Here is a 142,943-nt window from a genome sequence, read left to right as displayed (position 1 = left end):
TCAGCGGCTCCGCCACAGTGGACATGAACACGAGAGGCAGAGAATCATTATCGTCTGTAATCTATATGCACTCCTATACGTTGATATGGAAACCGGATCAGGCAGGAATCATGGCTGCATTGATAGCAACTGAATTGTCGCCTGTGGGTCCATCCGTGCTCTCTAATGAGGGACAACATCGGGTCGGCGTTCTGTGTGTGTGTGTGTGTAACATATACACACAGCTGCCTACCCTGGAGGCTCTGGCTTCTGGAGGAAGTGCCACCACCGGCCTTTGTTGCTTTTGGGGTTGATCAGTCCCACTGAGGAACCTCCAGGGTCAACAGCCCTGGTCTGCAAAGGCGCCTCTCTCACGGAGCATCCCCAGTGGCCTTCCTGAAAGACAAGACCTCTGACACACAAGCCCTCTGGGCTATCCTGGCCTCACATGTACCGACTCCCCTCACAGTCCCTCCTTCTGCCACCTCCTGCAGCAACCCAGGAATCTCATCTCTGCTCTTTCCAGCCTTTTATGCAAGAAGTGTGTCCCATCCCCTGGGGCCCTTGCCCAGGGTTAAATCCCTCACCCTGAAGGAGGCCCCAGCACCCTTAAACTCCCTTATCCAGACTGACTCTGGGTCCCTTGATCAGACACCTTAAATCCCAGTTCCATGACTGTTTTCTCAGCTCCTGCCACTCACGCTGACCCTTGCTCATCTGGAGTCTGGTTCCTATCCTGTTCCCTGGCCCAGCACATTCATGGCTAAGCTACACTATAACCCTAGTTATCTGCTTGGCAGACGGGAGAGGAAGTGGCACCTATTGGGTCCCATGTTTCTTGCAGAGAAGTGTTTCATATCTTCTGATGTGTGAGCTGTAGGGCACTGAAGGGAGTGTCAGCTGATACGGGAACTCCTCCTTAGGCTCTGAGGGCTCAGGAGGGTCGAGGGAGCCAACATCAAGGGCGGCATCTACCAGATATCCTCGTGCTACATTTGACAAAGACCTGCCTCTGTTGAGCACTCACAGGGCTCCACAGCTTATCAGATCTTGCTACCAAGATCGGTCGGTCTTCAGCTTTCTTTCTCCTCTCCCACTGTAGGAAATAAGGTCCTCTTTGTGAAGCACTAAAGAGACACTGGCCTTCACACGTGGTTTAACTGCCCTCAGCCCTTCCGTTCCTAGTAGAACACCCAGTGGAGTCTGCGATCTTCATGTGCTGGCCCCTCCCACACCCCCACTGTACTTCCCAAGTCCCTGCACCAGCCAGGAGGTCCCTTCCACAGGGACCTCCTCCCAAGTCACAACCAATGAAGGTTTTAGGAACAGAGCACTGCCTTATGCCCTGGACTGCCCATGTCTCCTTCCAACTTGGAATAATTTCCTGTTCCCTGACGGGCACCGAGTGATCTGGTCCCCAGACCCCTTCCTTCCTGCTACTTTCTTAGACACAGTTGATACCAAGATGGTCTGTTAGGTCTTCCAGAAAGCAGATGTCGTGATGGAGTTAGGTATGGAAGAGGCTTGTTGGCTTAACACCTATAAGCGAGAGAAAAAAAAGGCAGGAGTGGACAGGGAGGGCTTCAGAGGCAACGCAGGTATGACAAAGTCTCAGATGATCCAGGTTGGAGCTCAAGAACAAGGATTGCCCCATACAGAAGTCTTCTGTGTGGCAGAAGAGGTCAGGCCTTAGCACCCCATCATGTGTGGTCATTGGGAATAACATGGCCTCAGCTCAAAAGCTACAGCATATCCTAAAGGCCCTATATTCATAACTGAGTGCCAAGTTCATTCTTGACTCGCCCTTGAAGGGCGGTCTAAGCATCACACCTCCGTCTGCAGGCAAGTTGTGGTTCATGTCAATTCTGGTACAAGAATGTTGCTGGTTAGAGACCTGTGACCTTCATGTGCCCAAGGTTGCAGGGCATGCGGTAAGACACTGCATGGGCTGGGGAGGTGGTCGAAGTCTGTCATAGGCTCTTATGTACCCAACACTTGGAGGAATCTGTGCTCTCCACATTAAGAGCTGGTTTCTCTACATGCTGCAACAAGTGGAATCTTGTTCCTTATAGTTTCGAACTATGGTTAGGGGTCCCTAACCATGTGTGGTCCACCTTAATTCACTCATGGTTGCGTTTTATGGTATGTGTTTGAGGATGTTGGGGTATCATTGGTGTCCTAACCGCTAGGGTGTAGCCCACCACACTTACCTGCAGCTCAAGTCCTCTTCTGCCACCAGATTCTGTTAGAAGTGGACCAATGCCTCCCTCTGCTGTCATCTTGGAGGCTATAGGCACCTCAGAGAGGACACAGCCAAGCCCCCAGGGAAGCCCACATCTTAGAAAAAATTGTTCACAAGTTAGCAACTTGTCCTCTGGAAGATGATCCATTCCCAACTCGGGCCTCAGACACTGGGCATGTTGTGACATGAATCAGAGGTGACTGGCTGTGCAGAAAATGGTTCTAAAAGTCCAGTCCACCGAGGAAGCTGCTGGGCTGAAGCATCTCCAAATGCTGCAAGAAAGGAGCAAAGATCTTTTCTCTGTCACTGGCCGTCCTGTGGTCCCATAGTCCTGCTCACGTCCTGTTCTCTGGGGACCCTGGACCCATGTTACCATGTTGTCACCAGAACTCGTTTGGCCTCTGATGTCAAACATGAAACCAAGTTTTTGCCACACACTTCCCACCCCCACCCACCACATTTGTATTTGATGGCGGCTTTTGAGCAAGAGGTGCTTCCCCCCCACCCTATGTCATAACAACCACCAAGCTGGATTCCTTCTCAGCTGGAACCTTCTCCCAAAATAAATCAAACGGGGTCTGTGACCTCCACTACTTTAGGTCTCCTTCAAGGATAAAAGGTCACCCTGACAGAAGCTTGATTTGCTGCTCCAAAGCAAAAAGTGGAAATTCTACCTCCGATGCCAACCGATGTCCGGAGATGAAAAGGCTTCTGGAGTTTCTGATTAAAGGTCTTTGTCCTGCAGGCCTGTGGAGGAACCTGTTTTAGGTCCTAAACAGCACTAAGTGTGCCCAGGAGTTTGTGCGGTGTCCTTGGTGGATGCCGACACAGGGCATTCAGATTCAGTTATGCTGGGCCTCTGATTCAGGCATGGTAGGAAAGAGGCCTGGCGGTGTTTCTGGCCACAAATCATTTTCTCGCAGTCACACACTGCAAGGTGGTCTGGTGAAACCAGGAGCAGCCCCCCAGCTCTAATTGTGCCATGGCCAAGGTTCCTTTCTGGGGTACAGCAACCACCGGCCTGGACGGTGGGAAGGAGGCCACAAGGAAAACCCTGCCAGGTGAGGCGGTGGCTCAGGCTGACGTGTGCAGAGGCGAGCTTGTGTGCGTGGTGGGAAAAGGCCAGGAGTACTGATGCAGGGGCAGAAATCCATGCCTACGTGAGGTATGCCTCTGCCAGCTTCCAGAATGGGAGGCCTTCTCTACCAGTGTGCCCTGGGCACGGCCTTGGCTGCTCCTAGAACAACCTTCCCGCCTAGCCCAGCTTCTCCAACTAAAATGCTGTAAAAGCGCCTGTGTCAGGCAAAGTAGCTCATCAGATGGGGCAAGCAGCTCTGAGGAGAGAAGGCTGGTGTCCACGAATCACAACAGAGTTCCTGAAAAACTGCCCCCACCCCAAGGGGCGCTGCTTTACCCGATCCTCCACTAGATCACACCACTCTGGGGCTATATCTGGCCACTGCCCTGGAGGTGGAGTGGACAGGGCAGTCTGGTCTGGAGGGAAGAATCACCCTTGGGCACTTGGGAAGTCACAGACTCCTTGAGTTCAGGCTAACCTGACCTCTAGGCTTTGTTTCTTCTTTCATCTCCCATGTATGTGGATACCAAGTAGGGAGGGGACCCCAGGATGCTTCTGAGCTTTGAAAGGCTGGTTGTCTCTTCCTATAAGGCCCTGAATTTGGCACTAACCTTCTTTCCTGATGGAAGCTGCCGGGGAAAAATGATAGTCACAAAGAGACCAAGTGGAAGACAAACTCACGCTTTCTCTTTTAATCACATCCCACCTGCTTTCAGTTTCTGATGGGTTCCTTTGTGCTGATGTGGGTGTAGGAGAGGAATGTGTCCTTTGTAATATAAAAGAGCAAGTGATATCCCATTTATTTAAAATTGCTGTTTTATTTAACAGTATTTGAAGTTATAATTCCAGATACAGCTATTATATCATCGGCTATAAGAACTCCTATTTCAAATACATAAAATGCTTAATAAAAACAGAACATAAAGCTATTAAGATGTTCCCAGCGTTCTCACTAACCATCTTATCAACTCCCAGTAGAACATGAGCTGCAATCTGGAAGCCTGGATTCGCCAGCCATAGCGGGCATTCCTGCTTCCTACTGCATCATTGGTACTCCACTGCCCTTCTTGTGTCCCCAAGCTCCAGGAAAGCTTGAGGATGACCCCTGCCTCAAACCCATGCCAGTTTAAGTCCCTCTCATCCAAGGAGGCAGAGACCCAGGGGGACGTGGGAAAAGTGTTTCTCAGACTTGATTAGACCCTGGAGAGACAGCATCATGTCTGAGGTCTTCAGGATGCTGGGAGATCTTTTTATCTGGAGTGAGTCCTGCCCAATCTTTAAAAGAAGGCTCTGCCTCAAGGCGTGTGGGATCTCCACAGCACCTCACTCTCCATGACCCAGCTCCCAGGATCCCACCAGGATAGCTGGCCAGATCCATAGAGCACTGAGTCCAGCTCTGGTGAAGTCTGGTTGGGGCCCAGTCTAGTGGCGCTTCAGAAAGCTTGAGAACCTAGAAGGGCTCCAGACCTGTTCTCTTGGGGATCTGCTGGGCAGTGTTCCAGGAAGCAATTGATTTCTTGAATGCTTGCTGGGGAATCCAGCTCAAGACCAGGGGAGGACTCTGAGGTTGTGACTAGGAAAGGGAGGAGTCCTGCGACTTGATTCCTGGCTGGGCACTGCAGACAAAGCCTACATTGTGTCCCTTGGCTGGATCTGGTCAGGTGCACAGACTGAACTCTCATGGGTACACGTTAAGTGCCCAGGTGTAAGTAGTAATCATGCTACACTTCTGATGTCAGTGGGGATAAACGTGTTATAGGAAGACTATTACCTTTTGGGTTCTGTTAGCTTGATAGCTTGCTGCTTTAGAAATGTTCAAAATACATTACAAAATCTGGGGAAAAAAATCTGTCTCCAAGAAAATACAGAAAGACCTGTACTGATCTTTCTGCAGAGTTTCACATTGTGATTTTACTCCCTGCTCTCTACCTCTGCCAGCTTTAAGCAAAGGACCCTTCTTGGTCCCTCTCTGATAATTAGCTTTCAATGTTATTCCTTCCATCCGAGAAATTGTGCAGGGCCAGAGAGTGGGTTGGAGTCATCTAAAAATCCCTGCTTACCCGTGTTAGTCACTACGCTCTGGGCACATCTGCTCCCTCTCTTACCCATTGGGTACATTTCTTCCTTTCAAGTGTTCAAGAACTTCTTGTGACTCATGGTCAACCTTTTAAGTCACAGGGGTCTGGTTCCTTCGGCTTCATCCCTCCTTTGGCCTTAATGCCTACATTTATCCTTTCCTGTAGTCTCCCACCCCAGTAAGCTAGGTCATGGAGCTGAAGGTGAAACCATGGAAACAGCAGTTTGTTACTCAGCACCCCTACTGTGACAGATACCTCCTGTCACAACCCTCAGCCCAACTCAAGTTTCAGCACAATCTGTGTTGGACAGCTCCTCCCACACAAGCCAACCCCTCATCAAGTGCACTTACACTCTTCTGCCTCGGTACCTTCTTGCCTGGAGACCAGTAGACCTTCCAGTTCAGACAAACAGGGGTATTAGCCTCTCTGGGGGTAACCTTCACACAAGGGGCAACTGGAGCCAGTAGATAAAATCTCCTGACTCCTTGCTCGATCACTGATTCCGAAAGGCATCCTATAGGCTCTGAGAGGTCCCTGTTTCCAACAGCAGTGAACTAACTCCTTAGTGCTGCCCTATTTTGGCCTTTCCTATTGGTTCCTCACCTCAGCTTTCTGGAACTAGTTCTCAGATGAACTACGGCTTCAAAGTGCTCATCTCAGACCTTTCTTTTGAAGGAAGACAGAGTCAATCACTGCAACATCACTGAGGGACCAGACTTCAAGTGCCTGAACCACACATCCATCCCTTTCTTTGATTTGTGCTTGGTCTCCCCTCCCCTCTGGGGTCTGTCTGGCTATCAGTGGGCTGGATCCTGGGATTGGCAACCGGGTGAAATAGCACAGAGACTGGATCTGGAGAGCCAGTAGAAGATGCCTTGTGTGTGTTCTTTTTTTAATCCAGGCAGTAGCTTCCTTTTAACTGGAGCATTTATTTCATTTAAACTTAATGATTGTCAATTACTGATAATTCTAACATACTTTGTGCTGTTTGTCCCACACGTTCTAAGTTCCAATTCCTTCTCACTTTCTTTAGGTTTTTTTTTTTACTTTTTCCTTGTTTCTCCTTCGAGCTCTAAAAATGTTAGATCTTTTAGGAGTTACCTTGGGGATTTCAGCAATGCTGAAAATATCAGAATCTAATAAATCATGACTCTTATCTCTTTTCCCAGAAAACATGAGGCAGCTAGATTACTAGCGCAACAATAACCCAGTCCTGATTTTAATGCCGTATTTTGTCATTTCAATGCATATTTAAACCTCTCATTATTAGTCAATATTTATTCTTGTCATTCTTCATTCATTTGTTCACACTTCATCTGCAACCATTTGCTTCTGAATGACCTTTGTTAGCTTTGGAGGTAGAATTGGCATTGTGAGTTCCAAGGGGACAACGTGCTGAGGTGATAACTCATATATTGTGCAATGACTACCACTGCAGTGCTAGCTAGTATCTTCATTTTACATAATGTTTCTTTATTTATAGTCAGAAAATTTAAGATCTACTTCTAACGACTTTCACGTATACAATACTAACTAGAATCACAGCACTGTGCCCTAGATCCCCACCACGTAGTCCTCTTTCAACTGGACGTTGGTCCCCTTTGACCTTCATCTCCCCGTGTCCCCCAGCCTTTAGCAACCACCCTTCCACTGTTGATACGAGTCTGGCTTTAGATTCCACTTACAAGTGATATCATACAGTATTTATTTTCTTCTGACTTATTTCTCTTAGGATAATAACCCTCAAGGTCCATCCATGTTGCCACAAATGACAGGACTTTCCCACGGCTGAATGATACTCCGTTGTGTACACACACACCAATCTTCTCCCATTAGCCCATAGCAGACACAAAGGTTGTTTCCATGTCTTGGCTATTGTGAATTATGCTACAATAAACTTGAGGGTGCAGATATTTAAGAGTTTTTCATTTCCTTTGGTTGTATACCCAGAAGGGGGATAGCTGGATCATACGGGGATTTTATTTTTTAGGAAGCTCCCTACTGTTTTCCATAGTGGGTGCACCAGTTTACATTCTCAGCTATAATGCACAAGGGTTCCTTTTTCTCCACATCCTTACCAATGCTTATTTCTTTTTTGAAAGCCATTCTGACAAGTGTAAGGTGGTGATATCTCCTTGTGGTCTTGATTTGCATTTCCTTGATGAGTGATGTTGAGCATCTTTTCATGTATCTGTTGGCCATCTGTTTGTCTGCTTGGGGGAAAAAAATGTCTATTCAGTTCTTCTGCCCATATCCTAGGTTGTTTTTTCAGGCACATCAAAAACAACCAGCAAAATGAAAAGACAACCTACAGAATAGGAGAAAATATCTGTAAATCATATCTGATAAGAGGTTAACATCCAAAACATGTAAAGAATCTATACAACTCAATAACAAAAACAAAAAACCCAGTTGTTTATTTCCCATAGTGCAGGTCTGCTGGTGACAATTCTATTTTCACTAAAAATCTTTATTTCAAAAATACATTCAGAAAAATGCACATACAAGTGAATTTTCAAAATTAACTGCAGCACTAAACATACCTATGTACTCAACTTTTTATCCTTTTTTCTGCTACTTTTGAGTATGGAAATGAAACTGATTTTTTAAAAGTATTAACCTCACATTCAGTGATTTGTTAAAAGAGTATTTAACAGATTATAGCTCTATTTTATACATATAAAATCAGATCATCTACGCATAAGTTTGTTTTCTTTAGAATCCTTAGGTTTTCAACATCTTTCTGTTGCATTATACTCCCAGTATAATCAGGGAAAGCAGTGATATCAGGCGTTTTCCCAAGCTCCAAAGAAACGTTTCCAATGTTTCACCATTAAAGTACAATATTTACCGAAGGGTTTTCTTATTCCTTGTTTGCTGAAGCTGTTTTATTTACAAGGTATTGTGACTTGTGTCCTGTGGTTTCTGCTTCTATCCTAATATCCTATGACTTTTTCCCCTTTTGTTAATGTGATGAATTTTACTGAGTTTTTTTGTACTTTTGTGTTTAAAATAGCTCTTTTATTCCTAGGGGAAAACCTCTTTGATCATACTGAATTATTTTTATATATCATTGGATCTGATTTACTAAAATAACTCAGGATTTTTGAAACTAGTGAGAGGGTTTGGTGCCTAGCTTCCCTTTTCTTGCTAACTCCTTGTCACATATCTTATGCTCATAAGAGGGGAACAGGGCAGGGTCCTGGAGGGGCCGTGACATACTCCAGAGAGTAATATCTGGATAGCCAAGTCTGCTTAGGTAATTTTCTTCTTGATTCCTGGCTCTATTCTCAGCTTTGCATATCTAACAACGGGCGTTGTGAATAAGAAAACTCTAGCCCTCCTGCCAGAAAGGATGACCTCCCCGTTGGGGGTGTGGATGGAGGAGGCTGTCCTCTAATGCCACACCCAAGACGGACCTGATGCAGGCTGAGGGGCACTTTGAGCAGGACTCTGGGTCGTCCTTATTTCTGGGCTTTGGTTGGGAGCGTGGGAGGTCTTTCTTTCGCCGTGAAGGAACTTGGAGATCTTACTCTGCCCATCAGAGAACCGCAGCCTCAACACCTGCAAAAAGTCTTGAGAGCAGATGGAGCTGTAGGCTTGGGCTGTGCCCCTTCCCCGGATCACCCGCGTCCTAAGCCTGGCAAGACGGCTAATGGTTTGACTCTGCTGTTGATCAGCTCTCCGCCCATGTCCCAGCCTTCTGTGCAGCCCTGAGATCTAGGAGATGTCTCCTGGGAAAACTGGCCACACACTCAAAGCCCTTCAAGTTTCCAACTTGTCACGACAGCCCTGTATAATCAATACAACTGTCTTTTTCCCAGCAGAGCCCTCCACCAGGGCCAATCAGATCCTTGGCCCATGCCCAACACTGACAAATGCCAGCAGCGAAATGCGGCTGGCTGTAAACAACTCACCCCCACAGTTCCCCCCTCTCTGGAATCTAGTTTATCTAGTCCTCGCTGCTTCTGTGGTTCTGAGACCTGCACCAGAGATTTGGGGGGAAGCTTTTCTGGTCTCCACAAGAGTTATGACCTATGTTCTATCTAGAAGTAGGCACAGATCAAGGTAATTCCTAAAGCTCAATATTTAGCAAAAGATCAAGATACTTTCATGTGGAAAATGACCTTATGGCGACATGTCTCTGTGCCACTGCCATGGTTCAGGCCCAGTTCAAATGTCCACCCCCACACTAAGTCTCTTAATCAGGTCCAGTTTCATGGGTATGGGGCCTGGAAAGTCACCCAGGCGCTGTGCTCAGAAGAGCCCTGCACTTGGTTTAATGCTTTTCTCTCACCTCCTTAAAACTCTTGATAGTGAGAGAGCCTGCCCCTTTCATTTGCACGGGGCCCCACAGTGTAAGTAGCCACTTGCACACTTACTTTCAGCTGACACTATTCCTCCTTTCTCTGAAACCCTAGCTCTACCCCCAGCAAGTTTCCAAAGGTGACACCTCTTATTTACCTAGATCCCAAATGTGCCATGAAAACTAATACTGGGGAGTTTTCTCATTTGAAATAAGACAGGAGTTCCCATTGTGGTTGTCAGTTAAGAACCTGACATAGTGTCTGAGGATGCAGGTTTGATCCCTGGCCTCACTCAGGGGGTTAAGGATCTGGCGTTGCCATGAGCTCTGGTGTAGGTCACAGACATGGCTTGGATCTGGCATGGCTGTGGCATAGGCCAGCAGCTGCAGCTCTGAGTCTACCCCTAGTCCAGGAGCTTCCATGTGCCACAGGTGTGGCCCTAAGAAAATGAAATAAGACGGAGGAAACAGAAGTATCTCGGGTGCCTCCCTTCCACCTGACCAGAGGAATTGCTGTACCCACCCTCCGGAAATCCTCAAAAGCCCAGGACCCAGGATTCCTTATCCCCAGTTACCCATGAACTTGCAACCGGCAAGAAAGGGGCCCTAGGCCCAGATGCTCGTCATTCCAGATAATTGGAGGAGGAAGGAAAAGGCAGAGGAAGCAGGCAAAGGGCACCCCTCGGCAGAGAGGGCTCCTGGCCAGGGGCTCAGTCCCTAGGGGATGGGGGCTTGACAGGCTTTGTTGTCGGGTGAGACCCAGAAGGAGACCATGGGGAGGTCCTACCCAAACCAGGCCCCTTCAAAGAGCCCTTCTTTCCTTTGACCTCCCTTTGTCCTTCAGAAAAGGATCTTGGAAACTCACTCTCCCCCAGCTCAAGAAGCCAGGGTGAGGCTTAGGTCGTGGACACAAAAGTACAGGGCAGGGAAGAGATGGCTGAGCCCTAACAGCAGCCCAGGGACTCTACGTCACCATGGAAACCGGTGTCAGGTGGGAGGGAGCGCGGAGGGTTGCTCAGCACTGGAGGGTGGAGCCCTGTGCACGTGCGGGAGAGCCACGCACTGAAGCCCCTCCTGATGCTCTGTGGAACTCCTCCCATTACTTTCCGTTTCACCTGGCGGTGGTCAGAGTCAGCCAAGTCTCGTGTGGCCCTTTGCCCAATATAAGCCATCATATCAATCCACATGGGGAGATAAAGAATGGCCTTTAATTAAAGGCTCCGTAATGAGGAAAACAGCTGCCACTGCATGCCCACAGAGAGCCGTCCCCGTCCTAGGGATGTCATTATTGAATTCGCGAGCTCTTGTGGCCTCTGAGGATTAAAATGGTGATGGGTGCAGATGCTGCTTTATTGACTGGTCACAAACTCAGAGTAGCACTTGCTTGATCCAGATAAACCTCTGTCGTGGCAAATGTCCTGTGGGGTTGTGAGAGGCAGGATGCTGGCTGTCAAATGTGGTGGAAATTCTTGGTGCCCGCTCTTCTCCAAAGCAGTAAATAAACAAAAGGGAAGCCATTGTCTCTAGTCCCCGCTTCAGCAATAAAACGGCATAACTGTGCCTGGGATTCAAGACACCGATGGGGCCTCAGCAGAAACACAGGAGGCTGTTATAGTCTTTGACTCCAGGAAGCATGCAGGTAAACTTCCTGAATGTGTTTCATGAAGTACTGACTGGGTACTAGACGGACGACACTGTTGTGAAAATTAAACAGCAACTTCAGAATCCGTGTTTGCCAATGGAATTAAATAGAAGTTACTGGTCCATTAAGACATGATTTGACAAGATAAATTGTGGTTAGTCCATCTTTCTCTTAGCCAGGAACGATGTTTCGGTGTGACTCAAGACGACTGGAGTACCGTGGTCCCAACTGGGAAAGGGGCTCTGTGGGACCGTCAAAGCGGGTCACTCTCCCCATCCCACTTTGGAAGGCGGCACGTGGCCTTGGAGCTTCACTTGCTCAAAGTAACACAACCAACTACCAGCAGGGAAGGAATCGAGTCTAGGGCCTTCTGATTAGGCTGAAAGGCTTCTGTTACCTGATACTGGTAATCTGGCACCACATCTCCTAAATGACGTGGGATCTGATAAAACCCCAAGACGTCATCCTTGTGGCCAGAATGCTGTGAGGTTCTGTATACTTTGAAAACCTGAAATAATGGGCCATTTTCTGGTGCATCTCTTTAAGTCCAAATCTTAGAATGTGGTGTGGCGGTGTTCTTACGTAACGGATGATACTGCTCTTCACTAAAGCACGCTCCCGGAGCAGAAAATACCGCAGTCTAAACCCTTGCTTGTTGCTTAATTGGAAGACCTTTCTAAAAATTCTATCATAGTCCCAAGCCGGCTCCTGTTCTGGTTTCACTGTCTCTGCAGCTATCATACCAGAGTTGTCAGTGTCCACAGAAGTGACGTGGGAAGATCAAACCAGTCAAAACTGCGGTTCTCGAGCCACAGGATGTGGAATCCTCTGCCAAGCTGTGGCAGTCTTTCCCTCATAACTCTACAAACAAAAAACAGCGCTAATTCTGTGACTCTTGACAGAAACAAAACAATGTTCTGACATTCTGAAGTGTTCAATAGGTGATATTTTTGGTCTTATATCAATAAGTCGATAATCCAGTCTCACCCCAAATTAAAAACATTTTGACTTTGAACCCTTAAGATCTAAGGCCACTTATCAACAGAGCATGTGTGTCTCTGGTATGTTCCTGGCAAATTTTAATTCCATGTCTTTCTGAGGTCTGTGTTGTATAGTTAGGATGCTATCTTGGAGGGTCAGTGGGGATAACTGACCTCTAAGGTTGACATAAGTCATTTGTCTCCAGGGTGGATGGCTGAGTGTACACACCTACCATTTCAGGGAGTGACAACGCTTGGCTCTGAGGGTGGACTCTGCCACTATGACGGATGTGTTCACTGACGAAATGAGGCATTGGGGAAAATGAATGAAAACAGGACCCTGGGGTCAATGCCAGGAACACCTAAATTGTAAGGTGGTCTCATATCTGTGTTCTTTTTTTTTTAAATTATTTCCCCAATTTTTTCCTCTACTGTACAGCAAAGTGACCCAGTCACATATACATATAAACATTCTATTTTTGCACGTTATCATCCTCCATCATAAGTGACTAAAGACAGTTCCCAGTGCTACACAGCAGGCTCTCATTGCTCATCCTTTATGTACTCATTCTTGAAGCCCATGTGTCAGCGGGCACGAGAATCATGAACAAGGCAGTGGTAATTGGCTTTCTGGCCACCGAGGTATCGAATAAAGAATGGCCCATTTGGCTTCAGGCGTGAATATAATTCAGTGTTCTGGAACTATTCCCTCTAAGGACTACCTTGCACCAGGACTGCTCAGTCTTGAGGGTTTAGGGACTACAAGGCTATTCATATTTAAAGGACACTATCAAACATGAGATGGGTGGTTGTTATTGGTTACTAGGTCAAGACTAGGATCTGTGGACATTTACAGCAATGCAGGCTTCCACCCAAAATAAGGAAGGTGTCTCAGCTACCAACAGGTAGAATGAATGGGCTAGGGTCGCTAAGCAGACGCGAATTGTCACCCGGTTGACGCCTTGCATAGGTGATACGTACGATAAAGGATGCTGGAAGTGCTGTCCCTGGATGCTCTTGCCCAGAGCCTTCATTAACTTCCGTAGTCACTGGGTAAGCCACATGGCTGTTGCCAAATGCTGTGTCACTAGGGACCCACTAGGTGCTCTTCTTCTTCCAAGGTGGGGCCTTTGAAAGCAGTGTGTTTGTCATGGGCTGAAGGGACACGTTCTCTGCTGGTGCCCAGGCTTCCTCCCGGAAGTGAGTTAATTCCATTTTCCCAGAGGTGGGAACACAGCAGCACTACATCCCTCTTCACCTTGATGCTGATTCTAGAACGCTTCTTCGCCCGAGGGGCTCCATTTTCATCTTGCGGTTGTCTGCCCAACTGACCTCTAGATTCTCCTCTTTGTTGACCAAAGGAGGATGCCTCGATGTATCGGGCTCTGTTCCAGACATCAGGGATGCACCAGTGAACAAGACAGACACGGCTCCAGCCCTCACGGATGGTCTAGTGGGAAGAGACTCATCAGAGCTGTCAGGACAAAAGGAGTTAACCAAGTCGAGTGGGGTGGCTTTGATTTGCCTGAACACCTTCCCTTCATAAACTGTAGCTTCCCTTTGCCTCCTCTATTCAGATTTTGGGTAAACTTGGCTCTTAGCTGAGTCCGGGTCCCTTCCTTACTGCTCCAAGTTTGCTTCCTCCACAGCTAGTGATCAACCCAGTTCTAATTTACCGGCAACCAAGCCTGAGTTGTGATGATACTCCTGAGCGGAAGCAATTTTTCCATAGCTCTCCCTGTCTCGTTGTCCCTTCACAATGTGTGACATTTGAAAAAAATAACCTTTAAGGCAAAAGTCATCAATGGCCAGGACCAAATACTTAGCAATGTTTCAATGGAGTTGTGTTTTTCCCTGGTCTTGGCTGGGTTCCCCCTAAATTGGCTTGAGGAAAGCAGATTCTCAGTTAGGGGTTCCAGTGTGTGGAATTGCTGACAAGGGAGTAAGGAAGTGCATAAATTTGTGGTATTTAGTAACTATTACGGAACTCCTAAAACATAAGGAACTGGACTGGCTAACTCCTTCCGTTTCTACTGAGATTATTGCCTCAAAAAAATTTAAAGTCTTAACATTCTTCCTTGGGGTTTTTTGGTCTGTTTCTTAAAAATTATATTTGATTTATAATGGTCTGTCAGTTTCTGCTGTATAGGAAAGTGACCCAGTTTTTTATACAGAATTTTCACATTATCCTCCATCATGTTCCATCACAAGTGACTGGATATAGTTCCCTGTGCTGTAAAGCAGGATCTCATTGCTTATCCACTCCAAATGCAATGGTTTGCATCTACTAACCCCAAACTCCCAGTCCCTCCTACTCCCCCTCAGCAACCACAAGCCTGTTCTCCATGTCTATGAGTTTGTCTTTTCCGTAGATAGGTTCATTTGTGCCATATATTCCAGATATGTGATATCATATGGTGTTTGTCTTTCTCTTTCTGACTTCCTTCACTTAGTATGAGAGTCTCTAGTTGCATCCATGTTGCTGCAAATGGCATTATTTTCTTTTTGTGGCTGAGTAGTATTCCATTATGTATAGGTACCACATCTTCTTAAGCCATTCATCTGTCATTGGACATTTAGGTTGTTTCCACGTCTTGCCTATTGTGAGTAGTGCTGCAATAACATAGGGGTTCATGTATGTTTGTTTGGTTTTATGCTGAGCCCAAAGCTTTATCTTTTGATGAACTCCCACACAAGTCATTCTAGCTTGGTGGTTTTATTTAAAAATTTCTTTCCCTAAAAGGGAAGTTAACGTTTAATGAAAAGTTAAATACTTTACATCGAATACCTAATATTCAATAATTCAGTTTATTTTGCTCTAGGACACTTGAAAACCATTAATCAATGATTTTTTTTCTGAGTAAATAGTTAAACTCTTAAGATTTACCAAACATTCAACTTGGCCAAGATATAAACACTATAAATAGGAGACTCTAAAATATAGCAGCTGACAAATTTAGCAATAGAAATTTTATGTCTTCAATTAAGTATAATAATTGATTGTTGAGAAGGCAGCTTTCCAAACAATTACTTTCAAAACTTTGCAAATGCTGAACACCGATTTCAACTCAATTATCTCTACATGTATTTGGACAAATCAATGTCCCAAATCATTTCTTTAGTAAAAACTATTTTTTATCCTATCCCCTCACCATAATCGGGATTTTTCTTCCCCTCTCACCATTTCAGAACCTCTACATTTTGAAAGCCGACAACTCCAGTAACATTTGCTTTTTTGTAATGATGGCTGTTTTGGGGAAAGAATAAGCTCTGGAACAAAACTCTGGTTTATATACAAGCCAGAGTTTTATTCTGTTCTCCCCTGTGCCCTGGGGGTTGGAAGTCTAGGTCCCTCTATTTCTCATACCCTTACCTCCAGGGTCCTACATGTAGTTTGTATTCTGCTAGTGAGAAATTCTCACGTAAGCCCAGAAAAGCGAAGCTGAAACAGAATCCATTTCTTCACTTTGAATGCATGCGCCTGCCAAATGCAAGCTTGAGCCACATCCTCCATCCCCTGTTGCCCTGCCTCAGGTCTGTGAGGTTGGTGATGATTGCTGGAAGGATCCAAATTCTGGGTAGCAATCGCTCTCTGACCCTGCAGCAGAGAACCCAAACATTAGACCTGGTCCCGCCCATTTTTGCTCATCAGTTCCAGTAAAATCTGAATTAGATTATTTCTGCCTTGAAATACTTATGGTGGTTTTTTGTTTTCCTATACCATGAATTATATGGTATTTGACACCAAAAGATGAAGTGGCCTGATTACTTCTGACTGTACGAGAAGGACCACAGCAAAAACGGCAAGTCCAAGCCTCTGCGTTTTCAGTATACGGCAGCGTCAGAATGGAAGAGCTTGTTCTGTGGAGGTCAATGTTTGATATTCTAATAAACCCAAACTTTGGTTCTTCAGGAGGTAAAAGAAAACTGAGCTTTCTACCCCCACCAGGGCTCTTGATCTCCGAAAGTCCGACTCGTTCAAGCACCCCATTCCACCTTTCAGGATGTCGTGACCTCCGGATCCCACTGACTTTCATGTCTGTCAAAGGAGAGAGGAGCTTCTCCTCCCTGGTCTCAGGAATTCATACCTCCCCTGGCCCATTGCTCCCATACCCACTTCACCTGCGGAGGTTACCTTGCGGAGGGCTCTGCATCCCTCCAAAGCCTACCTCCACCAGCCCTCGTTCTCTCCACATCAGTAACCACAGTTAGAGCCAAACATATCCAGGAGACAGGTTGAAAATGGGAAGCAAGAACTTACACACTGTCAGGATTGCAATTTAATTGGCGGTTCTATCAGCCCAAATCTAGGTATGTGTGTGGAAATAGATCCTAAGGGTTCAGACCAGAGAAGAAGTGTAAAATTGCATTGGTCCAAAATTACCAGCAAAGAGAGTACTTATAAAGATTCAGATCTAATGGGTTATTTTAAGTGGTTAGGCGTAAAATTGTTTAAACACAAGTTCAAGGTCAGCCTATGTTAAGTGAAGTCAAGATGCCAGAACGTCCTTTAAAAATGTAGAAGATGGGATCTAAAGACCTGGAAAGAAGTAGATGTTGGTGTGTGTAATGAGCGCTCTTTGATGCCCACCTTTATGCTGCAGCGTGGCTGCCGTAATTACCCGTGTCGTGTGACGTTTCCTCGTCACGGCACTGCATCTGTCTTGCTTTCTGCCCCCAGGACTTCTGCTGCTGCCACACAAATACTGTGGGAGCCCATGTCTCTTCTGATGCAGCCACAGACCCAGAATGGCAAGGAAGTCACCATTTGGCCAAAGAGTAATAGACTATTGTAGGATTACACTCCCCTATTCCATGCCTCATACAGTATGCTCTACATGGAGCCCTCGTCTCCAGTGGTGAAGACCCTGATAATTCCCTGTGGCAGATGCTTTCGGTGCCCCTACGGGCCTTCCTGTTGTAGTGCACGTGTGAGGGCCAACATCTCCCCCTCTTCATCCTATAACTTTTTCTGGCCACTGGAGCCTGCTCTGCGTGCACACATGCAGAACTGCATGCCTAAGAGTCTGCACCCCCTGGAAGCCACCCCAGCCGGGGGCTGACAAAGTTGTGCAAAGCCTCCTCCTTCTCATCTCAGGTGGGATAATCCTAAGTGACATGCCCTGGCTGGTCCCCAGAGTCCTCCAGTGGCATCCAGCTCTGGTTCCCACAGTGTTAACTGACTTGATACTCTATGCTGGTTTGGAAGAGGATCCAGAAGGTGCTGGTGAGGGAATGGGGACATGAGAGACATAGCAAGGCAAGGAACTTGCACTTGAATCCTTGCCTCAGGATCTGCTTCTAGGAGGACCTTAATGAAGACAGTTGTTACTGGAAGTAGCCTTAAGAGGCAGATGCTCAGACTGGAAACCTAGTGTTAAAAGGTAAACTGAGACAAGTTTTAAAGGTTTAGGTGAACAAAAATAGACTTGAATCGGGCAGCACCAAACCAGAAGTGGTTGAGGCACTTGGCCAAGAGGAGCTGGGGAAAGGCACACGTACAGAGAAGGTGCAGAAGCAAAGAAAGGAAACTGATGGGCTATAGCTTGAAGCCTATTGTCAGTCTGATTGGTTGTCCTCAGTTTTCGATTTTGTGACCTTGTGGCATTTACAGGCTTAGACTTTGCTTTGGTTAAGTAAGCCACCAGAGCAATAAAGTTTAATTAACTGAATGCTAGAATTGGGTCTCTCACTGGCCAGTTTACAAGAGGGACCCCGTTATTGACGGTGAGTGGGTGGTGACAACCCCTGGCATGCTGGAGATGATGCTACTGGTCCCCTCCCTGTGGTCAGCTGGGATGGGACACAATCGGAAAAGGATGGATGAATTACGTGGGGTTGTGGGAGCTCTAATGTTCAACACCTAGCAATGTCTAGGGACCATCTTGGTTGTCAAACAGGGTCAGGGAGAGGACCGTCACTGCCAACTCGTGGGTAGAGGCCAGATGATGCTCAGCCACCCATGATGCCCAGGAATCCCCACCCCCAGGCCCAATGTAGAGGGTTATCTAGTCCAACATCACCCGGTGGGGGTTAAAACCCCAGGTTCCTTTCAAGTCTTTAATTATGCTAAGCTCTAAGGGTGTTAAGACAATTTTTAGTTAAAATTTAATCTCCCCCCAAAATTTTAAAACTCATGCGCCAAGCAAAAATGCCTAACTTTAAAAAGCACTTACAAATCAGTAAGAAAAGGAGTCCCCATCATGGCTCAGTGATTAATGAATCTGACTAGGAACCATGAGGTTGCAGGTTCGATCCCTGGCCTTGCTCAAGTGGGTTAATGATCTGGTGTTGCCGGGAGCTGTGGTGTAGGTCGCAGACATGGCTCAGATCCCGCATTGCTATGGCGTAGGCTGGCAGCTACAGCTCTGATTAGACCCCTAGCCTGGGAACCTCCATATGCCGTGGGAGCAGCCCTAGAAAAGGCAAAAAAAAAAAAAAAGATGAAAATTTAAAATCCCTAAATAAGAGCAAATTACACCTGCAAGCCTTAATAAAAACAATGCAAATAAGCCTGTGAAAAGATAACCTCATCCCTAACCCAAGAAAGGCAAAGGGATCTCCCAGGATTCAGCCAGGAAACCAGAAACTACTCTTGGCATTTCAAGAAGGTGGGGATTTAAAATGGGACGTTAGGTGTTGACAAAACATCTGGGAAAGCTTGGAGGAAGGAGATTTAGGGAGGGCCAGTGCTAGCTCTCAGGTTTTCCTCCAGAGAATCTGGAAGTTGCTCCTGCCTCCAGGGCAGGACTAGCAAGGACCCTTGAAGGCTTAGACTGTCAGCAGTGAGGAGCCCCCACCGCCAGAGGCCGCTGCAAAACTCAAGGTCAGCCAAGGCTGTGCCTTTGCTGACTCTTTCCCGGAGGAAAATGATGCCTTTTGCTTTAGGGACACTTTGCAGCTCTTGGCGGAGGAGCCCTCCATGACAGAGGCTAAACCAGTACCCTGTGGAAAGAGCCCCCAAAAATGTAGATTCCAGGCACCAGACCTGGAAAATAAGGAGAATCAAAGTTGGAGGAAAAGAATGCTGCTTGAGCGGAAGAAACAAAAATGACCAGGCGAGGCTGATCACCTCCAGAAAAATGGGGTAAATTGACACTTCTGCCAGCGTGGTTTCCAGTCTGTTAAAATGTGACCACTTAAAATATGATCTGACCCACCAACCCAATTCAAGGAATTCATCTTGGGTCTTAAATTCACTCAGGTGCTCAACATGCTATTGTTTAAGATGGCCAAAAGGGACCAGCTTAAATCTCCGTTAATAGGATTTTGATCACTCTATCATACAATAAGTACCACGCAGCCACCACACATAATGAGGCACGTTTGTATTTACGGATACATTCTTCTGTGACCTCCACAGCCCTTAGGATAAAACCCCAGATCCTTCCCTACAGAGCTCTGGGGACTCTGGGCCCCACTTTCTTCCCCGACGTCATCTCCTGTTACTTCTCCCCATACCAGCTAAGCCTCAGCCACGTGGTTACCTCCCGAAGCCCCCTGTTGCACTGTTGCTCTGCCCAGAACACGCTCTATGATGTGTGTCATCCGATTTAGGCACTTATGTAAAAGCACATGTGAATCTATGCATAGAGGAACCAGATTTAAAGAGGAAGATATTCTTGTATTTCTGCATCTTTGGTTATATTTGCAACTCTAGGGGAGCTTATTAAATTACTTTGCAACTTGAAGACAGCTAGTTTGAAAAGCTAACGGAAATTATACTTGCAACTTTGGGACAAATTTGAAAAGCTAGTGGAAGCAGATGCTTTTCTAGCAAAAGTTTTTAAAAAAAATGATTCACCAAGAGGTAGAAAACATGAGCCACCCACCCATAGAAAACCTTTGTCATTTTTACAAGTTTCTCTTGTGATGTTAACGCAGGTAGATTTTGTTTTGTAGACGAGTTTAAGAATGAAGAATCCATGGAGAAGGGTGTTTACGACCTATAAGGGTATTTGCCTTATTTTTTTGTTGAATATATATATCTACTGTCCAGGTTAAAACATTATGAATGCCCTGGAAACCCTCTGTGTGCCTCCTTCACAGAATCCTCTTTTCCTTCCAGCACCCAAAAATTAACGCAAAAGTTAGCACACCGATCTTTTTGATAAATGTCTCATATAGGAATACCAAAATGCTATTAACTTCTTTAAATAACAGGTGTAAACCTAGCTAAGAAAAGGGCACCTGCTACCTCTCATAGGAAAAGGCTCCTTGGGTCTTAGCTGTGGTCAGCTCCTCTAGCCATTCACAAGAGCCCATTCTGGTCCAGCTAGTAGACAAGTTCCTGGACACAAGAGAACACTGCAGTTGGGCAGGCATTTAGACGGTGCAGGAAAAAAGAGGCTGCTCTGCATTTCCTGCTTTTAAGATCGCCCTAGCCCACCTCCAGTTCCGAGGGATCGGTCACAACGGTTCTGTGCAGAAATTCGTGTCCTCTGGTGTCTCCAGAATTGGGACCATGAAAGCAGAGCAAGAATGTCATTGACATAAACTCAAGGCAAACCAAATATGGAAAAGATAGCTCTGATATTAATCCTTTGATGAAAGAAGCATGTCTCTTGGATCACTCACCCTTGAGACACTCCTTTTGAGAACCCAGCCAAACTCCATGAAGAGGTCATGTGCCCATTCCAGTGGAGAGCTGAGAACCCACTAAGCCAGCATCAACTGCCAACCATGTGGGTGAGGCCCCTTAGAGCTCAGTGGAGTGGAGCCTTTAGACCCTGTGTGATGATAAACCTTACGTGGCTAAGCTGCGGTGCCCAGTTAGTTATTTGGTCAGTCTCTCCAGCCTAGATCTTGCCATAGGGCATTTTTAGATGTGACAAATTAAATCAGAAGACTCAGAATATAAAGCAGAGTACTCTTCATAACAGGGCTGGGCCTCATCCAATCAGTTGAAGGTCTTCAGAGCAAAGTCGAGGTCTCCCAAAAAGAAGGAATTCTGATTCCAGACTGAAGCATACAAGTTCTGCCTGCATTTTCAGCCTTTGGACTCAAGGCTGCAACATCAGCTCTTGCCTGATTTTCCAAGATGCTGGTCTACCCTGAGGATTGATTTTTACACGTTAACTTGGCTGAGCCTCTGTCCCTAGATATTTGGCCCACCATTATTTGGATGTCTCTGTAGTTTTTTTTTTTTTTTTTTTTTTTGGATGAGATTAGCATTTAACTTGGACTTTTGAGTAAATCAGATTGCCCTCCACCGTGGGGTGGGCCTCACCTAACCAGCTGAAGGCCTGAATAGAACAAAAGACTGACCTCCCCTGAACAAGAGGGAATTCAGCCAGAAGACATGCTTTGGACTTGAACTAAAATATCAGTTCTTAACTGGGCCTCCAGTGGGCAGATCTACTCCCCAGCCTCCATAGTTACATAAGCCAATTCCTTGAAGTAAATCCCTCTCTAATACACACACACACACACCACAACTACACAAATACAAGTACAATCACACTAGCATGCCCAAGCAAGGAATAGCCATAGAACCATGAAAGATAATAATGAATTGTTTTGAGTCACTAAGAATTTGGATGGTTTGTTGCACAGCATTAGATAACTGAACCACAAAGCTAAAGTATGGTTTTTTTTTCACTCACAGCCAAAAGAATCTTCATAAATACATTGCCTATCCTTTTTTATAATTTTCCCTGGGCAGTCTTGACATCTGAGGCTTGTTTCTTATTCTCTCCAGTTTCCCTTAGTAACTCCCTTCACTGGAGAATATTTGCTTTTTGTTCAGACTAATTATTTTGATCTTAAGTCTTTCAAATATCTGTAAAGGATCTCGGTCCATGTAGATGCGAAGACAGACAAAAAGCTAGTCCTTCTCAGCACTTGTTCTTCAGGGAGTCCTGCTGTTTCCATTGGACTCTTCCCAGGAATATGCTAGCACTAAATAACTTTCACTGCTTTATTAGACTGGTCATTTGAGCAGGATTTAGGAAAAAGCAATCACATCTGAACATAATTAGATATCCTTAGAACTTTGAATCTATTACTGGGGGCCTATGTACTGAACATATTAGCAAACTATTTTCTCTCCATTCTGAACTGGACCATTTATCAATATAAAATAGCCCTTCATTCCATTTTCACTGTCTGAAATCAATATCTCCATGCCACCTGTTTGTATCATCCTGAAATGAAAACAAATTTAAAGATGGAAGGATAAACAAGCTTATGTGAGTTTTCGTTATGCCCCATGTAGCTGAATTTCTTTGCAGCCCAATCTGAGAGATGGGCATTTGTTTTTTAATGAGTTTAAATCACTATATTTCCTAATGCGGGATTCTCCTGAAATACTGTGTAGTGTTTTTAATTCTGGCTGTTACACATGAAGGCAAGAAGAATTCACTTACGTGTGGCCTTAGAAGTTTACGTCCCTTCGAGCTCCCCACCCCCCAAAAAAGGGAAGTGGTGGCATAAAAGAACTGACAGTGTTTAAGCCAGTTAAATGTTGCTATCGTTTGAGTAATCATAGCATCTAACTCAGTACCGTTGCAAAGACCACATGTGATCATGTTTGTATAGAAACATTAACTCCACGTGTATACAAGCTAAGTCTAGATAGTCCTGATATGAGAATGGAGTTTAACTCTATCCATAGTTCAGAGAATGGAATGTTAGACTAGCTTAGTAACAGGAACTTGGAATCTAAGACGTGATCGGGATCCCATTATGACAAAAGCTTGAAGTTTGCGTTTCATCATAAGAGCAGGAAAAGCAAACTAAACTTCTCAAAGGCACACTTGATAAATGCCCGGCCTCCCACTCCCCGCTGGTTTCAGAACACACGTAGAGAACCTATAAAGGAGTGGCAGATGGAGCGCCAATGTATTAGCTTGTTGATAAATATATTTTATATATCACATAATTGGCAAAAGCAAAGCTGGAAGTTGTAACCTCTCAGAAGAGCCAAAAGGCTGGCTAAGTGAGCGCCGAGATAAGCAATCACATCCACCCCATCACCAACATGCAGGGCCCAGGCCTGGCCAGAAGGAGCTAGGGGAGTGCTGTTCTCACTGGTAGGCTGGAACCCAGAAGAGGGAAGGGAGAGACTGAGCAGGGCAAGCCCATTTACCAGCCGGTCAAATGACGCTCACTCTCGGACGCAAAAGGAGAGGTGGGACAAAGCCAGGAGGTAACATTAATTGAACTCTCCCACCTAGAAGGAAACACCTGCAGTGGAAAGGGCTCCCCCGCCCCCCCGCCAATACTCATCCATCTTAAGTGGGAAAAGTCAAATGACAGCCATGGTGGAGCATCTGGAACTCAGCACCACTCTCATGGTTTCCTCCCACCCCACCTGCCTCTTCTCCGTCTCCTTCACTGCATCCCCATCCTTGACCTGGCCTTTAAGTGTCCGGCCCAGGGTCTGCTCCTTGGGCCTCTCTGGTCACACCCAGTCTCCCAGTTGAGCCCGTTTAGGACTCTCAATACCAGAGTCAGATGAAAAGGCTCACCATTTAATTTTCTATCACTGATGTAAACTTTATCCAGACCTAATTAAAATAGAACCAAAAATATAGCTTATGACTATAAATGCAAATGATGGAACCTACCGGCATATCAATATATCAGCTGTAGTTGATGGAATTTTGTTGGTGGAATTACTCCCAGTGGGTGGAGGTGTCAGTGGCTGTTAGCTCTCAGCTGAGCCCCTCCCTGGACATTGACCTTACTGGGCAGAGTATCTCCCCAGGGTCTGAGGTTATCTCCACTGGCGGATGCAGTAGGTACAAGGGCTTAGCCACCTTGCCTCAATCCAACTCTAATGATGCATCAATCGGTTCTGGGGTTAGAAGTTCAGCTCTCCCTTCTGTTCCCCTCTGCTTTCTTCTCTCCCTCAGAGCTGTTGCATATAACTCTCCATCAGTGTACCTGTTTCCATGGAACCCAACCTGCAACATCAATAGACAGTGACCAAGTTGGTTTTAGCCTGAGAATACAAACCTTGGGAAATCTAACCTGTGAAAGTAGTGAATTACATGATAAATGAGATTAAAACATTATATTAATTGCTACCAAATTGGCCTTTCCTACAACTCAGCAGTAATTCCTAATAGTTATGGGTGAGTTAGGATTAAGTAGAAACCTCTACTTGTTCTATATTTTAATGACAATTCCCTTAATATTTTCTCATGTATGTGTTTAATAGACATTGTAAAGACGACCCACCCAAAATTAGTATTTTCACAGCTCTTAGCAAGCATAAGATATACAAAGTCAATGCTCAGAACAAGCATTTGAAAAGGAGACATATCTTTATTTACAGAGGCTATAACCACAGAACTATAAACCCAAATGTTCACAGCAGCCTGATTTACAATAGCCCCAAAGTGAAGCCCACCCAGATGCTCATCTCCTGAGGAATACATACAAAATATGGTCTATCCAGACAGCAGTAAGATGGAAGGAAGTAGTGAGCCATGCCACAACACAGATGAGCCTAGAAACCGCTGTGCTGGATAAGGGAAGTCAGACACGAAAGACGTGCTCTGCGTTCCCAGGTGTATGGACAGTCCCTCAGGGGCAAATCAATGGAGACCAAGTAGATGAATGGTTGACTAGGCTGCTGGGAGTGAGGACTTTCAGGGGTGATGGAAACATATTCTAAAATGAGATTGCAGGGACCGTTTTGTACAACGTATAAAAATACCCCTTGAATTTGAACTTTACACTTAAAACTGAATTTTATAGCATCCATGTTATATCTGCATGGTTATTTTTGAGACGTCAACTCAAGTATTTTAAGAGTTCAAGCTCATAAATCTTAGCCTACATCTTTGGCGAGTAAGATCAATGTTTTCAGTTCTACGCAAACCAGAGCTGTATCTTCTGATTTGTCAGTGCCCTCGTCTCTCATTCCTCAGTGTTAAGTAGGATGCAAGCATATGCTTTTATTTTACTTGGGTATGTTCTTCCTAAACGGATTCAGGTTTACTGATCCAAGGAACTAAATTAAGTCATTTCTTACGATAAACTTGAATCTCAACACGGTTTCGTAGTGTGTCAGCTTGAAACTAATTTCCACGATCTTTAGGTAACTTAAAACCTTGGACTGATATTGAGTTAATTCATGATACTTATTGGATGAATTCTAAGTGAAATAGAGTTGTGAAACGTTGATTACAAAGCAGCATTTTGGCTTCTCTGGTTCTGCTCCTTATTTTTATGCACTTCAGGATGACTAGACTTTGGGGTCTCTTAAAAATAGATTCATTTTGCAGCTAAGTTGTATGTGGAAGGTGAGGGGTTGTCAAAACTCTGTTTTGTGTTTCCATGCACTCTGATAGTCGGCTGAAGTTCTGGTGTGCAGCACACCATTCTCAAGTACTCTCTCTAGTTTTTTCTGGAAAATAGAAGCAACTACTCTGTTTTTAAATCCTATAATTAATGTAATTATTATACTCTTGAGTCTCTACTCAGGACCAATGGTTTCAGTGAGATAACAGCTAGGCAGGTGCTTCTGCTTTATAAGGAAGAGCAGTTTTGTCCCAAGGCAGCAGGGGTGAGGGTACTTTTGCTCCTTAGACCTCTTTACATTCTTTAAAGTTCATGCCAGCTCCTTAGATAAAAGTCCAATATGAAGTTCCTCATGAAAACTTCTAGAAAAACAGACTTGGGCCTATGTGGTCAATGACATGTATATAATATACAGAAACAAGCCAAAACTTAGACCAACCTTACTCTGCAATCGAGAATTTAAGTTTAACTTTGACTAACATTGGGGAGACAGGGGAAAAAAATTATGCTTCAATGGAGAATGATGGGATACCTGTAGCACTTTCTTCCCAGTGTGGTTCTGACTTTATGGAAGCTCTCTGACAACTCTGTAAATGGGAGATAACTAATAAAAATGTAAAGCAATTCTGACTGTGAAGTGCAAGTGAATCCTCCACACCTCCCCCTTAAAAAAAATCCGTTTCTGCTGCACTTGTCCATCTTCCTCAATATTTCTGATCTACAAATGTGTTCTCGCATTTTCCTTGGCACTGGTCATAACACCTCATCAGTCTCCTCAGTTGGTTAAACAAAATACTCAATGTTTCATCTTTACATCTGTATGAGAATCATGATCTAACTGTTCTTTTGAAAATTCTGTTGTACTGATTTGTGTGCCTTGGAGAACTCACTCTATGGTAAAGGCTGCATTTCAATTCAATGGAAAAATAACTATCTACTTTGTAAATTGTTGCTGATATAATTGGCTTCCCATTTGGAAGAAAGCAAAGCCAGACCCCCTACGTCATGCCATATATAAGAATGAATACCAGGTGGATTAAAATTGAAATGTACAAATGTAAAGCAATAAATGTAAAGATTTAAGTAATAACAAATGTACATAATAAAACTCCTAAAAGAACATTTAGGAAAAATTGTAATAAGCCTGTGTGATGGAGGCCTTCCTGAGCAGGACAGAAAAATGTGCTGCATGAAAATTAAAAATGTGAACTCTTATCTTCCAAATGGGTTATAAAGACTCCTACCCATTAAACTGGTAATAGAAAGACAAACACTTCCTCAGGCTATTTTGTCTTTTGACTGTATAGTACTTATTGTTCAAAATTTTAAATATTTTATCAAATGTCTTTTACTCTTCAACTTCTGGGTTTCCTGTCTTGCTTTTGGAAAGTTATTTAACTTTATATTTTTATACAGTTGTTTCATATTTTTATACCAAAGTTATTTTTCTATCCATATGTACAGAGTTCATATATTTTTGAATAGGAAACACATTTGGACAGTTATATACCCAGTGTGCATAGTGAATTTTTTCTAAGGTAGGATTATGGATAATTTTATTCTCTTGGGTTCTGTTTGCTTATCCTCATTAAATAAGCAATATATTTTCACTGTGGAAAAAAAATTAATTTTCTAAGAAAAATTTAAATGCCTTATCTCCAGAAGGATGTGTAAGAAACTGGCTAAATTGGCTGGCTGTGTGGCTGGGGACTTGGATAAATGGAGAACAGGAGTAGGAGAGAAAATTTTCACTGAATCCTCTTTTGTACTTTTTGAATTTTGAACTGTGTGAATGAACTGTCTATTCAAGAAATTAAATTAAAATTGGGATTCTGCCAATCCCAAGGGAAGTTCCCTCCCTGCCATCCATGAGTTATTTCAGGCACAGCAGACCCCCATAAACCACATGATAGATGCTTCGGCGTGGTCACAGAGGACTCGGCATGGGACCTTGCCCATCTGCTGCCATCCCCACTAGTTCTGGTTGCTTCTCAGGGATACTGACGACTCTGTGCTAACCTGTGCCTTCACATGGCTCTGAGCATCCTTCTCTGGCTTCAGAAAAAGCAGGGGGTCATCTTACCTGAAGCTGGCAGGGAACCTGCATGGAGCTGTCCAGCATGGCAGTGCTGAAATGTGCCCTGTGCAATCACCAGTGCCGCCTACAGATGTCATTGAGTCCAAGGGCGCCCCCCCCCGCCCCCAATCTACAGCGACCTGCTGGCTCCCCAGACCTTTCGCTCTCCAGCAACCTGCAACTTCCTGATGGCTCCTCCAGGCGCCTTGCTAGTCTATCTTCTGTATCTACCCAGACAGCCCCACCCAGCCCCTTCTCTTCAGGTGCCTCTGGCTCATCCTGCAAGCATCATCTCAGCATGTATTGACTCATCTATATGACCCTTAGTTTCCTTGTCTGTGAAATGGTAGGAGTGAGTGGGTATCATTTTTATTGTGAGAATCACAGAGATGACACATAAAGTGGAGATGACAAATAGAGATACAGATTGATATAGCGTGATAGACATGTGGATACAAGGTGCCTGGCACACAGTTCATTTGGCCATTGGAAATTAGCACAATGACCATCGACTGCCTGAGGCCCTTCCCATTCCAGGCCATGCCTCGTTTCCTTGGCAGAACCCCAAGAAATCTCTTCCAGGCTGTTATTTCCAGGGCCTCCAGGAAAGCTGTCTTGAACATGGTCCTGAGGAGAAAGACTAGCACTGTGATACAGGATCAGCAGACAGAGAAGAATATTCTCCTCACCCTCATGGAACGGTCCTTGAGTCTTTGCACTGTGCTGTCCCAGCCCTGAAAATGTGAACATGCAGGACTTTGGGGAGTCTTGCTCTCCTGCTCAGATGAGCAAGCAGGGAAGAGAGGATTGTGCAGCTCGCTCCTGGTGACTCCTCTCTCCCAGCCCCATGAGCCCCAGCTCTCCCTTCAAGAAAGAACTTGCCATTCAGCTGTAAAGAGTGCTGTTCCCTGGCAGCCTCCAGCTGTTAGTGTTTTTAGGATCCATTTCAACTTTTGATCTGTCTGCACTCTCCCTAGGCAGCTGCTGGGACTGCACAATGGGGGGGGGGGTTCAGGGCCTGGCCATGTCTGTCTAACACAGACTCCTCTAAGGAGCCGCTTTTGCCCTGGAGCTCCTGCTCGAGCTGACTGAGATCTTGACAGATCCTCTTGTGATCAGGTGGTTTCCTCTGCCCAATCCTGCCTCCTCCCTGCTTTATCTGTCACAGACATTGTCCTCCAATAACCTCTTGCAAACCTCTCTTTGTCTGTGGTCAACTTCCAGGAGGTCTCCGTTTACACAGCCCCTTAGCCCGTGCTGTCTCAGTGTGGGAGGAAGATGCCACCCCTGCCGACCTCCATTGCCCCACAAGGACAAGGGAGAGCCTTGCAGAGCTCTGGGTTTTTCAGCTTGGCGATCCCTGAGCTTAGCCTCATTAGGAGGCCTTATTTAGAAAGCTTTACTCATCATGTGCTGACATCATACCACGAGCTTTAGCACACCAGGACAACTTCAACCCTCAGGCGCAAACAGCTCCTGCTGCTTTCTCCCCTTAACATGTGTGTTTTCTAAAGCCCCTCAGTTGTCCCTTCTCTTCCTCCACAAGCCCCCATGGTCCTGGTTCCTGTCCAGGGACAGCAGCCTATACTACACAGCCTATGGATTGTGAGAGATTCAGAGTGCTCCAATGTTCATCTCCCCATCCAGACAAAGAGGCCAGAGGCTGGCCCAGAGAGAGGAAAGGCCCCAGACAAGTCACCCAGCTGGCTGTGGGCAGAGACGGGCAAGAGAAATGCGTTCTGAGGATCTTTTTCCAGAAACATTCTTCCTCTCCTAAAGAGGGCATATTGTGCAAACATATCTGGTTTTCTTCTCTCTTCAATCTCCACTAAGCCTGCAGGAAAAGGAATTTTTAATCTCTAAATCCCAAAGAATAGGAAGAAAAGAGCAGTGGCCAGCCATAAACTTCAGTAACAGGAGAGCAAGCGGGATCTGTGTCCTCCTCACGGCCTCCCTCAGAAATTCGAGTACCAGCTGGGTAGCAGGGACAGCCAAGAGCCAACGGGGTGTTCTGCGCAGAGTCCTCGAAGGGCTCAGGAATTGATAGTGTCAGGTACTTCTAGAGGTGGAGGGTGAAAAGGGAAGCTAAAAGGAGGAGGATTCAATGACAGCTATTTAAAAGCATTTGCCTTAGAACTCCTTCGCGCTCATCCCCGTCACAGCTTTCCTTCCTCTGTCTGCAAGATGACTGTCGGTTTATTCATTGGAGTCCGTGAAACAGCATCTCTAATCTAGAGGATACCTGGGCAGTTGGGGGAAAAAGTACTCCTAGAAAACCAGGCCATTACTGGTCACGTGCATGATGAACAGTGAGACATTCCACTTCTTTTCCTTTCTTGGCTCTAAACCACTAGCAGCTCGACCTCAAGACTTCAGACAGAAGCTGGGAAGAGTTCTCTGGGAAGGCTGACCAAAATTAGGGATTCCTCCCCACAAAAATGTCCTGCTAGATCACCTTACGTTGAAGTTCCACCAAGTTCCACCCTGTGCTCAGAGACCCCATCAGTTCCATTGTTTCTCATTCCTGGACATAAGCAGACAACCAAAGGTTATCAGAAATCTGAGAAAAAATGCTTTTTCCTGCTTATTTTGGCCTCTGCTTTTTATGTTAGACAAAGTTGAAATAATTGAGACAAAGCAGGAAGAAAGGTGGGGGGGGGCGCTTAGAGTCCTCAGACACACTGTATCTATGACATGAGAAAGGATGCAATTTTTTAGGGGAAAACGTTAGAGAACCAAAAGAACTTTTGGAATTTGAAAATAAAAGCAGACATGAAAAGCTAAATAGGAAGGCTGCAGAACAATTTTTGAGGAACTCTCCAGGAAGCAAGCAAAGAACAAAGAGATGAATGATAGAAGGTAAAATAGGAGAATATTAAAAGACCATCCTAAGAGATATGTAAGATGTGAAAAATAAGAATTCCAAAAAGGGAAACCAGACAAGAGGGAATAAAGCATAAGTTTTTGAAAATGTTTTTTTCAGACATGAAGGGCATGACTTTCAAGGCTTAAAGGGCTTTCAAAGTTCTCTGCATACCAACCCCTACACATTATCATGAAATTAAAGAACCATACTTTACTTCCAGAAGGGAAAAATCCTCACATTGAACAATCAGATATCAGAATGTCTTTAGCCTTACCAATATCAATACCAGGAGACACAATTCTAGAGCAAGTCCTTTAAGGATTTGAAAGAGAAAATTTTCCTAACCACAATTCTATTCCTGCTCAAACTATTAATCAAAAAATGAGAGATGATTTTTTTTACAGAATTTTTTTTTCAAGAGTTTACACCCCCATGCAAGCACTTTGCAGAAAGCTCCTGGAGGGTATGCTCCAACGAAACAAGGGCATCTGTAGGAGATGTGGGGTAGAGGAAACGAGATGAAACACATTAGAAAGAGAGGGAAGATCCAGGGTGGCTGCTGCGTACCAAGTAGTTGGTATGAACTAGAGGGGGGTGATCAAGGGCAGCATTTAGTAACTGCCATCACCAAGAGACCTACTGTCATCATTAGGAATATCCAGGACCCACTTTCTCAGAAAGCATCTTTATATGCTATCATCACATATGATAGTTTTACTTGGCATAGAATTCTAGATTGTAACTCTTTTTTTCTTCAGAATTTTGACAAATATAGAGCAAGTTAAGCTTAAATTTAAATATTTATAAACACTATTATTTCAATAATTGCTGACTCTTCTCTTTCTTTGCAAACTAAAGCTGATGGCTGGCTAACCACCAGTGTTGTGTATTCTTCACAGCACTTGTGTGAACAGCTTCAATATAAGTTATTTTTAAAAGGCATTGTCATTAACTGGTGGGTGAATTTTGTAGTCTATGATTTCAACCAAATTTTAAGTAAGATAAAGTCGAAGAAACTTGAGGCTTATGATGATATATTTCTACAAAATATAAACATACAAGACCTGCCATCCAGTGCTTTCTCCCCACCCCCAAAAAAGATTGATGCCTAAGAAGACACCTGAACTTCTGCAGAAGTCAGGTACCCAAAAGTTTGGGGTTTGACTTTGCCTACACGCAAGAGCCTTCTCTCCATTTTTACCATCACTGACTTGAAGACTAAAGAAAGTACTTACCGTCTGTTCCCACTGGGATTGTGTCTGGAGTCTTAGTTGCTTAAGCTTTCTGTGCCCCAGTCTCCTCCTATGTCAGTTGGGAAGAACAGTATTCACCTCATAGAGTGGTGAACATTAAGCAATAACATATGTAAAGCACTTAGAAGAGTGTCTGACACATAGAAAGTGCTATGCAAGTGTTTACAGGGAAAGAGGTTTCAGGGTGGATGAAGCAAGAGAGAGGAAAACCCACTCTGCATAGAAGATGATTCCCCAAACGCCTGTATTTCTCTTCCAAGAGGAAGTCCTATTTTATTCATTTACAACCATCAACGCTGATTGAGAACTTGCCGTGTGATGCGTGCCCTGATGTTAGACCAGAAGACATAGCTGGGACAGTGTTGTAGGTTCTGCTGCTCTGAGTTGGGGAGCGGGGAGCATGTTTAGTCCAATTGTTTGGTTACTATCTTCTTACAAGTTTTAACAAGTGTGATGACAGGAACGTCCAGGGCATTACGAGAGCCTACAAGAGAAAGAGTTTACATTGAGGGAGTGGAGGGGGTAGGGCCCAGGAAGCACCTCTGAGACCCCAAGGATGAGCACTGACCAGACCCCAGGAGGGGGCCTTGCATGCAGACCAAAGAGCAGGGCTCAGTGCTGAATCAGAGGGATGCACAGGTGCTCTGAGGACACCAGGATTAGGCGACTGGGGCTGGAGCACCAAGCCAGGAGGCGTGATTTCGAGGCTGTGCAGGACTTGCAGGGTTTTGCCGTCCCTGGCAAATAATTCAGACACTGGCCTTCCTCTGCCCAGAACGTCCTCATGGCTCCTCAGTGGCTTAGGACCACAGTGTCCTGGTGGTGGGGAGTTGTGATCAACCAGGCAAGGTGGGCACTGCTAGCCTTGAGAGGCTCTGATTTGATTCAGAGCAGACTGATCACTGCCTCCCTCCTGAGATTTGCCACATTGGTTGTGGATGGGATCAGAGTTTGAGAAAGTCCTCAAAGTCATCCCCAGGCCACAGGGCAGGAGCGCTGAGGAGGGGTTTCTCCATGTGACATCGTTCTGATGGCTCTGGTCCACCTGGAGACAATGGGAGGGTGACAGGGCAAACTCGAGCTACTGCTTGGCTCCACTGGCCCGGCTCAGTGCTGCCTTCCCAGCTCCTGAGGCTGCCTGGAATGGAGTAGGCACTGGCTGGGTTGTTTGCTGAGCCAGAGAGGGTAGGCACGAGGCTTATCATGAGTGAGGCGGGGAGGTCCAGGCAAAGGAAAAATGTGCAAGTGGGGCCAATGAAGCCCCACCCCCTGCCTGGCCTCACTGATCAAACTTCTCATCCCTCCCAGTCAAGACTTTAAGAGGAGGTGGCTTGTAGGTTGACATTGTTGTTATAGCAATGAAGCATGCCCAGGGGATTACAGACCCTACAGTGAGAGGTACAGAGGTGAAGCACTTATCTCATTGTCTGCTAATTATTATTAAATATTCAGTAGTTATGCGGGGCCCTGGGGGTTCAATCTGCCAAGCAGTTAGAGTCAGCCAGGCCTCAGAGACTGCCGAAGAAAGTGGCACGTGCAGGCTCCCCGGTTACGTGGGGCTGACTCGAGGACCTGCCTAGCCACCCCTTCCCCCGGGCCACACCCTGCAGGTTGAGCTGCACTTCTTCCTCCATGGAGCCCAGACCAGGGCTCCTGGGGCTGAGTTTGGGCATCTCCCTGAGCATCCTGCACGGCAACAGCACTGTGACCTAGCTCAAGGGTGACCACCTGTCCCCACCTGCCTGGACTGTGGAGTCTGAGAAAGAGGGACATCTAATATTAAAACCAGGAGTGGCCCAGGCAAATTGGGATGACTTTGGCACTGGACCGACTGCCTCACACACCCCGAGGTGTGACCCAGCTGATCCCATCAAAGGCCCATAAGCATGTTGCCCTTTTGCAGAGGTTGGAGTGGCCCGGCAGTCCCCTACCTCACTTCCTGCAGACACCGGCTACCATCTTCCAAGGTCAGCTGTCCTCTAGCAGTTTCCAGACCTACTGGTCAGTTAAGGCTCCAGCAGGAGGATGAACGGAGCTCCCAGAGGGTTTCCTTGGAGGAGGGTATTGAAGGGTAATGTTGACGGAGATGAGGGCAGAGGTGGGTGAACCAGCAAGGGATGGTGAGGCCCGTCTAGGCACTGGGGGAAGCCTTTTCATTCTGGGGCCTGGAAGGGTCTGGGGAAAAGGGGAGGGGTCTTGCCAGAGTCCAGAGAGAGACAGGCCACTCCTCTTCCGTGGCAAGGCAGCGCGAGGTCAAGGTTAGTGTAGGTTGATCCTAACATCTTCTCTCCTTACCATGTCCTGCCAGTGTAGGACCAACTCCCGAAGCCAGAGGCAACCTGGATGCTGAAGTTCACAGGGTCAGCCTCCTGGGCCACAGAGCAGGGCAGGCAGAGAATAGATCTGCACAGCACACACACCCAGAAGGAAGGCATCCCAGAGCTTGAGTTCAAGAGCCCTAGGCCCAAACCAGGTGCTTCCTCCATCCACACCGAGCAGCCAGGAGCCACGGCCTCAGAGTCACACAGACCTCAGTTTGACTCCACTCCTCACCTTACCTGCAGTCTCTGTGCAGCAATGACCACAGAAGGATAATGACACCAGCTCTCTGGGGGCAGGGAGGGCAAGATGAAAGGACAGATAAAGTGTGCAGGGAGGGCTTGCCACCTGTTTGAGGAATGAGGCGAGAATGAGCAAACACACAAAGTATTCCTTCATGCTTATCACACTGAGTGCAATCCCCTCAGGGGCCAGCATAGCACCTGGTTTAAAATGTGCCTTTCTGGGAGTTCCTGTTGTGGCTCAGCAGGTTAAGAATCTGACTAGCATCCATGAGGATGTGGGTTCCATCCCTGCCCTCGCTCAGAGGGTTAAGGATCCAGTGTTTCCACAAGCTGCGGGGTAGGTCACAAATGCAGCTCAGATCCTGCATTGCTGTGGCACTACGACTCCAATTCGGCCCCTAGCCCGGGAACTTCCATATGCTGCAGGTGCAGCTGTAAAAAGACTTAAAAAAAAAAAGTGTCTTCAGTTTTTGGATCCTATAGATCTTAGACTTGGGTTTCAGTAACTTCTTTGGTCCATGAGAATCAAGATGGTACCTGCCAGGTAGGCTCATTGTGAGATTAAATAGGAACCGCCCGTGCCTGGCACATAGTGACGTTCCACCAAGGCTGGCTGCTGTCATTGCTTTGGTCACTAGCTGGTATTGGGCCTGAATGAGATACCGCATGTAAATCATGTAGTAAGCTCCCCCCAAAGCCCACCAGCCTCATTTTATTAGGGAGCCCCCCACCCCCATCATGGTCTCATTTTGTGTCAACCTGGCTACAGTCCCCAGTTACTCCACTGACCTAAGTGTTGCTGGGAAGGTATTTTGTAGATGTGATTAAAGGCCATAATAAGTTGACCTCAAGTAAGAAAAAGCATTCTAGATCATCTGGATGGGCCTTCTTCACTCCAACAAAAAGCCTTAAAGCCGAGCTGAGGCCTCTCTGGTTGACAAAAAATTCCCCATCTTCAGGTGGGCAGCAGCTTCAGCCCGTGCTGGAGAAGTCCAGTCTGCCCTTCCCCAGGGTCTGCCCTGTGGACTCCAGACTCACCGAGCCAGGCATCGGAGTCATGCAGACCAACTCCTTGCAATAAATCTCTTCATGCATATCTCCTCCTGGTTCTGCTTCTCTGGCTGACATCTGGCTCTGAGAGCATGGAGCCTTTGAGAGGTTAAGGGACTTGCCTGGGCCTCGCTCAGCAGGAAGTGGAGACCCAGGCACATCTGACCCCAGGCTCTGGGCTCCGTCTTTAACTGTGGAGGCTGTGTGGCCAGGCATGGGCTCTGCCTCCAGGACTCGGGATCAGTGGGTCTTGGGCCCTGTGCTTTATGTTTCACTCCTACATCGAATCCAGCACTGCCACCTGCCCTCCATGTCTCAAGAATGAAAAGAAGAGCTGCTTGCTGGCAGGACGGGGTGAAAGCAGGCAGAGAGAGGGGCAGCCCAGGCCCCTATGCCCACTCAGAGAAGCCCTTGAGGGAAAACCCTGTCCCCCTCGGCTGCTAATACTTTTTACAAGACCCCTGCCCCCTTAAAAACCATCTATTCCTGGTGCTGCACTGGGGCGTTGCCATAGCAACAGGGCAACACGGGAGGCCCAGCAAGCCGACTTGCTTCCCTGATGGTTCTGTGGGGACCTCGTGGTTTGCAGAGTGGTTGTGCGAGCCAGCACCATCTGCTCTGAGCAGTGAATACACACCTTCCTTTCCCCTCCCGCCTCACTGAGCTTGCCTCATATCAAACCCAGGCCGCAGGGGCCGAGGACCCTGGCAGAGGAGCCATAAAAGAAGGGCTGGCCAAGAAGTAGAGAAAAGCAGAGTTCTGATCCTAGGGCTGAAGCTAAGAGTGGGGTGGGCTGTATGGGCAGAGAGTGAGCGGGGTGTTTTCCCAGGGAAAACTGGCCCTGTTACCCCCTGAAGGGTTTGCTGTACTTCTCAGGGGACCAGGGAGAGGAAAGAGCCCACGTGAGCTGCGTCCTGGCCCTTCAGCCCAGAGCTGTGTTGGCTGGCCATCCTGAACACTGGGAGGTTAGGGCGCAGCTAGAGCACTGGGGGCGGGGGCTCTCATACCCTCACGAATCGCACGTGTCGCTGGTGAGCACCCCACCTTTGGGACACTTCTCCAGGCCGTCATCAGAGGGAACGGGCACCCCCATCAGGCATAGGATGGCAGACCGTGGACATCTGGGAGCATGGGGCAGAGGGAAGGGGGGTGGCTGTGGGCTGCGCACGTGCCATCCCCACCGCACCTATGACCCCACGAAGCAGGCAGGCCAGCTCCATCCCAAGGCCCCCAGTGTGAAGTGGTCACTCCATTTTCGGCCATCGCCCTGCAAGGGAGGAATCCAGTGACACATCCTTAGGTGCAGGTCACATCCCCCACTGTCGGCAACCCAGGTCCACGGAAGAGGGGAGAACCAGCAGACAATGCTCTTTGGATGTATGATTCTAGGAATGTCTACCCTCGAGATGCCACCTGCTGAAGTCCTCAGCTGAGCCCAAGAGAAAGACAGGGGCGTGCCTGAGCCTGCTTGGCCCTGGGGGACTGGCAGCGAGGCAGGCAGAAGCAGCACATCTAAAGAGATGAATGAAAGCAGCCCATGGCCTAGAACACGCCAGCCACGTGGCCTCCGCTCTAGCTGGTCCCTTTGCTAGAGCACAGCCTCCACCCATCTGTGGGTCCCTAGAGCCTTTGCTCAAAGTTCACCTTCCCAACAAGATCAGCCCTGACTGCCAAGGTGAAAAACCAGGTAACTGCGAGTCTAAGTCACCGCTTGGCTGTAGCCCTAATTTAACACAAGGGACCCCAGAGCTGTGAAAGGAATTTGCACTGTGGCTCAGCCACCCCGTGAACAGCTGATCCCCTATTAAATGCTGAGCGACAGAATCATCAGTGACTCAAAATCCAGTTAGATGGGAGCATCAGCACTGGCCCCATCCCTATGATTCTGTTCCTCGGAACTACCCCGACTCCCAGGAGCTCTGTCCCTCTGGCGTAAGGGAGGTAGAGGTGGCCTGAGTGCTAGGGAAACCAGAGGCTCATGCTGGGCTTCAGGCGTTCGGCAAATGTGGGTGGGACTCTGGAAAACTGTGAGCGATACTTAGGATTCTCCTTTTTTGTCTTTTTTTTCGGAGCCGCACCTGTGGCATAGTTCCCAGGCTAGGGGTCGAATTGGAGCTACAGCTGCTGGCCTACACCACAGTCACAGCAACGCCAGATCCGAGCCACGTCTGCAACCTACACAACAGCTCACAGCAATGCTGAATCCTTAACCCACTGAGCGAGGCCAGGGATTGAACCCGCAACCCCGTGGTTCCGCTGAGCCAAGATGGGAACTCCTTAGGATTCTACTTCTTTAAAATGCTAAAAAAATCAGAAGTGGGGAGAGTGGTGTCCCTGGGAGGAGTGAGGGCAGCTTCTGTGTCTGGACTTGGGGCTTAGGTGGCAGGGACGGGTCTGTCTATAGTGGCGCAGCAAAGCTGTATACGTGGGATGGTGCACCTTCCTAGGGTGCTGGCCAGATCCAACAAATTTAAACCGAAGAAAGGAAAAGAAACACGCATCCTGATTTGCTTCCTGTGGAGGATGAGTTCCTGTTGGGTGGGCCACACGTGTCCGTTCAGGCTGTCGCAGATGCCCCAGGCACGGGGCCTCACAGACTGTGCAAGTTTACATCTCGCAATTCTGGAGGCCGGATGCCCAGGACCAAGGCTCCAGCAGATTTGGTGTCTGGTACCTGACCCCTGGTTTGGAGACAGCTGTGTTTTCACTGTGTCCTCACGTGGCAAAGGGGAGAGGGAGCTCCCTGGGGCCTCTATTTAATAAGGGCGCTAATCCCATTCAGAGGGGCTCTCCTCCTGACCTAATCACTCCTATGTTAAGCAGTTGGGCTCTTTTCCTGGATGGCCTAAGTGAGCCTCCCTAAGACCGTCGCCTGGGCTGAGCCACGGACTCAGCTCTCAGGCTGAGATGTTCCTACCATGATACTCCGTCTGCTTAGGCTGGCGGTCTGGGGGTAGCACTCACAGTGTGGGTGGCTGGCAGGTCTGCCAGAAGTTAGATGACACCCCCACATTGGGTGACTTGCATAGTTTAATGATGGAAACATTTTTTTAAAAAAACACAGAGTATCAGGAAGCCATAAAGGAGAGTGCAAACACAGGGCACCATGTCCCCCTGGGCCAGGGGGAGAGGCCAGCTCAGCCAGGGGGCCAAAGCTGTGCGGAGAGGACCACCAGCAAAAGCTGGGACCCCAGTGTAGGGAACACCCAGAGCCCTGAATCTCCACGAGGCGAACAGAGGGAATAAACGTTCCCACTTCCCTGCCCTCCAACCTCCTGACTCCCCATTGGCCAAGTCTAAATGGAAGCCACACAGGTCCGTTTGCATGGTCACAGAGCCAGGTGGGAAAGGTGGAGAGAGACCTGGAGGGAAAAATAGAAGATGCCTGGCATAGAATTTGCCTCTGGTCACTTGCACCAGCTCATTGAAATTGATCAGCTTCTGTCAGCAGCCAGGAGAAAGGGCAGGAGGTTGATGATGGGGAAATTCTGGGGCTCAGGGGCTGGGTTGGGGCGGGTGGCATGTGGGGACTCTGTGCCTTCCTCTTCATTTTGCTGGGAACCTAAAATTGCTCTTAAAAATAGTATTTGTGGAGTTCCCGTCGTGGCGCAGTGGTTAACGAATCCGACTAGGAACCATGAGGTTGCGGGTTCGGTCCCTGCCCTTGCTCAGTGGGTTAACGATCTGGCGTTGCCGTGAGCTGTGGTGTAGGTTGCAGACGCGGCTCAGATCCCGCGTTGCTGTGGCTCTGGCATAGGCCGGTGGCTACAGCTCCGATTCAACCCCTAGCCTGGGAACCTCCATATGCCGCGGGAGCGGCCCAAGAAATAGCAACAGCAAAAAGACAAAAAAAAAAAAAATAGTATTTGTTGCCACCTTTTTAAAATAGACTAAGAGGGATACACATAAAGATGGTTCTGAACCCCCCCGAAAAGTGCTCAGCACTTGATGCCCAGCACAAGCTTATCAGAGTAACTGCTCAGTTAAGAGGAGCTACCGTGCTCTTATTAATGTTGTCGTCAAACCCAAGTTCATGTGCCTGACACACCATGAGGCCAAACAAAGTGAAACATCAAAGTTTGGAAAGTTACGTTGCAGGGCCAAACAAGAACAAAGGCTTGTGCTCGAGACCCAAGCTCCCCAGCGAGTTCCAGGGAAGGGACTTTATAGGCAGCAATTGAGAGGGGTCTGCAGGGCGGGCGGCCCTCCTCTGATTGGTTGGCAGGGAGGTAACAGGGTGGTGGTCCGGGAATCCTGGTCATTGGCCTCCTGGTTCCAACAGGTGTGGGGTCCACGTGCTTGTGCTCAGCCTGAAGTTCCCATCCTCCCCCTGGGTGGAGCCTTAGCTCCTGTAGAAGTCGGATATGTATCAAACTGTTCTCCACATCCCCCAGGAAGGAAGCAGGACCAGGCGGGAATAGGACCAGCCTTGCCCTACTGTTTCTTTCTGGCTTCCCTCACTCCCCTAAATAGTGACAGTTGAATTTGCCCTTTGGAACAGGCGCCTGAAACCTTCTCCCTACCAACAAGAAACGGGGGACACAGAAGGGCTGCCATACCTGGAGGACCCCACCCCATCCTGCTCAGTTTCAGGATCCCCTTCCTTTGGCTCTCTTCCTTCTCGAAGCTAATAAGACCCCAAAAAAGGAAGAACATTTTAGATGGGGAGGTTAATCATAGACTTGGTGGAGGAGCTCAGTTTTGGGGGGCGGTTTCAACCTCCCCCGGCCCACATGCCGACAAGGGAGGTACTCATGAACACGGGGAGAGGGAAGGGCAGGGCTGACTTATCCAGATGGTTTAGAAGACGTGCTCATCATCGTAAAACGAAGTTCCAGCTACTACTCACCCTGGAGCAGGGCACAGAGCTGGCTACACTGGGAAGCAGCTCCACTGAAAACCAGCCCTCAAGTCTGGAACTTCTGCCCTTATGGCTTTTGATGAGAGGATTTTTCATTTGTGGCAAAAGGCAGGAAAAAATCTTCAGAACCGCATGTTCTTCATACTGTGGCCCCAATCAGGAGTCACAGGGCCCCTTTGTCCCCTTGGTTTCAGCTGTTTGGGAGTGAAACTGCTTTCTGTCCTTGAGGTCCTCTTCCGGGACCTCCAAGTGACTGTGGTGTATGCCTGGAATGTCAGGCTATCTCACACAGAGCCAGCAAACCTGGGGAGAGTCTAACCACACACTACAGTAAGAGAAAAGCATATTGAAACCTAATTTAAATAGCTACTAAAATTGTTTAGGTACCTAGTGATGATAACGGTGATGCCAGCTTGCTAAAGCAGGTCCTCTGAACAAGCTCCAAGGTTGACATCCTGCCCCTGTGACAGGCAGGGAGCTGCACGACAACCCCTGTGTCCTGACTAATGGCGAGTGCGGGGACCCCGAGGAGGAAACACTGAAGTGGGTGTTAGAACCTGAGGGGTCGGGTTGCATCAGAGCTCCAGGCGGGGCACGAGAAAATAGGAATCTCCACTTCCTTGCCAGGACTCCAGAGAGCCTCCCTGAGCTGCCACTGTCCTAGGCGTCCCCTGAGCCAGGTGGGGCATGGCTGAAATAATAGAAAAGACGAGAGAGGAGCCCGTATCATCCCTCCAGAAGACTCCAGAAAGCCCAGAGGAGTCTTAGGAGGCACTATCCTCAGTCACCGAGGATAGAAACTGCCTTCCAGAGAGTCCTGCCCCGGGTCCCCCATCCATGTTCTTGGAGCCCCTTGGATCCCATTCAAAGTCCCAGGACAGTCCCTTCCCAAGGCTGCCTGCTGGGCACCCAGGTGCCCTATGCTGTGGCCTATGTGAACTACCGCAGCTCCCATTCATCTTCTCATACGGGCTCCAGGGCCAAGCCTCTGGCTGGATGTCCCTCTAATCCCCCCAATCCCTCTCTGGGCTGTGAACCTGTCCTGGGCCCGACCCATGCCTGGAGGCCAATGACAGGGTGGGGGAATACAGGAAGAATGGGAGGGTCACCAGGAGCCCCGCCCAGCTCTGCAGGGCATGGGTGGGCTCTGGTTCTGACTTTATTCAATCTTGGAGGCATTCAGCAAACACTTAAGTACTAGTGGATGTGAGGTGCTGTCCTAGGTGCTGATGTGCAGCAGGGACTAAGGTGAAAATCCCTGCACACTCGTGGAGGCCAGGAGGACACACAGCAAATAGATGTGCAAAACGTGTAACAGGAGAGAGAGGGGATCAGAGCCAAGGGGGTGGGAGAGCAGGAAGAGCCCACACCAACTGTTTTCCCATCTAGGACCACCTGTGTCCTGAGAGCCCACGCTGAAGCTCACGGAGGGCAGAGACTTTCATCTCTAAAATGTCAACACGTCTGTCTTGTAAAATCCTTGGCCAGGCACTGCCTTGCCATCTTCTTGGGAGCCTCCTGGAGGCAGGGCAACGAGACCCCATGTGACAGGCTCTCTGAGAAGTGGCAGCATCTGGGACAGTGGCCCTGGTCTCCTGGAGGGTGGGGACACGCATCTGGCCCTTAATGGGTTTCTGGCAGCGTCTTCACTGGCATTTGATGTCCAGGGGGAGGTGGGGGAGGTGCTGAGGGAGGAAGGGACACAGACACAGGGCCAGGGAAGGCTGGCCGGACCAATAAGCTTCAAACCCTCCCAAGGACGGGTGTCCTTAAATGGTGGGAAAAATAAAGGCTCCCCTGACCCGCGCACTGATTTTTAGCCCTTGCCGCTATTGTGAGAAACCCTGGCTCAGATGAAAACACTGGTCATAACAGCAAGGAGTTCAAAGGCCAGGGGAGGAAGAAATGGGTCCCCACCTGGAGGAGCGCTTAGGACAGGGGTCTGCAAGCTGCGGTCTTCAGGCCACGCCTGGCCCACAGTCTTTGCGGCTCATCAGCTAAGAATGACTTTTACATTAATAAATGGGGCGGGGGGGAGCCAAAGAGGAAAACATTATTTTGTGACCCATGAAAATGCTGGAAAATCCAATTTCAGTCTCCAGAAATATAGGTATATTGGACACAGCGGTGCCCATTCATGTACGTACGTATTATCTCTGGCTGCTTTGCTGCCGCTGCAGCAGAGTTGGGGGTTCCAGGGGACTACCTGGCTTTTTATGGTGAAAGGTGTCCATCCCCTGGCTTAGAAGACTCAGCACCTGAAACAAGGTGTTCTATCAGGGGACAAACTGCAGTGACGTGGGGCCAGGCATTAAGAGTCAAGGTTCTTAGCAGGTCACACCTGTTCCCTGTGTGAGCCTGGCCAGGGGGAGGGGGGATCAGAGCCAAGAGGCACCCCATGAATGAGAGCATTTCCTACGAGACAGGTAGAAAGGAGTCTGGCTTTGAGGGGTTCCTCTTGCACACAAGATGTGCTTTGGTCCAGAATCTCCCCTTAATCTCAGAGTGGGGAAAGTATGGAGAAGTCAGTCCCCAAAGTGTGGTCCCACCCCAGCAGCATCTGGGCCCCCGAGGCCTTGTTAGAAACACACAGTCTTGGCCCCATCCTGGACCCACACTGAGGGTCAGCCCGGCAACCTGTGTTTTCAGGAGCCTCTGGGTGACTGTGAAGTTGGAGAACTACCCCCACTCCAAGCTCTGAGCCGGGCACCCCCAGACACAGTTCCCTGGCGCCCAGCCCTCTGGAACACAAGTGAAGTCAGAAGCCCCGAACATTTCAGCAGCTGGTGTGGCTATCTCTACCTCCTGGTAGCTAGCGGCCAGGAGCAGATTTTACCTTTGATGTAGCAGTAGTTCCGAGCATTTCTATCTGCCTTTTGTCTCTTCTCTTCTCGTCACACTCACAGACAGGTGGCAAAGGGTAAAAATTGTTGGCTCATGTTTTGAACTCAAATTCCTCAGCCAAAAACACAAAAATTGAGAAATCAGGTCTCAGGTGATTTGAGGTCCTTGCCAGGGTTTTGGGGGTGCAAGACTTCTTAGGGGGTCTGCCTGCCATGAGGGAGACCAGTGACAAAACTGATGCCCAATTTTGACTCTGTCCACTTTGCTTTGGAAAGATTTCTGAATTCAGCATAGTGGTGGGGAGAGCTTGGACCAAAGTGGCTGCCCGCCACCCCCTGCGTAGTGGAGGAAGACCAAGACACATTTGCAAACGTGCCATAGAGATTTTAATGAAAAAATTAGAAAAGTGCATTATTTTACAACACTACAGTAAATGATTCTTTCTTTTTCTGTAAAGACATTGTAAAATATATACAGGGTTGCTTAGTGCATTCGTTACAAAAAAAAGATGCAATCCCTTTGCATAAATTACATATTTTACACGGGCTGGATGTCTACTTGGACTTGTAAACATTGGTGATAGTTTGTTTTTTTTTTCATTCTTCAGATAAGCTGCGATAATAAATACCTCTGATATTCATTTGATAGTTGTCTCATTCTGTTAAACTTCAGAACGGCATTCTAAGGCCATTTGTGAAGGCACCCTCTCCACAGGTGGAGAAGGCCAGAGAAGAGAAACAAAAGGAAAACGAACAGGAACAGGAACAGTAGGCTTCTCCGAATTTGGTTCACTGTGGGCCAGTTGGAATCACTGGTTTTCCAAAGCTGGTGCAGCTTCCCCCCCACAAGGTCCATGCCTTGACCACAGCCGGGCCTGTCGTCCAAACCCCAAACACCCCACAACGTGGGGAGGGAGGTCCCTGTCAGGTGTTGGGGACAAACCACTCCATCTTCCTGGAGTGTGGCCAGGCTGACCCAGCTCCGGGTAGAAACTTCCTGATTTCCCTCACTCCCGGGGAATGTTCTGGAGGCCTTCAGGCAGCAGCATCGCCGTCAGGGCAAACCCAGGTCCTCTTCCCCCACAGTCATGAGACTGTCCAGCCATGCCAAAAAAAGAGAAAAAAATCCAGAGACCCAAAGATACCCAGTCAGTGCCCCAAACGAGAGCAAGATCACATCTCTCTGCCCCGCCCCCAGAATGAACCCCGGGCGTGCGCGCCAATCACTTTAATGGGTGTGAGTTTGAAACAAGTTCAAGCTTAACTTCTTCTATGCCTAGGGTCACAAATGACACTTCTTCAATTTTTAATGTTTGGTGGTACAAGGATACACAATTGGCTGAAGCTAAACAGTGTGCCTCTTTGAGGGAGCATCAGCAATTTCTTGGCCTGCTGGGAATAGACTAGAAATTCTTCCTCCTTGTTAATCAGTTCAGTGGTTTAAAATCTGCCCATCTTCTCGGAGAGTGCTGCCTCTGACTCCTCTTGTCTGTTTAATTGCAAGCCTTCTGGTCAACGATTATGGATATACGAGAGCCACAGACCTTCCAGCTGGGGTTAGTCTGCTTTCCTACTTAAATTTTGCTCAATAATGCCAAAGGTTTCACCTCATCTAACACATCATCTATTCCGTGGAGACTTCTGATAAAGCAAAGGGCCGGCTGCCATGGCCTCTGGAGGTCCCTTCAGCCCCAAAGGGCTGTCAAAATGCTATTTGGGGGCCAAATCAATTAATATGTAATTAGCCTTTTTCGGGATTGCGTTCTTCTCTGAGGAGCCATCAAATTAGAGAAATCTTGTTAATTGTGGGTTCTGCTTCGTTGGGTTCCCACAAAACGTGCTTTTTCCTTTCAGTGAATTTTTATTTTTCTACCCAACTCCGAAAATTCAGCTCGAGAAAATGCAGTGATTGTTGAACCATGTTCTGGTTCCAAGACCTGCTCATCTGATGGTTTCTAGACCTCATGCATCTTAGAGGCATGTGGTCCATTGGAAGTTTAGCCCTAAAAGGCCGGGAAACTTGACCGTCCAGTTCACCACGGTGGCCTCTCACTGAGGCTGGCTTAATGGCAGATGCCCAAATGCTCTGTAAACAATCACTGGATGAATGAATCAGCAGACAATCGTGCACAGAGGGGGCCCCTCAGAGCCACCAGGCAGCGCACAAGAGTGGCTGATTTGTCCTCTCAGGTCAAGAAAAGGTAGGCTTTGGTTCATTGGGAAATGTCCTACCCACACCATCGCCAAGCATTTGGTCCACTGGGGACTGGGAGCAGGGCCAGAGGAGCTGGGTAAAGACATGATTCTTTGGTGTAAGGAGGGCTATGGAACAAGGCCTCCTGAAAAATGTGATTTCCCCAGGAGAGAGGAGCCCCATGCTGGGAGAAGTTGGCCATCCTGCCTCCAAACCCACCCCCTGGGGAATGTCAGACAAGAGCCTGGTGAGGAATGACACACATCTCCTTTCATCTTGCCAGCAGCACTTGTCCAGCAGACATCTTCCTGTCCCCTGGTCAGTTCATCCTCTGTAGAAGAAGAGAGGAAGTGACTTGCCCAAGGCCACTTGGTCAGATTACAAAGAAGGAGGATGGGAAGCCCTTGCAGGGGGCACTTACAAAGGCCCCTGAGGTCCCCACCTCCCCATGTTGAGGGGCTGGAAGAGGCAAAGCTGAGGTTTTTTTGGTGGCCAAGGCTTCTGGCTAAACTTCACAAGACCCCCCACCCCCTGCTTCAGGATGGAGCAGTACTGGTGCTCGCTCTATGGTAAAGGTCTCCAGGAAACTGGACTGGAGTCTCTGCAGAGGCTGGAGTTAGGACCCAAGAGTGAACGCGGGAAGATGGATGGGAAGAGTAACAGCTTCCCCAAAAAAAAGGTACCTCGCCCTCAAATGCATCCCCTTCCCTCCCTCCAATCCTGATTCCTGGTCACAAAATCTATTGTCCAGAGAGTCCATCAGGAAACGGCAAATGCTCCATGACGACAAAGGCCAGGAATTAGACAACGCTTTCCTTGTATTAGTTTCATGGTGCTCTTTGGTCAAGCTGTTAGAAGATGTCATCAGAACAAGCCCCCAGGATGCTAAAGTGAAAGACCTAGGAGATCTCATCCAGAAATATTTCCACACGCAAATTAGAGCTAACGTCCTAAAGAAGAGGGAAGAAAAAAACTACCTGAATGACAGGACACCACAGGATTCAAGTCGGGTGAGACTCTGGGATCTATTTTGACTTCTGTTGGAGGAGGAGGACTAGGATGGGTAGTCCAAGACTCAGGCTGTGGTTGTTAAAGAACCTCGAAATAAACCACGTGGCCACTAGGGAGCCATGGAGGTTCCTGAGCACAAGCATGGCCTGGATGACTAGGATGTGACCCGCTCGTGAAGGGCACTGACAGTTCACTGCCTCTTCTGTCAGGTGTGCCTCGGCAGCAGGGGACTACGGACCACTGGATAAAAACCTCTGCTCCCTGCACATCCACACACCTGTGCCTCTGCCTAAAACAGCATCCACTCCCCGCTTCAAGGCTCTTCCCAAAGATGACCAGAAGCCAACTCCTCCGTGAAGCCCTGCCCGAGTTCCTCCACTGACAATCACTGCCTCTCCAGAACTGGGCTTTATGTCAAATGCCCAGAAGTCTCCTTGCAGTAGGCTCGGGCTGGCCTTTACAAGAAATGCAAACACTGGTGTTCCCATCCATGGCTCAGCAGGTTAAGAACCCAACTAGCTCCCATGAGGATGCGGGTTGGATCTGTGGCCCCACTCAGTGGGTTAAGGATCCAGCATTGCTGTGACCTGTGGCATAGGCTGGCAGCTACAGCTCCAATTTGACCCCTAGCCTGGGAACTTCCATGTGCTGTGGGTATGGACCTAAAAAGACAAGGAAGGAAGGAAGAAAAGTGAAGCAAACACTGTAAGAACTCTAGGTCAGCACTTGGCTCAGGGTAGATGCCTGGAAAATGCCATCACATGCTGCTCTTGTAGCCACTCTGTGCAGCAGGGTATATCTTGTAATCCCCAACTTAAAGATGGGAAAACTGAGGCTCAAAGAGGCTACCACCTGCCTGTGAATGGCAGAAGCCACTCCACTGGGGCAAAAGGACTGTGCCATGGCCTGTCTCAGAGCCCAGAGTGAGCGGGGCAGGTGCAGAGCTGAGGTTGGGGGTCCTGTCACTCGCTGTGCCCGTTCCCACTCCACTTGGCCTCTCCGAGGAGTACTTCCACGAGAAAAGTGCTGACCTGGATCCTAGTGACACTGGCAGCACAGGGCTTACCCACTGCGAGGTGAAATGTCACAAGAGTGACCCTGGTGTGTGGTGACATGCCAACCACTTGCCTCCTGGGCAAATTGGTGGGGTGATGGTTTTCATCTGAAGAATGTGCACCAGTTTGCTGGGATGGAACAAATGCCTGCCCTAAAGTTAAGACATGCCTTGAAGACAGGGACAAATGGCCATTTAGGCAAGGTGCCGGAAGCCAAATTGTCTTTATTCCCCTCTGTGGGTGCTGCCGGGCACCCACAGCTCCCACTGCCAGGGCCGTCGGAGGTTTGCTCCCCAGCATGCTCATAGATGATAGAAGGACTGGGGGCCCCAGAGGAGGGCATCACCGAGTCCTGCATGGGGCAAATAGTCAGGAGGAGCTTTTAAAGGACCCGTGAGATGCTCCCACCTCCACCTCCACCCTCGAGATGAGCGGGGAGCCTTCTGGACAGCAGGAACAGCATGGGCAAAGGCTGAGAGGCGCGAATCCACATGGACATATTTTCTTGATCAAAATAAAAGGTTTTGAGCCATGGCAGGTGCATTGCTCTATGTGACCGGAACGGAGAAGGCCATGCCATGGAACGTGCCAGTGCAAACCAACATCTCAAAATGAGGTCACAGATTCAGCCCTTCATGGCTGACAGTAGTGCCGCAGCAGCCAAGTCCGTGTTTCAGGATCAATGATGGGGAGGGCTTGGCAATCATTACTTCTCATCGAGACCCAACTGGGTGCCCGCATACCCCACCAGGTTACAGGCATCCTTCCAACCACCCTACTGGGTTCCACCTGCCAGCCCTTTACAATTGATGAAGGAACATCTCTGTGCTTTCTGTCTATTTATAGCCAGATCATCCCCACAGGTGTTTGGGGAAAGACGGCAGATACTCGGCACAGAAAGGAGATCCCTGTGAGAAGTCAGAGAAGCAGAGCCTTGTTCAGCTCTAGCAATGCGATCTGGTGTCCAGAGGCTCCTGGACCCATTCCTGAAGCTTCAGCTAGTGCTTCTAATTGAGGAGAACAGCACTGAAGATGCCTTGTTTATCTGCCTTGAAAGAGGGAGGCACAGAGGTCTCCAGAAAGCCGGCTCGCTCAAGTACATTCATCGCAACATCGCCTCCGTTTCTTGTCTAAATCCCTTGACCCCAGGGAAACAGGCGGACTGCAGCTCAGCCTACAAGGCAACTGGCCCAGACTCCAAAATGGCAACGTCATGAAACACACAAAAAAAAGGAAGAAAAATGTCTCCAACCCGGGGAATTGGGCCAGTGATGTGAGATACAATCTTGGATTGTCTCTTAGATTCACAGAGGAAAAAAAAGCCCTGGGGGACAGTTTGGGACAAGCGGGGATAGGTGAGTGTGGGTTGGATCTTAGATACTTGTATTCTTAAGGGAGATAATGGCACTGCCACCAAAGAGAGAGCTCCTGTTCCTGGGAGATGCACAGTGCCCCCCCGGTCTCCTTCTTTGTCTGAACCACCTCCAAGTGGCCGAAGTCACTGCCTCCAAACCTCTCGGACTGTGACTGGGGGGTGGGGAGGGTGAACGGGGATTAAGCCGAAGCAGCAACGTACCGAAGGTTGGTGAGTCTGGAGAAAAGGCACACGAAGCTCATCATGCTATGCTTTTAACTTTTCGGTAAATCTGGAATGTTCACATCAGAAAGGTTTTTTGGGGGGAGGGTGACGAGGATGAGACTCCTCAGCCTCTGAAAGAGCAGCCTGTACTAAGTTGTGCTCCAGAAATAGCCACATAAGGTGGGCTTGTGCGCGGGCTTTGGGGAGCTCAGCCTGCATGGTGGCTTGGTTTGCACCGTAACCACTGCCTCCGCCTGTCCCCGCTCATCTTGCCAGCTCCCAGGCCTGGGCCAAACAACGTGATTTTTGGGTTTTCATTTTTGTGGCTCAAGCCTTAACTGTGACCAGAATATCAGGCCAAACGTCTTCATTCATCAAGTGATTTCATGCTAAATGCTCCCAAATTGTCCCACTGTGTGGAGGGGGAAGCCACAGGGGCCCAGGGAGGGGAGAGGACTTCCAGGAGAGCAGGAGGTGAGGGCCTGTCCCTGTCTTGCCACTCCTTCCTCGCCTGGGAGGCCTTCCCACCCCTTTCAGAGTGAAGACGCCATCCGCCAGGGGATTTGATGGAAGATGGCACCCATCCCACCGAGAGAATGGATAGAGGCCTCAGACCTCGTGCCTCTGTGGACACCCTTAACAGGTACCCTGATTACTCAGTCTTTTTTATAATAGGATCTAATGGCATAGGGCCAAAACCCTGTGATGGATGGTCTTCCTCCTCTAATCATTTTTGCCTCTCTTCCCTTTCTAATTCAATGAGCACAGACAACCTATGCCTCTAAACCGTTCTTCTCTCCAGCGTCCAGTGCTAGACTCACTAGGAATCACAACCCACAAAGCTTTCAGGTTTGGCGACAGCGAGAAAGGGCCTGCCTGGCCTTTTCTGTGAGTTTCCGAGTCGCTGTCCAGATCGTCTCCTAATCGAGGCCCTGGGGGCCAAGCCTCAATGGTGAGCCGAGACTATGCAGTCAACTCTGCCTTTTTTATGAGGGAGTTTAACAAGCACCTGCAAAGCCAGATGTCCTGGGCGGCAGTCTACGTCCACTTGCTGCTTTTCCTGGAAGGATTCGAGACCCAGTGGGGATTCCTCGGCTGCAACCCATCTGCTGCGATCACTCTGAAGGGCAGGCACCCTGTTCCCAACCGATGAGGCACAAGAGAAGCACAGCAAGTGCTTCAGAGACTGTGTTTAAATTTAGAGCGCCAGGCAGCCCTCTGTGTTTAAGAGGCTGCTGCTGCCTGAGTTTCAGGACAGAGTGGATTTTGAAATACTCAGTCCCAGATCTGGGATCAGAGCTCTTCCATCCACACCAAACAGGTTGGTTCACACCTATGTAAAGAGTCTAGCAAGCCAATGGTGTGATCATACCTTCTGCCCAGGATGGATGTCAGAAAGACTAAAATGAGATGGTTTCTAGAAAGCATGGCCCCCAGAGCTGTTGACATAATTGATACCATTGACCACCTTCTTTCTGTCTTTGATGGGGGGGATGGATTGTGATCGCCTGGCTGGCAAGCATCCGAGTGAGAATCTAAATCTCAATAAGGATGTGCAGGGGCTCTGGCTTTCTCAACCCCACCAGGGACTGGGTGGCAGGCCACCCTCTGTGATTCGGGTGCAATGTGACTCTTGCTCAGCTTCTAACAGAAGGTGAAGCCCAAATCCAAACAGGCTGCTGTGACTTCCTCCCCTCCCTGAGCAGCGTGGCCAGCCGAGGAAGACGCGGGAACCTGGGCTGAAAGGAGGAAGTCACTGGGTACTGGGGTGGAGGGTGGGGGCGAGAGCCCTGTGGCTGAGATGCTAAGAAGTCTGGCAGCGAGGGCTGTTTGGAGGTGTGTGAGTGACAGCAGTGACAAAGCAGCCAGGAACGGGGCAGAAGGGGAAACAAGTGGGAAGAACGAGGTTCTGGCGATGGGACCTCAGGTCCATGGTCCATCTCGCTAATCCTCCACTTCCTCCTCTGAAGATGAAGCACCTCAGAGAGGTGACCCGGACTCCACCGCCCCCTGGCTTCTGAGGATCCCAGGGGAGGGGGCCGGGCTTGAAGAGGTGGCGCCCCAGGGCTGCTTACTCAAGAGGAGAACCCTGGAGCACCCCTGACTCGGCGCCCCCATCAGAGCATCTCCCTGGATGCACCTAGTGGACTCGGCCAGCGAGCGTGGGAGGGGAGAGACGGGCCGTCGGAAGAAAAGATGGACATCGCGCGGCAGCGGGCCAGGTGAGGGTCACCTGTTACGGACCCTCAGAGCACAAACACGGACGGTTGACCTTCAGAAGAGAAGACGGTAAGTGCCCTTAACGGGCTGAGCTGGGAGCATGGGGCAGAAGGAAGGGGAGGGATACGGAACCGAGACAGATTCCAAGTTTCTTCTGACGCTTAAGTTGGTGGTGAGCCCACCCACAGGAAAGGCGTCACCCCATAATTTCTATTTCCACAGAGCTGACTCTGTTGGATCAAGGATGGTAGGATGGATGTTTTCTAACTTGCCCTGTGAAGGGAGGAGCTCCCTGTCCCGGGAAGCATTCAAGCAGAAGCAGGCCACTTTAGAACCCGTGCACACTGGGGGACCCATGGTGAATGAGAGGTGTTTCTCTAGCTGACTCCACGGCCCAGGTGCACGCAGCTGTGGAGAGAGAAGCGGGTTCCCTCATGTGGGGGCTGACTGAGGAGGCTGTGGCGGTGGCGAGTCAGCTTCCTGGGCCCCTCGGGGTCTCGGATCTGTCATGGACCAGGTCACCCCCTCACCTTGGTACCTCCATTTCTTTTATAGATAAAGATGATCACACACTCCCTCACGGGAGGGCAAGTCCTACATAGATTTTCACAAGAAACCCCACCCTCACCCCAAGCCGCCACCTCCAGAGCAGGAGGCGCTCTGCAAACAGGTGTTAGGACTGTGGCACTCCGACCCCCAGAGCCAACAAGCTATTCCAAGAGAGAAAACAATTAAAAAGCAACTACTTTTATTCTCCAGATAGATTTCAGAACCCTAAAAAAAATTTTTTTTTTAATCTTAAAAGAGTTAATGCAAATTTGAGGATTGATAACTGTCCACTTTGGCCCAGAGACTCTGAGGTTCCCAGACCCCTTCCACAGGTCCTTGTCCAGGACAAAGGGGCCTCTTTCACTGCGGGGTGTGACATTAGCGTGCCCGCCTTTCCAGAGGACCCTTGAGGGCTCTGCTCTGTCCAGGGGCCCAAATGCTTGGGACAGGTGCACTTGGGCCGGCTCTTAGGAAATCTGTAGGTCTGCTCTTCCCAGGGAGCAGCTCTCCCATTCCAGGAGATCCCACTGGGGCTTCCACTGCTCCTTCTGAGCAGCATTTCCATCCAAGAGCCTTGAACTTCCAGTTTACGAGAAAGCAGCGCGAGGCCGGCTGGCTCTTAGAAATGGCAGCAAGACCAATGATGGGAAATGAAAGTCCACCCCACCCCCGCCTCCCCCGTGAACTTGGAGGTCAGACTTTTCTTTGGAGACCCCTTGGAGGACAGGAGTGATGAGCCTTATCCTACAGCCTATCTGGGCCCCGGGAGATTAGCAGGCCTTCCTCTTGGGGGTCATCTCCTAGTCTTAGTGGGGAAGAATTTCTCCAGTAGTCAGAAAAAAATCACCCCCTGAGATTGGCAAGTTCCCAGCAGGCCAAGACCCAGCGCCCTGCCTCTAAACCGTCCTGAGACCAACGTCAGCATTCCCTTTTTTAAAAAATCAAAGGCAGTTAGAGACACGCTTTCTTAAAAGAATTAGATCTCCTCTTTAAGATGAGGCCTGCCCTGTCCTTTGCTTTAATAAGGAAAAGAAACCCCATCCACTTGGTAAGAGCCATCCTCCTCCGAGCATCCCAAACGGCAACTCTTATCCATGTACACAGAGGCTGCCCAAGCATCATCACATAAATAAGAGGGAAATAATAAAATAGAAACCCTGGGGTTGCAACAATTTTCCAGTTTCCCCTGACACGTCCAGTTACATGGAAAATTGCTGGAACTGGAGATGGTAAAATTAAAAATGTCTCTAAGAAATGAATATCGTTATTGGCTTTGGGTTCTTCCCTTGTTAGTTTTGTTCGCTTGTGTTGGTAAACGCATACCAGGTTAACACGGCGCATGCTCGTTAAACGGTTCGTGAACCGGCGAAGCGAAAAGGATCCATGTGTTTTGCCCACCCACCCCCTAAAAAGAAGTTAATATAATTTAGAACCAACCTAGCATTTAAAAAATGTGGTCGTGATACATTTGGGGTAAAGACTGCTTATGGCACATGCTTGATTCGGCAAGATGATGAATCAAAAACCTCGTGGGTTTTCTTTTCAAGCAGCCAAGGGCAGGCCATTACCAAAACTGTGTGATGGAAAAGAAAGATGAATACCTGATACTTTCCATTTTGTCACATGGTGCAAACGCGCACGCACACACACACACAGTGCACTCATTCACACACACTCAGGACCACGCACAGCCAGCCACCCGCTGCTTGGGGAGGAAGGAGGAAGGAGTTGGGTCGGAGGCAGCCCTGCGGGTGGGCGCTCCAGGCTCGCCGCCGGGTGTGCCACTCTGGATCGGGTATCCTCTCGGCTCTGTCTCCTTGTCTGGGTCTCACACCTGTCCTGGGAAAGCCGCCCCAGAGATGGGGCAGGTGGGGGAGAAATGTAAGGCATACTTTGCTGGGGAGAAGGAAGAAATCCATGCTTCATGCTCGGATGCGAGTTTCAGAGGAAGGCGGGCGTTCTTTTCCCTTTGGCCTCTGCTCCGTCTCGCTGGAAGGTGGGGAAGAAATGACACCAGAAACGAAGGAAGGAGAGAAAGAAAACATGACGACATCATCATCCTGATAAAGGATCCTCGTCATAAATAAATACGGGAGGAGGAAAGACACGTGGGGCTAATGAGACCTCGGGTCAAACACGACAAAGGACTTCTGTTCGCACCCCCCCGCCCCCAGACCCCTAGATGGACTTCCGCCTCCGCATCAGCCTGTGGTTGTCGGTAAAGCTGTGTAACCCGGGAGAGATGGAGCTGATGGGGGATGGGAAGAGGCTGTTTTTTAATGTGCTCGGAGAGATCTCCTCGATCTTGTACGAGACGGAGTGGAAGTAGTGCGGCGCGAGCTTGGCGCTGAAGGAGTTCCGGTGCGCGGCCGAGCGGCCGCCGCAGTCCTGCGGGCGGTAGCAGGTGCAGGAGCACACGGACTGCAGGTCCGCCACGTCCGCCTTGTACCGGGGCCGGCCCTGCCGCGCCTCCTCGGCCAGGTGGATGACCATGCTGCTGCGGTTGCCGGCCAGCGACGCCCTCTCCTCGGCGTCCCGCCGCTCGTCCTCGCTGTTCATGGTCAGGAACCTGAGGACCACCAGGTTGAGGAAGGCCCCGATGACCGTCAGGCCCACCAGGATGTACATAAAGCTGAAGGCCACGTAGAGCGGCTTCTTCTGGAGCGCGCCCTTGGTCTGCAGCGCCACGTAGTCCCCGAAGCCGATGGTAGTCAACGTGATGAAGCAGTAGTAGTAGGCGTGGAAGAAGCTCCACTCTTCGCACTGGGAGAAGGCGGCCGCGCCGATGCACAGCGTCCCCATGCAGGAGAAGAAGCCCACGGTCACCATGTTCTCCATGGACACGTCCGTGTTGCGCACGCCGCAGCACCGCTTGATGCGCTTCAGCAGGTAGCGCACGAACGTGTTCATGCGCTCGCCCAGGCTCTGGAACATCACCAGCGTCAGCGGGATGCCCAGCACCGCGTAGAACATGCAGAAGGCCTTGCCCGCGTCCGTCCCGGGGGCGGCGTGCCCGTACCCTGCGGGAGGAGGTGAGAAAACCGGGAGAGGCAGTGAGGCGGGGTGGAGACGGGCGCTGCGGTGGGGCTGGGGGCCCGCCCACACCCCTCCCCCGAGGGGCACTTGGGTGAAGCACAGGGGAGAATCGGTGAAGACATGGCCGAGTTTGGGGTGGGAGAGGTGCTGTGGGCATTTAAGTGGGGGCAGGCAGAGGAGGCGTTTGGGGTCATTTCCCTGTTCTTAGGGCGACACCAAAGTTTTTCGCTTTTTTTTTAAAGCAGCATCTTCACTAATAATACAACGGCAAAAGTAGCCAGGCCCAGGGAGGAAGTTAAATATGCCCACCCTGGATCAACGCTGAGCGTGACCCGTCAAAGAATGTTCACTGCTGCTGCTGCTGCTGCTTTTGACCATCACGATTTTACATCTCGGTCTAAGGCCAGGTTAGGCGGCCAGGTAGGCGGCCAGCTGCGGAAGCACAGGTCCCTGGCCCCTCCTCCAGGGTCAGGCCTCTGCAGAAGGCAAACCTGGACCACTGGGGGCAGGGGATGACCCAACTGCTAGAAGCCGTCCTGTGTGCAGGGAAGGACAGAAAGAACCCCACTTTCCACATGCTCGAGGGTGCTGCCGGAAAGCTCAGTGTGGTCCCGGGACCCCATGCCTCCTGCCCCAGGATCGGTGAGCCCCAACTCGTCTGTGCAGACTCCTTGTCATCTGCCACCTCTTTCTAGCCTCACGATGACCCTATAAAATAGGCAAACTGCATCGGACACCACTGGCGAGAACACTGAGGGAGTTACTCGACTGCAAGGTAGCTTCATGTCTTCAGAGTTGGGATTTGAACCCAGAGTTTTCAGGCCCCAAGAATGAGGTGGAAAAGCAGAGGTCAGGACTTGGGAGAGGTCGCTGCCGAGTGGGGCATGACCTGCACGAGGGCAGAGACTTTTCCCTGTCTGCCCCCTGCTGTATCTACCCCACACCTGGAGCACGCCCAGCACATCGGCAGCTCTTTAACATGTGTGCCCCGGCGTCAACGTGGCCTCATCAGAATCAAGGGGACAGATAACCCCTGAAGACCTCGTGTGCGGAAGGCTTTCGGGACGTCTTTGCATGACTTCACGGGGCATCGCTGGTCCCCAGGCTAGCTGTGCAAAGCTGAGCCTGCACGTCTTCGCGTCCAAGACGAGGACCAGTGGTGCTAGAAAAAGGTCAAGTTACCTGCCCAGGGTCACCCAGCCGGTCAGTGATCAGGTTAGAGCCAGAACAGGGTCTGTGCCATCCCGCACAGGGAACCTAGTTCGGGTTCAAGTTCCAAGACTAACCCCACCCAGAAACCTGGCTTGTGGGCAGTACGGGGGCTGAGAACTTGGAGGCCAACACGGCGTCCAACCTCTCAAATCCTGCCCCATCCAGTAAGGCTTCCCGGGGTTCCCTTGAGCACTGAAGCAGCTTGCATTATTACCTTGGGTCCCGGACAACCTCTCTCAGCCTGGGTTTCCTCGCCTGCTATGTGGGGTGACAGGAATTCTGAGATGGGGTTGTGGCACCCATCCGCGGGGATCAGAGAGCACCAAGCCCAGGGTCTAGTACGCAGGAGGAACCTGCACCCCTCCCGCTGCCCCCCACCCCCACAGGAAGCTTATTTTTTAAAGAAATAGTTTTGTCTTTATTTTTAGGCTTACAAGGGCTTTTTTTTTTTTTTTTTTTTTTCTTGGCCACACCCACAGCGTGCCGAAGTTCCTGGGCCAGGGATTGAACCCACACCACAACCATGACCCAAGCTGCTGCCGGGACAATGCTGGATCCTTAACCTGCTGAGCCATCAGGGAACCCCACAGGGAGCTTCCTCTGCTCCAGCCCATGCCTCTCTGCCAGGAGGCGTCTCTATATTCTGCCTGCCTCCCTCTGGCATGAACCTGTGCCGCCTGCCCCTGGGGCCATACTGTCACTGGAGAGACGACAACGTCACACATTTGCCTCGAGGAGTGCTTCTCTTCCTCGGGCCCTCAGTGCCACTGAGCCAGCACAGAGCTCGGACCCTTCAGAAAGGTCCCACCCTTATGAAAGAGGAGAAGTGGCAGGACCACATCGGAGTCGGGGCCAGAAAGGACCAAACAGGGACATCGCAAGAAGGGGAGGACAGCAGGGTAGTGATGGAAATTATCCAACCTGAAGGGCAGAGAATAAAGATCAAACTTAAATTGTAAATGCCTCAGAGACCTGGAAGACCATGTCCCTGGGTGTTCCAGAAAGAAAACAGAATGAGACCAAAAAAAAAAAAAAATATATATATATATATATATATATAGGCAACAGTAACCAAATTTGGTGAAAGACACAAATTTACAGATGCAAGAAGCTCAGCAAACCTCAAGCAAATACAAAGATAAACCACACATCAGAATCAGGCTACTGAAAACTACAAGGAGAAAATCTTGAAAGCACCCACAATCCATCATTTCTAGAGACCCACCCCTCTGAGCACCACCAACTCTAATCACAGACAGTGGAGGCCAGAGACGCTGGAAAGAGAGTGGGAAGGAGGTTTTTAAAAAGAGCCGAACCCCGAACTGTCTATCCAGGGAAAACACCCTTGAAGCATGAAGGCAAAATCCACTTTCAGATTCAAGAAAACTTGTTTCCAGCTGCCCTGCAGGGCCTGCTCACCAAAGGACGTTCTTCTGCCTGCAGGGAAATGCACCAGATGGAGCCTCAGGTCTTCCGGAAAGAACGAAACACGTCCTGGTAAACAAGTGGGTTTATATTTATACAAAATGCAGGGGTGGGAATCCCATGACATCTCCAGACGGCTCACCTGTGCGGCTGAGCGAACACCCAGATGGAGCCTGGAGAACCGCACACTGCCGGCAACTTAATAAGGCGGCAAATTAGCTCCCAGGTCCGACGGACAGGGGAGATACACTGCAGGAACACCACTGGCTGGGTTACAACCCAGTGCCCAGGCCCCGACCCCCTTCCTGTCAGTAACGATGAGCCGGAGCAGTTTCCCTCCGCAGGGCCTGTACATCCTGTCGCAGGCCGGGTCCCTCCTGCTTGTCTTGCACAGAAGGAGAGAGCGTGATCATGTCAACGCCCCTCGCTCGCTCTCACGGGTCCGTCACAGCTTTGACCTCCTTTCGCAGGACACGTGCCTGAGAGAGGGCGGGCCGGAGGCACCACTGAAGTTCAGGGCCTGCCATGTAAACAGATCCCCCAGGGGCCCGGGATCATTCCCACCGCAGCAAGCCTTCCAGGAAACAGGAGGCTGTGCCGGTTATCATCAATTTCCCCATCTGGACGCACCACCTCCAGCCTCCTCTCTCCTGGCTGGCATCTGTAGGAGCCACATCGTAGGGCTTTTGGGGTCAGTTTGAGTTCATCCAAGGGACAGCCCCAGCAGGAGGTCAGAGGGCCAGAGGGAGACGGGGCCTGGGGTAAGGGTAACTGCTGCCGGCCGGTCCTCCCTCCTGTGCCAGCGACTGCATCCCAGACACACTGACAGACAGCTCTGCACTGATGCTCGGCCCGGCTCCCTCCTTTCCCGGCCTTGTCCTCCCTTTACCCCACGCACCCTTCCCACCCTGCAGAGAGCCCAGAGTTCACTGCAGCGGCAGCACGCTCAGTCTGAACAAAGTCCCTGGCCTGTACTCTGAAAACTCTAAGATGCCGATAAAAGAAACTGAAGATGACACGGATGGAAAGATCTACCATGTTCTTGCAGTGGAAGAATCAACACTGTTAAAATGACTGCCACTCAAGGCAGGCTACAGATTCAGTGCATCTCTCTCTCATTACCAATGGTGTTTTTCACAGAACATTTTTCATAGACTAGAACAGTTTTTTAATTTGCATGGAAACATGAAAGACACTGAATAGCCAATACGATCCTGAGAAAGAAAAACAGCGGGAAGAATTAGGCGCCCAGATTTCAGGCTATACTACAAAGCCACAGTCTTCAAAACAGTATGGTAGTGGCCCCGAAAGAGAAATACAGATCGGTGGAACAGGACAGAAGGCCCAAGAGGGGAGAGGGGTACCAAGCTTGGATGTTCTCAGGCTCTGTGACAATGTGGGTCCTGAAAGACTGGTTTTCTCTGGGAGCGAAGGGACGCAGCCTGGCCTCCCTGGGGGCTGTGCTGTACTCACACATCTGTTCTGATGTTATCCATTCAGACAGGTCCAGAGCACTGACTGCACCCCAGGATACAGCACAGGGGTCCCTGGGCCGGTGCCCTCACTTGCACTTGGGCTCTGCAACCTTTCAGCCAAGGCTCCAGAAGCTGCGCCCCCCTCCCCCAGGACAACATTCAGACACAAGGTGCAGCCTTCCAGTGCTCAGTGGTGCCCATGTAGGTCCTCAGCCAACAGGCCCCAGGAGTGACAGACCCATGCAGAAACCCGCCCGCACCCAGACCCTCTCGGCTGGCTTGCTCTGCGCTCGCTCCCGGCCGCCAGGGCAGCACTCCCACTGCCTGCACTTCTCCCCCAGTTCAGATGCTGTCCCGCCCTGAGGAAGAGTCAGAGCTGTGGCCTCCAGGGGCCTGGCCATGGGTGAGAGCGGGGGAGGAGCAGTCATTTCCTCCCTCCCTCCCTCCCTCCCTCTGCTGCCTCTGGCCAGACTGTGAGCTCCCGGGAGGTGAGACCCCAGAACCCCCCCGGAGCAGGCACTGGGAATGCGGAGGCTGCACAGCCGTGCGTGTGATCTCCATCCTCCAGGCTGGCCTCTGAGCCCAGCCCGGCTGGGGACAGCTTTGCCCAAGACATGGCATCAACCAGCCCAATTTTCATGGCCCCTTTAATAGACTTAGTGGGGCTCTTTGATCTGTCCTGGGAGAAGCTCTGCAGAGGAGAGCTCTGCACCTCTCGGCTGCAGCTGGCTTGCACGATAAAGCAAAACGAATAGGCTCCATCTTCCCACAGGGAGCACGGCAGAGAAGGAGGGCAATAAAACGAATCATTTCTATTGGGTCAGGGGCTCCCCAAAGAACCCTGCAAGATGCCCTGTGTGCCCCCAGCTCCTACAGGATTTCTCAGAAACCCGACAGCCGCCGAGTCCGAGCAGTTTCCATGCCCGGCTCCTGCTCTGGGCAGCATCTCATCAGGACCCCGTGAGCACCCCTCATGCTCCCTTCATCGTGGAAAGTGAACGAGGCAAGTGGGCAACGTGGGTCGCAGACCAGCCTTGCTCCCAGTGCTCCAGAACCATCTGTGGCTGGGAATCTAGGCTCCTTAACTGCTGGCCATAAACGACCTTTGCAGACTGACAGCCCTTCACAGTTTGCAAAGCCTCCCCCACAGCAGAGTGCCTCTCCCTGAAACCCATCCTGAGCCCTCTGCCAGAAACGACCAAGCCCGCTCTGAATTCCCCTCCAAGACACTGCCCCAGATGGGGCGAGCCTGGCCCTTGGCATCAGGACAGCCTGGGTTGAGCCCCGACTTGGACCCTCAAGGACCAGAGATGGTCACCCCCGCCCCCGAGGCCTGCCTCATTCTCTTCTGTCAAGTTCGCAGCCCTCCCGCCATCCCAAGGTTGCTCTGCTGCTCCCTCTGCAGATGCGGCCACCGAGGCCACGTGCCAGGTGAGAGCAGCCAGACCACCGCCTCCAGCCCATGGCCAGAGAAGGCCACCCAGGCCTCTGGGCCTCAGGAAATGCGCTGCTGGGAGCGGATGAAATATTTATCAAGGACACACAAGGATTTTGTGCCTGTAGGAATTCAAATAGGCACAAATCCCATTAAAGAGTGACTCAGGGTGGCTTTGCGGAGGGAGGGGCGGAGAAGGGAGCTGCCCTCAGCTCCCCCACGCTTTCCGGCCGGCTCCCCACTCAGCCGTCCTCCCACAGCGCTGGCCTGGCTCCAGCCCCGGATGAGCTCCCCCTGCTGGTAAAACCCAGGTGTCTGCAGACACCGAGAAGCAAAATCCCGTGGGGATGGGCAGGAGGGGTCCTCGGGAGGTTCCTGGGCAGAGGTCCAGAACTCCCAAGGACTACATCAGGTTCCATCACCCACTACCAGCCGTGACCTTGGGAAAGGCACCCACCTAGACACTAAACCTGGACTTTCTCTCCTGTCAGGGATGGACGAGCAGACCCGCCTTCTAATCAGTTCCCTGCACTTGACCGTCCACCAAGCTTTTCTGCATTCCCTCTTCCAGCTAAAAGCGCTACTCCCTGTAGCCACCCTTCTCGCAACCTGCCAGAACCTGGTCCCACCAGGTCCCACCTCGGGGTCCTGGGCTAGTGTGCAGGACTCCTATTCAGGCCTGGAGACAGAGGGTGCTTCTTGTGAGCACTGACCAAGTCACCAGCCAAGCCCTGAACCAACGAGACTTTTGCTCTTTCCTGTCAGACCTAAAGGGGCCAGGGTGTGATGGCCGGAGCCACTGCAGTCATTTTAGCACCATGATGATGAGCCCAACCAGGGAGGAGGCTCTCCTGAGAAACAAGAGCCTTCGTGCCACCACCTGCTTAGGTCTGAGCCCAGCCTCCAATCGGCCCTTCTCAGGCGCTCCTGTCTGTCCCCTGGTAACCTCCCAGCTTCAGCCAGTGCATCAATTGCAACAGATTAACACTCAACACGTCCTCCTCCTTAGCATGACTACAAACAATGAAGAGTGTTCTGGGACAGAGAGCAAAGTTCTCTGCGATTCACATGCCCTGCCTGCCCCTCACAGATTTTCTTACAGGCCACCCGGAGGGGGGCAGGTGAAGTCCCCTGGGCTGGCAGGCGGATGGTGGCCAGCTAGAGGGCCATCCCCAGAAAGAGCAGCCGCTCCCCGGCCCCACCACCGTGGCTGCAGGCCAGAGCGACCCAATTTCCCGATGTTTAAAGAGAAGCTGGAAATACGGATTTTGAAAACGTGGGATCTAATTGGCATCTAATGAAACATTTTAAAGCATGGCACAGGCCAAACAAAATAAGGCAAAACCGACCATCTGTTTGTCTACCAGAGGTCCCGATGCTCCAGGCCCGGAGGAAAAGGAAGGAACTTGAGGGAAGGGAGGGTGGGGGCAGGAGGGGGCAGTGAGAGACCCGCCAGGCCTCGCCTCCCCCCCAGCCTCAGCTCACGCCCCCCTCCCCCCTATTCCCTCGTCACAGTGAGGTCCTTGCAGCAAGAATCATCTGCTGGCTCCATCTCACAGATGCACAGATAAAGGCCCCCATGGAAAGAGGCCAGCCCTGCCCTGCTCCGAGCTCCAGGCCCAGCCACTGCAGACAGAGACCCCTCCCCACAATCCCTGGGGGACTCAGCCCACAGGGCCCTGACCCCATCTCACAGATGAGAACACTGAGGCTCTGAGAGGGCCCAGGGTTTGGGTCTTGGGATCCCAGACCCTGGACAGAGCCGCCTGGAGGCCTGGTGGCATGCACGGTCACCTGTTTGGCACTGTGCCCTCTGGAGGAAAAGCTGGCAGTTTAAAGCAAGCAGTTCCCTCGCAGGCATTGTTGTCATGATTATCACTGGTGGCGTTATCATGATCAATGTCACTGTTAGTATCATTATTAGTACCATTCATTTCCCCAAACGGTCCCTTCCGGCTTCCCTTCCCCGTGTGTCTTCAGGGGGAAAGGAGACCTGACAATACATTTTTTAAACCCCGGAAGCTCAGGAGGCACAGTCACTAACAGCAGCTCGCGATGGGTCTTTCTCCTCCTGACTCGGGGGAGGTCTCATGCGAGGACCCCTCGGCAGAGCCCGGCAAGCCCAAGGCCGGCACAAGGGGTGCCAGGGCAGGGCAGGGCCCGTGGCCTTGAGACCCCCACCCACACTCATTATCAAGCAGGTGCCCACCCCCCGAGCTGCGCTGAACAGACATTCCCTCTCAGCGGTTCTGTGTCATCACTCGGGAGCGCCTGGCAGGTGCCATGTGGGGGCTCCTGAAACCTTGGTCCGGGCTCCAGCCGGGCCTCTTCCCAGCTCTGGGCTGCCCCTTCCAGGCCCCATTTCCTTCCCGTTATGAGGATCCAGTGGGATATGCAATCACGTGTTATTATTCTCATCTTAGAGGTGAGGAAGCTGAGCCTGGGCAGCCCCGTGTGTTTCTCCTTTGGTCCTGCAAGGACCTTGGGAGGCTGGCATCAGAAGACCCTCGGCTGGGGGCACGGATCCATCGGGGGGCCCTGAGGGGGCAGACGGTGGTGACCCTCGGAAGGTGGCAGGAAAGTAAAAGTGGGACTTTACGGTTCGCACAGGCATGGTCTCTCCTCTTAGTGCAGACCAAGTAGCAACAACAAAATCCTTCCTTCAAAGGCTATTTTTAGCAACTCTACCCTTGGGTGTACAGCCAGAAGAATTTAAAACAGGTATGCAAATACTTGTACACGCATGTTCATACGGCACTATTCACAACCGCCCAAATGTCTGTGGATGGATGAATGGATTAGCAAAATATGGTCTCTCCCGACAATGGGATATTATTCGACTTTTAAGAAAAGAAAGAAATGGAAGCAACCTCAGTGTCCACTGATGGATGAATGGACAAAGAAAACGTGCTATGGGACCTAATTAAACATACAAGTTTTGCACAGCAAGGGAAACCATCAACAAAAGGAAAAGAAGACAAACCCACGGAATGAGAGAAAGTGTTTGCAAACAATGAGACTGACAAGGGATTCATTTCCGAAGCACACAAACAGTTCATGCAGCTCAAAATAATAAACAACAACCACCCAATCAAAAAATGGGCAGAAGATCTAAACAGACATTTTTCCAAAGAAGACATATGGACAGTCAACAGGCACAGGAAAAGAGGCTCGACACTGCGAATTATTAGAGAAATGCAGATCAAAACTACAACAAGGCATCCCTTCACACCGGTCAGAATGGCCATCATCAAAACATCTACAAACAATAAATGCTGAGAAGGTGTGGAAAAAAGGGAACCCTCCTGCACTGTTGGTGGGAGTGTAAATTGGTGCAACCGCTATGAAACACAGTATGAAGGTTCCTCAACTAAAAGCAGAGTTGCCATATGATCCAGCAACCCCACCCCTGGGCATATATCCAGACAAAACTAATTCGAAAAGATACACGCACCCCAGTATTCAAGCAACACTATTCACAAGAGCCAAGACTTGGAAGCAACCTTCGTCCATTGAGAGATGAATGGATAAAGAAGATGTGGTACGCACACAGAGTGGAATACTACTCAGCCATAAAAAAGAATGGACTAATGCCATTTGCAGCAACACGGATGGACCTAGAGGTTATCATACTAAGTGAAGTAAGTCAAAGACAAATATCATTATCACTTGTATGTGGCATCTAAAAAAATGATACAAATGAACTTATTTATAAAACAGAAATAGCAGACAACAAATTTATGGTTACCAAAGGGGCAAGGGCAGGGAGGGATAAATTAGGAGTTTGGGATTAACATATACACACTCCTATATATTAAATAGATAACCAACAAGGGCCTGTTATATAGCACAGGGAATTATACTATCTTCCAATAACCTATAATGGAAAAGAATCTAGAAAAGCATACATACCTATATATAACGGAATCTTTTTGCTGTAGCTATACACTAACACACGGTAAATCAACTACATTTCAATAAAAAGTTAAATAAAAAAAATACATGAACAAACCAAACAAAAAAACACATGGCTCCAGAGAACCAGAGCAGCAGATGCCAGAGGGGAAGGTGCAGTGGGTAAAGGGGTCAGCAGTCTGGTGACAGAGAGAAATTAAACTTTTGGTGGCGAGCACACTGCTGTGTACAGAAGTAGACATGCAGCACTGTCCACATGACACCTCTAATGTTATAAGCCAATAAAAATAATTTCAAAAAAAGAAAACAGTGTCCAAATACCATGGAATATTACTCAGCCATAGGCGAGGAGGAAATAAATCTTGCCATTTGAGACAATACAAACAGACATTATGCTAACTGAAGCAAGTCAGAGAAAGACAAACACTATACCATCTCACTTATAAAGGGAATTTTTTTAAAACATCAAGCTCAAGGAAATAAAAAAATCAGACGCATAGATACAGAGAACAGACAGATGGTTGCTGGAGGTGGGGGTGGGGTGGGCAAAATGAGTGAAGGGGTCAAAGATACAAACTTCCAGTTGTAAAAGTAATGAGTCCTGGGGAGGCGAGGTCCAGCACCTTGGCTATTGTTAGTTACACTGTATTGCATATTTGAAAGGTGCTAGGAGAACAGATCTTAAAGGCTTATTATTAGCACATGGGAAAAAAAAATTGGTGACTGTGGGTGGTGATGGATGTTAACCAGAGCACGAGAGCCATCATTTCACACTATCTACAAGGATCAAATCATTATGTCACACACCCGAACCTAAGATAATGTTACGTTTCAATTACAGCTCAATTAAAAAAATGTTTTCAAAGGAGGAACTCTCCAAAACCGCCTACTGTGTGGCTGAGCCTTGGAAACATTATTCAGACGAAAGAAGCCAGACACACAAGGTAACAATGTATGATTCCATTTACAAGAAATGTCCAGAGTGGGCAAGTGTGTAGCAACAGAGAGCAGAGTAGGGGTTCCTGGGGCTGGAGGGGGAGGGGAGAACAGGGGGTGACTGCTCCCCACGAGTCTGGGGTTTCCTCTGGGGATGGTGCAGATGTCTTGGAGCGAGGCTGGCGTGGTGGTTGCAAACATTATTTACATACTTTAAGATGGTTAATTTTATATTAGGTGTATTTCACCTCACTAAAAAGTGGGGAAAGCCATTATTTTTAAAGCCAAACTCTTCCCAGTTTCTAAGGCCGCCAGTCTGTCCTGAACAGGAGCAGGACTAAGTCAAGGCACAGCCCCTCCCGGGCCCCAAGCCCTCAGATATCTCAGGCTTGGACCCACAGAGGCATGGAACCATGTCGACAGAAGAGGCTAGAGGGCCTCCATCCACCGAGCTTGCTTTTGAAGAGGGTCACATACAATGTGCCCAGGAAAGAGTTCCAGGGGCTGAGCTGATGGTTAAAGCCTCCAGTCCTCCGTATCTCCAGGCCCACTTGCTCAAGAGTCTGGGACCCCCAGTCAGCGACCAAAATGCAAGGGCGCCCTCTGGCGGGCACACGCATGACTGCAGAAGCCGGGATTCCGCGGCATCCTCCGCCAGCCCTGGGTTCCCCTGGGACTGCATCCAGAACCAAGGAGGCAGGGAAAAGCCATTCATCTTTTTCAAGAGGGCACACAGGGTGTGGTGAACTTCTCAGAAGTTGCCACCAACCCATGGAAGCGTTGACGAAACAGAGTAACAGTAACGATCCCAGATGATAGCGGCGGCCACAACCACTGCTCGCTGAGGGCACACGCTGTGCCAGGAATGGAGCTAAAATGTCTCACAGGCATCAACTCACTCACTCTGGGGGAGGGAACACTCCGCATAGTCAGCGGTGGTGTCTGCGCAGCACGGAGGAGAAACGTGGGGGCAATTGGACACACCCCAGAGGCAGGGCTGGCACCCAGCCTAACCGCCGGCTCGCAGCGGCCGGGATGCTGCAACAAAGCGCCCAGCCCTCCCCTTGGCCGGTGAGCTTGATGGGAGCTCGTAGTCTCCTCCTGATCCCTCCAGCCCTTCCCGTTACAACTGTCTCTCTCTCATCCTAAACCCCTTTCGTCTCTACCCACAGAACATAATCCCCCCCCAAAAAATCCACAAAAAACACTACAAGGAAATGTGGGGAAAACAAGCTAAATTTAAAAATAAAATTCACAAGAAAAATGATAATGACTGGCCCACAGGAACCTGCTGTACAGCACAGAGAACTCTGCCCAATGTGCTGTAATCGTCTATGTGGAAAAAGAATCTGCAAGCGAATGGATGTGTGTACACGGAGAACTGAATCGCTTTCTTGTGCAGCAGAAATATCGCAGCCTTGGAAATAACTATACTTCAATAAAACTTTAAAAATGAAAATAAGAAAAATGATATAAAATTGAGCTGACTTTTGAAGCCTCCTGGTAGAATAAGAAAACTTTAAGTCCAGTTTAATACCCGAGAATCCCCACTCATCCGGGAATAACTGACACCTTGGTTTTCGAAGGAGGGAAACCAAGTCCCAAATATTCCAAGTCAGGCTTGTTTCTGTGTGAGGCAGGTTCGCTTTTTCGGGCCAGCTCACCAGACGGGCATGGAAGGGACGAGTTCTCAGAGCAAAGATCAGAGAGAGTCTGGGCTGCCAAGTTACTCAGGTGGGGGCCCAGGCCCTCCCCCCAAACCCCCCCCAAACCCTGTGCATCAACTCCAGGGCCCTGTGCAGACACAGCCCACCCTTCCCTCCTAGCCCCTGGCCCCCTCAGATCTGGGGAGGTCCCCTTCTCCCTACTCTGAGTTCCCAAAGGCGCTCTGGGCACATGGGACCTAAGGCACGTGGAGGTGGGCAGCCTGTCACAAGCCTGCTCCATTGAGGAATGAGCCTGATTCAAGCCTGTGGGGAGACAGGGCTGGAGGAGCAATGGGAGTGGAGCTTTCACAGCTGAAAAGGACCAGATGCAAAGCCTCTGCCTCTAGACACCTGCCGAGCGGAAGTCAAGGCAGAGGCTCACGTGGGTGGGCTGACCTGGACCTGCTCCAGGGCGGGTCCTAGGGGCCTGAGACCCTGCATTTCTATCTCCGAGGGCCTCAAGTGTTGCTCATTTCCTCAAGAAGCCACAGACGCCAGTGGGTTCTAGCTGAGACGCTGGTGCTCACCCTCCTGCCCTTGGCACAAGACTGGCCCGCACCATCCCTCGCAGGCAGGCGTGGCCCTGGGACTCGGTGCCAGCCAGTAGGCTCCGGCCTTGTCGCCAAAGCCCGGTTGCATGATGCTCGTCCTCTTTCCCTCCTCCTCCTCCCGGCTCCATCTGAACACGGAGAGGACGCGGGACCTCGGCCAGGATGGAGCCTCCAGCTCTTAGGAGCCGGGTTCTGAGGGGCTGTGTGGGACAGAGGCCCTCCTGATCCGAGGGGGCTGTGACACAGAGGTGGTGACTCGTGCTGCATGAAGCTGGGATGTCGGGGAGGTGCCTGCTACGCCCCAGCTCCCGACAAGCACTTGATGCTTTTTAGTGTGCTGGTTTTAGAGACAATGGGTTTTACCCGCAGAGACCACACTCAGAGCAGAGGCAGTCACTGTTGACCCGGCTGTCCAACAGGATCCCGAGAAGACCCCCGACTCGGGGACAGACACAGTCCACAGAGACCTTCTGGACCTGTTCCCACACCTGCCGGGGCAGGCGAGGCAAGACGGTCATGTCCATTTCACAGGTGAGAAAAAACTGGGTCTCAGGGACATGATGAGCCGTGTGACCTTGGGGACATGCCACTAGCAGTGGGGGTTGGCCTGGGACGTGGCTGGGACTGCAGAGTGCAGCCTGCTCTGTGATGCTGATGGTGTCCATGCACAGCTGTGCACACACACCACATATACACACATATACATACATGCACACGCACATGCAAAGATACACACGCGCAGACACAGATGACACACACACAGATGTGTTCATACAGACACACGCACAGATACACACATGCAGCTCTGGGGCCCCAGACACTCCGGAGCGTAAGAGAACAGCAGCGAGACAAAGCTGAAGCACGTGAGAAGCCCGCTCGCTCCTTCCCTCATTAGCAATAGTGAACATGCAGAACTGTGAGCACGGACGAAAACCGCGGGGCGATGCTTGGCACGCAGCCTCTGTCCTCGGATTCCTTCTGGAAAATGGAGAGTAACAATAGTACCAGCCTCGCGGAGTGGCGGGATGAAAGGATTTCAGCCAAGTCACTTGCCAAGGACACACGACTAATATGGGGGCAGTCCTCGGCTGCCCCACAGCCTCCCCACCCCATGTCAACCTCCTTCTAGAAAGGCGGCAGCCGGCACCTGCAAGACACACGCACAGGCGTGCATAGGCACACTCGTGTGTGCACACACACAGCCCAGACCACGGCGCTCCCAGACCCTCCCTTACGTAACCAGAGCCCCAGGTGGCTGCAGGCAGAGTGGAAAAACCCCAGCACGGAGCCACACCAGCTCGGCTGCCTGCTTGTCGGCATGCCTCTGGGAACAGGCTTCAGCACCTTGTGCCTGGGTCTGTCCTGGACGCCAAGTAGCCTGTACCTCCCCCCGGCTTGCCGTGAGCATCACAGATGACAGACAGGAAACACCAGGGCCTCCCTGATGTCAGGGGCCTGGACCCTTCTGGCCTTTGGTTCTGCCTTTTGGTTTCCAAGACACCTTGTAGATGCTGTAAATGAGCTTGTCGCAGGCACCCAAGTCTCCTTTCTCCTACTTTATGCCCCAGGGACTTTGCCCGTGCTATGTGGCCGGCCGAGGACACCTCGACTCCGCAGCTTGCCTGTGGGTTCACCCTGGCCCCTCAGCCTTGGGATGGGGGACCCACAGTGCGGAGTCCTGACTCCCTAGGCTGGTGGCCTCAAAGGACTGGGTAAGTGCCAGTCCCAAGGGAGCAGGACTTGTCCCAGAGGTCAGAGGGAGGAGGAGACCCTGAGGACAGGGTGGTGGCAGTGGGGGAGCCCCAGCCCAGTACTGCTCTAGGGGTGCAGCTGGGGACCTGACCTCCCCCTGGTCAGAAAGGCAGGCATCCAAATGCACCTGTGAGTGGGCCACGGACCAAACACCTCATCCATGGCTTCCCTGCCCCCTCGGCAAGGAGGCCAGGGACTCGTGCAAGGTCACCCAGCTGTCACCATTGTAAAGAGGCGATTCGAACCCAGAAGCCTGCCTCCCCAAACCCCTGGCCCCAAGGCCACCTTGCTGCCAGGGTGGGGTCAGACTGTCCACCGATGACAAAGCAATGCCTGCTGTCCCATGGGGGGCAGAGGGGGGCCTTGGAAGGAAGGAGGGGAAGCAGCGAAGGGGCAGGTGGGCATGTTGACGTGGATGAGAGGAAGGCTGGGGGCCCTGCCATAGAGGCCAAGTGGCTCAAAACTCTCCAAGGGTGACGCCTGCCCCTGTGGGAACAGGCTGCCACAGTGCAGGGCGGGGCCATCGCCTTCTGTCGTGCCTCGGTGTGGCTTCCAATCCCTGCTTTGCCAGGGCCCGGCACCTGCGGGAACTTATTTCATCCCTCCTTCATCCAACAGGTACCTGAGCACCTCCCGTGTACTGGGCACTGTGCTGGGCACCGGAGAGCCCAAGAGGGTGAGGACAATGAAGGGGGTGATGCGGAGGAGGGAGAAGAGGAGGACGGCCACGGGGATGGTTTGGATGATGACGGCAGCCATGAAGGTGAGGAGGGGGAGGAAGGGGAGGGCGGTGATGAGGATGATGAAAGCAGCCCTGATGACAGTAATGACCATGACATTGAGCATGTTGAGGAAGAGGAGGAGGATGGTGAGGAGGACCACGGTGACAATGATGAGGAGGAGGGGGTGGTTATATGGACGGTGACAATGACGAAGAGGAGGTGGACAGTGACAATGATAGCAATGATGGTGATGGTGAGCAAGAAGAGGAGGAGGAGGATGGAGGAGGAGGAGGAGGATGGTGAAGACCATGAGGACCACGAGGAGGAGGAGGAGGATGGTGACAATGATAACGAGGAGGATGGTGACAATGAGGATGGTGAAGACCATGACGACCACGAGGAGGAGGAGGAGGAGGATGACAGTGACAATGATAACGAGGAGGATGGTGACATTGATAATGAGGAGATGGTGAAGACCATGACGACCACGAGGAGGAGGAGGAGGAGGATGGTGACAATGATAACGAGGAGGATGGTGATGAGGAGGAGGAGGAGGAGGATGGTGACGATGAGGATGGTGAAGACCATGACGACCAGGAGGAGGAGGAGGATGGTGACAATGATAATGAGGAGGATGGTGACAATGAGAATGAGGATGGTGACAATGAGGATGGTGAAGACCATGACGACCACAAGGAGGAGGAGGATGGTGACACTGATAATGAGGAGGATGGTGATGATGAGGATGGTGAAGACGACCACAAGGAGGAGGAGAACGATGGTGACACTGATAATGAGGATGGTGACAATGAGGATGGTGAAGACCATGATGACCACGAGGAGGAGGAGGAGGATGGTGACAATGATAACGAGGAGGACGGTGACATTGATAATGAGGAGGATGGTGACGATGAGGATGGTGAAGACCATGACGACCACGAGGAGGAGGAGGATGGTGACAATGATAACGAGGAGGACGGTGACATTGATAATGAGGAGGATGGTGACGATGAGGATGGTGAAGACCATGACGACCACGAGGAGGAGGAGGATGGTGACAATGATAACGAGGAGGACGGTGACATTGATAATGAGGAGGATGGTGACGATGAGGATGGTGAAGACCATGACGACCACGAGGAGGAGGAGGATGGTGACAATGATAACGAGGAGGACGGTGACATTGATAATGAGGAGGATGGTGACAATGAGGATGGTGAAGACCATGATGACCACGAGGAGGAGGAGGAGGATGGTGACAATGATAACGAGGAGGACGGTGACATTGATAATGAGGAGGATGGTGACGATGAGGATGGTGAAGACCATGACGACCATGAGGAGGAGGAGGATGACGGTGACACTGATAACGAGGAGGGTGGTGACGAGGAGGATGACAGTGATGAAGCAGACGGTGACAGTGAGGACAACAATGATGATAATGAAAAGGAAAAAAGGAGCAGGGAGGATGGTGGTGACAATGAGAGGAGGATGGTGGTGATAAGGGTGATGACGAAAATGGGGAGAGGAGGATGGTGCTGAAAAGACGCATGATGACAATGAGGAGGAGGATGACAATGATGATGGAGGGTGACAATGAGGAAGAGGCGGTGGATGGTGAGGATGATGACGACAGGGATGGCGGAGATGACAGCAACGACAATGATGAAGAGACTGACACCTGTGACACCAGTGACAATGATGATGACAGTAATGATGACACTGTGTGTCGGGCACTGTGCTAGGCACTGGGGAAGCCAAGTCAGTGCTGACAGCAATGAGGGTGATGACGACGGCGATGACGTGGACAACACGAGGGTGGCAAGGAGAGGATGCTCTGTGCCAGGAGCTGTTCTAAGGCTGTAAATCAGCTGCCTTGTCACAGCAGGCACAGCAGTCCTTGGACGCGGCAAAGGATGTGAGACAGAGGTGCTCTCGGCGAGCCTACCATAGCCTTGGTATAGTATAAGGAACTGAGGCCCGGAGACGCTGTCACTTCCCCAGGGTCTCACATGCTGAGCCCTGACCCGCCCGCAGCTGTGAATGAGGCAGCCCTCCCTGGGCCCAGCCCCTGGGAAGGAGAGGGTACCTGTCTACCACCCATCCCGGGGAGAAGAGCCTGCCCAGACACCTCCACCCCAGCTGCAGGAGGCATTTACGAACTGAAGCTGTCCTCTGTTGATCATGCCAGAGCCATGGAGCCCTTTTAATTAAAACACTGCCCAGCTGCCTGTGGATGAGGGATGGCCTTGGACCGTGAGAGCTGCCCTGTATCTGTCTTGTTAGCGCTTGGTGTCCCAGAGCTGCTTGTGCAGGACAGGAGACTCAGCCTCAGCCCAGGGAGCCAGGGCCCTCCATCCTGCTGCCCACATGGCTGTGCTCGCTGCCAGGATGGGCTCTGGCCTGCTCAGCCCCCAGGGGAATGAGGACAGGCTCAGCCTCTGTGACTTCCCTGGATGAGGTCCCCTCCTGACTGCGTGGCACTCCTCTGGAGACCCCCAGAGGCCGGCCACAGGGAGAGGTGGCCTTCCAGGGACCAGGGAAAAGCACTGAGCTCAGGTCACAGGAAGGGCACTGGCTTCTCTGGGACCCGGTTTCCCTTCTGCCACAGCAAAGAGAATTGGTCCTGCAGCCTGGAGTGGCTGGGAGGGCTACACTGGGTAACCTGGACTCTGACAAAACAGGGCCAGGTGTATAGAAATTGCTACAGTGACACCAAAAACAACACAAGATCACCATTCGTTACCGAACTTCCTCAGGACACTGTAGTCAACATGAAATGATGTGACACGTAGTAGGTCCTCAACATATGCTAGTGGAAACCTATCCCCCTTCCCATCCCCGTCGGTCCCCCCAGTGAAAACCTGTTCCCAGTTCTCCTGTGGTGCAGCGATTAAGGATCTGGCATTGTCACTGCAGTGGCTTGAGTCACGGCTATGGCATGGGTTCTATCCCTGGCTGGGGAACTTCCATGTGCTGTGGGCGTGGCCAAAAAACCCAAAGAAGCCTGTCCCCAGAACACTGTTCCTCCAGGACAACCTGCCAGAAGAGCCAGGTCAGTACTGCCATGGGAAAGCCGTCCAGCCCCACGCTGGCTGCTCTCAAGAGGGACTCGTGGTGCTCACGTGGGCCGTGTGATGGAGCAAGTCAGCCTCTGGGAGCCTTAGTTTCCCCATCTGTCAAGGGGAAAGGACACCCCACATGCTCTCAACGGCCCCGAAGGGTGGGCTCTGTGTGTGATGCACACAGCCCCAGACAGGCACACACACGTCGCAGTGTTGGTGGCCTTCTCCCTCAGCCAGCCCCAGGCCACCCCTACATGTCTCTGCAAAATCCCACCTCCTTTCCCTTTGAAGCACCAACCACTCTGAGCCTCCCTTACCCAGTGTTTTGCAAAGCATAGCCAGACCCCTCAAGGGACTCCCCGAGGCCTTGGTCAAAATGCAGGGTCTGGAATCAGGAATCATGGAATCAGGATCCTGGGAGCAGGTGCTGGAATCGACACTATAGAACCACCCAGACTGGGGTCTGAGGGCTGCAGCCCTCACGTGAGTTGAGCTCTGGGTTCAGAGCCCATTTCTGAGCCTGGTGTGGGGTGGAGGGCTGGATGGTTCTCCAAGGGCTGTGCAGTTATCATGGAAGCTCACGGGGTCCCCAAGGCAACCACCCACTGATTGAAGCTCCCGTGTACCCGCCCCACAAGGAGAAAATCACACCCGCCCAGAGCACTGCCCTTAATCCCCTTCCCGAAAAAGCCAAGGGTGACAGTCACTGGGGTGGACTCTCTCCTGAATCTGTCACCACCAATTTCCATCACCATCCAGCATCAGACACCACCAGCGAGAGGAGCAGACTGGCATCTCCAAGGAGGACGTTTTATGTCTGTCCTAACTATGAGAGGAGACCAGGGTCGGGCGCCACCTCCTCCATGTCTCAGCCATGTGACCTTGGTCAAGTCGTCTCCCCTGGCAGAGATCAAACACCGAGATGCAAAAGAAAAGATGGAAAAATCCCCACTGACCTAATCCTCCTTCATGTATTGCCTTGACTTCCAGCCACTTCACTTTACTTCCTACTTTTGAGATTTTTTCCATTTTGTAAATTGCTAATGGAAGAATAATACTTGCTCGCGGAAGAGAATCACGAAGTTAAAAAAAAAAAAAAGTCTACAGAAAGAATCACCCACCATTTCACCCGTCAAGAGGCAGCCTCAATTTTGTTAGATTTCCTCCAGCCTCTTCCTAAATACATCTTCCGTGGCTGAGAGCAAACTGTATACAAGCAATTATGTAGCCTTCTTTTTTCTGCTGTTATGAAAATGCTATTGCCAATACAAATTTTTCATAAACCCCATTTTTAATTCTTCATAAACTTTAAGTAGATGTGCCATAATTTCTTCACCTAAATAGGCTAAGTAGGGGATCCACTGATCTCCACTTTGTTGTAAATAACCATTTGTATTTTAGCCAAAAGCACACAGTGTCTGGCCCTTTGTATTTTATTCGTACCATATAAAAAGAGCCGAAGCCAAAGAAATGCCTGAACCTAGGCTAAGCACTGCAAGAAATTCAAAACTGAAAAAGAGCCCTCGTGGTCCCCTTTCCTGAGGGCAGCAGCAAATGAGAACCTTCCCATGTATGCCCAACTGCTAGGAAGGATCACCCCCATTTTCCTGGATGAAGACACATGCTTAGAGAGGTCAACTGATTTGCCCCCAGGTCATCCAGCTAGAATGACCCTCATCGCTCTGACCCCAGAGAGCCCCAGCTATTCTCATGCTGATGGTCACAGCCAGGGCTGGAGACATCTGGGCTGGGATGAACAAAGCTGGTCCTGTGCCCTGGGGTTGCGTCAATTCTGGAGCCTCTCACCTGGCCAGATCCAGAGTCTCTCTTTTCCCTCTCAGTGTGGCCCTTTTATTTCCACAGAGGTGGATCCCAGCTACTTCTGATGAACCCAATTCATAATGAGCTGACTGAAGTCACAGACTTTCACTGACAGACAGCCAACTTCCAGCATGGCAGAGTAAGGACTTCCAAATATCTGCTCCTCCATAAACACAATGAGAGCACTGGGAAAAGTGTCAAAACTAACTATTTCAAATTCTGGAAATTAACTAAAGGCTTTCAATAATCCAAGAAGTTTATTCAAGAAAAAAATGACTAAACTGCCGTAAGAAAAGTAAGTGTTACGGTATTTTAACACTTTTCCTAGTCCCATCTCCCCATCCCTAGCTCCACGATAGCCTTGAAAACCAACAGCCCAGTGATCACAACAGCTGTGAAAACAGAACCCCAGCAGCAATGGGAGAGAGCAGAAGAGGTTCCCCAAAAAAACCTAGATCTAGAGAACTGCCACTATTTGACCTGCCTGGCAGCCTCTTGAAAGATTCCATTCCCACAGACAGTCTTTTTTGACCTGACTCAGAGCATGCTCTATGAGAAACCATATTCCCCAAAGCATTTGTTGAAACAATCAGAAGCATTGTTTTTAACAATGCAGCTGCCTGAAGTAGCATTATCAGTTGGAGCTAACAAGAGGCTGACCAAAAAAATTAAAAAGGAAAAACTGGGGAATGAAAGCATTTGAAAAGCTCTGATATATTCCTAGGAATCTAGAAGACCATACATATATATACAGCGTGGTACACATTACCAGTGAATACTTTAACGGCCCTAATCTCTCACTTCTGGATGAGCATAAGACTCCACCCAAGCAGGAAGTGAAGGCTAAGACAGAGTTGTAAACTGCCTTCTGGAGCACTGTGCACCCCAACCCATACAGAGATTCCTTCTGCAAAGACTGTGAAACTTATCAGCTCAAGGTATTAAAGGAAATCTCCATCCAACAATTAGCTGACCACTAAGTCAACCAAGCAGAGACTTCATGGCCTCATGTGGCAAAGAATTCATCCAGGAAGGTCACACAGCCAACAAACAGCAGTATCAACAACAAGAAGAAGTAACAACAGCAAAAGCAACAACACTCAATTGCACTCAACATCACTCAACTGGAGGATGAGGAGCAATTTGATTTCTAGAATTTCCACGGTATATCATTTTAAACATCTGGTTTTCAACCAAAAATCCCAAGACACACACAGACACAGGGCAGTATGACCAATACACAGAGGGGAAAAAAGAGGGGGCCGGGGGGTAGTCAAGAGAAACCATCTCTGAAGAATTCAGAGATTAGCAGAGATTTAAGTCAGGTGTTATAAATATGTTCAAAGAAACCATGTCTAAAGAAATAATAGAAAGCATGAGAATGATGTCTCAATAAATAGTATCAGCAAAGAGATAGAAATTATTGTTTAATAAAAATTCTGGGATTGAGAAGTACAATAATGGAAATGAAAAATCCACCAGAAGGTGGAGTAATTCTGAACTGACATAATTAAGAGACAGTGAACCTAAAGACAGGTTAATTGAGATTATCAAGACTGATGAACAGGGAAAAAGTGGAAAAAATATGAACAGAGCCCTCAGAGACATGTGAGACTATAATAAAATATCTGCCATTTACTTCCTTACAGTCCTGGAAGGAGAAGAGAAAAAAGGGCAGAAAGAATATCCAAAGAAATAATGACCAAAATCTTCCAAAATTTGATGAAAACATTCATCTTCACATCAGAGATTAACAAACTCCAAATAGGATAAATTCAAAGAGATCCACACCTAGACACATAATAGCTAAGCTACTGAAGAAAAAACAAATACTCTTGAAAGAAGTATGAGAAGAACAAGCCGTCATGTACAGGGAATCATCAACAAGATTACAGCTGAGTTCTCATCTGACACCATGGAGGCCAAAAGCCAGGGAGATGACATGTTCAAAATGTTGAAAGAAAAAAAGACTGTTAACCAAAAATTCTATATCCAGCAAAACTATCCTTCCAAAACAAAGAAGAAATTTAGACATTCCAGACATAAAAAAATGAAAGAATTCATTGCTGGCAGACCTGCCCTATAAGAAATATTAAAGAAAGTCCTCAGGCTTAAAGGAAAGAACATGTAGCAGTAATTCAAATCCACACAAAGAAATAATGAAATGTCAGTAAAGATATCAACACAAGTAAATATGTGAGTATAAATGTGTTTTATTCTACTACCTGTTTTAAAAAAAACCAATTGAATCAAACAAAACAATGTTTTCCAAAACCAAAGATATTACCAAAAAAGAAAATTATAGGCAAATATCTTTGATGAATATAGACGTGAAAATTCTCAACAAAATTTTGGCCAACTGAATCCAACAAATATATAAAAAAGATCATGCACCATGACCAAGTGGGATTCATCCCAAGTTCACAAGGATGGTTCAACATATGCAGATCAATCAACGTCACACTCCACAATAACAAAAGAAAAGTAAAAAACCACATGATCATCTCAATAGATGCAGAAAAAGCATTTTTTAAAAAAATCCAATATCCATTCATGATTAAAAAAAAAAACTCTTATACCAAAGTGTATATAGAGGAAACATACCTTAATGTAATAAAAGCCATCTATGACAAACCCACAGCCAATATAATACTCAGTGGAGAGAAGTTGAAACTCTTCCCACTAAAATCTGGAACAAGACAAAGACACCCACTCTCACCACTTTTATTCAACATAGTATTGGAAGTCCTAGCCACAGAAACCAGACAAACAAAAGAAATAAAAGGTATCCAAATTGAAAGAGAAGAGGTAAAATTGTCACTGTATGCAGATGACATTATACTATATATAGAAAACCCTAAGGACTCCACACAAAAACTACTTGAACTGATCAATGAATTCAGCAAAGTAGCAGGATACAAGATTAACATTCAGAAGTCAGTTGCATTTCTGTATACTAACAATGAAATATTAGAAAAGGAATATAAAAATACCTTTTAAAATCACACCCCCCAAAAATTAAATACCTGGGAGTAAACTTGACCAAGGAGGTGGAAGACTTATATGCTTAGAACTATAAAACATTTATCAAGGAAATTAAAGAGGATTCAAAGAAATGGAAAGATATTCCATGCTCCTGGATTGGAAAAATTAATATTGTAAAAATGGCCATACTACCCAAAGCAATCTACAGATTCAATGCAATCCCTATCAAGTTACCCATGACATTTTTCACAGAACTAGAACAAACAATCCAAAAATTTATATGGAACCACAAAAGACCCAGAATTGCTCTCATGAACAAAAACCAAGCAGGAGGCATAAGTCTCCCAGACTTCAGGCAATATTACAGAGCCACAATCAAGGCAGTGTGGTACTGGTACCAAAACAGACATACCAGTGGAACAGAATAGAGAACCCAGAAATAAACCCAGATGACTATGGTCAATTAATCTTTGATAAGTATGCAAGAATATAAAATGGGAAAAAGTCTCTTCAGCAAGTGGTGCTGGGAAACTGGACAGCCGCATGTAAATCAATGAAACTGGAACACACCCTCACACCATGCACAGAAACAAACTCAAAATGCTTAGACTTAAACATAAGGCAAGATACCATCAAACTCCTAGAAGAGAACATAGGCAAAACATTCCCTGATGTCAACCATACAAATATCTTCTTAGGTCAGTCTTCCAAAGCAATAGAAATAAAAACAAAAATAAATCAATGGGCCCTAATCAAAATTAAAAGCTTTTGCACAGCAAAGGAAATCATAAAAAAAAACCCACAATCTACAGAAGGGGAGAAAATAGTTGCAAACAATGCAACCAACAAGGGCTGAATCTCCAAAATATACAAACAACTCACACAACTCAACAGCAAAAAAACCAAACAACTCAATTGAAAAATGGGCAGAAGACCTCAACAGACATTTCTCCAAAGAAGACATATGGATGACCAACAGGCACATGAAAAAATGCTCAACATCACTAATTATCAGAGAAATGCAAATCAAAACTGCAATGAGGTACCACCTCACACTGGTCAGAATGGCCATGATTAGTAAGTCTATAGATAACAAATGCTGGAGAGGGTGTGGAGAAGAGGGAACCCTCCTGCACTGTTGGTGGGAATGTAAATTGGTACATCCACTGTGGAAAACAGTATGGAGGTTCCTCAGAAAACTAAGTACAGAACTACCATTTGATCCAGCAATCCCACTCCTAGCATATATCCAGAAAAAACTTGCATTCAGAATCATACATGCTCCCCTATGTCCACTGCAGCACTCTTCACGATAGCCAAGACATGGAAACAACCTCAATGTCCAACGACAGATGAATGGATTAAGAAGATGTGGTACATATACACAATGGAATACTACTCAGCCATAAAAAGAACAAAATAATGCCATTTGCAGCAACATGGATGGAACTAGAGACTCATACTAAGTGAAGGAATCAGAAAGAGAAAGACAAATACCATATGATATCACTTATACCTGGAATCTAATGTATGGCACAAAAGAACCCATCTACAGAAAAGAAACAAACCCATGGACTTGGAGAACAGGCTTGTGGTTGCCAAAGTGGAGGGGAAGAGAGTGGGAGGGACTGGGAATTTGGGGTTAGTAGATGCAAACTAGTGCATTAGGAGTGGATAAGTAATGAGGTCCTGCTGTACAGCACAGGGAACTATATCCAGTCTCTTGTGATGGAACATGACAGGGAATAATGTGGAAAAAAGGAATGTACATATATATATGTGTGTGTGTGTGTGTATATATATATAACTGGGTCACATTGCTATATAGAAAGTGATAAACATTGTAAATCAACTATAAAAAATTTTTTTAAAAATAGTGTTGGAAGGCTTATAATGTACCAAGATATATAAATTTTGGTAATAACAGCACAAAGAAAGAGAAAGGAGCGATATTGGAACAGTTTTTGTGTACCACTGAAACTGAGCATCAATGCAGACTCGACTTTTTAAATTAAGGTGTTAATTATAATCCCCAGGGAAACTTAAGAAAATAATTCAAAAAATATATATATAGTACAATAAACAACAAAGAAATCAAAACTGTATACTAGAAAATATCTGTTTAAACACAAAACACAGTCATGGAGGAATCAAGGCGCAAAAGAGAATACACACAGAAAACACCAAAATGACAGAATTGAACCCTATGTTATCAACAACTATTAAATATAAATTGACTGCATACTACAATTAACAGGCAGAAATTGGCAGAATGGACAAAGAACAAAAACATGATCCAACTACAGGCTATGAAAGATGCTTTTTTTTTTTTTTTTTTGGCTGTGCCTGTGGCATGTGAAAGTTCCAGGGCCAGAGATCAAATCCAAACCACAGCAGCGACAATGCCAGATCCTTTAGCCCAGTGAGCCACCAGGGAACTCCCAAAAGACATACTTTTTTCTTTTAACTTTTTGGCCATGTCTGCAGCAATATGGAGGTTCCCTGAACCAAGGACTGAATCCGAGCCTCAGCTGTGATCTCTGCCACGGCTGTGGCAATGCCCAACCCTTAACCCACCACACTGGGCCGGGGACTGAACCTGTGTCTCAGTAGCAATCCAAGTCGTTGCAGAGACACCACCAGATCCTTAACCCAGTGCACCACAGCAGGAACTCCAAAAGGCACACTTTAGATTCAAAGACACAAGTAGGTTTAAAGCAAAAGAATGGGAAAAAAAAATACATATGTGTGTGTATATATATAATATATATACATATACATACATATACATATGTGTGTGTGGGTGTGTTTATACATCATGCATATATATCACGCAAAACTAGCCAGAGTAGCTGGAGTGGCTCTACTACTGTCAAATAAAATAAATTTTAAGACAAAAATGTTTAATAGAGACAATGATGGAAATTTTACAAGGATAAAAGGTTCAATCTATCAGAAACCCAGTGGTGTGACTACACGCATTTGCTCATTTTGCAAGTGTGTCTGGCACCATGCTCGGCATATACAAAGTGACCAACAAATGCGAGCACTCTCCTTCTCTGTCCAAAAGTGCCAACAAACCCCTGAGGCCACAGGGTGAGTGCATGCCCAGTGCCAGGCAACCAAGGAAGGCTGAGAAGCGAGGGCAAAGCAGGTTGCCCCGTGTAGGCCTGTGGCTCCGTCCCCAGAGCTCAGAGGCTGTGGAATCTGAGCCTGGCCATGGGACTCACCTCAGCCAAAGGGACAGTAGCACATGTGCTGCAAGAAAGGCTAGACGGCGCCTCTGCTCCAGGGCTGGGCTCTGTGAGCGCCACTGAAGCCCAGTCTCCATGGCTGCAACAAGACCCCAGCTTCCCTACAGGAGTGACACCACAGGGAGTGGCCAGCCCAGCTGAGTTCCCCAAACCAACTGGCGCTGCACAGGCAAACCCCGGCCAGACCCGCAGGCCTGCCCAGCCGGGCCTCAGACAGAGCCTCTGTGAGGTTGGCATCCACACCTGTAGGAAGAGGGAAGGACCTCAGCTCTGCCCCAGCAAACGTGGAGATGTCACCAGGGCAAGGGGCTTGCCTGTTCTAGAGAGAGGGGCCACCCCAGGGCCCACCTGGCGCCTCACCACCTGTAAGGGCCATGCCGCCTCTGAGCCTACTAATCAGACCTCCAACCGCCCCAAGCCCAGCCTCTCCCTGCTCTTCCGGGCAAGGCGCAGGACACGGGGCCTCCCCAGCCCAGCTGCCCTCCCAGGCCCAGAGGAGCCGTAAACCAGCCAGCCTCAGCCAACACTCAGGCCTGTCTGCGGGCCCCGGGTGCCGTGCCCAGCTCTGCCCAGCACAGCGAGGTTGTGTGGAGCTTAAAAGAAATGATGCCTGCGGCCTTGGCCTCTGCAAAGTGTCTCTGGCTTGGGCCTGTCCGCAGTTGAGCTGTTGAGTTAACCCTGGTCTGTCACCTAACCCAGCTCCTGAAATGTCCTTTTCCCTTGTTCTACCCGAAGCACCTGCCAAGCTCCTGCTACACCACGTACCTTCCAGAACAAGACTGGCTGCTGACGGCCTCTGGGACAGGAGATGGGTGAGTGCCCCAGCCAGAGACACGCCCACCCCTCCCTCGAGACGGCACTCAGGGCTCCTGGGCAGGGCCCTCTGGATGGGTCTGGGGTCCTCCCCGGGTCTCGCAGCCCCGTGCTGGCCAGCGTCACAACGCTCACCCGGGGGACTAGATTCCTTCACTGCCGCCCATCCTGGTCACAGACCTGTACCCAGAGCCACGCAGGGCTTCCCCAGGGCCTCCTAAAACCATGAGCCCACTGGCCCTGGGGCTGCCAAGGGCAGCGGTGGACAGAGACCCTGAACTCTGGGGTCTGAGGATAGAATTTAGGGGCATCCCCAACTGGGATGGGGAAAAACACAGCCTCTCGTTTTCACCATCCTCTGGCTGAAATTTAGCAATTGCTTTGATCAACTTGGAAACAACACACCAAACGGGGGTCGGCAGGGGCTGTTGCTGCGACATGATGTGTTTCCTTTCCGTGTGGGATGGGGACATTCTGAGACACCACAGGCTCACACCCCGGGGGCTGGACCCGCCAGAAATCCCTGTCACTAAGCGTGGCGGTCAGGAGGCAGCCCGTCACCCGATCGCCCACTTTATTTATCTGCACTCTTTGGCCGTCCCACGGCATAGGGAGTTCCCAGGCCAGTGGTCAGATCTGAGCCACAGTTGCCACCCACACCCCAGCAGTGGCAACGCTGGATCCTTAACCCACCGTGCTGGGCAGGGAATCGAACCTGCGTCCTGTTGCACCACAGCGGGAACCCCTGGATCACTCGCGCTAGAAAGTTATTTTCATACCTGCATTTCGGTTTTACTGGTTTCTAAAGAGGACTGGGATCACCAGGGAATTTCGCTGCCCAGGCTCTGGCACCAAGGAAGAGGGCTCTGCGACTCCTGGTGGCTCAGGGCACCCTGTGACCCACACTTCTGGGGTGTAAGCTGATGCCTGGACCACCCTGCAGCTGCACCCCAGCCCACCCGAGGGTGCCCCTGGGGCACACGATCCTCAGGACGCTTCCCTGTCCATTTCCTGCCCCTAAAACCACCGCCGCTTTCTCCAGCCTGCAGCAGAAAGGCCATCCATCGGCATGCCAGGCTCAGCACTGACCGCACAGCCTGCTGCCGACTGCCCAAGGGGCGCTTGGCCTGGCATCCTCAGTCTTTCTCAGCCCCCAGGAAAGGGACATTGTGCCTTTCTTCTCCTGGAGGTGGAGTGGCACGGGAGGGTCACCCACACAACAGTGACCTCACCCGCTCTGACCCACGCCCCCTCTCCAGCCGGCCCCCTGCTGCAGGCCCAACGCCAGGATATCATGTTACTGCCTGATCCCTGAGCATGCTGAGCCCCTCGTCACAGGAGGCCTTGCCCCTGCTGTGTCCTCGGTCTTGACTGACCCCCATCCTAGGTCAAGCTGACTTTGGCCAGGCCCCCATCATAACCTTCCTGATCCTGCTTCTGCCCATGCCTGGCCTTTGTCCCCAGGCAGGGCCTGATGCCCCTGGTAAGAGGCTTCCCTCCCGCCACTCCCCACCCCTGGCCAGCCCACCCCTGACCAGGAGCCCCCAGGAGCAAGGACTGTACTATAGGCAATGAGAGAGAAGAGCCCTGAAGGAGCCCAGTGGAAGAGCTGTCCAGCTGGTAGGCTCAGTCTGTACTTAAACAGGCCTCCTCCCAGGCTCTGCCAGACCGATGTCCCCTTCAGCTCTGCAGCAGGGGCCAGTCATAGCCCGGGGAGGTGGTAAGCTCCCCGTGGCTGAGAGTATGCAAGCTAAGGCTGAAGATCCCCTCCGCCAGAGTGGTCTAGAATGGATTCCTGCATCCGAGAAGGAACTCTGAAGGGTCCTTTCTCCAGCTCCAGTCCTGACTGGACCCAGGGACAGCCCTCTGCCCACTTAAAACTGAAGTCAACTAAATCCCACCCCCACCAAGAGCAGATTCAGTGGCTCCTTCATAGAGAGCTGCCCAGACTCAGGAGATGCTACGGATGCGGCTGGAACCAGAGGCCATGAACATAGGCAGTTCTACCTCCCCTGAAAAAATTGGGAACTGCACCAAAACAATTAAATTGATTGAAAAAGAGTCACTCTAATTCACACGTTTGTTGTCATCAAAACCAATAAACAATTTTAGGGAGCTTAAAAGCATGTTTTATTTTAAAGTCTTTTTTTTTTTTTTTTTTTTTTAAGAGTCTCATAGAATGCCATGGATTTGAACTACCCCCAGCCTTGTGAAGTGACAGGTGACTTTATAAGTCAAAATGACCTTCCTGGGTTCCAGCTAGGGTCTCTCCCCACTTGGCTTAGCCTGGTAGCCAAAAGGCATGGAGTATAGACAATTCTCAACAGGCCGCCCCCCACCCCTGCCCCCTAGAAGGGATCCCGAGAAGCTCCTGTGTCCTGGCAGCAGAACCCCCACCTACAGGAATTTTTGGAGTGAGGGTGGGGGGTGGGGGGCCCTCGGAGCAGGTGGAAGGGCTGCAGAACCCAGAGCATGCCACACCTGTGGGACACAATGAGGGTGGGGTCTGGGGATGAGAGCAAAGAAAGTTCTCTCTTTGGAGGAGGCCAAGGAGTGGTTTTGTTGCTGAATCTGTGGTGTGATAGGATGCGGAGCCCTGCTCTCCAATCGCTCCCCCACCAGGGAATCACCGAGAAGGATGCCCCCCTCCCCGTCCCTACCAAAACTGCTCCCCAAAGAGAAAAACAGCCAGAAGGCCCTGGGGGACTCTTTCATCCACTCCTGGGCACCAGCCTCTCTCTCTGGCAGGAGAGCAGATGTGGGGCAGGTGGCTGAGGGATGTGATCTGTGTATTATAGTCAGAAAGGGGACAACTGCCATCCAACCCCGCTCAGATGCCCCCAGAGGCTCCCCAGTCCCTCCAATGAGGGCCAGACCCCTGGGTCTGATGGTAGAGGCCTCTCCCCGCCTGCCCCAAGCTCAGCTAGGCCTCCAAGAGGCCCCCTGCACCCTGGCCTGGTCTCTCTGCCTCCCACTCTTGCAGCACGTGAACCAACTGGCTGGGGTCACAGGCCAAGTTCTCATTTACCAAGATCCCAACACCCCCTCCCTCCATCCTGTCACTGACAAAGCAGGAGCCTGCTGCCGGCACCAGGCTCTGCAAACAGTGCAGAATCCATAAAGCCAGCCAAGCCGGATCACCTCCACCTCTGGGTCCCCAAGCTCTTCCCGTTCCACAAAGCACCCCTCTTACAGGAGGTCTTCCTGAGGTCCCATGAGGAAGCACTACAGAGAAGGTGGGGGAGAAGCACCCCCCCACTCACTCATCTTAGGGCTGAACACCTGCTGTATGCAGAGGCTGGTCAGCAGAGAGCCGGGCCCCTCTCTGGAAGCCAGGTTCAAGGTCCGCCCTGGTCAGTCCCTGGGCTGTGGGAGGAGACGTGGAGGAGAGCCTGGGAGCCGCAGGAGGTGTCCCTCCCCAGGACGGGGGGTCCAGAGAGGGCTCCCTGGAGGAGATGACCTCAAACATTTCCCCCTTCAGGACTCAGCTGCAGCGGAACAAAACCCCCGGGGCTGAACTTGGTCCCAGACAGAGGGACGGCTGAGCCGAAGTCTGGAGGAGACCGAGCGGGGTGCTTCTAAGAAAGGACCCGAGACAGGCAGGGCGGTGGGGAGCGGGGGCTCCAGGGCTTAGAGGGTGTGGCTGGGAGGAGGGACAAGCTCCGACAGTGCCCCCACCTGGGACAGGGGAAAGGCAAGGCGAGCCCAGGGCTCACCAGTAACCAGCTGCAGCAGCAATAAAGGAGGGAACGGGGCGGAGGGCAGCCCCCTCCCCCACCAAGGTGCAAGTGGGAGCCTCGGCCTAGAATTCCCCCCACAGCCTCCTACCTCCCACCCCCACCCCAAGCCACTCCTATCCTTCAAGCCCTGCTTCACCCACCCCTCCTCCAGGTGGGCCTCCCCACCCCCCGCAGCTGGCATTTCCTCATCTACAGGGGTGGGGTGGGGGTCTCTTTCCATGCTGCCCTGGACTCCAGCTCTCTGGGCCGGGGGTGCTCTTGGCATCAACTTGGGACCCACCAGGACCGTATGGCTCGGTCCCTATTCCTCCCGCGGCATCCACACTCGGGAGCCGGCAGCTGTGGGGAGGTCACAGTGACCGCGGGGGTTCTGCTTCCTTCGGAAGGGCCGGGCCCTGCAAAGCATTCTGGGAATAAGGGGTCTGGAGGACCACGGGGCGTAGGTGCCTCATTATCCTCACCATCCTGTCTGACCGACGGGGGCAGAGCGGGCAGGAACGAACCAGTGTAAGTGCCCCCATCCGCGTGCCCGTGGCCGAGCGACAGTCAGACCCAGAGCGGCTGAGATGTATTTAACGCGGTGTCGCGGCAGCCAGCGCGCGGAGCCCGGGTCTCAGAGCGCCTCCCGCTCTCTAGCCTATTCTTTGGTTCCCTTCTCTGCTCGTCTGTTTTTTAACATTCTGGCTGTGACCCACTAACTTGATTTCATGACCCACTAATGGATCACAGCCCACGGGTGAGACCATGTTCCCGGCTGGGTCTGCAGCCTGAGGCAGGTGGCGCGGGCGTGGGCGCAGGTGGGTCCTGAGGCTCACGCTCCCGTCTGCCTGCAGGTATCACCGACCTGGATTCGGAGCTGAGGAAACTGGCTCCAGAGGAGGCCTGCTCCACGGCCCCGGGGGGCAGAGGGGTTAGCGGCCAGGCCCACCTGGGTGCACGCCAAGTGGGAGGAGGCTGCAGAATCTGAAGGCTGCATCACACTGAAACACCAGGCGGCTTTTCCCTCCCACACGGCTGGCAGTTCTGTCATCTCTAAGCATTAAGGAACTGAGGGCTGTAACCTCCCAGCAGGGGCTCCCATCAAGGGCCCCAAAGGGTCCCCAGAGGGTCACAGGGAAGCATTCCACAGGTGCCCAAAGAGCCCTGAGCATCGAGGTCGAGCAGAGATTCACGCTGTGTGACTTTACACACTTCACTCGCCCTCTCTGGACCTGGTGGAGCTAGCTACAGGAAGCGGTGAGGATTCCCCTTCCAAAGGCTGGGCCTGGCTCAGGAGCCCAAGCCCATCCCACTCAGTTGCAGAGACTGGGGGCCCTTGTCCCTCCCCGCCCAGGCCCACCTTCTTGCAGCACCGGAAGGGCAGGGGCCTTCAGTCCAGGAAGGGAGGTGAGGAGGTTGGCAGAGCCAGTTGGACGCCTGCCCAGCCCGGGACTTCCACGTCTGTAAGTCAAGGCCTGACCTGCCTCCTGCTCAGGGTGTGAAAAGCGCTGCAGGAGAAGGTATTCTTGAAAACATCAAATTCGGTTCAGTGCCCAGAGCAGGTGCTTCGGGGAAAGCCGGCCCCCTGCCTCTGCCCATCCCCCATGCTCCTGGCAGCTGGGACCCACCACCACCGGCCTGGCCCACGCTGTCTTAGAGACAACTTCATCCAGACTCTCCCACACATTCCCCTGGAGCCACTTAGCCATCTATCCTGAGCACCTGCCTTGGAAGCCCCCAAGAGCCACAGGGGAGGAATTTGTCATCACAGTCTGGGACCCCCACCTCCTCCACCTGCTCCCCAGCCGCAGCGAGAGGGGTTTCCTGAAGCTCAGACCAGATGCTGCCCTGCCCCACTGGAGGCCCCGAAGACTCCCCCAACACTGCTCAGCACCCCATCACTTTGGCCCCAAGTCCTCGCCGTTCTCACCTGCCTGCCCCTCCCAGCACACGCAGAGCTCCGGGGAAAAACCTGCTGCTTCCCCCCTGGCTGTTCTCCGGGACACCTCTACCCCGCAGCCCCGTCTCAGGTTGGAAACGTACCCGTTGTCCAAGGCCTGGGTGAGCATCAGCTCTTCCAGAAAGCCCTGTCTGGGTCCCACAAGCAGAAGGGGGCCCTGGGACCAGCATCTATGGAGAGAGGCTGTGAGCAAGGCATGTCTGCAGCCCCCCTGCACCCAGGCCTCCTCGCAGCTCCCCTCCCGGCCTGTGCCAACTTCTGCAGTCGTATAGAGCTGGTTCCCTTTGCAAACACCAAAACCAATAACAATAGACATTTTGCCAAAATTGTCAGTTTCTGATTCTCTTCCAGAATCCTGTGGAGAAGACGGGTAAACACACGCAGCCAGGGCAGGGGCATCCAAACTTTTGCTGAGGAGCTCAACCGGGATTCTAGTGACCACAGCAACGTGGGAGGAGGTCTCCAGCGGCCAGCCGCAGGGCTCTGTCTCCGATTGGACCCGAGCAACATTTTCATGAATGACTCAGATGATGACCCAGAAGAAGCCTCTCACGTAGATCCGTGAGGGGCAGCCCACCAGTAACTACCCTCAACGATGGTACCATGTCTCTGTGTCAAGCAGTGTCCTAGACATGAAACTAACAGGTATTCCAGGGACATTTGCTAACCGACTGACTGAATGAATGAATGATATTTTGGATGGCCGTTCTGGCCATCTTTCCAGTATTTAAAAATCTTGACTCTAACAAGATAAAATAAATTTCAGTAGGAGTTCCCTGGTGGCTCAGCAGGTTAAGAATTCAGCATCATCACTGCTGTGGCGAGGGTTTGATCCCTGGCCCTGGAACTTCTGCATGGCCAAAAAAAAAATTTTTTTGTTTGGTTTTTTAGGGCCACACCTGCATCATATGGAGGTTCCCAGGCTAGGGGTCGAATCAGAGCTATAGCTGCTGGCCTACACCAGAGCCACAGCAATGCGGGATCCAAGCCACGTCTGTGACCTATACCATAGCTCACAGCAATGCCCACTGAGCAAGGCCAGGGGTCAAACCCGAAACCTCATGGTTCCTAGTCAGATTCTTTAACCACTGAGCCATGACAGGAACTGCCCCCCACAAATTTTTTTAGTTGTGATAAACGAGAATTCCCAGAAATGGGCTCTAAGATTATGGCACAAACACAGACACAGTACTAACAGGTGCCTCTGAGCTGAAGAGAGTGAAGTGAAGGGGCCGCCCCACCTGACGTCTCTAACCAGGGACCCTGCTCCCTGTCGGGACACTGGCCACCAGCCCTAGCACATGCACATGACAGCTGCGCTTGCAGGTCAGGGAGGGCTGGGTGCCTCAGTGCCCTGGGCTCACGGCCCCTAAACAAGCCTCCTCCCCACCCTCTTTGGCAGCAGGACACTCTGCAAGTCTGAGGTTCAAAGGCGCGAGCAGAGGGCCAGGGGCTGGGCTGGGCTGGGGGGAGGGGAGGGTGGGTTTGGCGGCGGGAGCACTAAAACAGCAGAACAGGTCCAGGAAGGGAGTGATGAGGAGCTGGGGTGGGGCGTCTGAAGCGGGGGTTGGTCCCAGGCCTCCCCAAGGCTGTAGGGCCCGGAGAGGTTGGTGGCAGGTCTAAGGACAAAGCTCATTTGTGTCCCCATCGTCACACATCCGCTCAGCACCTATCTGTGAGCACTTAACCATCAGGCACAGGTGTCAACATTTGGTTCTTGGCGGGGAGAGGAAGAAGGGAGAAAGAGACCGACAATGGTGACCAAACGCAATAAATACGTGAATTATAGGACAGGATAAAGGGTGCTAAGGGCACAGGTCATTGTTTTCTGCAGCGACCCCACGGCTGCGGGACAGCTGTGCAAAGGCCCTAAGACATGAGCGTGCTGGCCCTGCTGGAGAAAGTGGAGGAGCTGGGATGGCAGGTGAGAGGAGGAGGTGATGACAGGGGCAGTCACAGGGGCCCAACTGGCAGGGCTGTGGACCACTGGAGGAGCTCAGGTTTTCTCCTCTGAGAGAGACAGGGAGGTCTAGAAGGTTCTGAACCCTGAAGCGTTCTGCCCTGACATCCACTCTAAAAGGAACCCTCAGGTCTTAACGTCCTGCCTCTGGCCCTCTCAAGAGGCAACCACAGAATATAAAAGGGCACAGCCGCTGTGCCAAACAGTTCAGCGGGTCCTCAAAAGGGACATCGAGAATCAGCAGGTGTGCCTGCCATCCCACGCCTCGGTGTGTGTGCCCAAGGAGGTGACAACAGGCTCAAACACACGCTCACAGCAGCTCTACTCACAACAGCCAGCAGCACAACAGTCCAAATGGCCAGCAGAGGACAGCCCATCACTGTCCCCGCCAGTCACTCAGCCACAGAGGACGAAGGTCTGAGCCCGGCCAAACCTCGGAAACATCACGCTGAGCGAAAGGGTTCAGGCACAGAAGGCCATATGGCTCCAGGACACATCCAGAACGGGCAACAATCCACAGAAACAGAAAGCAGACGACAGGCGCGCCTCAGGGATCTCGCAGGTTCCGTTCCAGGTCACCATAACAAAGCAAATGTTGCAAGAAATTGAAGCATGTGAACTTGTGGTTTCTGGTGCAGAGAAACGTCTGTTTATATACACCGCAGTCTGCTGGGTGTGCAGTGTGTCTACCAAAATATACACACCCTAAGTTGAAAATACCCTGTGGCCCCCAAATGCCAAAACAATTATAAAAAGAAACACCCAAGGTCACGGTTCACCACAACAAAGAGAACGATAATGAAAAAAGCTGAAATACTGTGAGAATTACCAACATGTGACAGAGGCATAAAGTGAGCAAATACTATTGGAAAAACAGCACTGATAGCCTCGCTCGATGCAGGATTTGCCACGAACCTTCAATTAAAAACAACAACAAAACAACAACAAAAAAACACAACTGTATCTGCAAACAGTAAAACAAGACATGCCTGTTGGATGGTTTCAAGGGCTGGGAGGAGCGGGAGTGGGGAGTTAGTGTTTAATGGGTACAGGCTGTCCTTTTGGGGAGGCTGAAAACGTTTTGGAGCCAGAAAGAGGTGATGGTTCCACAACACAGTAAATATACTAAGTGCCACTGAATTGTACACTTTAAAATGACTGATTTTATATGAATTTTAGCTCAATTGTGGGGGGCCGCTTGGGTCTCCACACAATCCAGACTCAAGAAGGTGGTAGCTGCCGTGTCCACCCCCACGTGGGGGTCCTCCTCCTCCCAGGCCCCCACCCTACCCACCACCGAGGAACAGGTGGCCACTAGCTCAGCACACAAACTCAGGAACTCGCTGTCACCAGCAAGTGACCATAAACTCCGCTGGCACCAGCCCACCCAGAGCAGCTGTGTCTCAGCCCAGAGCCTGGTGCAAGAGGGATTAACCAGTGAAAGCACTTCCTGACCCGCAGACGGGCAAGGACACGGCGCCTGCCCTCAGGGAGCCACCTGGGCTGCAGGTGGATCCGAGAAACAGACGCCCGGGAGCTGACCGCTGCCCCCCTGCCCGGAGCCCCATCTGGGGACTGGGCTGGGGGCTACTGCTGCCCCCTCCCCGCCTCTTCCCCAGTTTGAGGCTCCACTTCACATCTCCCTGCGGCAAGTGATCCCCCACTTTAAAAGGGGAAAGAGCCACCGAAGCCTGAGGAGTTATTTCCACGGCTCTTCATCATTCAATTCTGTGAACTGTGCCCCCCCCCCAAATAATCGAAGAAGCCTGAGCTGGCCCTCACCCTCAGAGAAGGGTCCTCCCCGCTGCCACACCCCGGATTTCAGGACCTTCAGCTGCAGACGGGGCCAGATGGCTCACATGCACCCAAGACGGATGCACGCCGGTTAAATTACCCTTTGTCACTGGAACTCGGCTGGTGGAAAATGACAGGATTTTCAAGTAGATGCGATCTAGAAAATCGGCGCGAGTGGCGTGTCGGAAGTGTGTGTTTAATTATGCAAACGCTGGCGCCTGGGGCACGAGAGGCTGTGCGACGAGCTCGCCGTCTGATTTGGGGTTTGGCAGCAAGTGGACATCACAGGTGTAGAAAGAGGGTGGATTTAGCAAAAACAAAGAGTCACAGGGCCGGCCACATTTACTCCCCAAGTGTCCCCATGCTCGCTGCCCTCACCAGGGCCCCGCAGGGGACTCTGCCTCCCACCCTAGGGCAGCCCCGGCCTCGTCCAGATCCCACTCCCCATCCTGCCCCAAAACTGTACCTGTGCGGGCCCCCTTGCTCCTGCTCCCCAGCTCCCTGCTCAAGAGCCTTCGGTGGCTCCCCAGTACCTGCAAAACGACCGGGTCCGGGTCCAGGGCTGTGCTGCCTGGCTTCCAATCCCAGTCCTGCCACGTTGCAGCTGTGGGACCCTGGACAACTTACATAACCCCTCTGCCTCATTCATTAAGTGAACATTTACCAAGTGCTCAGCGCGTTCTAAGATCTGGGGCTACAGCAGAGAATAAAGCAGGACCTCCTGAGAGGCAGCAAACAAGCCTCCCCATCAGAATGGGGGGTCCATGCACTCAGGGTGGGGGGGGCGGTGAGGGAAGGCCCTCTTCCCATCTCCCGAAAGGCAGTGGGAGAGCAAGCCAGGCAGATACCCAAGGGCAGAACAAGAGAGGCAGACAGAGAGCTCAGATGTGCAAAGGCTCTGGGGCAGGAGGCGCCTACCAGACAAGTTAAGACCCCAAGAAGCCTTATGGCCATGGGAGGAGCTTGGCTCAAAACTCCCACAGCTTCTCATTTCACCCAGAGTAAGATCCAGAGTCCTGAATCTGAGTTCAGTGTGCTGTGGGTCATTCCGGCTGCTGCGTGAGCTTAGACGGTAGAGGTCAAAGGCGGGGCCACTGCCATTCACACAGTAGAGCCTTAGCTCGCTCACGTCACCTGCATGACAGCTCTATGGTCCCTAGTGGCTTCTGGGCCCTGCCCAGCCTCAGGTCTCATCGCGAACCCAGAGACAGCCCGGCTCACACCGGTTTATTTAGTGCTCATTACAATTAACTAGACACCAAAGAGCCTGAGGGTGGGTGGTGGGGAAGGGGGCAGGACTGAGCAGATGTGGCCCTGTGCCCGCTCTGGTGCTTGTGGCTGCTCTGCCCTGCCCTGCCCACTGAGGGAGGGGGAGGAGGGTGAACAGACCCCTGCCCTCCCCACCTCAGGTCCTCGCCATCTGACCAGAGCAGGATGTGGGGAGGGGGCTGGCTTTGGACCAGCTACAGACTGAAAGCCTGCAGCTGCCCAGAGTGAATCTCCACAACCGGAAGTCCTGGGAAATGGGACACTCCACCCAGGATGTGGGTGAGGAGCCTGTTCCCCCCGCCACCCCGTGGGCAAGGCAGAGCAGCCCTGCCACAGCCGGGGTGACACCTTCAAGGGGTGGAGCCTGGAGACGCGCCGAGACTCCCCAGCCGCTGGTCCCCTCACAGGTGATTCTGAGTAGGGGCCTCTGAGCCCCTTGCAGCACCGCGAACACTCGCTCCTACTTAATAGCGAAAGCGCCAGAGCATCTGGATGAATAAAAACGCAAGAATGCTGGGCTGCAGGTCAGGAGAATGCATTTTAAATTCCATTCCATCCGTGAGCTGCAAGACCAAGGCCAAATGACCCTTGAGCAGCTCATCAAATGTTCGCGGAGGGGCTGGAGCCCGAGGGAAGCCTGGAGGCAGTGTTTACGGCAGGATATTCCGCAGTCCCGACTCAGGCCCCAGTACAGGGACCAATGTCCACTCAGTCAGAGACACAGGCATCTGGTCTACCCTCAACCTGCGGTCCTGAGGGGCTTCCGATCACAGCCCCGTCCCACCCTCTGCCCGAGTCTTGCCCTGGCATTGCATTTAAATCAATGCTACAGTCTGAGCGCCCCCATCCACCCCCACCCCCGTGCCCGCTCCGCTGCAAAGAGAATCACCTGTTTTCTTCCCTTAGCTCTGATGCCATCACCTGAGCCCGTGGGCCCCTGAGCGCCCGAAATCCAGCCTGCTCCTGAAGTGCCCTACCCTGTGAACCCCCGGGTCACCAGTTTGAGTCTCAAATGCTCTCACCCTCAAACCCCTGTGAGGGGGATGACATGACCCCAGCTTTCTGTGAAATTAAATGAGATGATAAGACAGGCAGCCATGTGCTGGCAAAGCGCACGTGAAAAACACCCACCCAAGGGGTCCCCACGGCGTTAAGCCCTCCCAGCAGACGGGCACCAAAACCGCCCAGGATCGGGCACACGGGAGGCTCCAGACCTGGTTTTCCAAAGGCACCGCCACGCTGGATTCCTCTGCAGCTCGCCTCACTCCAAGCCCAACACTCGCTCCTCAGCCCATCGTGGCTCCAGGTTCCATCTGTGTCCTGGTTTGTGAAAAGAGCACTTCTCCACCAACCACATCAAAGGACCAACACCTGGGCAACCTGGGCGTGGCCAGCCGACCACGTGCACGCAGGGCGGTCCAACTGGGGAGACCCGCCCTCCCTACCTGGCCCCTGGGCTGTCCCAGGGGCTCAAGGTTCAAGCCTCTGTTCTGATGCTGGTCTGCCTCCTGCATCAGCACCCCTCCCAGTAAAAAGCTGGAGTGGTGTGTGTCAAGGGGGGAGTTCCTCCGATATTCCTCAGGTGGGGGCAGGGGGAGGTGGGGGCTGGGCATCCTGGTGTCCTGCAAAGGCAGGATTCTCGTGCCGGGAGCTGGAGGTTAATTAAATGGTTATTTGTTCTGCCTTCCAAATGGGGGAAATATCCACCCAAAGAGCTTTCCGGAGAAAAAGTGCTGCGTGATGATTATTTAATATTTTATGGGTCCATAAATACACCAAGCGCTATGCAGCCAAACACTGTCAGCCGCTGGCTGCCGGGAGCACCCGTCAGCAGGTGGCACGCTCTGGGCACTCCTGACACCCAATTCCCAGTTGGCAGCTGCCCAGGGTCCCTCTGAGCTCAAAGCTGTGGAGGCCAGGCAGGGCTCCACCCTCACCTTCCCTCCTGGGTCGGAACTTGGAACGTCAGGGCCTGGTGATGGTGGAGCCGCTGCCCACAGGGCCCTTGTGCGCTGTGACAGCAGCTTGCTGCTGCACCCCAAGGGCTACACAGGGGCCCTCCTTCCACGCGTGGATGCCGGGGGTGCAGAAGCACTGGCCTGCCTGTGCTCTGCTGCCCAGGTTTCACTGCAGGAAGCAATGGAGAACCATCACAGGAGCCACCAGCCCTGCTGGCTTCTGGCTCCAGACCCGCTTCCAAGTGGCTGAGACCACTTTTTTTTATAAGTATCGTATTATAAGAGATCACAAACCCCTGGCCAGGAATAAAACATGTTTGGGCGTATTTTACACAGACTGCCTTTACCTTGACCTGATAAAAAGAGGACCCGAAATGTCTGCTTTCTTGGTGCCCTATTTGCGTTGAACCGAACTGAGTCCCCCACCTGGAGCCCCTAACTGATCCGGTGTCCCCTGACCGCCCCGCAGGTGGCCCTCCTCCCAGTTGCAGGGTTTACTGTTCCGGAGGTCCGCACTCAGAACCCCCCCACCTGAAACCCACCCACTCTTACTCTCTCTCCAGACATTTCTGGGGTGTGGCTGAGGCCCCCTGGGGGCAGAGCCATCCCCACGCCCTCCCTGACTCCACAGGGCCTGGCTTCCCCCTTGTCCGCTACACACAAACACTGGTTCAATCAGATGACACAAGGGAAAGCGCTTTCAAATCCACAAATCGCTCTACAAACACAAGGCGGGATTAACGGCTCAGGAAGAATCCGTCTTCCACGCCGTCCAGAGGTCCAGGCGCTCACTCCGCCCCACGCCAGCCCGGCTCACCCTCGCTCCGCAACACCTTCTGGAGAAGGCCTGCTCCGTGCTGCCCGAGGCCTCACGACCCCCAAACCCCCAAACCCAGAGCCTCCGCGCAGAAGAGGCGGGATCCAATCCCCTTGCTCCTTTCAGCCAGCAGGCAGCGGAGGCCCAGAGTGGGCAAGTGAGGGCTCAAAGGCCACACAGCAAGTCAGTGTCCAGGCCAGGACACGGAGCCCCAGGCCAAAAGCCTTGTCCACTCAACTCCCCACGAACAGAGCTTTCCAGGTGAATCCATCTGAGAAGGAAAAGGAAGACGCTCTTACTGAAGAAAGAGCAATCTCTTCTGAAGAGAGTCCAAGGAAACGCTGAGCTTTATCTTGTCTCAAATAGCCAGGGTGGTGTGACTAACATTCCCGTGGGTGTCCCAGGGTCCCACTGCCCCTTCAACAGGGGACAGCTCTGCCTGGTCAAAGAGGACAGAGCTTCTGAACAGGAAGCCGGCCTCAGAGCGTGTGCCCATGTGTCCAGACCTTTCCAGGGTCCCATGGACTGTACCAGATGGACAGGCAGACAGACACTCCAGCCTCAGGGCCTCTCCCCTCCCCCTTCCCCTTCCTGGGCTGCAGACCCTCTGGCTCTCTGACAAGCCCCTCCCCACCGGGGGCCTCCTGGCTCCTGACTCAGCAGAGGCGGCAGCAGCGCAGGGGCATGCTGGCCAGACACCTGGCCTCTCCTCGGGTCAAAGCTGCAGCATCACCCCTCCAGCAGCCTCTCCTTCTGGTCCCTCGTAGTTCCCTCACACAGCACCTGGTTCAAATCCTTCTAAACGCCTAGGGATCCCGTAAGGTCCAGAAGGAGAAGCACTAAATGGCGAGGTAGTTATTTAATCATGGCCTCTAGTGGGGAAAGGCGAGTGGCCATGCTGTGTCCTGTTTACCCTCCTGTTCTGGGTCTCGTCCAATACAAAGCACAGACTCCTGGAGCACCTGTGGTATCTGCTGCCAAAGGATGGATGGGCAGGTAGATGACCTGGAACAGGTGAGAGGATGGTTCGGTGGATACACGGAGAGGTGAGTGGGAGGGTGGGGACATGGATGGACGGATACATGGTTTGAATGGACAAACGGATGAGTGGGTGAGGGGGGGATGGTTGAGTCGATAATGGATGGATGAACACGAAAAGGTGAGAGGATGGCTGGGTGGGTAAATGGTTAGGTGAGTGGGAAGATGCCAAAATGGATGGATGGATAGACAGTCCAAACGGACAAATTGGTGGGTGGCTGGCTGGATGGACAGGTGGGTGGATGAAGAGATGGATGGAGAAATGTTTAGATGAACAGATGGGTCAAGTGGACAAATGAATGGATGGGTGGGTGCACGGCTCGGGGATAAATGGGTGGGTAGACGGATGGATGGATGGGTGGACGAGGGGGAGGATGGCTGGCTGCACAGGGACAGGTCAGTGGGTGGATGGGTGGACACAAAGGCAGATGGCAGAGCTGGAAATAAAACCCTGGTGTGTCAGGATCTGAGTTCCTCGCTTTCTCAACCCTCCGCTCCTCCACGCCCCTTCTCTCAGACACTGCTTGGGGACCAGCTGACAGTGACGAGTGAAGGGGGCCAGGCTGCAGACCCACGTGGCCTCCAGGGGTCAGGAAGTCTGACAGCCATCTCACCGAGAGCCGGTCCCCCCTTCCCTGCCACATCCCTCGCTCAGACCCGACTCAGTGTCCAGGGGAGGAAAAGCAGGACTCCGCCACCTCTTGTAATCACGAGGAGCAAACAAAACAAAACACTCCTTCCCCGCTCGTTCCCAAAATAGCCTCTCTCGCCACCCAGACACGCTGGCTGGCTGGCTCTCCCTCATTCGAACCTGACTAGGCAGATTTTCTAGAGCCCTGAGCTGGGGCGGGGGAGGGATGGGGCAGGAGAGGCTGTGATTCCCACGGGGTCCAGAAGGGAAGCAGGGAGCCGAGTGGGCGCCAAGCCCTGTGCTGGGGGCGTCGCAATGTGGTGAATCCCCAATCCTTTCTGCCAGGAAGGCGCTGCCCCGCCCCCAACTTCTCATATAAGGAAACTGAGGCTCAGAGAAGGGCAGGAACTGCCCCGAGCTTCCTCATCCAGAGGCTCTGCCAACCAGAGTTGGAGGGGAGAGAATTGATGTGGCGGCCCAACCCAGGGCAGTCAGGGAAGGCTTCCTGGAGAAGGCAGAGTTCAGAAGAGGATTCCCACGCTGGGGCAGTGAGAAGAAGGGGAAGTTCCTGCAGCCCTTGGAGCCTCAGGTTCCTGGTGTGCATAACGGGAACAAGAACCCTGGGAGGAGGTAGGGTGAGGGCGCAATCAGACAAAGAGCTGGGCAGGCCTGTGACAGGCACTGAGCCACAGGGCTCACTCGGGTGACTCAGGGCCCCTTGCTCCACTCTTCTCAGACCCAGCGAGGGAGGCTGGGACGAGCCTGGGTCCAGGGCCAGCGGATGCCCTCCAGGGAGGAGAATGAACCCCACTGGTGCCCAGACTTGAGAGGCAGCTGCCAGTCCCTCCCTGCAGCCAGCCTGGCCGGGGAGCCCGGGCTGCAAAATGGGAGCAGCCTGAGACAGGAGCCGGAGGTGGTGCAGCCCCAGACCCTGACTTGCCAGCCTCCTCTAGCCCGCACCTCCCTGCCACAGCCTCCTGTCCAGATGCAACAGGCAGTTTCTCACCTCCAGGCCTCCGCCCATGCTGTTCCTCCTGCACAAAGGGCCTTTCCCCATTCTCCTCGGCACACTCCCCTCTCCCCCCACCATCTCCGGCAGGCCAGCCATGGCCACTCTCTGCGGGGGGCTCCCAGCCACCAGGAGCAGGCAGATGAGCAGGCAGCTGGGTGCACAGAGCCTCGTCAGACGGCCCCTCCTCCAGGAAGCCGCCACCCCTGCTCCCATCTCCACGGAAGTAATTGATTACTTCCTCTTTCAGGCCAAATTTTGCAGGAGCTCAAACCCACACAAAGCTCCCTCTGCTGCCAGCGACTGTGATCCTCTCCCAGACCTGCCACTTCTCTGGGCTCCACGCACCGGGCGGATGCAGCCGCCAGCATCTCTCACCTGGACACACGCCACAACCTCCTCACAGCCTCCCATTCCTGGCGCGATGGCCAGTCCATCCAGTGGCCGGAGTGATCCTAACACAAATCACATGTCCTAGCCCTGCCCCCCCAACGCCAGGGCTCCCCTGTCTTCCCCCAGGCTCAGCCCCCACCCAACCCACCCCTGTCCGGACTGTGCTGCCCTCCTCCTCCCCCATCTTCCCGCAGACCCCTGGCCTCTAAACCCGCCACTTTCCCCTCCACACCAACGCGTGTGCCCTGTCCTCCGAGGAACCGTCATCCCCATCCTAGCTGGTCTCCATCCTCTGGGGCTCAGCTCCAGTATCGCTGCCTCCAGGAAGCCCGCCCCAGGTCCCCATGGAAGTCAGACAGCACAGAGGGTGGGAAGGCAGGCCCTGGCTTGAGCCAGGATTGAACTCAGGCATCCTGGTGCACTTAACTGGCTGTGTGACCTTGGGCAGCTCACCGAGCCTCTCTGAGTGTAACCCTCTGAGGCGTCTGACCAGGAAATGAGGACCCATTGGAATCCAGAAGGAATTCTGCCCAGTCACTCGGATGACAAGAAAGTTGAGGCACCCCAGGCTGGGGGGACAGAAGCTGGGTGGGAGAGGAGGCAGGCCAGCGTCAGGACACTTGACCAGAGCAGAAGCCATGGGGCTGCCCACCAGGAGCTGGAGCCACAGCCAGGGATCCCAGGGCAGGAGGTGAACCCTCTCATCACTCTGCCCTTTGACCTTCTGCCACCGCCTTCCTGGGCTAAAAGCCCGCAAAGCGGAGAGTGGGATAGTCTGGGAAGGAGTTCACGGCTGTCCACGCGGGAAAGGGACGAGTGGGTCTGCAAGCACAGCCCTTTCCCCACCTGCCAAGGGGAGGTGATGGCACGGTCACGGCCACGGCCAGCCAGGCTGTGTTCCAGGAGCTCTCCCGGAATGAGCTTCCTGTCTCCCCGGAGTGCCCTCCCTAGCCCTGCCCTCTGTGGCTGGCTCGGGTGCTGTCCGAGGTGCTGACTCCCGAGTGCAGAGGGTAATAACACTGTGGAGAGAGCTAAGGATTTCGAGGGGGCTGTGGAGGGGGGGTCCCGGAACGCTTCCCAGGGGCACAAGATCAGAAGCGACTTGAGAATAAAAATTAAAATGCTGAGGCAGGACACATGCTATGGAGCAGCCCTTCCAGGGGAAGGAACAGCACGTGCAAAGCCACCGTGTCCCTCGGGCGTCAAATGACTTCACAGGCCAGAAAGTGTTTGTAGTCCAAGGCACCCGTGTGGATGGGAGCCCTGACTGGCCCAAGGCCGTCCACCTGCGGGGACACAGCTGCAGGCTAGGGCCCCAGACCCTTGAGAGGAGACCCAAGGTTTTTGCCTATTGAGCCCAGGGGTCCCCTTCAAATTTCTGAAAAGGATGATGCCTAGGATGGAGGGTTTCTCTCCTCCTTGCCCTCTGCCTTGGGCCATGTTAACTGAAAATGGAGAATGCCACCCTGCTCTACCCTCTGGCTCCGGGCACTGTGTCCCAGGCACCTCTCCAGCTCGGACCTGACCCTAGTGCCAGGCTTGAGGCACCTGCCTGCTTGCCATCCCACAGCAGTGGCCAACTGATCAGCAAGGGGAGCAGGGGCCCACTTCCTTGAGAGACTATTTCCCAGAGGCCCCCTCTTCTCTTTTTATTATTATTTCCCTATTCCTTCTCAAGTTGTAGGAGAGCTGGAATTCGAACCTAGGGGCTCAAAACTGAGACCCTGGGCAAGTGGCATGAACAATTTCCTGGAAAAGAAGCAACACAAATAACCACTAAACATAGGAAAAGATACACAGTCTCACCCTTAAGCTGCACCAAGCTACCGCTTCCCACTAATAGGTTCCTGATGAGCAGGCACAAGGGCGCACACTGCCCTAGGAGAGGGAATTTCTACCTGTACCAAATTTGCAAATGCACTGGTAATTCCACTTCCGCACATTTATCCTCAAGGTATGCCTGCCCGCAGCTGAAATGATGTTCATACAAAGTTATTCATTTATGAGTTATTTCCGATCCTTTTCTGTTAGGAAGAGAACATTGATGAGCTCAGGCCTCACTGAATCCTGATACATCCGCACAATGGGATACTACGCCGGTGTCAAAAGAAAAGAAGGAAAAGGTGGATCCCGTCGTGGCGCAGCGGAAACAGACGTGACTAGGATCCATGAGGTTGCGAGTTCCATCTCTCCAGTGGGTTAAGGATCCGGCATTGCCGTGACCTGTGGTGTAGGTCACAGATGCAGCTCGGATCTGGTGTTGCTGTGGCTGTGTTAGGCCAGCAGCTGTAGCTCCAATTAGACCCCTGGCCTGGGAACCTCCATAGCCATGGGTGTGGCCCTAAAAAAAAAAAAAAAAAACAAGAAAAAGTCATGTGCCAGCACACAAAGATTCCAGGATTTACTGCTATGAAAAAGCAAGAGACAGAAGAGTGAGAAGTGTGCTGCCTTTGGTGTAAGAAGTGAGGAATAATGATGGATATTTGTGTCTCCATCAGAAACACAAGATATTAACAAAAATGATTCCCCCTTTATTAGTAAGAACATGGAAAAACAGATGAATGACGAAGGGATGGAAAAAACACGACGGGAGTAAGTTATGTCAATGAACACCTTTGTACCCTGTCGTAACATCTAAACTACGTGAATGGATTGCCTACTCGATTAAATAGCTGGTCAGAGCTGCTTTATTTATTTTTATGTGACCCTGGGTGAATAACACACTTCTGAAGGGGCTAGTATTAGCAATAAAACAGAGCCCCAACCTCTCTGGAATATTATTATCTTGATTAAATGTGAGAATCTCTAAAAGGCACTTAAACCACCAAATCACAGGGAGCCAGCACTTGGTAATAACAGCTCACAAGGAAGAATAGAGCTATTCCGCCCTAACTCCTTCATACACAGCACAAAAAAAATGTCTGGGTAAAACCTACAAGTCGGATATACTCTCATTCAGTCAACAAACGGGGGTGGGGGTGTCAGGACTCAGCCAGTGAAGGCACGAGGAGGACTCAGAGGGGCTGATGGCACAGGTATGGCCGCAGGGAGACAGGGATGCCGCCAACCAAGGCAGGCCCAAGGGGCTGTGCACACACATCGGCTCACGGCCTCAGCCAACGCTCACCCCTCACCCCCTGACCCCGGCCCGCCCAGCTGCTCTTGGCCTTGGGGAAGGGTCAAGCCCACATGGCCATAACTGGGCACCGTTGTTAAAGCGACTCAATTCTTCACCAGGACCTACTCTGAGCCTGACCCTGCTGGGCACGGAGGATTTGGTGATGACACATGGAGCAGCCACCCTGGTGCAGTGGGAGCAGAGGGGGCCGGGGACCAACCTCAGGCTGGGAGTGGACCCCAGGGGTGGGAGCCACGGCAAAAGGCTGGGAGTGTCTGGCACCAGCGTGGGTGGGGTGACGCCTCGGTGTGAGGAGTTCCAAAGGAAGCTGCCAGCTTCTTCCCAGGCTGGCGCCCCCTCCCCAGGCCCACAGGGGGTCTTCAAAAGTTCTCCCTGAGGGATTTAAAGGATGGGCTAACCCAGAACCATGCAGTTTTACATAAAGCAATTGGCTTACTAGTTACTCTGTGTGTTGGCCTCTTCTGGCTGCTGGGACAGGTCGCCACAAACTCAGCGGCTGAAAGCAGCACAGACTGATATTTTTGCAGTTCGAGAGGTCAGAAGCAGAGGTGTGTCTCGCTGCACTCAAACCCAGGCGCCATCAGGGCTGCAGTCCTGCCTGAGGCTGCTCGGACGCCGTGGTCCGCCTCCTCCCTCCCTCCCCTCTGCTCCCACCACGTGTCCATCTTGGACTCTGGGCCTCCGCCTCATGCTTTCAGGGCCCCTTGTGATCACACTGGGCCCGAATAATGCAGGACACTCTCCCGTCTTGGGTCAGCTGGCGAGCAACTTTGGTTCTCTCGCTGCCGTAATTCTCCAGCTGTGTAAGGTCACATATGCGCAGGTGTGTGGATGTTTCTGGGCTGGTGGGGGTGTCATTCTGCAACTGCCCAGAACTCACAGGTGGTCCCCACCTTACCCCTGCCCCTCCCCTCACAACTGAAAAGACGAGGAGGGGCACGACCCCCACATCTACTCCACGACAGCCAAGGCAGGAGGACGCCCAGCCTGCTGTCCAGACCAGCACTTCTCTCTCTCTCTCTCTTTTTTTTTTCGTCTTTTTTCCTTTTCTAGGGCGCTCCCGCGGCATATGGAGGTTCCCAAGCCAGGGGTCCAATCGGAGCTGTAGTCGCCGGCCTACACCACAGCCACAGCCATGCCAGATCCGAGCCGCATCTGCAACCTACACCATAGCTTACAGCAATGCCGAATCCTCAACCCACTGAGCAAGGCCAGGGATTGAACCTGCAACCTCCTGGTTCCTGGTTGGATTCATTAACCACTGAGCCACGACGGGAACTCCCAGACCAACACTTCTTAAACTTGAACATGCAGTCCTGTCTGAAGGCAGCTGAAGGTCTGGTTAAGACTCAGCCGCCTACCCAGCTGCCAGGTGAGGCCAGGGCTGCGGGCCCCAGATGACACAGGGTGTGGCAATTAGCTCCACACCCCTTGTGGGAGCTAAGCTGGTCAATGCCCACGCTCTACGGCCAGCACCATACCTGGGATGCGCTAAGTCTTCGTAACCTTAGCTGAGAGCCCCAAAGCTGAATCTTGCAAGGGGAGAACTTGAGACCCATCTGGGATCTGATCCCAGGTACCTGGCTACCAGCCACCCGGCTACCAGCCACGCACCGTGTGGCAGTTAGGGATCCCTATTCTAGAGCGGAGAAAACTGGGAGGGAATTACTGTAACTAGCAGGGACAGAGGTGCACATTCTCCTTTTACCGTGTACCAGCTAAGTGACCAGAGGCAAGTTCCTCATATTCCTGAGCCTCAGTTTCCTTACCTATAAAATGGGACGAAAGCCCATTCGGCAGGGTGGCTAAAACAATACGCAGTCCTATCTTAAGCCCCGCTCTAGGCAGCATGCGCCAGACCCCTTCTCCGAAGTACTAGATAAATGCATATGCCTGAGTCCCATCTACACCCCTGGGTGCTGGCAGGATTAAAAGGGACGCTCTCCAAGCTTCATCATCCCATTTCACAGATGAGGAACGGATGCAGAGGAGGACTCATTCATCAGCCAGCTGCCCCCGAGCAGCACAGCCAGTACTTGAACCAGCAGCCAGCCTGCATCTGACAGCACTGCATACAGCAGGTCTCAAATATCTGCTGTCTGAGAAGGGTCCCCAGAAAAATCCAGGTGGACATTAAACTGTATCTAATCACTGAAACCCCATCGGCTCTTCAACATCTACTGTGATTTTTATTTCTTTCCACTTCCGTTTCCTTCTTCCTTTTTTTGACCTTCGGCCACGTGCTTCCTTGGGCTCCAATGCCAGGGGCCTTGCCCTGGCCTGGAGGGCTGGGTCTCACCCCTGAGCAACCCCCCCCCCCCCACTGATGTGGCTGTATCCGAGGCTGCAGCCCCACCCGCTCACCCAGCGCCGATGGCGCGGTGGTCGAGGGCCCAGTGGAGAAGCATGGCCAGGCTCAGGGCTTCGTGCCTGCGATGGGACATGGCCAAGGCCACAGAGCCTCAGGGGCTCCCGAGCAGGATGGGAGTCAGGCCCCATCCCCACATGTGTAAAACGAGGCACTGCATGATCCTCCAACGAGCATCTCTGCAGTACGAGAGAGAGCACAGCACAGCACCTGGCACGCAGACGGTTCCTGCACTGCTGACGCAGAGACAAGGACTTTCAGACACGACGAATCGACACTAGAGAGAGAAACGCCCACTAAGGGAACATCACCCGGCCACACCTTAATACATCCGCTATGAACCTGTCCACACCAGCAACGCGGCACAGCCACTAAAGCCTCCAACTGCTCGGGCACTCAGCACCTCCGCTCCAGGGGTGACACAGGGACCTTCACATCTCTTGTCCCCGTTACAGGTGAGGTGGCTCGGCTGGGGTCCGGCTGTGCAGCCTCTTACCAGGACCCCGGCTCTCCGTCCTGCAGGGGTGGAGTCAGAAGCCACAGGTAGGGAAGGAGCTGAAGTCAAGGATGTTGGAAGCTCTCAGAACAAGGGCTGCATGGTACCCCAAGGGGAACATGTGTTCTCTCTCTGAATCTGGCCAGAACCCCAGATCCAGGGCCCCCATACACACCCCACAGCTGGGAAACGCCGAAGTCCCCAAGATGCTGTGCTAAGCATTCAGAGCTGCCTGACGCCAAAGTCACGGCCAGGACCTTGAAAGAGCCTGCGCCCTTCGGAGGCCACCCCTAGGGAGTGTCCGCTGACTTGGTTAAACATAAGTGAATAAAGGTCCCGTCTTTAGGATGTCCTCTCAGTTCTTCTGGGGTCTCGCTCAGCATTCAGAAGGGAGCGGGGAAAGGGGAGAGGCTGGACCAGCAGGGCCTGTGCAGAGACCCACGGGCCATGGCAGTGGATGCAGAGTTGATTTCCAGGGTTGCGATGCTCATTTTTTCCCTGATGATGGAAAAGAAATGAAGAGAGAGAAGAGATGCAGGGGAAGGGAGGGGAGGGGAGGAGATTGGCGGGGGTGGGGGTGGGGGACTGGCAGGACCCAGCACAGCTCAGGTGGCCTCGCTTCATGGAACTGTCCTCAGTTTGCCACGGAGGGGGAGACAGGGGAGGGTGGGGTGGCTGCCTGAGCCACCTGGCTCCTCCTAAGGATGGTGCCAGGGGGCGTCTCTGGATCGGGGGGCGGGCAGCTTTTGTGAAGCTGGTCAGAGTGGGCGGTAGATAATGGCACTGCAAGTGTACTCCTGGGAATGGACTCTAAGGGCACAGCTGGACAGGTGTGCAAAGGGCTGGGCACAAGGTCACCACAGGGCTCCTCACAGCAGCCAGATCTGAAAGGATCTGAATCCCAACCCTGCAGAACCGTTAGGGTCCCAGCGCACAGATGGACCGTTCAAGCAGGGCTACGGATGCCCAGTACTGTTCTCACACCCATGACAGTCGGATACACTAAACCGCAAACACCAAAGGTCTGTGAGTGTAGTACAATCCTGTTTCTTGTAAAACAAATAAAAATAAGCATAAGAACAGAGGAGTTCCTGCGGAGGTACTGTGGGTTAAGGCTCCAGCGCTGCCACAGCTGCTGCTCGGATTCAACCTGTGGCCGGAGAACGTCCATAGGCCCGGGTGCGGCCATAAAAATTTAAAAAGAAAAAAAGGATAAGAGCAGAAAACAGATGCTGGCGGCATGTGCATCTGAACAGTGCGGGGTCTAAGAACCACAGACTCGGCGAGTGGGAAATCGGGTCCTTTTCCTCGCCTGCACCTCTAACTTTGCTTACAATGCTCATGACTTGCTGACCTCGTTCAAATGTTCTGTTGTTTAAAGTTGGAAACCCCTGACGGACACCTTTGAGCAGCCAGACCTCCACCTAGTCATCCCAGCTCTGGGATGTGGGGACAGCCCGGAGTCCGGGGTTGTCCCCATCACCCAGCAGGGGCCCTGGGGCCCCATCGCCTGGACCCCTCCCCCACGGAGCCACGCAGAATGGGAGTGGGCGTGCCCTCTGCTCATCCCAGGGCCTCCTTCCTGGGTCCTGAGCTGCTCTAATTACAATGTCAGAATTGAGAGGAAAGCATCGGGGAAAGCAGCCCAGCCTGCGCAGGTGCACACGGTCCCCTGCCGGGCCGCTCCTGAAGCTCAAGGCAGCAAGGAGCCCATTTGCAGAGAAACCCAGGCTCCAGGTGGCCTGATCCCCAAGGATGGGATTCTCTGTGGTCAGTGCCTTGCTCCCCGCTTCCTGGTTCATCCCTCCCCGGGGCCACCCTCTCCGCCAGGACCTTCTCTGGCTGACATCCTCACTTCCGTGTGGCAGAGCCCAGTGGTGGCGGCGTGGGCGGGGCGGGGGGGATGAGATGCCCCCAGAAGCTCCTGAGCACAGGAGGCTTGGCCAGCGCCCAGCCCTCCCCGGGCCACTCACTTCCATTCATTCTCTTATATTCCCAAGCACTTATTCACGGCCCCCTGTGACCAGCGCACCGTGGGGAGGGGGAACAGTTCAGCCACCTTCTGTGCTCATGGGGTCTGCAGCCCAGTGGGAGAGGCAGAGGTTAAGTGTTTCCTCTCTCAGTTCCCAGTTCAAGCTCCAGGGGATGCTGTGAGGGGACACTGGGGCCCCAGGAGCCGACCGCAGGTGGGGCCTCGCGTCAGGCCGGGCGGCAGCGGGAGCTCCTGCCAACAGCAGCCGCTCCTTGTGAGTACCTGCCAAGGCTCCAGAGCTGCCCCCTCAGCCCCAGTCTCTCATCTAATTCCCAGAGCCCTGGGGTGGCTCCCTCCTTGGTCCCTCATCTGTCCCAGAGGGCACGGCCCCTGGCACCAATGTCCCCAGCTGGCCAGAGGCTGGAGAGGGGGGGACACGGCATCTCGCCCTCTGGAGAGGTCTTTGGCAGGCCCCTGCCACCTGTCACTAATTGCTCAGACCATGTTCTGGGAGACGCCACAGCCAGAAGCAAACCTGGCCCAACCCTGCTAGCTGGTCAAAACCCGCTCACTTGGGAAAACATAGAAAAACCAACAGCCAACACCAGGCAGTATTAAAAAATCACGCTACAAAATAGTCTCAAAATAGATCCCCATACACAATTCCCATGGCAACGGCCCCACGCCTGAGGGCTGCCTCTGGGGGAGTGTGGACATGGGGCAGGGGGTCCAGGCTCTTCGGGACAGCCCACCTCGAGGACAGAGGGCCCGGCCCCCTTCCAGTCCTGCGTCCTCTCCAGGGACAGGGTGGCTTAGAAGCCCTGGGGTCGAGCAGCTCCCTAGAATGTGCGGGCTGGGAAGGACCACAGGAGAGGCGGCGCAAGCCTGCGGGACCTTCTTGGCTCCTCCCTGGGCCCATCTCCCTGGCAACACTGTCACGACCCGAAAACGAGGTGCCAGGCCCGACAGGGTGGGCGAGGCAGGCAGAGACCAGCGCAGCAGCAGGGTGGTGGGGACAACATGGTGGGGGGCAGAAATAAACAGCCATGGGTCTAGCTGGCCCACGGCTGAGAGCTCCCGCCCTGCCCTGTGCAGAATGACACATGGGGACGTCACAATGTCACAGAGAGTGACAGCAAGGAGGCCCTGGGTCCCTGCATGGAGCTGGGGAAGGCGGGGACGGGGACAGGCACACGAGGAGATGAGTAGATTCTAAAAGGGACCGGGATGCCTGCACAATGTGTGAATAGGCTAAAAACCAAGGGATAGTACACCCTGAACAGAGACCTGAACCGACTCTGAAAACCGACTCTTTACTCTGGAGCTCAGCAAAGCTGCTGCAAAGAAGAAAGAAAACCCTGCCAGGCCTATGCCAGGACTCAGAAGGGCACACCTGAGTGGTCCCTGGCCGATGCCAGGTGAGCAGCAGGGACTCTGAACATTCCACCGATCACCTAGACAGTCAAAAGCTCCCTTGACACCCCCCGATAATCTGACCCAGTAAATGCCAGGAGCCCCTTTTACAGGTGGGCACAGTCAGGTTACAAGAGCTTCCAGAGCCCACCGTGGCCACACAGCTGGTAAACACAGGCTGGAACAAGAAGTCGGGTATATGAGCAAAACGTCAGCTACATGCCTCTGAGACAATGGGTTGATTGCAAAGATGCCACCCAAGAGACGGCCCAGCCTCCCCCTTTCCTTCTGCTGCAGCCAGACCTCAGAGTCCAACAGACGGAAAAGGACCCATCGCAGCATTATGCTGAGCGCACAGCCCCCGCACTTCTGCCCAGGCCAGACTTGGGGTCCCCCTTCCGCTCCAGCACAGGGCAGCCCCGCCCTCATTGGCTGCTCTGTCTGGGCGAGATCCTTCCAGCTCCAGGCCACTCCACACGCCAGGAAGACACAACCCCAAGCCTCCTTCCCACAGCCCAACTGGGGTGTGTTATGTCTGTGTCTCCCCAAAACTCCTATGTTGAAACCCTACCCCCCAGCATGGTAGTAGAGGGAGGTGGGGTCTTTGGGAGGTGACTGTTATGGACCAGGTCTTGAGGGTGGGGCCCCCACGATAACGTTAATGTCCTTACAGGACAAGGAAAGGACCCAGCACGTTCTCTCCAACACACAGTGACGCAGCTAGAAGGCGGCCACCTGCACACCAGGAAGAAAGCCTTCACCAGGCCTCACCGGCACCTTGACCTCAGACTTCCCAGCCTCCAGAGCTGTGAGGGATAAATGCCTGTTGTTTAAGCCACCCAGCTTGTGGTATTTTGTTATGGTCACTGAGCTGAACAAGACGGTGCCAGGGCCAGGTGGGCAGACAGCAGTGTCCCCTGGTGCCATCTGTCTGCAAGGCAGGGACCCGGCACTCCCATCTCACAGATGAGGAGCCTGAGGCTCCTTCTCATCTGAGGCACACAGCTACAGAGGAAGGAGTCAGGACTCGAACCCGGGACCTCATGCCCCCATACCCACCTCTGCCCACAACACCTGTGCTCTCTCCGACCTGGCCAGACTGCCTCCCTTCCCCACTGCTGCTCCCCTCCTCCTCTGCCGACACGTTTAAGGGAATAACGATGCTAGATGCTTGGATGGGGTTTCTATCAGGTCACAAGAGCTCAAATACCCAGGTGCCCTGAAGCCAAGCAGCCAACCGAGGATTCAGCACCCGGGGCGGGGGGGCCTTCAGAGCCCCTGTGCCTGGCAAGTGCTTCCCTGAAAGCCACACCCCAGGGTCGTGTCCCCTGGCACATCAGCCCAGGGCCACAGCACTTCCTCCCCACGAGCCTTCCCTGCACTCCTGGCCCGGCTGACGGAGACGCAGTGGGGGGGCGGGGGGCGCCAGAAATAGCCCTGGCCGTGGAGTCAGACACGCTGGGATTCAAATCCTGGCTCCCTGCTCCTTGGCTGAACGAGCTACAGGAAAATTACTTCATCTCCCGGAGCCCTGGTTGTCCACCAGTCCCCAGGGGAGCAGAGGTGGGTGCGGGGGCATGAGGTAATAACCACGGAAGGAGGAAGGGCTGAGCAAGGTAATAACAACCACAACGGGGACTGCACGGGCGCGGCAAGCGCTCGACTGGAGACGAACACCAAACCTAGGGGCTGGGAGGTGGGGAGGGGAGGGCAGCCTGCAGGGGATGCAGCCATGACCCCAGGGTGCCCTGCCACCTACCCTTGTCCCCTGGGCTTCTTGGTGCCCCCAGATGTGCTGGATCTCTCAGCCTCTGCCCAAGCTGCCCCCCTGCCGGGAGGGTCTGTCTCCCTCCCCACGTCCAGACATCTTCCACGGCTGGAGCCAACTTTCACTTCCCCCAGAAGCCTCACGGGACAGGCCCCACCAGTGTTCACCAAACCTGGTACATCTCACATGCGTCCTCCTGGACACACAGCTAGACTACATCTCCCAGACTCCTTTGCAGCTAAGCAGGATCACGTGACTGCTGCTGGCCAATGGAACATGGCTGGGCATGAAATACCTGTCTCTGCCTCCAGGCTCTTTCCCCACAGGCTAGCTGGATGGAGGGGACTCCGAGGACCTAGAATAAGGCAGAGCCACAAGATGGAGGGCACCTGGGGCCCTGAGTGACCTAGCAGAGCAGAGTATCTAACCTGTATTAACACAAGAGCAAAATCAACTTGCTCTGTGCTAAGCCACTGGGACAATATGGGGCTGTTTGTTATGGCAGTTAGCCTATGCTGACGAATACACCCCTGACTTCTCTCCACAGCAGTGGTGGCTCGATCCCTCCCCCCAGCCCCAGCCCTTGGTCCTCTGTACTGTCATTAGCCAGGTCCTTGTCTGCCTCCCAGCCTGGCCTGTGAGACTGGGCCGCCCTGCCCAGCAGCCCACTTGGCTTCAGCATGCAGAACCTATCCCAGGTTGGGACCAAAGGGGACCTGCAGAGACACTGCACTCCACACATGCAGTACCCTCCAGACGCCGCCATCCCTCATGATGCAGGGGCACACATGTCACTAGCGGTTTTCACCAACACCAGGAGACCATGTGGCTGAAACACTGAAATTCTCCTGACCAGCTGGTAAACAGCCACGCCCCTGCTCACCACCCTGTACCCCCATGGCCTGTCCCTCATAGCTACCAACTAAAGGCTGATGCCAAGCACGGCGGGTCCTGCAGCAGCTCTGCCTGTGCCAGTGTCAGACGCCTCTACTGGCACCTCTGGGTGGGCGAACCCCTATGTGGCAGACGAGGAAACTGAGGCCAAGACCCTGAGTCACACCAGGAAGAAGGGACAGCGCTGGGCACCCAGGCAGGCCTGCCTAACCCCGGGGCCGGTGACTCTGTCCATAGCACGTGTCCTCCAGCTAATCTGACCCCACATGCCAAGAAATGTTCATCACCCGGCCGGCTGGTTTGTTCGAACCCTGAGAGCAGCTCGGGGCCAAGCGAGAGCATAATTCTTCTAAATGCTGAGCTCTGAGCAAAGGGTGAAAGTGGGTCAGAGCCCTTGACAAGAAGAGAAACAGGCCAGATGCTCCCACGTCCAGTGCGGCACCTGGTACCCCAGCCCGACGGCTGCCCTGGCCGCCCACTGCTCGGCCTGGAGACTCCTGGACTCCAGAGCCCCACTTCTTTCCCCAGACTCTTTGCCCCCCCAAACCCCAAGCACCCCTGGGAAGCCTGGAATCAGGATCCTGCCCAAGGGTGGGCCCCTCTCTTTCAGGTGAAAGGATCCCACGGGGTCGCAGAGGCCTCTCCCAGCAGGTATGCTCAGGCCTCCTCTCTCAGACGTGGGATTTGAACCCATGTCCCCTCTGTGGGCTGGGAACCCTGAGCTCTCTGTCCCTCTGGAGCCACTGCCCTGTGTTCACCCAGGCTCTCAGGACTCCCTCCTCCATGTCCCATCACGCATCTGTGATGAGCTCTGGTGCCCCAAGGGCCTCTGTCCACTGCTGAGCACGTTCCTGGTCCAAGTGCATGGCCAGTTCTAACGTCCACAGACACGGGGGCCTGCTGGCTTGGGGGCGTCAAGCTGGGCTCCAGCCCCGTGGGGCCAGGCTGAGGACCATCGCGGGGACCCCGGCTGGCATCCGGGGTCCCATCCTGGACCAAAGGCCTTGCTCTAATGCTGCACTTTGCTGAACAGCAAAAACTATCACAACATATAAATACGTCAATCAAACTTTTAAAAGTGTGGGAATAAAAGACGCAGAAGTGAATGGCCTCATCCCAGGCACGAAGTGGGCAAAAAAGCTGCACCCTTCAACCAGGCACAGCTACACCCACATCACGTCCACACAGCGGCAGAGACACAGCAGCTACTACAAAGGCCCTAGTCTACACTGGCCTGAAAGAATATCCAGGATGTGGGGTGTTTTTCTAAAGCCCATTTGAGAGTAGTGAGGATTCGATAGGGGCTGAACGGGAATGGGCCAGACGATACCCCATTCTCCTCACTGAGAGAACGAACCCATGGGCCCAGCTAGAAACACCAGGGGTGGCCACATGACCTGATCTGGCCAGTGACCCAGGGGGCTGTACCCGCCTGGCCTGCTGACACCCCAACTGCCTGTTCCGGGGAAAATCCTGAACCAGTTAAGCAGCTGCGCTCAGACTTTTCTTACAAGACAGCACGGTCCTCATGGATGCAGGAAGCGGTCATTCAATCCAGGGCCTCTGGGTGCCCGGCTGTGATTAAACCTGCCGGATGGGGGGCAGGGACCAGCCAGAGCCACCAAGCCCTCCCCACGCGCCAGCACTTTCTCCGTCAGTCCTCACACTGGGAGTCCCATTTTAGAAATGTGAAAACTGCTCAGAGAGGTCAGTGAGCTCACCCAAGGTCACACGGCCTGTGAGGGCACAGTCAGGATTCGAACCCAATCCTTCCAGAGACACCCATGTTCCTCCTTCACAGAAGGGGCGACCGAAGCCGGAGAAAAAGAGCTACACCCCTGGGACTGGGACTCCAAGCAGATTCACTTGCTGATAAGCCAGCCCCAAGTTAGGACGCGGGGGTGGAGCCGGAGCCCCGCCCTCTCCTGCCTCCTCTCTGGCCCTGGAGCCCACACTCGCCTGCAGCAGGGGCTCTCTCTCAGCCTCCTCTGGAGCCCGTCACAGCTGCGATTACCATCAAGCGATGGAGCGCCCTCGGCGGGTGAGCCTGGGATGCATGGCCTGGGGGCCCGCAGCGCCTGGGCCCCATCCCCTGCGCCACCTGGTCCCACCCCGTGCCTGTGGGACTTGGGCAGTCATGCCTGAGGCCGGCAGGAGCTGGCAGGCTCTCTTCCGGCTGGCACAGCCTCTGCCCAGAGCCAGCCAAGTGTGGGCTCCTGGCTTGGCCCTGGCCAGCAGCGGCAGAAGTCGGGGGACCGGAAGTCCTAGATCCTCCAGGGGTGTCACGGAGCAGGGTTGGTCCCAGCTTCAGCAAGGAGCCTTCACCTGGGGCCACCAAGCAGCCCACTCCCCGCAGCTCCCGCCTCAGCCACCCCCAGGAATCAGAGCCAGGGCCTCGAGCAGAGCCCGCAAGTGGCAGCTCCTGAGTCCAGCGGGGCCCTGCACACCTCCCTGGGCTGGAGTTGGATGGCACCGAGGGCCACCTTGGGGACAGTCCTGGGTGGGGGAGAGGCAGAAGGGAGAGCTCCTCCCCGTGGGGCAATTGGCCCTCCTGCAGCAGGGTCAGTACCTCCCACCTGCCCTTGTCCTCCCCCGCAGCCACCACCCGCCCTGAGCCTCCATCTGCACTCACCAGGTGACAGGGAGAAGGCTGCAGCCCACCATCTAACCCCAACTCCGCTCTAACCCTGTCCCCCCAGGCCCTGCCGCCCACCCTTCCCCTGCAGCCAGGGGTCTTTCTCAAGGGCGCCTTGCACCCCATCCAGCTGGTTGTTTAGTGGGGGGAGAGTCTCGAGGTGAGGGCAGCGATCACCGTGCCCCTGTACTCTCTCTCTCTGGATCCACACACAGCCCTTGGAGGGGATGCCCACGACCCCCACTCCATCACTGAGAAAATGAGGGCACAGAGCAGGGAAGGCACGTTGTTAAGGAAGCCACACACCAGTAAGTGGCTGAGCCAGGCCCGGAGCCCAACTGGTCTAATTCTAGTTTGACAGCTCCGCTACCTCCTGCCCATGTTCCTCCTTCACAGAAGGGGCGACCGAAGCCGGAGAAAAAGAGCTACACCCCCGGGACTGGGACTCGGGACAGGTCCCACCTGGGCACGCGCTCCAGCCTCACCCCAGCCTTCTCTCCATCCCTCTCCTGCCACAGGGCCTTCGCACAGGCCATGCTGTTCCCTCGTCCTGGGCAAGTAACTTCTTCCAACATCAAGTCTCTGTTGAAAGGCACTTCCAGGGGCCGCCGTCCCTGACCACCCAACCAGCGTTTGGTCCCCACCACTCACTCTCATAGCACCCACTTCTTGCCGTCCACAGCACATCCCACAACTCGTAGCTTCACGTTTGTGTCTTACTTCACAGTTATCATGTGACTTTCACGTCTGTTTCATCACCTCCGAGCCAACCGCTCGTGGCAGAGTCATCACAGCACATAGACATGGTCAGCACAGCATCCACGACCCCTTCCCGAGGGGTCACGTGCCAGGTACCAGGCCAGGCTTTCTCTGAATCCTCACAACGCCTTTCGGAAACAGCCACTGTCCTGCCCACTGCACACAGGAAAATGCTGCACTGTTCAGGATGCAGGCCAGGACACGCTCGGACAAGCCTGAGTCCACAGTGGCCCTAACCACGGGCCAGGGCTCCTCTTGCTCACAGCTGTTCCAGGCAGGCGCAGTGAATGAAGAAACAGCAGAGTGGCCTGGAAAGATGTCAGGCCGAGGGACCAGCCTGAGCAGCGGCGGGAGGCAGGAGGCGTGGACCACGTGGAAGGAAGCAGAGCTCAGTGTGCAGGGGGGGATGCGGGCAGGGGCGGGTGGGGTCCTGGAGGGAGGGAGGGTAGTTCATACATCTCAGAAGTTTGGACTTGACCCTGAAGACTTCCCAAAGCCCCAGAGAGTTTGGAGGCTGGATAAGGGCTGCAGGCTCAAGGAAGCTCACCGCACACCACAAGGATGCAGATGGCAGAGCAGCGAACAGCAGGCTGACTGCTCCCTTTCCTGGAAGGTACTGGAGAGGCTTCTGGAAGGTACTAGAGCTGGTGGTGGGTGGAGCCTACATCATGGGGTGGGACACTGGCCACCTGGATTGGAGGCCTGAAGCCAGCCCCCTACCTAGGTCAGCGCACAGACCAGCACACAGAGCGACCGTGTGGAAAATGTTCGTTTAACTCGCCAGAACCTTGTGCTGCCCACAGTCAGAGCCATGCTCAGGGCTCGGGAAAGCAAGCCACCCGGAAAAGTGGCCCAGCCCCAGTGGACAAAGGAAGGCTCCTTTCCTTCCCCTGGCCTGTTCACACAGCTCCCAACAGCCCCACAGGAACCAGGCCAGCCCTGCAGGTACCCTGCGACAGGAAGGAAAAACAGCACAACTGGCAGGCTCCTCAGAGCCAGCGGGGGGCCGAGAGGTACAGGGAGAAGCCCCCTACCCTGCCCCAGAAAGTGGGGCTGCCCTCCCAACTGGAACACCCACCACTTCTTGCAAACACCTGTCATTCAGATTCATGGGCTGGGGCTTTTCAAGGATTTGCTTTTCTGAAAGACTCAGAGAATATTCTAGAACAATTAAATATAGCTCTCGTGGAAGCTGTTCCATTTCCATGCCTATATTCATTCAACAAACTTTCTCCAAAGGCCTGCTCAGTGCCAGACACTGGCGGACACGTCTCGGTCCCCGTTGGGAAGGCAGGGGGCAGCGGAGGAAGTTAGGCTTGGGAGGGGCTGAGAGTGACACCAGGTGACAGGGGCTGAGCTGGCAGGGCCCTGGAGTTACAGGAGCAAGCGGAGGGGTCTTTAGGGGTTAGGGATTTGGTCCACATGGCACAGGGAGGGGTGATGGATGGGGCTGAGTGGCAGGCAAGAGCCTGGACACCAGGGGCTGCAGTAAGCAATGCCTGTCCACGGGGGGCAGCTGGGAGCCATGGACAGCTCTGGAGCAGGGAAGTGACCTGATCTGATTTGATGGTCCCTGGTCAGCCTGATGCACATCGGCACAGCCCTCGAGCCATCTCAGAAAGGCAGGCGCTGGGGCAGGGCCGGGTGGGGAAGATGGTCTCAGCGCAGTGCTGTATAATGCCCCGTGGCCCCCCGCCAGCCCTTCCAAAACAACTGCTTAGGTCATCCCCAGAGGAAGCCAGAAATCAGAGAGGGCTCCTCCGTGTGCCCAGAAAGGACCTAGGCTGAGCTGGAAAACAAAATCCGAAGGAAAAAACCCAGAGCGTTTCCAATGAATGGGTCTCTGGGTCCGGGGGGAGGCAGGACTTCTACCAGGGGCATTGGGGCTGGGGGAGGGGACACTGACAGAGCAAGGTCCTGGCTGACAGCCCATGCCCCCTGGAAGGAAGGAGAGTAACAGCATTGAATACCCAGGAAGAAATGCTTAAGGAGTTACAGATGCTGTCCCGCTAGCATCGGACTCTCCCCTGCCAGAGGGGAGGAGAGCAGGTGTCTGGACACCAGGCGTGAGAAGAAGGCAGCCAGAGGGAGCATCACCAGCCCCACCAGTAGCTCCCTCTGCTCACCCTCCCACCCCTGCTCCTCCCACACTGAGGTGCTCCCCTGCCGATGCCATTCCCCATCTTAGCTCCACCTTCCCTTCTGATCCCTTAACAAGGGACTCCCAGTGACACCCTGAGATGCCAAATAAAGCAGCCAGTGGCCTGTGTCTTCAGCAGGAGGTCCAAGGATTTCCACTGCTGGCCACTCGAGACCTCAGAGCCAACCTTGTCTGTATGATCACTTTCCACTTGGGGATAAAGCCCCGATGGAGAAGGGAGACCTGCCCAAGGGGGTGGAGCTGACCATGTGGTACCAGGCCACATACCAGGACGTGTGGTGGCTGACCTGTCAGAGGGCTGCTCCTGTCACAAGAGGAGCACAGGCAGAATCTACAAGGCCCCTGAACAGGCTGCCAGGAGGTCCCTGCCACCTAGGAGTCCAGGCTCCATGTTCCCTAAGCCCCCAGGCAGGTGTCAAATGCAGTCACACACCCTTCTCCATCATCTGCCAATGACTGGTCTAAGTGTGGCCACGTGACCCCATGCCTTGCCAGTGAGGGAGGAGCTATAACTGCTGGGTGGGGATTCTGGGAAAGTGTATTCAAAGGGCAATCTCAGCTGGCATGCCCCCTCTGGTCTTTGCCCCATCCTTCTGCCTGCCTGGAACAGAGAAATGATTGACATGAGTGTAACAGACGACACACTAAAGAAGACAAAGCAGGAAAATCAAAGGAGCCTGGGCCCCGGATAGCCCTGGACAGAGTACCACAGAGACCACACTGGGGAAAAAGAACCATCAAACACGACCAAAAAGTGGTGTGATAGAGGCAAGTTTATCTCCACACCAAATAACAAACATCAGCCTTTATGGGTCTAACCAGATAGCTTCAAAATACACAGAATGAAAATGGACAGAAAGACAAGGAGAAAGTGGCAAACCACAGTGACAAAGTCCTAAAAGAGACACTCATGTGTCTCCCTCGGAAATTAAGCAGAGGTACTAATAATGATAATCAGATGGTTTTGAAGCAAGAGAATAAGCTGAAAGGTCTGCAGAGCCAGGCAGCTGAGGTGAATGAGTGAGGTGTCCTGATAGAATGACGACAGGGACCGCAGTGGAATGGACCGAGCATGGGCTCCATTCAAGGCATAAAAATAAACCAAGTAAGGATCACTTAAAACTATGCTTGCTTCATACAACAGGTGTGCGGGCTGATGGAGCCGATAATCACTAGTGCTGATCTTTGAAAAGATTTTGAACATGCTAAGCTTGTTTGATCTACCCGATTTAGGTAGAACTTCATGCACAACAAAGAGACAAGCATTCTGTTCAAGTATCCACAGAATTCCACAAAAAGTCATCACTGAGCTACAAAGCAAAAGTCCAGGAAATCTTGTTTTGTTTTGTTTTTTTGTTTTTTTGTCTACGTAGGGCCACACCCGCAGCCTATGGAGGTTCCCAGGCAAGGGGTCGAATCAGAGCTACAGCTGCCAGCCTACACCACAGCCACAGCAACACAGGACCTGAGCCACATCTGTGACCTACACCATAGCTCATGGCAACGCCAGATCCTTAACCCACTGAGTGAGGCCAGGGATGGAACCCACATCCTCATGGACACTAGTTGGGTTTGTTAACCGCTGAGCCATGATGGAAATTCCCAGGAAATCTTAAACTATAGAAATTATGCTTCAGAAATATGCCTACAGATAGTGAACACTCAGTAAACATTAGCTCTCTTCAATATTTGGGAGGCAATAGATTACTTAGTTTTCTCAACAACTTGAGGACCATTTTTTTTCTTTTTACGGCTGCACCTGCAGCACATGGAAGTTCCTGGGCTGGGGGATGAATTGGAGCTGCAGCTGCAGGCCAATGTCACAGCTACAGCAACACCAGATGCAAGCCACATCTTTGAGCTATGCCACAGCTTGCAGCAATGCCAGATCCTTAATCCACAAGCAATGCCAGGGATCCAGCCCACATCCTTGCAGATACGAGGTCAGGTTCTTATCCTACTGAGCCACAATGAGAACTCCCTATTTTGCAGTAGTAGTCCTACTACTAATACTATCATTGTCTTCATTTTATAGATGGGAAAAGCCCAAGGTCACAGTTAGTAAATGGCCAACAAAGAAAAATACCCAGGCAGCCTGGCGCCAAAGCTCATGCTTGTAACCACTACGCTAACTCTGGGCATCAACTGTGCGCATAGTTGTAAAGCACCTACACACACTTTAAATAACTCTTAGATTAAAGAAAAACCCATTTTCAAATTATTTACAAATAAGTGATCATGAGAGTCCTCAGGATGCAGCCAAAGTGGCACGCAGAGGGTCATGTATAGCCTTTGATACATTTATTTAAGATACAGAAAGCCTAGTAACTGTCAGTCTATAAAGATAGGAAAAGAAAAATAAAACTAAAGAACAGAAAATGAGTATTTAATAAACACAACAGCCAAAATCAGTAAGATAGATAACCTAACTATAATATAATAACATCAAGAGCGGGTTTGTTTAAAAGATCAATATATGTTGGCAACTAATGCAAATACTTTTAAGCATTGTAAGGGCCAAAGAAAACTCATGAGCAGGCTAGAACCTGCAAGGGAGCCAAGAGTTTCATCCTCTTCTACACAGCAGTCTGCTGGCAGTCGTCATCTGGAAGTGAGGCTAAGATGCTGGACTGTGACAAGAGACTTCCCCTTCTACTTTCTGTTTCATTCAATTTTAAAAATGTTTTACTATGAAAAATTTCAAGTATATACTAATATATTAGTATAGACAGAGTAAATATAACCTCTACTATGTATACCAACCTATACTATATACTAGTACATACGGTACTCTGGCCCCTAAATACAAATAATCGAACTTTGGTAATTAACAACCCATGGTCAATCTCATTTCATCTAAACCTCTACATCTTCCTCGCAATTCAGATCACTCTGAAGCAAATCCCAGATGTTTCATCTCATGTCTAAATGTTTTAGTATATATCTCAAAAAGACAAAGACTCCTTTATTATATGTACAATAAAATAATCATACCAAAAACTTAACATTAATACCTGGGTATGTTTAATGACAGAAGTACTACCTGCTAGCTGCTGTTATGAATCCAATGAAGAAAGAAGTTTGTTTGTTTTTGTTTTTTTGCTTTTTAGGGCCAAACTTGCAGCATGTGGGAGTTCCCACACTAAGGGTTGAATCAGAGCTACCGCTGCTAGTCCACACCACAGCCACAGCAACACGGGATCCAAGCTGCATCTGCAACCTACACCACAGCTCAGGGCAATGCCGAATCCTTAACCCACTGAGTGAAGTCAGGGATCAAACCCGCATCCTCATAGATACTAGTCGAGTTCATTAACCACTGAGCCACGAAGGGGACTCCCAAGAAGGAAGTTTTACAGGAGCACAGTAGACTGCATACACCCTAAAACACGCTGAGGAGGCGGGATTACCTGCAGGGCACAAATGGGGACACGCAGGCTGAGACTGGTGAGGGGTCCCCCTGCCAGTAAGAGATGGAGCAGGGATCTGAGCTCGGATCTCTCAATGACACATCCTGGGCTGGTTCCACTCTACCATGGCAGCCTTTTGACCCAACATACATCCATATTTTGAAAATAACAAAAGCATAATAATTAACATGGCGTAACAAAATCTCCTTGGCTATAATAACGTGTGTGCACACTCTTACGCAGGATATAGCTGAGAACCCACGCTTGTGGAAGGGCCTTCTGCATGTGTATAGGGAGGCGCTCTCACTTGCATTTTTCCACACAAGGCTCACAGCAGCCCTAGAAGATGTTAGGGGCTAAATTGCATCCCACCCCCCAATTCATATATTGAGTCCTACCGCCCCCCTGCCCCCCGCAACCTCTGAATGGGACCAAATTTGGAGATGCAGGTCTTGAAATGTGGTGATGAGGTTAACATGAGGTCTCCGGGGTGGCCCTAGTCCAATGGGACTGGTGTCCTGATAAGCAGAGAAGATGAGGACACAGGGACCCACAGAGGGACGGCTGCCTGAGGACACACAGAGAAGATGGCCATCTGTAAGCCAAGGAGAGAGGCCACAGAAGGAACCAACCCTGCCGACACCTTGATCTTGAACTTCTAGTCTCCAGAATTGTAAGAAATACATTTCTGTTGCCTGAGCTACCCAGCAGTCTATGGTGCTTTGTGATGGTAGCCTGAGCTTGACATGGAGGTAGGTGTACTATTTCACAGATGAGAAAACAGCACATCATCTCGGAGCTGTAAAACGGGCAGCGTCTGAACCTGCATGAGAGTCCAAAGCTACACTCTCTCCACTGCACCAGGCAGCTAAGCACAGAGGCAGGACGGGCTTGGCGAGGGACGTGGACAAATGGCTGGTCAGCCCGGAGGACGAGCAGACTGGAGCCCTGACTTGGCTTCATTGTGGGCAGGTGCAGCTCCAGCCCTTTTACTGTGGGCTTTGTCATGTAACTTGCTTCAGACAACAGTATGTGGAAGGAATGACAGCACAGTAGCAGGGTCATGGCATAAGATACCTCACTTGCTGTCACCACCCTCTTGCACCTCCGTCATCACCAGGAGGACAACACACGATGGCTTGGAACAGAGCTGCGCCACCAGCCTGCAGACCAACAGTGAGAAAAAGCTGCCCAGCTGAGCTTTCTGGAGCAGTCAAGCCCAGCTGAGCCACAGTCTATGAGCAATAATAAATGGTTGCTGGGTTAAGCCTCTGTGTTTGTGGGTGATTTGTTACACGTCACTAGCTAACAGATACAGGAGGTCGAAAGAAGCAGTATATAACAAAACAGTTTCAAGCACAGACTCTGAAGTCAGACTGCCTGGGTATAACTCCTGGCTCTGCCGCTATTTTGCTGTGTGACCTCAGGCAAATCATTTAGCCTCTCTGATCTTCCATGCCCTATCTGTAAAATGGGAATACATGAAAATATCTGATGGGATTGTTGAGAGGATGAATTAATTGAGATGGTGTCTGCAGAAAAACATAACCCCATGAAGGACAGCTCTATTATTGTGGCAAGTGGAGAGATTAAGCTTGTCCTGGGGTGCTCTGGTCAGCATGACCAAGACAAGCAGAGGAGAGACTTTTTGTCTTTTTCTTTTGTTTTAACATCAGTGCCATATCCACTTACTAATTTAGTAAGGTAGTGAGCTCCCTGTCACTGGAGGGGCAAGCAATGACACTATCCTGAAAGGGTAGGATCTGAGTCCTCTTGACTGTCAGACGGTACTCACTGAGGCCAGTGCTTCCTGTATCCACCCCATGATCCCAGGCAGGTGAACAGTTGGGTAAAGGAGAGAATGCTGGGCGAGAGGACAAAGGACCTGGGACCAAGTTCCCCAGCTACACCGTGTGACCCTGGGAAGCCACTGCATGTCTCTAGCTTCATCAGCACAGGAGAGTTAATCCCAACCATACCCACTTCACAGGGTTGTTACATGGATGGAACATGGTAGCAGATAGGGCCCCGCTCTGTAAGTCAGACAATACCAGGGACAAGCAATACCCGCAAAGCCATGCATAGAGATGTCACTCCAGGCATATTGTTGGAAAAGCCTTCCACCTCCAGAGGTCTGTCTTTCGCTAGCCCAGGCCGGGCAAGTACACAGCAAGCATGCAAACACTGTCAATTCTGTACCCACGGCAGACATAACGAATCGATCACACGGCACTCCTCCTCACTGGGGTGCTTCTCAGCCCAGAGTTCCAGCAACCAAGCCAAATGGCTGGACCAGCCGGATCGGGCAAAACCTGCCATCCTGGGAGCTAGACCAAGGTCCACTGGCTCCCCTGCCTCCACCTGGTTCCATGATGTCCAGGAAACTGTGAGTTCTGAGAGACAAGTGCACCTGCAGAACCCCTAGGACAAGCTGTGTCCAGGATGAGGGCGGAGTTTCACAACTGTCAACTCCAGTTTGCCAACCCGGCATGACCTGGTCCAGGCCACATAAATCTGGCTAAGAAAATGCTCTGAAATAGTAAGAACTTCAAAAGAAAACCACTTCCAACACTGCTGAGTGCTGCTGAAATTGTGTGAGACCAGAGGCCCTGCACCATGTTTGTGCTGTTGTTTATGGAACAACACACAGCACAACCAGGTACTCAAGCCCTCTGACCTGGGAATCCCACCACCACAGCAAACCCTTAAGTAACAACCAGCAGAATCCCCCTCCCCCATACACACACACGTTCAATAAAGCACTATCTATAATTGGTTAAAAAAAAAAAGAAAAAAGGAAAGAAAAGACACATTAAAATACTATAAACAGAGGAGTGGCCAAATAGATGGTAGTACGTTCATTTAATGGATATGGAGCTGTGAAAATAAATTTCCCTTAACACTGCAAAAACACAAGGCAATATTTGCTATAAAGAGAAAAGGACTCTGAAATGCTAGGCATACTGCCACAGACACTGTGGGGGCCTTCTGATACTTATCTTCACTTCCTCCTCACCTTCAGAACCTGTTGGGCTTGAAAAGTAACAAGCCACATTTCCCAGACTCCCTTGCAGTGAGGGTTGGCCATGAGACACAGTTCTGGCCAAGGAGACATAAGCAGAAGTCCTGCCATCTCGGAGAGCGGTTTAGAAAAGGAGCCGGCTCAGCAGGTACACGCCTTTGTCTTTTGTTCTTTCTCTTATTCCTGCCAGGAAGGATGCTGAAGGTGATGCTGGAGGGGGAGCAGCCACCTTGGAACCATAGGGCATCAGCCTGAGCACTAAGCCAAGCTAAGACATCTGAGCAGAAAGACAGAAGGAGCCTGGGTCTCTGAAAACATCAGGGAGCCACCCGTCAGCCCGGCTACCTGCCCCAGACTTCTTTTCTGCTGTTTGGTCCGGTCACCCTTACCCGGGCTCCCTGCTAAAGGCAGCCAAATAGCATCCCTAACAGATTCCTGATGAAATGAGAAAAACAGCAGGCACATTTGGGCACCAATGAGACTGTGAACAAGAAAAGCTACAGCCATTCCGGCATATGACCACGGGACCCCAGGGGAGTGGCGGGCACTTTTCTCCCCTCTTTATAAAACATTCTCTGCCCCAGCTCACTACTTCCTCTTTTCAGTGATGTGCGAGCTCCTTTGTGAATCAACACACACTGGCGTCCACTTCGCCAGTGCCTGACTCCCTCTGGCCCAAACATTCATCCCAAATAGATGCTAGATCAATTCTGCCAACTGCCAGTGCCCATCGGCACTCAGGGTGCAGTCAAAGAGGTCACCACTGTCCAGAAAGGACACACCGGGAAACCCTCATCAGGACCAGACTCCGGGGGAACACGTGCCCACACCCTGCAGCATCCCTGGGCCAGGCCCTTTCCTGGGGCGCAAAAAAGACTTGTGCTTAGAGCCCAGCCTGGGCCAGCCCCGCATCACCAGCACTCATTTCCCACACGGAGTCGAAGAGATAAAAAGCTCTGATGCTGCACCTCAGATCACGGGTGCTGAGCTCCCTCCAGACTGGGGTCTGAGCTGGGCTGGAGCAGAAGCCCCCACGTTCCCCCAACACAACGCTGCCTAGAGCTTCTGTTTGACCGGAGGATGGAAAGCGTCCACCTGCCGCTCTCCCCAGTGCCACCGAGCTCACCCGTCCCGCCTGAGTGCCCCACCCCCACCCCACCTACCTGAGTAGTTCACCCCATCCTACCTGAGCGACTTACCCCATCCCACCGAGTGACCCACCTCATCCCACCCGAGTGACCCACCCCCACCCCACCCGAGTGGTTCACCCCCATCCCACCCGAGTGATTCACCCCCACCCCACCCAAGTGACCCACCCCATCCCACCCGAGTGACCCACCTCCATCCCACCCGAGTGACCCACCCCCATCCCACCCGAGTGACCCACCCCCATCCCACCCGAGTGATTCACCCCATCCCACCTGAGCAGACCCACTCTCATCCCACCTGAGCAAACTCACCCCATCCCACCTGAGTGATTCACCCCATCCCACCTGAGTGACTCATTCCAGTCCCCCAGGAAGAAGCATGACTCAGTTCCACCTGAGTCCCATTTCCCGTCCACTCAGACTGAGCACAGCCTGGACACCTCCGGGCTGCAGCCACCACCTCTGCGTGAGCAGCTCCCATGGCAGCTGCCAGCCCCTGGGCGCGGCCCCTCATCCCAAGCAGGCCTCACCTGCCCCTAAAACTCAGAGCACCCCAGGTATGTGCCCACCTTGCACACCTGCAACAAAGGACCAACACACACCACTGCCACATGCTTTCATGTGCACAGACCCAGCACAGCACAGGCCCCACTGCCACCTGCTGACCGCTGTCCAGGGGACAGATATGATGACTGTCTCGGCATCCTTGTGTGCACGGGGCCAGGCCGGGCAGAGGGAACAGCAGTGGTTCCAGGGTGTGTCAGGGAGGGGTGGAGGGAGGCAGGGCAGGGCCCCCAGGCGGCAGGCTTGTTGCAGCAGGGCAGGGGCAGGGGTGGGGATGCCACGACAACATGCCATAGAGTGAGACCTCCTGTGTCCCTCAGCCCCGGGCCAAGGCCTGGGGACGCTGGCCGCTGGGAGGTCATTCACCTTCCCTTCCAGGATGCGCCTCCCGTCTGGCAGGGCTGGGGACAGCCAAAGGCTGTTTCACAGGTGGGTGTCTCCTCCTGCCAGGTGTCCGACAGGCTCACAAAGGCCCCGTCACTAGCAGTGGCCTTGGGGACCAAGATCACACATCTAAGCCACGGGAGTGAGAAGAGCGGTCCCTAACCTGCCATCTTCCCCTAAAAGGCATAGCTGACATTTAAAAGCCAGCGGCCTTCGCTTTGCACCTGCCCAGTGGCCTCAAGGCCCAACTGAACATGAAGGTGGCCCTGAGCCACTCAGTTCGAAGTGCCCCCAGCTGTCGGGGCCAGGGGTACCCCTCGGCCTCCAGCAGGCACCCCGAGCAGCCCTGGGTACCAGTAAGTGCCCTGGCCTGGCCTGGGGACTCAGGTGTCCACTGGGGAGGCTGGAGAGCAGACACAAACCTGGGGTGCCCTGCAGGAGGCGTGAGGGACCTGGCTCTGACTCGAGGGATGCTGTGCAAGTGGGTTAATGGCAGAAGAAGACGGTGGCACAGGCTGTAGAAAGGTCACCATGGCTACAGGGCAGAGGGTGGCCTCCCCGGAAGCCACATCTTCCCAACAGGCCTGGGATGGGAAAAACCTACCATCCAGGCCAGGGCCCCAGGCCCCAGAAGCTCTGGCCTGGCACCACCACTCCCTCGCCATGGGACGCTCCTTCCGCTGGATGCCAGAAGCATTTCTGTTTCCGGGGGTGCTCTCTAAATGCAGAGCAGACACCAGGCAGCCCCTCACCAGGGTCAGGGCCATGGGACCCAGCAGAGGCGGAGGCTGGAGAGAGGCAGGGGACAGGGTGGCCCCAGAGGGTGAGCCAAAGAGCAGGGCTGGGAAGCTGCAAGTGACAGCTCCCCAATTTGCCAAGAGCTGGCGGAGTGCACAGAGGCACTAGGCACCTGCCAGCCATTGTCATCACAGCCAAGCCCCAGGGCTGTGAGCAGAGGCCTTTCACAGCATGTTCTGGCATGTTCTCTGATGCCCAAGACCCACAGACGCCAAGCTCTGCGTCCCCATTTCACAGGCAACAGGGTCGTGCCATGGATGAGGCCTCCAGGACACAAAGATATGAGCAGTCCCGCCTGTCCCCCAAGGCCCTTGGCACTGTCTCTGGGGGCAGGTGGCACCATGACCCACCCATCTAGGTGGTAACCGAGGCCAAAGGTAGGGCCTGGTCCTGGGCCCCTCTGCTCTCCAGATGTCTGGCCCAGCATGCCCTCTGCCACACCACAGTGTCTGCTCGCCCACCTCCCCACACCTCACTGCCAGCCAGGGCTCCTCCTCCCAGGGCTCCTCCTGCCCACAGTGAGAGGGAGGGCAGTTTAGGGCGAGCAGCCATGCCCAGCTAGGCCCTGTCATTGCTCTGGACAAGACCACAAGAAGGAGCACAGCTGGGGAGGCGGCCAAGGCCCGCAAACACTTACCCGCTGGGGACTCTCTGTTTCTCGCAGGCCCAGGGGCAGACATTTCTCAGTGTCCTGACAAGCCAGGCCAATGCACTCGTGTGGGCTCTGAAATTTTCTCATCTTCCCCAGCTGCAAATTTTTCCATCCGTCATCCCTTCTTCTCTGGATCCACAGTACATAATTGTTTTGTGCTCAGAGATCAACGTCAGGGCCTTGAACCTGGGTTCACTTCAATCCAAGTCACAGAAGCTCACAGGAGCTAGAAGCTCAAGACAGGTGCGTGCAGCGAAGGGGCTGCTCAGAAAAGCTGGCGCACTAACTGCGGGCATTAACAGAAGGAGAGACTCAGACCAGTGGGGGTGACGCTCTGCTCTCCCTGCCTGATCGGACCAGCCTGGAGAGCACACTGCAGGCCAAAATGGCTCAGAGGAGAGGGGCCCAGCTTACGAAGGCAGGCCCTGGGGCCATCTCCAAATTCCCAAAGACTGCTATGGGGCAGGAAGTCAACCAAGTTCTCCTCAGCCTTTCCCAAGGAGATCTGTAAGCCACGGGATGGGTGCCTTCAGCCTAAAAGGCAGAGCTTTCGGAGTTCCTGATGTGGCTCAGCAGGTTAAGAACCAAACTAGTATCCATGAGGATGCAGGCTTGATCCCCGGCCTCGCTCAGCGGGTTAAAGGATCCGGTGGTGTCACGAGCTGTGGCATAATTTGCACACGTGGCTCAGATCCTGCGTTGCCATGGCTGTGGTGCAGGTCAGCAGCTGCAGCTCTGATTCGACCCCTAGCCTAGGAACTTCTATATACCACAGGTGTGGCCCTAAAAAGAAAAAAAAAAAAAAATGGCAGAACTTTCTCCAGGTAAAGGTTCCAGAGTTGGGGCAGGCAACTCTGTCCAACAGAAAAGTCCCTTACAGAAACGAACACAAGACACCGCCCCCCCCCATGGCTGGTACAGAGAAGGCTGTCCCAAAGGGCCGAGAGGAAGGTCCCCGCCCAGACTCTCACGCCCCAGATTCCCCTGCTGATCAACTCTCTCAACAGGGCCCAGGGGCCCCCTTCATCAGCCCAGGGCCTTACCTCCTAATTCTGAGGGTGCTGCTGACAGGTGCTACCCTCCCCCTGCATCTTCCCTGGTCCTCTGGCACAGCTGGTGTGCTCTGCGCCCTGACTCAGAGGCAGGTCCCCGGGGCTGGCCGCCTGTCCGTCCTGGCTCCCAGGGCCAGTCACACCCTGGGCCACTCCACCATCCTCCCAGTCCAGACTCACCCACACCCTGTATGTCGAGTTCCCTCCTCTCCTGAGCCCGGGCCTCCGAGATCCACTTTCTAAATGGAGACTCTCCTGGCCCCTCCTCAGGTGACCTTCGTAGAGACTGATCAGTCCCCTGAAAGGGCTCCTCCAGCACACACACCTCCCTTCCACATGGAGGCCCATAGACAAGAGCCTCGCGCAATGGTCTCAGTGTTCATCCAAACACAGACATCTCATCGCCTGTGAAGGAATGAGCTCCTGGTCACTGGAGGCATTCAAGAAAAGCCTGGCTGATAAGGGAGGAGCCGGGGTGCTGATGATGCTCTGTTTCTTGATCAGGGTGCACGGCTGGGTTTGTTGACAAGAATCACTGAGCAATACGCTTATGATATGTGCCCTTCTCTGTATGAATAGTCTACTTGCTTAGAAATTTTCAAAATGAACAATGATTGGGGTTGGCTGCCCATCCGGCAGGAAGGAGGTGAGGCTGGAACAACTCGAAGATGTCCCTGTAATTGAGGCATTAACACCAACAGAGCCCTGCTAGGGGCACGGTGCACCCCCCACTCACCTCACACAGGGCCCCCCCAGCACGTGGGAGGAGCTGGGGAAAATCTCATGGGACGGAGAAAAGAGTGGACAATGAATGGAACTGCGTGAGTGCTCAGAGCGACGGGAAATGTGTGAAAAAGTGAATGACCGCGTGGAAGGATGAATGGCTGCGTGGAGCATGACACGCACGGACCGGGGGGCTAAACAAGGGCAGCATGGGATGGGTGGGCGGAGGCGTGAACTCAGGTGTACGAGGGATGGGTGGGTGCAGGTGTGAACACAGGCCTATGGGGGATGGGTGGGCATGTGAACTTGGATCCGTGGGGGATGGGTGGATGGAGGTGTGAACACAGGTGCATGGGGGAAGAAGTTACATGGAGGCCTAATTCACCTCCTGCTCCTGCTCTGACCTCCTGAACTCAGCAGGTGAAAGTCAGGGGTGCCCCAAGAAGGACAGGTGAGGGCAATAGGTGCCCGCACACTGGGTCTCCTGCGTTTCCTGCCCAGCTCAGTGCACGCGGCATGGAGTCGCATATACCCTGGGAGAGCCGTGTCTCTCAGGTCCCCCAGAGTCAGAAGGAACCCACCTCTCAGCCTTCTCCAAGACATCAATAATTAGAAGGCCAAGGCCACAATGAGTAGTGCCAGGTCCAGGCAGGCCTACCGGAGGAGCCGAACAGGGCACCTCATGCCCCGGCACCTGGCCAACTGCCACGCTGGAAGTCACAAGGAGACCCCAGCCCTCAGGTCCCCTCCACAAGTGCTGGGTGGGCAGGGCCTCCCCTGGGTCTGGCTGAGCAGGTCTCCTAACCAGGGAAAAGCAGAAAGGCACAGATGGAATATTCCACCGGGCCATCCCTGGCTCCTGAGCGGAATCCATACTTGGAGGCTGAAGTAAGAAGATCCTGACGGCCTGGCCAGTGCTGGAGCTGAGGGAGGCGGGGAGGGCAGGGCACAGCTGGGGGGGGGGGGTGGAGGCTGCGCCGCCCCGGGGGGCAGAGGCCAACGGGACCTCTGGGCAGCCTGCTGGCGGCACAGGAAGGGTTAACCAAGCCTAGCTGTCCCTGCGCGCACGCTGGACTGCACCCAACTGTTTGGGTTGCCAGCCCCCTCCAGCCTCAAGGCCAGGCCTTATCTTGTCATCTAGACGGTCCCCAGAGCCTCAGAGGCAGCACGGGTGAGGAAGGGACAGGCTCACACCAAGACTGTAAACCCATGAATCCAAAACTGTGCCCAGGCGTGCAAGAAATGCTTTCCGCTTGGTGAGAACTCTGCCCAAGGCCCCGAGTGTGAGCGAGCAAAGGGGGGTGTCCCACGGCAGTCTGGTTTCAAGCGGGCGGTGGGGGCGGGGGGTGAACCACGGATCAAGGAAATGGCAGGAACCACAGAACCTTCTCGGAGTGTGCCCCACCCCCAGCCAGCGACCCCGGCTCCAGAGCCAGTCACCCCGGTCCCTGCAGCAGCCACCCCACCTTCAGACGGGCCCAATGCCACCCTGCCCCTCCTTGAAACAGCAGCACAAATACACACCCATGTCCCTTCTTGCCTCCTTCCCCGTGAGGACTGGCTTTCAAATGTCCTCTTAGATCCTCCAAATGAGAACTGAATTCTAAGCACAGCTTCTTTAATGACCCCGAAGGTGCTAACACTTTGGAAGACGGATGTCAGAGTCAAGAAAGACGTGTCTGGAGGTTCTCGCTGTGGTTATGGGGGGGGGGTCCCTGACTGTGGGGCACAGTCACGGCCTAAAGCATCTCCTGTAGGAAGATTATCGCTTTACGGGGGGCTCCTTCGACCACCAGGCCGTAGCCCCAGCAGAGACATTCAGACCAGGCACTCGACAGCCCGGTCCAGGCCCTGGCCCCATGCCTGAGCCCCCCACCATTCCTACCGAGAGCTTGGGGGGCGGGGGGCAGGAGGATTTCCAACCACGCTGCTCATCAGACAAGCACAGTAGGGCGCGCAGAAGGAAGGAGTTCTTGTCTTGAACGCGGTGGAGAGAGAGTTCCCAAGGTCTAGGGCTTGCCAAATTTAGAATGCGACGCTGTCATCTCCCGGGCAGCAGCTACAAGTGGCACAGGCATCAGGAGCAGCAAGAGGGGACGGACAGCACCCAGAGCCGCCTAACCCAGGGAAGCAAACCTGCCCTCGTGGAGCCGGCGGACCTGGGCTCTTCCCACCTTAAGACAAAGGGGGCTGTGGCCGGGGCTCCCGGGAGAGGTGGGTGGCATCCAGCGTGAAGCCCCTCCCAGGGCCTCTGACGAAGATGCAGCCCCAGGTCCAACACAAAGTGGTAATTACAGATGTTCTTAAAATCCATTTCACAGACTGAGCTAAGAACCGCATCCGGGGGGCAGCGCTCATCAGCAGAGGCTGAGTGCCTGTGCTTCCTGCCCACCTCGCAGCCTGGAGGCTAAAGCTGAAGCCGACTCAAGAAATCGCTCAAGGTTAGACTGAAAAGAAGAAGGTCCGGGAACATGCCCTGGACTCATTAACATCACTGTCCAACAAAAGACAGGTCCTTGGAGGGCCTGGCTTGGGGCTGGGTTTGGTTCTAGGCCTAGGAGCATCTTAATTTGCATTTATATTAAAAAAGAAGAAAACAAACAGAATTAACTAGAAAGGTGCTTTGTTTCCTGTAAACCTGGGCTCTTCAGAGCTAAGCAGTTTCTTAGGGTTGAGAGTCTGAGGCTCGGCCGAGGTCAAAAATGGTGGATTCACAGCGACTAAGGGGAGACAGTCCTCTACCAGGCAGCACGAGGCATCCCGCTGGCCCTTCAGAGTCCCCCTGGCGGGTGGTGACTGTGCCACACCCCTTCGACGGGTGGGGAAACTGAGGCTGGGAGTCAGGAAAGGACCCCATGGCCTTCCAGTCTGACTGGACTCAGGCCCAGCCCAGCCGGCAGGCTCCAGGCTCAGCATCTTTCCACGGCAGGGTGGCTGAGGAAGGACCATTTTTCTCTCTACCCCTACATGTACACTCCAGCCTTTCTTTCTGGAACATCAGTTGGAGAGTCAACAAAGGAGGTGGAGAAGAGTCAGCACGGTCCCCAGCTGCCCCTCTGCTCCTGTGCAGACTGGAGTCCCACCTGCAGGACCTCTGGCTAAGATCACACTCTCCACGCGGCCACCGTGCCTTGACCCCTTCTCTTTGGTGTCTTAACCTCTAGAAGCAAATGCCCAGAATTGCCCATCAGAATCAATACACACAATCAATAGGGACTTTATCAGGTAAACGGGAAATCTCTGGGTTTGATTTTATCTCCAGCCCACTCCTCGATGTTGTCACTCGTGGACCAGCCAAGCGTTTCCTTGCTCATTTCACTACTGGAAGCCTGCAGGCTGGCAGGTTTCATCTGTTTGGGTTGGGGGACATCACTCAAGGCACTTCAGGGAACCATGGGCTCCTCCCCTCCCCAGGGGTGGTCAGGTTTACGGGCATATTTCTTGCTCTCCGGCTTTCCAGCAAGCAGGCCCCGGCCTGGCAGGATGGCCGCCCTGCGCATCTGTGTGACGACCACGGCTCACGCTGGAAGTTTAAAGACAGAAAGGACGGTCGTGACCGCTGACCCCTTCAGGAGCTGGAAGCACACGGGGGGAAAGGAAGGACTTTGCTGTGTTCTGGCCGCTGGACCAAGGGCACGTGGCAAGAGGGAGCAGAGCTGGTTACGCAGACAGCAGAAGGACCGTTTCCTTCCGAAAACATAAAAACCTACACCAATGAATTAAACATTTCAAACAAGATGACTCTCTAAAAAGTCTTTTCAACCAAGGAGAGACAAGCCGTCCTGTGCTGGCGCTTCCTGTTGCATATGGCACTGAGAAATCCTGTTTTTTCAGCATGCAGAGCTTTCCAGAGAAAGAAAAATATCAAGGGGAACATGAGAGGAGGAGGTCCAGGGAAGTCAGGAAGCACGGATGCAGAGAAGGATGGGAAGAGGAGGCCTCCTTCCCGGGCACAGGGGCATCAAAGACGGAGGGGAGCCAAGGAGAGATGGCCCCGGGCCAACACGGTGGCCCTGACAGGTCCAAGGAGGTGGCCAGGGAGAGGCAGGGCGCCTCGCTGGGAAAAGTTGCAAACCACAGATACACAACCCTGCCTCCTGCCCATGGGGAGGGCATCGCACATCCACCGGATGAAGTGACCTGCTCGAGTTCCCGCAGGTCTCAAAGTGTGATGGCCACAAGTTCTCTGAGCCCCCTGGCCTCAGCGGGGGTCCTGCCCTGGGTACCCAGGAGAGACTGCCTTGTGGGCCGTACCTTGGGGCTCAGGACCCAGAGGAATCCCCAGGGTGGGACCAACTGGACCCTCTGGAGGAGGGGGTAGGGCTGAACTTCCCCGCTTCTGGGCAGTAAGCACACTTGCCTTACCCACTGTCACAGCCTAGGGGTGGGCTGGTCCTCCTCCACCCCCACCCCCAGCTGCCACCGCCCCCCATCCCCAATCACCAAAGAGCAAACTCTCCCCTCCCAGGGGCCTGGCACGACCAGGCTCCAGCAGTGGAAGAAGAGACGCCAGGAAGGAGGAGAGCTGAAATCTGGGCTCCGCTCGGAGAAAGCTGGAGGCTGGCGAGGGTCAGCGCCTCCCACGCTCCAAGAGCAGTTCCCTGCAACCTGAGTCGGTTTCCGTGCGGCGGGTGCCAGGCCAGCCCTCTCCAAGTCCCGGAGAGGTAGTAAGTGTAAGGCTTGGAACCCCGCGCAGCCCAGCCCGCGCCGGGGCGGTGGGTGGGTGGGTGTCTGCTATGGGATTATTCTTAGCGCTCCACTCTCTTCGCAAAAGTGGCGCCTCCGCCCTCCAGGCTCCGGCACGCTCGCTCGGGCTAGCACGCCCGGCCCAGACACCGGCGCCAAGGAGAGCACCGGGTGGGGTTCGAGAGGGGTGAGACGGTGCGGAGGCGCGGGAGAGGCGAGGGCTCCTGAGAGAGGAGGGGGCGCTGCGGGAGGGGCCCCGGCGACAGGCTGCGTTTAACCCTCTGCGCCCCGCACCCAGCCCTGCGCAGCGCGCTCAGCCGCCTCCCCGGACTCCTCCCGGGACGCGGGGAGCCGGGCGGCGGCGCGCCCAGCGCTTACCTATGGTGGTGATGACCGTGATGGCAAAGTAGAAGGAGCCGGCGAATTTCCACTGGACGCCGGCGCGGTGCGGCTCCGACTGCAGGATCACCAGCTCCAGCTGCCGGTAGTCCTCGCTGCTGATGTTGTACTTGCCCTTGATCCGGATCTCCTCGGCTTTGAGTTTCTCCTCCTCGCGCATCTCGTGGTCCGACTCGAGGGCGTCGAAGACGGCGGCGCCCACCAGCAGGTACGTGAAGGTGCAGACGATGAGGGACAGAGTCCGCACGTTCTGCCTCTTCATGGCCGCCAGCAAGGAGCCGGCGCGGGGGGCATGTCCCGCAGGCTCGCAGCCGCGCGCGTCCCACTGCAGCGCCCGGCGGCCGCCGCCGCCTCCTCCGCCGCCGCCGCCGCCGCCTCCAAGTTGTAAGCGGCGGCGGCAGCAGCAGCAGCAGCAGCAGCAGCAGCAGCAGCGGGGAGGCGGGGGGCGGGGAGGCTGGGGGGCCCCCCTCCGCCGGGGCCGCCACAGCCGCGGCCACCGCGAGGTGGCTGGCGGGGCAGGGGCGGCGCGGGCCCGGGCTCGGGCGAGAAGGCAGACAGGCACAGGAGGCTGCTCGAGCGCCGGGGCCAGGCGTCCGGGAGCCCCGACACCCTGCGCCAGACCCGGCCGAAGCAGCCCGCCCCACTGCGCAGGGCCATGCACGGCGGCCCCGCCGGGCACCGCGCGGGCCTCGCTGCCCTCCGCACCCCGCCCCCCGCTCCCGCCGGAAAAGCAGGGGCGGGAGCGGGAGCCGAAGCGCGGCCGCCCGGGCCCGCGCCCCTCCGGGTCCGGCTCCGAGGAGGCGGCGCCCAGCTCGCAGCCCGCAGATCTGCGCGCGCCCCGCGGGACCTCCTTCCCCTTTTACCCCTCCGCTCCTCCCCTCGAGGGGGGGGTCAAAAAGTTTGCGAAGTGGCAGCGTCTCCGGAGTCCCCAGCGAGCGGGGAAGGGGCCGAGCAGGTGCAGCGGGCGGGGCGGCCGGATGCCCGAAGGTCCGAGCGCCCTGTGTCCACCCGGGCGCGCCGGCACGCGGCGGGGTCCCTGCCAGGCGTCGGCCGGTCCGCGAAGTTTGCTCGCCTCAGCCCCCGAGGCGCGGGAGCAGGGCGCGGCCCCCGGGCGGCAGGGCCCGCGGCAGAGCGGCCTCGGGGGCGGCCGGGGGACGGCGCGGCGGCGGCGGTCGGCCAGTCCGCTCCTCCGGGGGCGGCGGGCGCGGTGGCGGCGGCGGCGGGAGGGGTCCCGCGGGCCTCGTGGAGTTGCGGGGTGGGCGCGGGCGCATGAGCCGCGCCGGGGTCGGGGTCCTCCGGCGTCCGGGGAGGCGGCCGCAGCGCTGGTCTGCCCGAAGCGCTGCGTGCGTGCGCGCGCGCCGAAGGGAGCCCGAGTGTGTGTGCGTGTGTATGTGCGCGTATGTGTGCCCGTGTATGTGTGTCTGTGTGTGTCTGTGTGTATGCGCGCGCGTGTGTATGTGTGTGTGCGCGCGCACGCGCGCGCGCGCGGCAGCCCAGCTCCAGCGGGAGGGCCACGGGGGGGCGGGGGCCGAGCTACGCCGAGGCCCGGCCTCCCTTCCTCCCTCCCTCGCTCCCGCAGCCTCCCGGGCGCGCCACCTCCCGCCTGGTCCCCAGCCAGCTGGCGAGGCAGCCGCGGCGGCTCCCGCTGCAGACCGAGCGCGGCGCAGGGCTCACGCGAAGGGAGCCCGGGAGGGGCGGCCGGTGCCGCCGGGGAAGGGGCGGAGGCGGGCAGAGGACTGGGTGTCGCCCGAGTGGGGGTGGGGGGCGGAGCCATCAGCAGGTTGCGGCGGGGGATGGGAGGATAAATAAGGCTGGTCGGGCCATTCTAGCCCAGCTCCCCGAGAGCACATGCATCCAGGAGAGGCGGAGAGTTTGAGGGACCCGAGGTTGGAAGAGGAAACGGGATGCAGCCTGAGAAGGCTGACAAGCAGCTTAAGGAGAGGAAAGAGCTGGCGGAGAGTGGGAGCCTGAGGGGTGGGTCCGTGGCCTCCCGGGAGCGCGGCGGCGCACGTGGCTCCCCTGGGGTCAGCCACCTGGTGCGGGCGCGTGTCACTGGTCTGGGGCACCACCTCCTCGCGTGGTGGGGTCCTGAGGGCCGGGTCGGACCCGGAGAGCATCGCTGGCGGGTTGGCCCCGCACCGACCAATCTAAGCTGTTCCCCAGGAGAGCACGGAGGATGGCAGGAGCCGCCACTCCTGGGGTCCGGCCGCTGGGGAGGACGCCGCATTCCGCGTTCCCAGTCCACTCCCTGTTGCTTTTCCGAGAAGCACTCCTTGGTTCCCCGAGGCTGGGCGTGGGGTGCACCCAGACCTCAACCCTGGTCCTACCCCCTGCTCCCGGCACTGGACGACCGCGCCTCTCCGGAACAACCTGGAGAGGAAACCCGAGGCTCGGCAGGAGCGCAGCTGTTCCCCGAATCCAGACAGGAGGGCTCCCTCGCTTTACCTCCTGCATATTTCAGCCTCCTTTGCCCTCTCCCTCACCTCTCTCCAGGTCGTCGAGAGGGGTTCCCTGGACCACCGGCCCCTTTAATTGCCTCTTGAGCAGTGGAACTCGAGGTGGGCAGGCAGAAATCATGGAGACCCTTGGCTCCCCTTCCCTGGTCAGGCGACCTCTCTTGGATCCCAGCCAAGAACTAGATTGAGACTTGGGAAAAGGGGCGCCCCCCGGCGGCGGTCTTAAAGAAAAAAAACGGGCCGAGGCTATACCCCGGCTCCAAGGGGTAGGCTAGGGAATCAGACTCAACTCTTGCGCAGCTCGCTCCGGAGCTCTGATCCCTCTGGGTCATCCCTGGGGCCGTGCTCGGGCTCCTGTCCACAGAACTCAGGGTCGAGGGAGTCTGGGGACCCTATGCCTCACGGAGGCTCTCCGGCCGGGATGCGCTCCATCATATTTGGGGGACGTGCGGGCGTTTTCGCGCTGGGCTCACGGGGGAAGAGGACCCGTTCCCGCGCTGTGCGCGATGTCTGGGTAGCCCGGTATCCCCTGGGTCAGAGGGCGCCCCTGAACACGAGGACGGGGAGCCCCACACGGAGTAGGCACTCTCCCCAGAATTCATTTTGGATACCAAGGCCCCCGCGCTCGGCGAATAAGCCTGGCCGCCCGGTGAGTCACCGCGAGCAGGCGACAAGGATTCCCAGCAGCTGGTAATTAATTGCGCCGTGGCTCAGCCCACGACGGAACCCCACTCGGGCCTCCCGCCGCCCTGCAGCGGCGCCACCCCTGAGTCACAGCCGTCGGGCCTCCGCCGTCCGGAAGCCGCCTGCCAGCCTGGGCGCCACCAGGGGGCACTGGACTCCGACCCACAGGTCGCCCCGCTTAGAGCCAAGCCCTCCTCGGAAAGTCCACGCTGTCCCTGCCGGCAGTGCGGGAGCGGGGGATGGGGTGCTCTCGCCCGCAGACTCCAAGCTTTGCAGGGAGCCGCTTTTATTCCGTTTACATACAACCTTTCAGGAAAACGGAACCGCTCTGTGTGCGAACTGAAAGGGACCTCGGAGATAAACTAGTCCAAACCCTTGTTTTACAGATGAGAACACTTCCAACGGGAGACAGTCACGTGCCCGGGGGGGCGGGGCACGAGTCAGTTCCAACCGAGAACTAGCACGTGAACCTCCTCCTGGCTTCTGTCTCGCGCTCCTTCAAGGACCTAACTGCCTTCGGACCCCAAGTTCACGTAGCCATGAATGGCTACCGACAACTCCCCAGTCCGGTTCTCCCTTTTCTTCCCCTCCCAAGGACGCCTTTGGACTCAAGAAGAGCCCAGGGAGCTGGGTCTCTGGTGGGATCTGGAGGGCTGAGGTGGGATGGAAGAGGAGGGCTTCCTGTCTGTCCATCCACACCCACACTCTTCTCAGCCTATGATTTCCTTCCATGGACTTGACCTGCAAGTAGAAGGGAGCTCCTTGGAGCGGAGCCTGGGTCTTGACATCCCTGTGTCCCCTGTATTCATCCCCAAGGCAGTTGCTCAGCTAGCAGTGGGCGTTGCTGCCACATAACTGTCCAGAAAGAGGTTAGGCTGCTTAAAGTGCCTCTGGAGAGACCACCTCTCTCTCTGCCCCTGTGGTCTGGGAGCAGCAACTCCAGTCCAGCCTAGAAGGGTTTCAGAACTCAGGGGTGGCCAATCAGGGCCAGGTTTCCCCCCACCCGCCCCGCCCGCAGTGACTGGCTGGGCGTGGCTTACCTCTCAACCAATGAGAGCCCTGGGAAAGGACGTCTTTGAGGAGCCAGAGTGGACCGAGGGAGGCAGGTACTGAGGCTGCCGTCCCGGGGGCACCCAGGAGCCACCCTACGGAGCAAATGCATGCACGCTGTTGCGCTGCTGGTGCCTACGAGCTTGCAGCCTGTTTGTGCTCCTCCAGTGATCCGTCCCTGGGCCTCTCTGGACCTCAGTGTCTTCTTTAGTAAAAGGAGATGTATCTTATTCGATAATTGAGACCATCTCAATTTTGTAACTCCATCTTCTGCCTACTTGTTTGCCAGGTTCTTTACACGCGGTGGGCGTGTCCACAGCCACTGGGGCTAAGAAGCACTATCCTCTCTTACCCAAGGAGGCCCACCGTTTATTCTGGTCCTGCAATGAGTCAGAGTGGACCCCGGTCCTAGCCCAGCGCTTCTTCCATATCAGCCCTCCGTGTCTGTGAAGGATTCCGCGGGAGGTGAAAGGCAGGGGGTACAGTGCTCCAGGCCAGGCTCCCCAGGCCGATGTTCTGGTGCCTCCATAGGCCTCTCTGGTCCAAGGCCGGTTCTGTTTGCCAGCTGGGGGCCAGAATTGTCTGCTGCTCCCAGAACATCCCAACTCCTGGGCGCATTGAATGCTTTGCGATATGAATGCCCGCATCTTTGGAAATAGGCAGAGGATGCAGAATCGTCATCCTCACTTTACAGACGGAGAAAGTGAGGCACCAAGGCCAGTGGTTCAGAATCACAGAGAGGAGTCGTGATGAGTCGGCCCTTCCTCGGAGCTGCGGGGGAGCCCCACAGGCTCCTGCCTCCTGTCCCAGCTTTGCCAGGTCTCGCTGAGACCTCATGGCCTGTGACTTTTCTAGCGGATGGCATGTCTCCATTTTAGACTCCAGCGGTGGCAGGTTACAGAGGAAACACACTGTCACCAGGCATCCAGCCCCATCCAGAGTTTCCCGCACTCTTCTTTGGGCTGTGAATATGTGTGTCACCAGGGAAGGGGCAGTCTGTGGTTACACAGTTTGGGAAAACTGGATTAAACAGGGGAGGACCTAGGGCTTCTCAGAGCCTTCAGTCTGCTAACAGGCTTCCTGTTCCCCAAATTCATGTGATCGTGGACTCGGCCTTTGGGCATGGAATTGGCCTCAGCACTGGGTCCTGGGTCTGCTCTTTGGGAACCCCTAACCCAGCCCTGAGAGCTGGGCACAGGAGGCCTGGGTCCCCCCGTGGCCCCACACAGACAAGCCCTCTGCCAGTTCAGGCTGCGATGGTCTCCAGCCCTTCACGGGTCCCCCTGCCTCCAGCGGAACACCCTTCTCCCCACCTGCAGCCGGAGACGCCTTCTGAATTTGCTGACCCTGGCACTTCCACAATGAAAGCCTCCAGGAGCTCCTGGGTCAAGTCGAGGCCCACCCTCTGGTTTTCCCGCCCTGAGATCCCACCTCTGGTCCCCTACTCTCACCTCAGCTCCTGCCTCCCTCCTTCCTGCCTCCCGCTCAGCCATCCAATCCCGTCGTTTCCTCAGCATATCGACTGTGCCTTTGTTCACTCTGTTCCCTCTGCCTACCTACCTTTCCTGGTTCTCTTCAGGCCCTTGTCGCCTCATCTTTCAAGATTCAGCTCCAGCAGCATCTCCTCCAGAAGCTTCTCCTGAACCCAGGCTGGACAAGGCTCCTGTGTCTCTGCACATACGTCCATCCTGTGGCCCCTTTGGTGCTGGTCACATCTCCCCAGCCAGACCATGAGCTCCTTGAGGGCAGTGGCCATGCCCGCCTCAACTTGGTCATGAAGGACCTGCCACAAAATAGGTGCACAATAAATGCTTGCTGAGAACTAAAGAGAAGAGCTGGGTTCACGGGCCAGTGGGCCTGAGGTCATCACCCCAAGTGAGATCTCTCACAGGAAGGCAGGAAGAAGCGGATGCTGAAGAGGGAAAGGAGAAAAAAAAAAAAAAAAGCTGTGCAGATGGCAAAGGCAGTTGCCCGCCAGGACCCCCAAAGGCCTGAGGTTTAAGCCTCTGATATTCCTGGGGGTCCAATGCAGTGAAGAAGAAAGATCAGAGGTGGGAGTTCCCTTGTGGCACAGCAGGTTAAGGATCTGGTGTTTTTTCAGTGCTGTGGCTTGGGCTGCTGCTGTGATGTGGGTTCAATCCCTGGTCCGGAAACTTCCACATGCATGGGCACAGCCGGAAAAAAAAAAAAAAAAAGAGGTGGGAAGGGAGTGCGGCCAAGGGTGAGCTCACCAGTGTTGGTGTATGGCTGCCTTCTCTTGGCCTGTACCCACGGCAGACATTGCTAATCAATGCCAGCCCTGTCTTTGGCCAGGATCTGCGGCAGCCTGAGAGTCTTGAACATAGGGGTACACACAGGTCTCATCCTGGGCTTAATGCTCACCTGTTTCCTTTCAAGGCCATCAGCAATCTGGCCCCAGCTGGGGTGAAAAGAAGAGTTTATACCCAATATGAGAGGACGTAAGGAGCCATGAGAAGTTCTTGAGGGAGAGAGTGGAATCACAGTGGTGGTGGATGGCACCCTGGGGTGCTGATCTTGAGTAAGGGAGCCTCTCTTGAGCACCTGCTGAGCTGGACATCAAGCATCCGTGATGACTGTGAGGCTGTCTTCATCCCATTGGGCTGGTGATGAAGCTGAGGCACGAAGCTTAGGACAGCGACCGTGACTTCGGAGTCTTTGTGGGGTGGGGTGGGGGGGAGTCGGGGCTGTGTCCTTCTCTCCAGGCACAGGCAACCAGGGCTGGACCAGTGTGATGGCAAGAAGGCTGAGAAGGAAGAGGGAGGGTCAGCCCAGCCTCTGGTACACAGGAGAGGCTCAAAGTTGCTTCATTGACTCCATGATTAAACCCAGAGATGCCAAGACAAGTCCCAGGGCTGATGTGGGGAGGACCAGAGGGGAGGGAGGCAGGAAAACAGCCCAAGGCTTCCAAGACACAGGAGGCAGAGCCAATGATGGGAAACGGAACCTGCAGCCAGGCCTGGCTCAGTCTGCCCAGGGGGCTCTAGAACGTCGTGTACAGGGCGGGGGACATAGTTCGTGGAGGCTCAGTCAGAGCCTGTGACCTCTGGCTGCCCTGAGTGTCTGTCACCAGCCCCAAGCTGGGTGGGGCTCCTCCCCGAGACGTGAAGCCCTCAGGGGTCTTCCTGGGGGGATTTCTGGGCCCCGAAGTTCTCCACGTGTGATGAGGTCTCCAGTGGTGGCCACGTGGGCCCAGAGCCCTGACTGGCTCCCACTCTAAACCGCTGCAGGAATGGTCAGCATGCTGAGTCAAGTCAGGCGGTCCCCAAGTTACGGTGGGAACTTCATCTGGCAGACGAAGAGCCAGCCAGCTCCTCTGGGACTCGGGGTCACTTGGCGAATGAGGGGAGCAGGCAGAGGCCAGGCCAGGCCTCCTCCTTGAAGCCCAGGACGGCCCCCGACGCCCCAAGCGCACACGCATGCCCTTGCTCTACCGGAGGAAACGTGATTAATGGATTTCAGGCTTCTTCCTGCAGCCCGAACCACTGGCCATCTCCACACCTGATCCATAAATAGCTCTGTCGCGTTCCCCACGGAGGCCCAGTGCTGCCCGGATCCATTCAGTCGGGCCATCAGCAGCAGTTTCACGGCTGACAGCTCCCAAGAGGGGCTGTTGGAGGTGCATGGACCCTGTGTCCACCGTGGAGGGGGGGTGGTTTCTTTAACGGAGGCCAGCACAGCGGGGCCGACACCCATGGGAGGCTCTTCTAAAACCAAGCGAGGAGAGGGGAGGGCAGCGTGTCCACGGCCTCGGTGGGGCCTTCTGAGCAGCCAGAGGGCATCCTGTCCCCAGCCTCTGCGTCTGGGTACCCGGGGATTGGCAGAGCACAGGCTCCTGGGCATTTGCTGACTAGATTAATGAAATGGATTCACGAACAATATACTGGTGGCTGGGAAATGGCCTCAGTGGCCCTTCTCTCAGTCACCTCCTCACCAGCCAATGCCCAAAAGAGACACCTATAGAGAGAGGACATTTGTTGAACTAGCTCTTCTGCCTTCTTAATAATAATGATAATGTAAATAAGTAAAAGTTAAAAAGAAAAATCTGCTCTTAAAAATAGAATAATTCCCTGAGAATGTGCTAACCGTGGGACGCCAGGGAAGCTTGAACTTGGGCGTGAGATGGGAAGACCTCTTGCAGTTGTTGGTGTGATTGGACAGGAAATCTCGGAGGTTGTTCAGTGCAGGGAAGGGGCGAAGCTGGGACATGAAGGCAGGGCCGGGGACTCTCTCCCTCGAAGCAGCCTGTCCCTAACGTCCACATGGGATGTGACCCAGCTCTCCGTCACGCCCAGGCTGGGTTCTCCCAGACGGACCCCAAATTGCGCTCAGTCAGCCCCAGCTTCCACGTCAGGCGGCCAGGGTCCAAATGCCAAGGTTGTTGTTTCCACCTGCGATGCCCGTGGGCCAGTGAGGGACACTCAGTGTCTCCCCCGCCCCCGGTTGGTCAGGGAAGGACAGAAGAGCCATCCCCCTCCATATGGACGAAGCTCAGGGAAGCCTGGCATCCATGCTGGGGGCACGTGGTGTGGGTCCTCGTCCCGCACAGAGGACACACTGCCCTCCCTGCTCCACCTCGCTGCCCGCTGGCCGGGGAGCCCTGCCAGCCGCCACCTGCTCGCAGTGGAGATGCTACTCCATGGCCAGCTCCCTCTGGGTGGGAGCTAACTTTAGCCCAGTCACATGGAGCCATCTCTGTGCCTGTGCCAAGAGTTTACAGATCCCTGCGGAAGGTGTTTAAATATTTTTCCTTTTCAGAAGCTTGGTTCTCGCCTCTGCCATTTTCACCTTTGTGTGGCAGAAGGTATTTTTGCAAATGCAGCTGAGGTGGCAGCGATTTCGCAGCGAGACGCGGCGTCCCTGTACACACTGCTGCTATTTTGGGGACTCGCAGGTGTATCGTTTGTCTCATTAGGGACCTGTCACCTCCCAGGCAGACGGAAGAGAGGGCAGGTGCTTCCAGAGGCTCCCAGAGGCCCCTGCCCCTGGTCCCCAGGCACCTCCCCCAGGAAGCCTCCCTGGCCCGTGGGCTCCCCTGGCAAACACCCTTGTCCCCAGCACTGTTACTCCACCCCCAGCTCTGTCTAGCTTCCAAGGACAGGGCCTGCCCGATCTATCTGTGTCCCCAGCGCAGAGTAGGGCTCAGGAAACATCCCGAGTTGAATTAACGCTGGGGACTCTGCTAGTGCCTGGTGCTTCTGAGAGATTTTCTCGGCCTCTGGGCTGCCCTCTACCCCAACATCACCTGCCAGACCAGGGGTTTTTGTGCCAGGCAGATGCTGAGGGTTGTTGCCCAAGATGGTTGGGGAACAGAAGGTCTGGAGTTAGAGACCCATGGGTCACATGGGCACTGCAGGAGCCCAGACCAGCCTAGACTGGGGGACTCCGGAGAGCTTCCCGGCAGAGGGTCCTTTGCCTGCTGCTCCCCAGGCCGTGGAAAAGGCTCATGGCCCGCCCTCTGGGTGCTGTGAGCTTGGAGCAGGTTCAGTACACTCTGGGAATCTGCACCTTGTAGGGCCGTGTCCAGCATCTCATTCTCTCCCCACGGGGCCAGAAAGGATGCCGGCAATTAGGTCTTTTTCCTCACTTGAAGAATAAGGAGACCACAGCCCAGGGGAGTCCAGAACTTACGGGAATTCACAGAGTCATTGTCATCAGCAGAGCTGGGACACCATCCACCTCCCAGGCTGCCTGAGCCCAGGCTCAGTTCCCTCAGCGGGTCTCCAGGGAGTCTACGCAGCTCGGCAATCCAGCCGTTGCCTCCAGCACCCACAAGGGGGTTTGGGGGAGCCAGTAGCAAGGTCCCTGCTGTCCCAGTGTCCTGCCAAGAGAGTAGACAGTAAAGCAGTTAACCAGCAGGGATGGTGATTTTGCAGGAAGAGGAACACAGGACAGTGAAACGTGTGCTGGGCAGAGGGGGATTTTGGCTGAGTGGTCAGGGATGGCTTCCTGGTGGAGAT

At 53.0% G+C, this 142,943-nt stretch overlaps 1 protein-coding gene and 2 long non-coding RNA genes across 3 annotated transcripts in view; 2 read left to right on the top strand and 1 right to left on the bottom strand.

Moving 5' to 3' along the window:
- The window catches only part of LOC110260211, an 8,495-nt gene extending 4,269 nt beyond the window's left edge, over positions 1-4,226 (top strand). Inside the window, exon 2 of the long non-coding RNA XR_002343055.1 lies at positions 1-4,226. This exon is cut by the window's left edge and continues 1,878 nt beyond it. This is a non-coding gene — a long non-coding RNA (uncharacterized LOC110260211).
- On the bottom strand, positions 51,927-133,089 carry KCNK9 (potassium two pore domain channel subfamily K member 9). Its single transcript, XM_021088862.1, has 2 exons — positions 132,755-133,089; positions 51,927-54,701 (listed from the first exon to the last, which is right to left on the bottom strand). Exons 1-2 carry the CDS (start codon positions 133,035-133,037, stop codon positions 53,860-53,862), a joined length of 1,125 nt encoding a protein of 374 aa, XP_020944521.1. The 5' UTR covers positions 133,038-133,089; the 3' UTR covers positions 51,927-53,859.
- LOC106507414 lies at positions 132,853-138,893 on the top strand. The gene is made up of 2 exons (XR_002343054.1): positions 132,853-132,983; positions 137,255-138,893. It is a non-coding gene; the product is annotated as an uncharacterized LOC106507414 (long non-coding RNA).

The sequence above is a fragment of the Sus scrofa genome, chromosome 4, assembly GCF_000003025.6.
Source record: "Sus scrofa isolate TJ Tabasco breed Duroc chromosome 4, Sscrofa11.1, whole genome shotgun sequence".
NCBI lineage: Eukaryota > Metazoa > Chordata > Mammalia > Artiodactyla > Suidae > Sus > Sus scrofa.
The sequence above is the reverse complement of the archived record's forward strand: the minus strand, read 5'-3'. Positions and strand labels throughout refer to the sequence as shown.

What these genes read in the sequence shown, in the direction of transcription:
- KCNK9 (XM_021088862.1), bottom strand. Translation starts at nt 133,037, where the DNA reads ATGAAGAGGCAGAACGTGCGGACTCTGTCCCTCATCGTCTGCACCTTC. An exon ending in CACGGTCATCACCACCATAG is followed by an intron (nt 54,702 to 132,754) that starts GTAAGCGCTGGG and finishes CTCCTCCCGCAG; the next exon opens with GGTACGGGCACGCCGCCCCC.